The sequence below is a fragment of the Hibiscus syriacus genome, unplaced genomic scaffold, assembly GCF_006381635.1.
Source record: "Hibiscus syriacus cultivar Baekdansim isolate YM2019G1 unplaced genomic scaffold, ASM638163v2 tig00110579_pilon, whole genome shotgun sequence".
Taxonomy (NCBI): Eukaryota; Viridiplantae; Streptophyta; class Magnoliopsida; order Malvales; family Malvaceae; genus Hibiscus; species Hibiscus syriacus.
This window is the reverse complement of record NW_024062790.1, coordinates 177,363-321,541: the sequence shown is the minus strand read 5'-3', so window position 1 is coordinate 321,541 and position 144,179 is coordinate 177,363. Positions and strand designations below refer to the sequence as shown.

At 34.3% G+C, this 144,179-nt stretch overlaps 16 protein-coding genes, 3 long non-coding RNA genes and 2 pseudogenes across 23 annotated transcripts; 12 read left to right on the top strand and 9 right to left on the bottom strand.

Moving 5' to 3' along the window:
• The first annotated feature begins 11,813 nt into the window (after positions 1 to 11,813).
• Positions 11,814 to 17,169, top strand: LOC120133402. The gene is made up of 7 exons (XM_039149995.1): positions 11,814 to 12,455; positions 12,546 to 12,877; positions 13,721 to 14,452; positions 14,769 to 14,897; positions 15,512 to 15,715; positions 16,216 to 16,416; positions 16,699 to 17,169. Exons 1-7 carry the CDS (start codon positions 12,188 to 12,190, stop codon positions 16,837 to 16,839), a joined length of 2,007 nt encoding a protein of 668 aa, XP_039005926.1. The 5' UTR covers positions 11,814 to 12,187; the 3' UTR covers positions 16,840 to 17,169.
• LOC120133404 (transcription initiation factor TFIID subunit 15-like) lies at positions 13,467 to 39,521 on the top strand. Of its 2 annotated transcripts, XM_039149998.1 has the most exons (4): positions 13,467 to 13,482; positions 30,004 to 30,006; positions 38,921 to 39,278; positions 39,428 to 39,521. In XM_039149998.1, exons 3-4 carry the CDS (start codon positions 38,923 to 38,925, stop codon positions 39,516 to 39,518), a joined length of 447 nt encoding a protein of 148 aa, XP_039005929.1. In that variant the 5' UTR covers positions 13,467 to 13,482; positions 30,004 to 30,006; positions 38,921 to 38,922; the 3' UTR covers positions 39,519 to 39,521. The 2 variants fall into 2 exon arrangements, with proteins under 2 accessions (XP_039005929.1, XP_039005928.1); XM_039149997.1 differs by lacking the exons at positions 13,467 to 13,482; positions 30,004 to 30,006 and adding an exon at positions 38,746 to 38,841.
• LOC120133405 lies at positions 17,530 to 19,393 on the bottom strand (annotated as a pseudogene).
• Positions 20,207 to 20,694, top strand: LOC120133406. The gene has a single exon (XM_039150000.1). It carries the CDS (start codon positions 20,296 to 20,298, stop codon positions 20,674 to 20,676), a length of 381 nt encoding a protein of 126 aa, XP_039005931.1. The 5' UTR covers positions 20,207 to 20,295; the 3' UTR covers positions 20,677 to 20,694.
• LOC120133403 lies at positions 23,762 to 25,778 on the bottom strand. Its single transcript, XM_039149996.1, has 4 exons — positions 25,745 to 25,778; positions 25,283 to 25,300; positions 24,048 to 25,231; positions 23,762 to 23,942 (listed from the first exon to the last, which is right to left on the bottom strand). The coding sequence occupies exon 3, from the start codon at positions 25,209 to 25,211 to the stop codon at positions 24,084 to 24,086; it is 1,128 nt and encodes a 375-aa protein (XP_039005927.1). The 5' UTR covers positions 25,212 to 25,231; positions 25,283 to 25,300; positions 25,745 to 25,778; the 3' UTR covers positions 23,762 to 23,942; positions 24,048 to 24,083.
• LOC120133382 (WD repeat-containing protein 43-like) lies at positions 28,021 to 29,992 on the top strand (the record flags this gene model as incomplete). Its single annotated transcript, XM_039149976.1, has 6 exons — positions 28,021 to 28,186; positions 28,623 to 28,873; positions 28,955 to 29,037; positions 29,255 to 29,366; positions 29,484 to 29,558; positions 29,663 to 29,992. Coding segments are annotated over 6 exons (873 nt in total), but the record flags the coding sequence as incomplete, so codon positions are not given.
• A 2,738-nt stretch (positions 39,522 to 42,259) lies between the features above and the next one.
• Positions 42,260 to 44,409, bottom strand: LOC120133367. Its single transcript, XM_039149964.1, has 3 exons — positions 43,351 to 44,409; positions 42,484 to 42,795; positions 42,260 to 42,439 (listed from the first exon to the last, which is right to left on the bottom strand). The coding sequence occupies exons 1-2, from the start codon at positions 44,044 to 44,046 to the stop codon at positions 42,511 to 42,513; spliced, it is 981 nt and encodes a 326-aa protein (XP_039005895.1). The 5' UTR covers positions 44,047 to 44,409; the 3' UTR covers positions 42,260 to 42,439; positions 42,484 to 42,510.
• A 16,467-nt stretch (positions 44,410 to 60,876) lies between these two features.
• Positions 60,877 to 62,023, top strand: LOC120133369. The gene has a single exon (XM_039149967.1). The coding sequence runs from the start codon at positions 60,908 to 60,910 to the stop codon at positions 61,418 to 61,420; it is 513 nt and encodes a 170-aa protein (XP_039005898.1). The 5' UTR covers positions 60,877 to 60,907; the 3' UTR covers positions 61,421 to 62,023.
• Positions 60,908 to 62,023, top strand: LOC120133368. Its single transcript, XM_039149965.1, has one exon. It carries the CDS (start codon positions 61,436 to 61,438, stop codon positions 62,018 to 62,020), a length of 585 nt encoding a protein of 194 aa, XP_039005896.1. The 5' UTR covers positions 60,908 to 61,435; the 3' UTR covers positions 62,021 to 62,023.
• A 1,157-nt stretch (positions 62,024 to 63,180) lies between these two features.
• LOC120133381 (probable polygalacturonase At3g15720) lies at positions 63,181 to 67,053 on the bottom strand. Its single transcript, XM_039149975.1, has 7 exons — positions 66,688 to 67,053; positions 65,030 to 65,155; positions 64,547 to 64,684; positions 64,294 to 64,467; positions 63,883 to 64,172; positions 63,574 to 63,799; positions 63,181 to 63,484 (listed from the first exon to the last, which is right to left on the bottom strand). The coding sequence occupies exons 1-7, from the start codon at positions 67,051 to 67,053 to the stop codon at positions 63,254 to 63,256; spliced, it is 1,551 nt and encodes a 516-aa protein (XP_039005906.1). The 3' UTR covers positions 63,181 to 63,253.
• Positions 67,054 to 75,967: 8,914 nt separating this feature from the next.
• On the bottom strand, positions 75,968 to 87,438 carry LOC120133394. The gene is made up of 3 exons (XR_005517094.1): positions 87,299 to 87,438; positions 78,772 to 78,777; positions 75,968 to 75,978 (listed from the first exon to the last, which is right to left on the bottom strand). It is a non-coding gene; the product is annotated as an uncharacterized LOC120133394 (long non-coding RNA).
• Positions 77,461 to 82,610, top strand: LOC120133393. The gene is made up of 3 exons (XR_005517093.1): positions 77,461 to 77,471; positions 77,548 to 77,550; positions 82,497 to 82,610. It is a non-coding gene; the product is annotated as an uncharacterized LOC120133393 (long non-coding RNA).
• On the top strand, positions 83,901 to 87,771 carry LOC120133391. 4 transcript variants are annotated; one of them, XM_039149984.1, is made up of 7 exons: positions 83,901 to 83,911; positions 84,273 to 84,394; positions 84,531 to 84,597; positions 86,067 to 86,320; positions 86,499 to 86,589; positions 87,331 to 87,439; positions 87,530 to 87,770. In XM_039149984.1, exons 3-7 carry the CDS (start codon positions 84,593 to 84,595, stop codon positions 87,581 to 87,583), a joined length of 513 nt encoding a protein of 170 aa, XP_039005915.1. In that variant the 5' UTR covers positions 83,901 to 83,911; positions 84,273 to 84,394; positions 84,531 to 84,592; the 3' UTR covers positions 87,584 to 87,770. The 4 variants fall into 4 exon arrangements, with proteins under 4 accessions (XP_039005915.1, XP_039005914.1, XP_039005913.1 ...); XM_039149983.1 differs by lacking the exon at positions 83,901 to 83,911 and having other exon boundaries at positions 84,172 to 84,394; positions 84,513 to 84,597; positions 87,530 to 87,771; XM_039149982.1 differs by lacking the exon at positions 83,901 to 83,911 and having other exon boundaries at positions 84,177 to 84,394.
• Positions 87,772 to 88,496: 725 nt separating this feature from the next.
• On the top strand, positions 88,497 to 89,427 carry LOC120133389 (annotated as a pseudogene).
• Positions 89,428 to 91,791: 2,364 nt separating this feature from the next.
• Positions 91,792 to 93,380, top strand: LOC120133388. Its single transcript, XM_039149979.1, has 3 exons — positions 91,792 to 92,510; positions 92,625 to 92,797; positions 93,020 to 93,380. The coding sequence occupies exons 1-3, from the start codon at positions 91,971 to 91,973 to the stop codon at positions 93,171 to 93,173; spliced, it is 867 nt and encodes a 288-aa protein (XP_039005910.1). The 5' UTR covers positions 91,792 to 91,970; the 3' UTR covers positions 93,174 to 93,380.
• Positions 93,381 to 96,561: 3,181 nt separating this feature from the next.
• On the top strand, positions 96,562 to 98,587 carry LOC120133387 (methyl-CpG-binding domain-containing protein 11-like). Its single transcript, XM_039149978.1, has 2 exons — positions 96,562 to 96,729; positions 97,621 to 98,587. The coding sequence occupies exons 1-2, from the start codon at positions 96,667 to 96,669 to the stop codon at positions 98,503 to 98,505; spliced, it is 948 nt and encodes a 315-aa protein (XP_039005909.1). The 5' UTR covers positions 96,562 to 96,666; the 3' UTR covers positions 98,506 to 98,587.
• A 2,105-nt stretch (positions 98,588 to 100,692) lies between these two features.
• LOC120133380 (cucumber peeling cupredoxin-like) lies at positions 100,693 to 101,448 on the top strand. The gene is made up of 3 exons (XM_039149974.1): positions 100,693 to 100,700; positions 100,756 to 100,866; positions 101,032 to 101,448. The coding sequence occupies exons 1-3, from the start codon at positions 100,693 to 100,695 to the stop codon at positions 101,426 to 101,428; spliced, it is 516 nt and encodes a 171-aa protein (XP_039005905.1). The 3' UTR covers positions 101,429 to 101,448.
• Positions 101,449 to 103,476: 2,028 nt separating this feature from the next.
• LOC120133392 lies at positions 103,477 to 104,091 on the bottom strand. The gene is made up of 3 exons (XR_005517092.1): positions 103,916 to 104,091; positions 103,654 to 103,756; positions 103,477 to 103,568 (listed from the first exon to the last, which is right to left on the bottom strand). It is a non-coding gene; the product is annotated as an uncharacterized LOC120133392 (long non-coding RNA).
• A 5-nt stretch (positions 104,092 to 104,096) lies between these two features.
• On the bottom strand, positions 104,097 to 105,741 carry LOC120133379 (uncharacterized protein C1450.15-like; the record flags this gene model as incomplete). Its single annotated transcript, XM_039149973.1, has 7 exons — positions 105,658 to 105,741; positions 105,503 to 105,568; positions 105,377 to 105,419; positions 105,236 to 105,293; positions 105,048 to 105,096; positions 104,685 to 104,715; positions 104,097 to 104,305 (listed from the first exon to the last, which is right to left on the bottom strand). Coding segments are annotated over exons 1-7 (540 nt in total), but the record flags the coding sequence as incomplete, so codon positions are not given.
• A 1,414-nt stretch (positions 105,742 to 107,155) lies between these two features.
• Positions 107,156 to 108,847, bottom strand: LOC120133390. The gene is made up of 6 exons (XM_039149981.1): positions 108,702 to 108,847; positions 108,480 to 108,623; positions 107,949 to 108,035; positions 107,673 to 107,795; positions 107,467 to 107,574; positions 107,156 to 107,313 (listed from the first exon to the last, which is right to left on the bottom strand). Exons 1-6 carry the CDS (start codon positions 108,826 to 108,828, stop codon positions 107,222 to 107,224), a joined length of 681 nt encoding a protein of 226 aa, XP_039005912.1. The 5' UTR covers positions 108,829 to 108,847; the 3' UTR covers positions 107,156 to 107,221.
• Positions 108,848 to 117,619: 8,772 nt separating this feature from the next.
• LOC120133378 (aromatic aminotransferase ISS1-like) lies at positions 117,620 to 127,298 on the bottom strand. The gene is made up of 6 exons (XM_039149972.1): positions 127,139 to 127,298; positions 126,782 to 126,888; positions 126,490 to 126,548; positions 119,941 to 120,049; positions 119,734 to 119,824; positions 117,620 to 117,855 (listed from the first exon to the last, which is right to left on the bottom strand). Exons 1-6 carry the CDS (start codon positions 127,242 to 127,244, stop codon positions 117,620 to 117,622), a joined length of 708 nt encoding a protein of 235 aa, XP_039005903.1. The 5' UTR covers positions 127,245 to 127,298.
• Positions 127,299 to 144,179: the final 16,881 nt, after the last annotated feature.

Below are 144,179 nucleotides of genomic sequence, written 5' to 3'. Positions count from 1 at the left end.
TTTGAGGAATTTAAGAAATTAGAGTAAATTATAAAAAGTTGGTATACTATGCTTGAATTTAGTATTAATATGCTTAATTGGTTAAATTTGAAAGAATTTATAAATTTAGTGATTAAATTGCAAAGTTTGAAAATGTTGAGAAGCAAATATTAATTAGGGATCATTTTATATTTGATGTTTATTTTTTATTAAAGTAGATAACATGCAATTGATTATTTGAATAAAACAATGTAATAATTGAGTGTAATATTTAATTTTTTTTTGTCTAGATTTGTTGAAACATGGCCGAAGAAAATGTTCTTTTGAGGCTAGATGGTCGACACATTTCGAGTAATTTGGGAGAACTGGTAATATGATCGACTTATTTTTTTTATTTGAGAACGGTGTATTAATTCTAATTACAATGACTAATAAATTGCAGGATGACGAACAACGAGTCCTTCGTCCTCGACTTATCAACTGTGAGATGCCAGATCAACGTATTGTTGATAATTTGAAAACAGTGGGTTTTTATGATGTTGCTTTTGTAAGAGAATTTCGGTTGATCCCCGGTTTGATAAGTGCATTAATTGAAAGGTGGAGACCAGAAACTCATACTTTTCATCTTCCATGTGGTGAATGTACGATCACTTTGGAGGATGTGGCTTTACAACTAGGGGTTCCTACAAATGGAATGGCAGTGGTTGGAAATACATATCTTGACATGTTTGCAATATGTGAGCGTTACCTTGGGAAGGTACCAGACAAAGATGTAGCAAAAGGGTCACGGCTGAGATTATCCTGGTTGGCAAATGAGTTTAAGCTCGATCCACAATGTAGTGAGCGAGACATTATATATGCAACTCGAGCATATATATTACGTTTGATCGGCGGAATCTTGATGCCAGATAAATCCAGTAATCTTGTCCATATACAATATCTTCCGTTTTTGGAGAACTTCTTTATGACCCGTCAATATAGTTGGGGATCAGCAATATTGGCATTCTTGTATCGCGAGATGTGCAAGGCATCATTAATTGTTAATGATGCGTACACGACTGAAATCAGTGGATGCACGATGTTATTACAATCGTGGGCGTGGTACAGAATTCCATGGTTAACACCGATTAGCCGAACTGCAGTTGACTTTCCTCTTGCCGGAAGGTAATTTTATTGATTTAAAATATTTTATCTTTAATTAAATAAAGAATATTTTGTAAATGAAAAATAATTACAAAATTTTATTTTGATTGGTATACAGATGGAGGCATAAAATAGAAAGAACGGGGTTGGCGCACAACAACGTGAAAGAGTTTAGGTTTAAGATTGACATCAAATGCAAAGTTGAGGTATATAAAATTAATAAGTGAATTTATTTTTTATTATGTTTATATTATAATATTGTTATTTATTAATTTGTTGATTTTTATAATTATTTAATTAAATAATAACTATATAATTTTATTTTATAGTTTATTTGGAGGCCGTACCATGATCAAGAAATTATGTCGTGCGTACCGCAACATGTCTGGGAGGGTTGTGAATATTGGTGTGTTGTTACACCATTGATCCATTTCATGTTTGTGGAGTTCCAATTTGCCGATAGAGTGTTGAGGCAGTTCGGCTTCCACCAACATATTCCAGTCATTCCAGAGAATCATGATGCTCTCCATCGATTAGATGGGCGGGGTAGGGTCGGTGAGGATTGGTCGGTGAGGCATGCTAACCATATCAATCATTGGAACAACAGGGGTTCATACTTGCCAACGCTCACTCCCATACAACCAGATGACTTTGACTTCAAGAGTTCGGATTACCTGAATTATTTTTGGGAACATGGAAAGCCGTTCTTGACAACGATCAGAGAAAGTCGACAATTTATAGAGTATACCAAAAAATTCGGTAAACTCGAGAAACCAAGAAGGACTGGGAGTGGGAGTAGGAGTGGGAGTGGGAGTTCTTCTCACCGTGGAGCAGAACAAGAGACAATGGATAATATCCCACCATAATCTTTTGATCACACAAGATCATTTAGTCAAATGGTTGGTGATTCTGGTGTTACGCCCTACACTCATCAGCATGTTCCTCATCAATCACTCATGTTCCCTCCTATGTTTGGGGCAACAAATGATTTTGATCAGATGACATCTATGATCACAAGTACGAGTGTTTGTCCTCAGATGGGAGAGCATAGTGGTGGTGGGCATGTATTTACAACACCAGAACCTATGCCCTCGATGAATGAGCAGGTTGGTTATGCTGAACAAACTCCTGAACAAGTGCAACGACAACAACGAAACCGACGTGGGCCTCGACATTATTACTCAACAACACCCCGACACCGACAAGAGTTGTAATCCTTATTTTAATTATTTGTATCAAATTAAAGTAATTGAATCGAATATATTTACTATTATTATATCAGTAAATATAAATCATTAAAGTCAAGTAATTATTATTAAATCATTAAAATTAAATAATTAAAATTAAGTAATTATTATTAAATTATTAAAATTAAATCATTAAAGTAATTATTATTAAATCATTAAATCATTAAAGTAATTATTATTAAAGCATTAAAGTTAAATCATTAAAGTAATTATTATTAAATCATTAAATCATTAAAATAATTATTATTAAATCATTAAATCATTAAATCATTAAAGTAATTATTATTAAATCATTAAAGTTAAATCATTAAAGTAATTATTATTAAATCATTAAAGTTAAATTATTAAATCATTAAAATTAAATCATTAAAGTAATTATTATTAAATCATTAAAATTAAATCATTAAAGTAATTATTATTAAATCATTAAAGTTAAATCATTAAAGTAATTATTAAGTATTGATGACCCAGGCACATTAGATATATTACACAACTCAACAAATAACTCAATAATTGGAATATTTGTTGAGTCATGTAATTCAACCATAGTTATAATATCATCGTCTTCTTCAAGTGGTACTGCAGCATACCTGACCGGATTGGGACATACCATAAATCTGTACCTCAAACCATCAACTTTAGCACATATTTTTCTTTATATCCTCTCCTTGATCTCTGCAAATGTGATGTCCCTTTTAAACATCATATTTATAGGTGTTTCAGACAAAAATAACTCCGACCTCATTTTCCATCATATGTCCATTGTAATGGACAATCGTGAAAAATTTGTTGCTCATTTTCTCTACACGTAAAAATATAGGTATTCAGAATAAATTACATTAATAATGTAATGAAAATTAATTATTTACAAAACTATAAATAATAAATATAAATTATGTTAACAATTGTTTTATAAAAATAATACTTAAATACATTATTATTACGGTAAAAATATCAGGATTACATAATGGGAATTTTTTTCCCACTAAATCAAAATAAAAATTCTAATAATTATTATATAAAAATACAACTAAAAATTACACGAAAATTTAAATTAACAATAATACTCAAACTTAAATTTTCTGTATACCTAATCATCAAACTTACATTTTCTAATTTTAAATTATCATTAGTACTCTAAATTACATTACTATGGTCTCATGAACAAAATTTAAATGTATCATTCTCCTAACATATATGAGCATTCTTTCAACACGAAAAAAACAGAGTTCGCATGGGAAACGAGAAAGAACTTACGTGTTTTTGAACGACGTTAAACCAAAGCTCGAAAAATTACCGAACCAACAAAAATCTCCAATATCACTTCAAGCAGCAGCTTCAATTGAATATAATGCAAAAAAAAATTCCCTCACTTGCTTCTGTAAGTTAAAACCAACTGCATGCAATGAAATACAATACCCACCCCTATTTTATAACAAGTAATTGAAGACTTCGAGTAAATTATTAGTCTCACGCTTCAGACGAATCTCACGCTTCAGACGAATCTCACGCTTCGGCCACAAAGAATACAGACGCGTGCAGAACGAATCTCGGAAGAAGAAGACGCCGAGATTTCACGACCACCTGCAACCAAATATTCTCCATGTATATCTTAAGACGCCGGGAAATCGAACGCCCCTGTAACCCTATTAACTAAAGACGCCGAGCACTCCTATTATTATTGTATTGAACTGTTAAATCAACTCTGCATGCATGCAGAGATGAAGACGTTCAGGCCCCCATAATGCATGCACGATTCAGAGAGTAATGCAGAGATTCCCGCCAGACGACAGGTGAAGACGCCGAGAGATCCACATTGGCATTCCTTGTAGCATGCAGAAGACGCCGAGAGATCCCGCAGTCCAATTGCTTGAAGACGCCGAGCATTCCCATCAGACGACAGGTGAAGACGCCGAGAGATCCACCTTGGCATGTAAAAATTAACCCTAAAAATGCCGGGATATCCAAGTTGAAGACGACGACAGCCTGAAGACGCCGAGCTTTCCATATTTCCTATAGCAATCACCCCATTTGGGGAAATAATAATTAAAGTGCATTATTTGGGGAATTAAACCTCCCCGTATGCATTATTCCGGCAAAATAGCCCCTCATTGTTTATGGGATTTCTTTTTAATTGTTAAAATTTAATTAAAAATATCGTTCTTATAACTAATATATTCAAAATTTAATATTAATTAATTGATTAATAGATCAAATTATTTAAATAATTTCCTCTATCCACGATTTAACCTCCTTGTAATGCTAGCATGAGATTTAATATCATTAAAAGGGATGGGTGCCACACCCATATATATTGCATTAACAAATATGATGATTCTAATGTTAGATTTGAAGATTAAAACTATTATCAGCATTTTTTATATAAAAGTATTAGTGTGTCTATCTCGATCATATTTAGCTTGGACCCAAATAATTAAGAACATTATTAGTCGCTCTTATTTTTAGTTGAATGCGAAAGGTAATATTTTATAATGTAAATTTGTTGTGTGCACTTAAGAAAAAGGAAAGTGGTAAAATTGGATATATTATTGTCCCATGATGTATAAAGGATCTGTTTGTTTGGTTGTAATTGGTTTTTCGGAAAAATGAATTACTGGAATTTGAATTATTGGAACTGAAAAATGAATTACTGAAATTTGAATTCAGGAAAATAAATTATATTTCTGAAAAACGTTTTCCGAAAAATGATTTCCGTAAAATGAATTAAATTTTTCTGGAAAACGTTTTATGATGTTTGGAAGATGTTATTTAAACATTTTTTCTACTAATTGAAGAGTTTTTTAAAAATTATTTTTTAGTGAAATAAAATATTATAAATTATATTAATTATTTATTAAAGTAATAGTATCATATTATATTTTAAAAATATTAATTAGTATATTTTAAATATCTTTATTAAAATATTATTTAAACATATAAATAATATTATTCATTATTAAATATATAAAAATTTTATTATATATTATTAAAATAAAAATATAATATCTTATATTATTATAATTTAATTATTTATATAATATTAAAAATATTATATTATATTATTATAAATACTAATAAATAAATAAATAATATTTTGATGAACATAATATTAAAATATTTTATTAATATTAAATTCATAAAATAAAATTATTTTGAGTATTTATTCTTTGAAGTGAAAAGTTCGGAAAATGACTTACGGGAAATGAATCCGTAAGTCATTTTACAGAAAACACAAAGAAAATTTTGTTACTAGAAAAATAAATTACATTCCGGAAAACGAATTACGTGAAACAAACACGAGAAAATATTTTTCAAAAAACGAATTACGTGAAATAAACATAAAAATTCAAAAAAAATCAATTCCGTAATTTCAATTACGGCAAACAAACACACCCAAAGTCGGACTTTGTTTTGTTAAATATTTTATTTAGATATTAAGTTTTTAAAGACTCCAAAATGGTAGTCTATAGGTTCTCTGTGGGGTGCTCAGGATTTAGGTTTAGTGGAAGACGGTCCACTACATTTGATATATTTATTGTTTACATAAAATTAATTAAAAAATATCAACAATCAATAGAATAAATGGTTAAATACTTTTAATTAATATATTATTTTTTAGTTTATGAGCTCAATGTTTACTAAGAGTAAAATTCCTCTTCCTTCTTATCATTAAAAATTGTCAACCAACAATAAGTTGATTTAGTGAGATGAGATACTAGGTCCCTTAAGCAAGGTCATGGCTCGAATCATGGCTTTTGTAAATGGAGTAAACTGGGTTGGGAGAGTCGCCCTCACCTCTGCAATATTCGATTTGGATTAGTAAGCCAATAGATCAAATATCAGTGATTAATTCAAAAAAGAATTATATAAAAATACAAAAATTATAAAATATTATTACAAATTATTTTAATATACTTTAAATAATATAAAATTAATTTTGAACCTCTAATTAATTAGTCATTGGTTTAATGATAAACTTTTTTATATCATTATTTAATTCCGAGATAAAAGTTCAAATATAACGTAATCTCTAGTTTTTCCTCTATAAAAGGAAGTATAGGTAAGTTTGTGAACATACCTACCGTTTGAATTAGTACTTAATTTTTCCCTATAAAATTTTCAAATTTTTGTAGGACCTAAGTGATTAAAAGGATAATATTTTTAATTTGCTTAAAGTGGACCTCCCTGGTTTTTGCGACTAAATTTCAATCTGTGGATGGCTAATTTTAGGTTAAGAAAGTAAAATGAAGAAAAATGGCAATCTTGTTATTAATGCCAGCACAGCTCATTCTCGTAGGTCTTCTAGCTGTACCAAGTTCCATATATTCACAACGAAGAACAATAAAAGTGCAGCGTATTTACACTTTTAGCTTTGGGCATTGTTCTCCCCCTTCTTCGTAGACAGGGTTATACATGATATTTAAATGAGAAAATCGCCTCAGTGACCAAAAATACTTTATAATATACGATTTTAACCAACTTTTTTTGGATTTGCCAAAATGACCAATAAAATCGCAACGCGATATCAAAATCGCAACGCGATTTAGAAAATCGCAACGTTAAAAAGAAAATCGCAACGGTCAAAAGAAAATCGCAACGCGAGCTTCCAAGTTCGCAACGCGATTTAGAAGAAAATCGCAACGCGAGCTTCCAAGTTCGCAACGCGATTTAGAAGAAAATCGCAATGCGATTGATAGAATCGCAATGCGATTGATAGAATCGCAATGCGATTGATAGAATCGCAATGCGATTGATAGAATCGCAATGCGATTGATAGAATCGCAATGCGATTGATAGAATCGCAATGCGATTGATAGAATCGCAATGCGATTGATAGAATCGCAATGCGATTGATAGAATCGCAATGCGATTGATAGAATCGCAATGCGATTGATAGAATCGCAATGCGATTTATATAATCGCAATGCGATTGAGAGAGTCGCAACGCGATTTAGAAGAAAATCGCAATGCGACTGAGAGAATCGCAATGCGATTTATAGAATCGCAACGTTGAAAATAAAATCGCAACGGTCAAAAGAATAGTTAAAAAAAATTTGTTTCTTAAGAATTTTCTCTAAAAAGATAGTATCCGCGCGGACGTGTCGAAGACACGTATGACCACGACCACGACCACGACCACGACCACGACCACGACCACGACCACGACCACGACCACGACCCGACCCGAGACGAGACGGCGGCGGCAGCGCGCGAGAGTCCCCCTTGTCCTCTTTCACTCAACAAGGAAGTGCAAAATACAAGCCTTAAATATAATTCCCAATAGTGTTTCCAATACTATGTGGGATTGAGCATTACCAACACTTGTTCCCAATATCATTATTCTTCATAAGTTATCATCCATCACAATATGAATTATCGATAATAAATTAATTCATTTTAATAAGTATTTAAAATTATAACTTGATAAATACATGAAATAATTCTATTATTAAATAAAAAATATATTTTTTATATTAAAATTATTGAGATAGATATTTATTATAAAGTAAAAGATTTTTTTTTCACGTACAACCTCTATGTGAATTAGTTTCACAATAAGGTATCGGTTATGCATTGGATTCTTTCGTATTAGATGGTCTTTAATAAGATCATCATCATCATTCTTTTGTTCAACAATACCATATATTAATGAGGTATATTGGTTCATTAACACGACTAATTCATATTGTAATGGATGATAACTTATGAAGAATAATGATATTTGGAACAAGTGTTGGTAATGCTCAATCCCACATAGTATTGGAAATACTATTGGGAATGGTATTTAAGGCTTGTATTTTGCACTTCCTTGTTGAGTGAAAGAGGACAAGGGGGACTCTCGCGCGCCGCCGCCGCCGCCGTCTCGTCTCGGGTCGGGTCGTGGTCGTGGTCGTGGTCGTGGTCGTGGTCGTGGTCGTGGTCGTGGTCGTGGTCGTGGTCGTGGTAATACGTGTCTTCGACACGTACGCGCGGATACTATCTTTTTAGAGAAAATTCTTAAGAAACAAAATTTTAACTATTCTTTTGACCGTTGCGATTTTCTAAATCGCGTTGCGACTCTCTCAATCGCGTTGCGACTCTCTCAATCGCATTGCGATTCTATCAATCGCATTGCGATTTTCTTCTAAATCGCGTTGCGAACTTGGAAGCTCGCGTTGCGATTTTCTTTTGACCGTTGCGATTTTCTTTTTAACGTTGCGATTTTCTAAATCGCGTTGCGATTTTGATATCGCGTTACGATTTTATTGGTCATTTTGGCAAATCCAAAAAAAGTTGGTTAAAATCGTATATTATAAGGTATTTTTGGTCACTGAGGCGATTCTCTCTATTTAAATAGTTAGGGACGGAACTAATGGAGGCGTAGGAGGGATCCTCCAAATTTTTTAGGTTAACTTTTTGTTAAAATCATATAAGTTTTGATATTAGTTAAATTAAATTTTATTTTTCAATTTCGTTGGTCTAATTATGTATTAAATCTTATCAATGTTGAAGTTAATCAAATTAGGCTCTAGCTCCATTTTTTTCTAATACAAAATAAAATTACAATTAAACATGGTCTATTATATGATTATATTCATTATAGTCAAAATGCATACACCCAATATATACAACTGATTGTATTCATTATTTTCTAATAAAATAATACTCATTTTAGTCATTAAGATTGTTTTGTGGGTTCTATCATTTTTTTCTTAAATATGCAGAAATACTTTTTTTTTGGAAAAATAGTTGTTCTTTTAAACAAATTTTATTATGTTATTTTCCTATATAATAAAAAAATCAGTGTATAAAATAAAATAAAATAAACGAATTTGATATAATAAAACCAGTGTATATAGGAAGACAATATGGTATGGGTGAGTCAACTGTCGTGCTTTTGCAGAATTGCAGTCGGCTTTTGAATTTCTTATTTTTCATGTTTTTGGCCTGTGTCTCGCTTCTTTTGAATTTTTTTCATTAAAATTAAATTTTTAGTATTTATAATATTTTATTTTATTATCAACTTGTGCTTACTATTGTTTTACAAAAAATTTGAATATAAGTAAGCTTACGTTTATCGCATCCAATAATTTTTTTTGCCAAACAAAATTTAAATTTACATCCATATAAATAGTAAATTCGTAACTTTTAATTTATACAAAAAATAAAATATTTATTTTTATTTGCATTTCGATTCAAAAAAAGGTAAATTATACTTATAATCACTAATATTTTAATAGTTTTTTATGTTGAAAAATAACGTTTAATAACACGACTAAGAAAAAGTCCATGAAACCGGATTCCTCTTATGTATTTGGGGGAACAATTTTGGAACAAACAATTGAAAATCTCCGTTAAAACCTGAAAATTAAAACTTTTAAATAATTTATAGGATATAATATATTATTTATAATAATCGATATCCGATCTATTAATTGACTAATTCGGATCGAATAATGTAGAGGTTAGAGTGACACACCAATCCAGTTTACTTCATTCACAAACTCTAGGATTTAAACTCATAACTTTACTTAAAAGATCTAGTACATCGTCTCACTAAACTAACTTATTGTTGGTAGAAAATATTAAATGTTTAAATATATTTCATCTAGTATCTTTTATAAATTATATCAACGACAATATAAATTGAGTTAATATTAATTAATAATTAAAAAGTAAATAATTTAATTAATATTTTAACTATACTTTTAAGGTGTCATCTATTTAATTTAATTGAAGTACACTGTATAGTACATATATTTATAATAAATTGATAATATTAATGAATATAATATAATATTTCGATTTTTAGTTATCAAATTTAGTAGTAGTGACTATAAATGTAGCTTATTGATAAATTCATAACGAAAATTCCCCTCAAAATGATTGAAACACATATTAAAAGATAAAAATTAATTATTTTATTAATTTAGAATAGTACAAAGTAATATCAATTCAAAGATTCTCAATTATTTAAGATTGAATGTTCATACGTCTCACGTTCATATTGTTAGAATCCGAGATCTTAAGAAATGATATCAATTCATTTACTACTGAGATAGTTTAATTCATGCTATAAATGTAAAAAAGTAATTTAAGTAACTTAAAAAAAACACAAACTTAGTTTTAAAAAAATAGGGTACAAAATAAAATAACCTAAACAAAGAAAGAATTCCAATTTAAAAAAGGCTTAAATATACAAAAGGTGTCCAATATAAGCTTGTTTTTTTAATTTAGTGCATAATGTTTATTTTATTCTAGTTTGGTGTCCATTTCATTTCGTTACTTAAAATGAGTCAAGTCGTGACGAACCGTTAATTTCCTCCGATGAAAGGTGTCACAATTTGATAATTTTTAAATTTTATATAAAAATTTAAAAAATAAAATTATATGTATTTTTTAAAAAAGAAACCACATAAATTTTGAAACAACTCAAAAACTTTAAAAACTTTCATTTCAATCCCTAAACCCACGTCGATCGCCGCCCTTTACCATCGACGAAGCTCCACCCGACCTCACCTCCCTATGGTGACCAAAGCTCCTATGAAATCGTGACTGATCAACGATTGATCAATAGCGAATCGATTTTTTATACCCCTCGAACCCTATGATAAAAACCACAATCTCAAGCAATTTCGACGATCAATTAACGACAACTGCAATGAATTATAACTAGGATGATGACAAGAACTACGTCGACGGAGGTGGTCGTGGCCGAAAAGGGCGACAACAATGAGTTAGTGTTAGGATTTGAGGATTTTGAGCTTTTTTTGTAATTTAAAAAATAAGGGTTTTTTATAAGTATGATAATATATTTAATTTGTTAAAATATAAATTTTAAAATTACAAGAATGTGACACATGTCAAAACTAACAGTCAGTGATGCTTGATCCATTTTGAGTAAAGGAATAAAACGTTATACACTAAACTGAAACAAAATAAACGTTAGGTATTAAAATGACAAAACGAACATAAGTTTGGGCACCTTCTTGTATATTTGAGTAGGAATGGCAAAGGGTCGGATTCGAGGTGGGTTTTGCTCGCCCCGTCCCCAAACTCGAAATGAATCCCCGACCCCGACCCGATCCCCGTCGGGTTTTTTATCGGGAGCCCTATCGGGGATTTTTTTTACCCCGTCCCGAAATATTATACTCAAACATGAATCCGAAAATATTATATATATACTTAATATAAAAATATAAAATATTATATATATATATATATATATATAATCGGGGCGGAGCGAGGATACCTTATCCCGTCCCCGTCCCCGACCCCTATACCCGATCTAATCCGATATCATTCAAACCCGACCCGATCTGACCTGAACTTAATCGAATTTCGAGTTTCATAATCGAGTTCGGGTCATTTTACCATCTTATATTTGAGCCTTTAAAAAAACTTAAATTCTAGTAAAAACCACTTTTAAGAAATAAATATAAAAGGAAGTGAAAACGAAAAGGGAAAGGAGAAAAACCAACGATGAAAGGAGGGGGAAAACAAAGCCAGAGAAGGAGATACAATTCAAGCAATACTGTTGAAGTATAATTACAAGGAAAAAATGATTCCATTGAGCTTGTATAGAAGCCTAGAATAGAACGGAGTTCCCATCGACAACCAGCCTGTCTGATTTCCGGCACCGGTGAATTGACCCATTTACCCGTTTATTTAGTCGGAAAAAGGTCGTGAGACCACCGTTGAATGAATCTGGCATGTGAAAGTGGTTTTCTCCTGGGTTTCAACTCCAAAATAATTTCATTTTAGAAGAGACTTTTCTTTTGTTTTGGTTTTTAATTCCGGAAGAGTGCATTGGGGCCGTTCGATTGGAATTTTCGATCATGGTGATGAGGGCATGGATGGCAGTGGAAAAAACAAGGAGGATCGTACGGACGGCTTTTTTCATGGTGGCGATGCTGGCGTCGCTACTAGCATCGTCCCTTCCGTTGCTGGTGGCGGTATGCGACATCACGGTCCCTTTCCTTTTACTCTCGAGCTTCACGTGCATCACGTGCTACGGTTTCCACGAGCACCTTCGTCGTTACGATTTCAAAAACTCCTTAACTGATATACCTCTCGTCTCTATCCTCAGATCTATAGTAATCACTTGTACGATTCTTATTTCCATTATTCATGAGTTCTTAGAAAAAACAAACAAACAAATAATTCAAAATTTTCTTTGTTTTTGGGGTTTGGCAGGTGTGTATTCGATGTGCGACGGTCCAGCGTTATCCCATGGACCTTACTTAGGAACGGTTACTTTATGTTCATTCATTTCGATTCTTCTACTTTCAGTTAAAGCATGTGTTTTTACGGTGAATTCTCAAATAGAGGCACAGGCAGAGGCAGGTATAGAGGCGTATCCAGCTTATTCCCTTGCAAAGCAAAGGCTTCATTTGAAGAAATCATGGGGGATGCCTGTTTTGTTTCTTTCGTTAGTAATTTTTGCACTTGGTCACACTGTAGTTGCTTATAGAACAAGCTGTAGAGCAAGAAGAAAGCTTTTGCTTCATCGAGTTGACCCTGAAGCTGTAAGTTTTCGTGCCTTTCATTTCTGGGTTAATATTGGTTTTTGTGATTTTTATTACTATATAAGTATTTATAATTATCATTGCCTTTGTGACTTTTTTTTTCTTTTTTCTTTTTTGATTTCCGAGAAATCAAGCATATAAATCGACGTTTAAAAATTTTCTGATAACTAAATGCACGATTTTACTTAATATATTATGCTATAATTACATTGAAATTATTACTTTTTTGTAACAATGGATTTTTCTTTTTTGATGCAAATAAAGTCTAGCAATTAATTTTTGTTTTTGTCCTTATATTTTTTTCTTGAATTGAAGTTAAACTTTTAATAGTTGTTTTGCACGAGAAAAAATCATGATTTTTCGGTAATGTGAAAGTATTATGTTAGAACTGATTTTGCATTTAGTTGATTGTTTCTGTTTTCCCCCCACCAGTTTCTTATTTCTGTTTAATCAACAGTGATTTAGCTTTCTATCATTATCTTTATCCTTTTGTTTTTAGCAATAATTTTAGGTAAGAAAATTAACGGTAAATAGCAAGTAACTAAATGGATTCTAAGTGGTTTTCAGTTGTCTTTTTCTATGAATTTTAGTTTTATTTTTAAAAAGTTCAAGGAGAAAAAAAATTGAAATTCTGTGGTTTTAGCTGTTAATCTTCAACTTCTATTGTTCTTGTTTTTGATAAGTGAAATAAACTTTTATTGTTGCTCTAAAGTACAACTAATGTATTTTTTATTTCATGTGATGTAAGTCAGTAGTTCGATTCCACCATAGCTTAAACTAATGCAACCACAGAGCCCTTTACAGTTGTCATAGTTTTTGGTAGTAACATTCAAGTTACTGCAGGTTCTTTCATGCAAAAATATTCTCTCCGGCTTCCTGAAGGTTCGATCTTCCACTCCCTCTGCAGGGAAAACTCCAAAAAGCGACAGTGAAACCAGGCGAAATCCTTTCAGGCAATCTCGAGATGAAGGGGAACTCCCTGTTAGATTACTTGCTGACATAGATAGTATGTTCATTAAATTGCAAGGACTTACCATTCATTACAAGCTCTGCTTTCCTGGTTCTCCCACTAGGTCTTTGTTATCTACTACATTTCTAGAATCAAAAGTTGGTTCTATACCACAAGTTTCTCCTGGAAAGCTAAAGCTTGAGAGGCAAGCACTGAAATTGTTGTCAAAGACGCAATATAACCATCTTCATAGAAGCTATAGCAATCATTTTCAGACCTCTTCACTTTATGCTCCATTGTTGGATGGATCCCCAAGCTCTCCTGTTCTTTCTGATGATATTCCTGTTTTGAGCCATGAGGATTCAGTTACACACTTTGAGACAAGTCATTTGAACTGTGGGACTCTAGAGCAAGACATAGAGGCAAATGTCCAGCTTGGAATTGTTTTAGTGCATGGGTTTGGAGGGGGAGTCTTTTCATGGAGGCATGTGATGGGGGTGCTTGCTTGTCAGGTTGGTTGTTCAGTTGCTGCTTTTGATCGGCCTGGCTGGGGATTGACTTCTAGGCCAAGCCGGAAGGAGTGGGAGGGAAAGGAGTTGCCCAATCCTTACAAGCTTGAAACTCAGGTATGGTTTGGTGCTCTTTTAAATGTTGTTTGGTTATTGTCAGGGAGATGCATTTCTGACACTTAGGATGACTCACCAAGGTTTTCAAAAAAAAAAAAAAAAGTATGACTCACCGAGTTAAATGCCTTAAGATGTACTACATATGCCATGTCGTTTATATAAGCAGTTCTTTGAGTGCTCTAGGCCTTATGTTACACGTATAACGCTTGAAGCTCTTTTTGAGTTTTTAAGGACTTCCTTGCTGTATCTTCTGTATATTGTTTGTTCTCTTATCTGTCATATGAAGTTCATAAGTATTATCACCTAATATTTTCAGGTTGACTTGCTTCTTTCCTTTTGCTATGAGATGGGGTTTTCTTCAGTGGTGCTTGTTGGCCATGATGATGGAGGCCTTCTTGCTTTGAAGGCTGCACAAAAAGTCCAAGCCTCTGTGAATTCTTTTGATGTGAGTGATGCTTCAAGATTTTTCTGTACCATTATTAACTGACTGGTTTTGTGGGTTTATTTTTGGCATTTTTTAAGGATGCTCGCATTTTAAACTTTTATGAAAGATATCCAAATAAAGGACAGAAAATTTAAACCATGGTGTTTTAAAGGTTGTTTGTCTATTTCTCTAATTCATTTCAGCTTTCGTGTTTTAATTGACTGCTTCCTGAAGTTGAAGAAGCCTAGTTGTGGGTTTAACTTATTGGAATGAAGGAAAATTAAAAGATTATTAAATTTAGAATAAACCTAGAGAAAGGCTTTATTTAGTTATTTGTTCTTGTCGGATTTTCTACTTCAATTTACCGGTTCCTGTTGTCTAAGAATATATTTGTGGATTTAACTTTTGAATATTGCATATGAGGTTTGAGTTAGATGTTCATTATTTTGTTGCTGTATATTGGAGTGTCAGGTCTCATTGGAATTCCGTATTATAGGCTAAAATTTTGTAAGATGATCTCTCTCTGATTGTATAAATGGTCATGACCTATTTAAATCTCTGTTAGTAGGAGTGGCTTGAAATGATTAAGCTTAGTTCTTACTGTTTATCCTTTGTTTATTTGGTGGTTTACTCAGATTACGATCAAAGCAGTGGTTTTGCTAAGTGTTAGCTTGTCAAGAGAAGTTGTCCCCGCCTTTGCAAGGATACTCTTGCGCACTTCACTTGGGAAGAAGCACTTAGTTCGCCCGCTTCTGCGAACAGAAATTACACAAGTGGTGAATAGGCGTGCATGGTATGATGCAACTAAGTTAACAACAGAAGTTTTGAGCCTGTATAAGGTATATTTTCTGCAAAACTAAAATGTAGGGTGGTAATCTTGCATATGATTTGAGGGGGAAAATTAAATTTGGGAAGATACTGTAGAATCAGGGAATTTACTTTTGAAACAACAGCTTATTTTGTGAAATGAACAAGGGAATCTTAAAAAGAAACTAATCAAGATAAAAAAACGCATAAAATACCAGGGTTAGCGCATTTATGCAGACTGATGATGTTGGAAAAGTATGAGTTTCTGTATGTGGAACGATTTATTTTCATGAGTAACAAAAAGAAGGGTAAAAAGCAATTTGCATCTGTATTGCCATTGTAACATAAGGAATAACTCGCTACTAGTTACCGTGAAGGAAATTTCCGTTAGATTTTACATAACTTTCATCTGCGTAGCATACTTTATCAAATTACTTAGCTTATATTTAGGTTTATGAAATTGAATGATAGCTACTTGTTTGAAGTTTCAGTTTAGGTGTTTGATTTGCTGACATGATCTTGCTTCAAGCAGGCCCCACTATGTGTTGAGGGTTGGGATGAAGCGCTACATGAGATATGCCGGTTGTCGCATGAAACAATCCTTTCACCACAAAATGCAACGTCACTGCTAAAAGCGGTTGAAGAGGTCCCAGTATTGGTCATTGCTGGTGCTGAAGATTCCCATATTTCTCTCAAATCTTCCCAGGCCATGGCTTCAGAATTTGTTAATTCTGTAAGTATTCTGCTTCAATTTGTATCCTGATTTTATCGAGGACAGTCAAACTTCTTATCACTCTTTTATTCCGGTATGTAGTTTTTGAAGAAATTGAAAATATTGCATGCATAAACTCTACTGAAATTCCTTGTTGAGTGTTCACCTTGAGACAATGTTTTTGTTCCATTTCCGGATCTTGTTGTCATATTTCAAGCTGAACTTGTCGAGTACTTAATTGATTCTACAATATGCAAACTATGAATCGTGTTTGTTAATGTTGCTATATTTGTTGGCATGCAGAGACTGGTTGCAATATCTGGGTGCGGCCATCTTCCTCATGAGGAATGCCCCAAGGCATTACTTGCAGCTATTTCACCTTTCATAAGCAGATTGCTAATCAGACCAGAACTGCAAAAAGTCTTCAGGACGCCTCCTTTTTGACTTATTTAAATAGGGTTCTTATGTCTTGTAGGAGCCATTCAATCCTTATCTTTAATTTTTCCTTCCCCCCGTATTCATCAAGCAATTTACCTCCAAAGGAAGAGATAAATTCAACCTCTCTTCTTTTGGGTAATTTTGATGAGTTAAGAGCCTTCGCTGTAGCCCTCTTTCTCTGGGGAGCTGTCTCTCTTGTAATTTTCCTTTGCTTTCCATCTGATTTTGGATGCATGGTGGGGATGAAAAATTTGAATGTTATTTGCTACTTAAAAGGAGTGGTAAAATGGCAGTACATGTACATATTATTTGTCGAAATTAGCAATTAATGCATTTGAGCTTTGTTTCAAATTCAGGACGATGGTTTGGAGTTCTGTTTCATGGTTTAATTGATTTGGATTTTTGACAAAAATCAACATATATTCAAATAATTGAACTTAATGTTTCTTGTTCAAATGAAAAATCAATTTCATATTATTTAATTTTGCAATATACGATATAGCCTAACAAAAAAACAAAGTTGGGATACAAAGCATTTCTATGGCAGAATAATTGACCTGAGGGAGTTCAATTAGTAAAATGGGAGAAACGAATCACTGAGATAAAAAGTAATGAGCAGTGTCTTCATCTATCCATAAAACATATCAGCAGTTTATATTAGAATCGCATCATGAAGCCATCTTTCTAGTTCAAATCCTGAACTTTCCATAATTAGCAACTGGAAAACAAGTATCCACCTTGTCCTGAAACAAGCAGGCCCCGAGAACATTTTTCAGAGGCTAACGGGTTACAAACAAAAGGCAACAGAGAGACCAATTAACATAAGCTACTCTTTGGAGGATTTATTGATAAGTGATTTGTGAATGTGTGGGATAACACCACCACCGGCTATGGTTCCCTTGATCAACGTATCAAGTTCTTCGTCACCACGGATAGCAAGCTGTAAATGCCTAGGTGTTATACGCTTAACCTTCAGATCCTTGCTTGCATTACCTGCCAGTTCTAGCACTTCAGCAGTCAGGTACTCCAGTATGGCAGCAGTGTATACAGCAGCTGTTGCTCCAACCCTTCCATGTGTATTAACTCTTGTCTTCAACAGCCGGTGGACTCAACCCACCGGGAACTACATAGAGTGCATGCCGTACAATAAGAATCAACTGATAATAATTTTGAACAATTAACTGTAATTCAACTAGAGAACAAAGTATAATCCAATTTGCAGTCTACATCTTATAGATGATCTATGCCTAGATGACGTACAGAAAAAAAAAGAGAAAAAAACAACCAATTATGCTTATTCAAACAAGGAAAAGGATGCAGATTTGGAAGATTTTGGAACTTACCATAAAAAAGCATAGGCACATGTACCAAAAAGCAAGACGATTCCAGATATGAAAACAACCATTGTAAGCTTATAACATTGGATATCTAGATATCTATGTTCTGAAAGTCGAAACAGTTTTTGAAGAATACAACCAATCTAACCAACAAATCTACCTATTATTTACCAAATAGAACAAAGTTTTAGGGCATTAGATGATGTAGATGGTGATTAAGACAACTACGAGTCCATAAAATGTTAAACAATATGGTCATATTCAGAATAGCAAGGATTTTATATAGCAAAATGTTCTTCGTAGTATGTCAGCAGAATGACTTGTCATGAAGCTTTAATGCTGTAAATTTCAATTTTATATAACAAATGAACGTGCATTTTCTTTCCCTGTGGAAATATCTCTATTACCCACAAAGCTTGTACAAACTTTTACTAATAATGGAAGCAAATTTTCCCAACTCCCCATCCCATCATTCGGCTTTTCTTTTTCACCCTCATCCATGTAAATGACTACTGATAAGGCAGAATTCAGGACCATGATTGCTCATAGAACACTGTCCCTTTTTGCAACGACATCATAAAACATATGAATCCTTTGAATTGATAACTAAAAGGGAAACGACAAAGAACACAATGGTTCATACCCCCAATTCAAACATCAACGCAGCAATGGCTACCTTCAGTGACATCCATTCAAACAATTGTGGGTAGATTTATTGAGGGCATTTGGAACAACGCCATTGTTAGGCCAGATTATCTACCATAATCCTCTAACAAAGCAAATATTTGTTGCTATCTACAAATGCAAGTTTCTCTTCAATAATTCCACCCGTAATTTTTGAAGCATTCATCTAAAAAAAATACCAAAAAAGGCAATAAACACGAGGATTGATTAACAAAAGATCTCCTTCTTGACCCGAATCTAAAATTTTGCCTGGAATTGAAGAATGCTTCATAATTAAAAATCCAATACACCGAAACAATAAAAAAAGGTAATTCAAGCCGAAAATTAAGGGGGAGAGAAGGACCTGGAGACCAGCACGAGATGAGCGAGAGATGGGTTTCTACTTGTCCTTCTCTTTGTCCTTGGCGGATTTGCCAGCTGTAATCAACCCTTTCGCTCCTTTCCCAGACATTCCCACCCAATTTAATTAGGGCTTTTATGTTGTTTTCCTGCTGAACAGAAAAATATGTTCTTTGCTTGGGAGAAAAGCCTGATATTGATGTGTTAAAGAGAAGAGAAGAGAAGAGAAGAGATTGAAGAAGTATTTCGGGATATGAATAAGAAAATTCCCAAGTTACCCTTTAAGAAAATCTGATCCACATTGTATCCAAACAGAATCATTTTTATTTTTACATGATCCCGACCAATAAGTCCATCCTAAATTAATCAAATAAAGTAAACATACTTAAATAATCATTATAAAAAAATATCATTTATACCGATCAAAATCACTTTTTAATTTTAATATGTTATCATACAATCAAAAATAAAATAAAAAATTAAATCAAATATTACATATTCATTTAATAATAAATTTTAATTTTATAATAATAATAATAATAGAATAAAAATATTAAACACGTATATATATAATAAAAGTATATCATATTAGTTACATCTTTAAAAAAATACATCCAAAAGATAACACATCTCATCAAAAAAATGATAATATTTTAAAAATTGACAAAAATAGAAATTAAATTAAAAATAATTTTTAGTGTTCTTTTTTACTCAAAGATATCCTTTCTTTGACCGGTTCGTAAACTTCCATTTTTCTCGACAGCTTTAACATAGAAAAGTGCGGAAATAAAGAAGGTCGTCCCCACCTGTACACGCTCTTCCATGTCCTCCACGTGTCCTATCTTATCCGTTTTAAGAAAGTTTTGGTCTCCTCTACCCGTCCCTACCGTAGCGCCTGTGTATCCCACCTTACACATGTTTCGACCAGGTCCTATATAGTATATAACCATCATATCTTTAAAGGTTATATTGAGCATATCCTTTTTAGACCGCAGACGATAATTGCCCGACCACTGTATCCGCACAAAAACCTACAAGTGGTTTTTCTCCATTCTTCATTTTCCAAATCCTTCGTCTTCCCTGAGAAACTCATTTTTTCCCAATGGCGACAACTCTTGCGTTCTCCCTTTCAACCCCGATCCGGGCCTCATCCGGCTCACTTCAAAGACCCGATCCGAGTCGCAGAAAACCTGTTTCTTCCTCCTCCTGGTGGGCTCCTCTCTTCGGGTTGTCCTCCAACCCCGATTACCTTAATGATCGCAATACCGGTCTTACGTCGGAGGGAAAGTCAGACATACCAGATCCGGACTCAGATCCGAGTAGATCTAGAGTTGGATGCACGACCGGTTGCTTCACCGAGGGGAAAGCAAAGCAACTTCGTAGGAAGACGATGGAGAACGCGGCGTTTCACGATATGATGTACCACTCTGCGATCGCGTCTCGTCTTGCGTCTGATACGTCGGGTTGGCCGGTAAGTGATTGAACGAAGCCTAATAATAATCGGGTAAGGGTAAAAATAACTTTTCGGAATGAAAGTGTATATAAAATCATATTGTTCCTACGCTGTTGTTTTTTTAATTTGGTTGGAAATCTGGGTAATGTTTCTGTTAGTTCCGGGAATACGGTTGATTCTTGTAATATTGATTTTAGACCGTTGGATCGTCAATGACTGTGTCTCTAGCTACGCTCTTTTTATTTCATGCGTCGATGAACGATGTTGCATGTTCGTTCCCTCGTCTATTGTGGGACCCGTAATCTCGTGCTCTTTTTATGACGTGGTGAATGATCTTTGTTCTAATGGATGATGAGGAAATTTTTATTTGTATTAAAAGTTATATTTTGTTTTTTTATTATTTTTCAATTTATGAAAATTAAATTATCATTTTGCCTCGTATATTTTATATTTTTTACTAAAAAAATTAACATATAATAATAAAATTAAAACAAAGTATTCAAAAAGACGATGAAAAAAAGAAAAGAAAAGAAATATGCGTCTAACCTAACGTAAATGTTGACGTGGAAATTTTTTCACCTGAACCTCACCAACAGTCTAAAATTCGAACCGCAACAATGGCCCAAAGTTTCCAGAAACTGGAACCGCTCCATCCCGATCACCAACTAAAACCCAGCCACCACTTCGATTCAAATGTCACATTTCTCCATTGCCTTCTGTTTCGCTCCTCACTCGTCACTTCGCCGTCGATCCAAATGCCACATTTCTCCATTGCCTTCTGTTTCGCTCCTCACTCTTCACTTCGCCGTCGATTCAAATATCACGAAAATGAAGTCCGATTAATTCCGTGAACATGTAAACGTCTTTTCTCTCAACTACTATTAACATTAATTCGCTGAAAATTACAACAAAGGAGGAAAACACAAAATTAGATTTAATTAAAAGAATTTGTGGTGGTGGGGGGGGGGGGGTTTGGGGAGGGAAGGAAGGAGTTACAGATGTACACAACTGTATATTCGAGTGGGACTCGTACTTATAAAGCCAATTTAATTTACATTTTTTTTATAATTTTGTTTAATTTAGTGGGCGTATTTTATAATTTTTATATAAGTGGATTTTTACACGACATCTATGTGATAATAATGAATAAACTGCACCAAATAATAAATCTGTCAAATAATAAACATACCTCAATGGTTAAAATAAACATTGTTGTTTATAAAAGTTACGGGTTTGAATATTAGTGATTGTAGAGGTAATTAAATATTCATTATCAAATTGTTGAGAGTACTTAGAATAGATACTACTTTATAATCTCCTTTAGCTTAATCAATAATAATAATAATGACTAAATTGTGATAAATTTATTATTTTTTATTTTTCAAATAAGTATATACAATGGAAAAAACTTTTCAAAAAATATAAATAAATATCCAAATTATACATTAATTTTGTTCAAATATTTAATGAGATACATTAATTTTTAATTCATGCAATTATACACAAAAAAATTACTTTAATTCAAATTTTATATATTTTAAAATTAAACAAATCCATTTACTTTTACATTAAAATAAATATAATTATATATATAATATGTGATACTTTATTTTCAGTGAAAAATAATTTGTGTAAGCCTACAAGCCTATGAAACACATTTGGTTATGTAATAAAATTAGGATATACAAGTAATATGAGGAAACATATTATATATACTCTCTTACTCCTATTAACCACAAATCTTTTATCAAATATTGATTTTGATTCTTTCCAAAATTAGATATCATGAGTTATTAGATTTTACTTGTGATCTATAAATATAGTTATTTTTAATTTGAACTAAGTCATATTTGTGGCCGATATAATTAATATCTTATTGGATCAAATACGATAATAAAAATTAAAATTAAAACTAAAACGAGAAAGAGCTAAATTAAACGGCTCAATAAAATTTGAATATTTAAACGAGAAAGGATTAAATAAAAAATGGATTAACTCTAACAATGCCATTCAATGATCATTTAAAGTAGGGATGGACCGAAAAGGGGCAGTCATCCGTCCCTAATTTAAAGTCTTCAATTTTATCAAGAAGGAAAAAAGGTTGAGAGTTTCTAACATAAATTTCTTTCAACGATAACTAAAATAAATGCTTTGACTATAACTCAAGGTTTAGCCTTGATTTAGAATATCAAGGCTGTATATACGTTTAATCGTCTACATAGTGCCAGTTTTGTTTTGACAGTTAAGGTCCGTAATGGAGGCTTTAGCATGGGTGCTGCAATGGCCGTCTACTCTGCGACTGCTTATGGTCTTGGAAGATATGGAAATGCCAATCCATACCTCATCTACCTAGGGGCAGTTATCGGACTAAGTGGGAGGCTTCCAGGCTCAAAGTATTACATCTTTCAGGATTAATTTTCTAACAAAGCCACCTGTAAACTCTTTCATGTTTCACACTTCTTGCCATGCAAAACATGACATTAGTTTGGACCACCTCCTTGAACGAAATGCATTTAGAGTAAATAAGTTCAGGCAAAAAGACTCTAACCTCTCATTGAAGGTGTTGCTTTGAAGGGGCTTAAGGAACAATGAGAAGTATGACATTAAGCTGCAAGGCACACTGCATCCTTCCTGATTTTGCTCAGCCATGGAACCTGTATGCAACTGTCTCTTTCAAGCAAATACTGCAACTTACTCAGTACTATGTTATCGCAATGTCTACTGACATTCCAGAATGTATTAACTAATTCTCTTATAATCCCTGATGCAGGTGATGATGTTGACCCCTACATGTACGGAGAAACATCTGCTCATTCTTCGAGTGTAGCAGAATTTCGAAACCTCGCCTATAAAACCTATCAAGTATGAAGGGTAAACTATACATGCTTTTGCAATAACAGTAATTAGCTCGTTGTTTGTAGACAGATCATGCATCATCTTACGAGTTGGTTAATTTGGGTGTTCCTGATTGGTCATTACACAGTCCCTAAAGAATTCAGTAATTGTATAAACATGATAAAGGGGATCCAACAAAAAGATATTTTCCAACAACATTTTAAGCAATTCCCGCACTGCAAACAATCAGAACTTACAAAACACAAGGGAACGGACGAAGTTTTGCAAAAGTAGATAACATTTACACAGACGAAATTGATGTTTTTATCATTAAACATTGTTTCTGTGAAAAATAAATAAAACAACAAAATGGGATAACAGGGACTTCATTTTCTACTTCAAAGTCTAACATGACTTAATAAACCTAAACTCTGACCCTTACCCCCTGCTTTTATTTCCATCTGCAATACACACACAAAAGACAAAGCATAAAAAAAGAACAAGGACATAAAAGTCAGCGAGAGAAACAGCAGTCAATATTAAAACTGAGCACAACAGCTTTGTACCTGGGACAGCAAGAATCATTAAACAATGAGGTCCAATCACTGCCCATTATCGGAGGACCATCTTGGTGTTCGCCACCGCAATCCACCTTGGCCTCGACGTGTTCTGTCAGCTTGTGAGCTCCGGCGCCTACCTTGGGAAATTCTATCTGATGCTGAACTACTATTCCTCCATTGGAGAATGCCCTGTGAGGCACGGTGTCTACCTAGAAGTCTCTCTTCTGGCAAAGGATTGTTTCGGTGACCAAAGAGTACTCGATCAGATACAGAACTACCATTCTCCCTAGTACCATGATCATACTCTCGATCATACCTAAACCTCCCACTTCCCGACCTCCTTCTAAAACTATCATCTTCAATACTCCTAGAATCACTGATGAACTCAAGCGCAAGTGTCAAGTATGCAAGATTTATAGTCAACCAAGAACGAAAATCCTCTAGATCTGAAAGGGTTTCTCCATTACTTTCTTCCGCAGCAACTGGTTGGATTGAGCTAAGCATGTCCTCGTAATCCCTTTCGCGCTGTAACCTAGTCCAATCACGCTGTCGTTCTGGATCCACTTCTGATGGTCGGACTAAAGGATGAGCAGACCTAGCATGCTTTCTAAGTTCACTATAAGTCCCACCGAAATCACATGTCTCAGATGAACAACTCCTGGCTTTGGAATTCATGAAGTGACGAGCTGGTTCTACCACACTCCAGCCGTAAATATCTCCTCGACAAAGAGGGCAAAAAAGCTTTGGCTGTAGATCACTATCAGCCTCGGTTTGATGATCATGAAAAGGTGGATTCCTCCAACTACTGGAAGTAGAGGTCGTGTTTCCCAAAGGAATTTCCTGTAACACAGCAGTGGAAGGAGATGACAACGATGACTTGCAAAACTGATCAAGACAATTTGAATGGCGGTAGCTTGTATTGCACATGAAAGGGCGACAACCCTTTTCAAAGGAAGAACACCGCAAAAGTACAGCATTGTGTGGGTGTTCCATGCAAATGGGGCACCTTGCATCCTCCCACTCTTTAACATCCTCAACTGATCCGAATCCCAATTCCAATGGATTCTCCCGTTGGCATTGCTTAGCATCCCCGCCCTTAGAACTACACGGGTAAGGAGAGATCCTAGAGCGTTCAAAAGATAAGGAACCAACTCTTCTATCCTTCGGCATTTTTCTTTTTCAAATTTAAAACTGTCGGTAACAATTATCTTAAAATCTGCCTTTTTTTCAACACCTCAAAGGTAGCACTCTTTCAATCCCTAGGATAACAATAATAATAATAAATTTCAAATTTATGAGATCGAAAGGCAATATATGTGAATAAATAACAAGCATGAATATATTCATCAATTGCATCGCTTCAACCATTTCCAATATTTTTCTGACATTCATTATAAATAAAGCATGGAAAAAAAACAGTCAACAACAAAAATTGTAGCACGTAAAAACAAAGCCAGATTTAAGTTATGATCATATGGGCGAAGGAAATGAAATTTCATCCAAAAATAAAGAATTAAAACCGAATATTAGAGATTAATCAAGAAAATTATTACATCATGCATCGGTCCAATGTTAAAACAGAAAAAGAAAAAAGTAAAAATAAACCAATTATAAACCCAGATGCAATCAATGAAATCTAAAGGAATCATAGCTTTTATGTTAATGAAATTAGATTATAGATCATGCTCAGGGTTCGAACTTACCGGAGTTTTCTGGAAACGGGAGAATTGAAACTTTTTTTTGGGGGGGAGGGGGGTTGAAGGGAGCGTTTTGTTGGAAAATAAATTAATTTAAAGAAAACAGTGCGGGAGAGACTTTTCTGTTTTTACATTTTAAGACGCAATAGCTACATATCGATATTGTCTTGTTGGGGGATATATACGTGAATGTACTTAAAAGTACCAAAGATAATCTTTTTTGGACATTTTTGGTATTTCGGTTTTCCATTTTGATTTTGATTTTTTATTAGTTTTTCCCCGACTATAAATTAGAAAGTTCCATTTTCCGTCCAATTCTGGTGAAAACATCCGGTTCTTTGTTAATATTCGATTAGCTTTCAAATTTGAATTCAAAAATCAAATTATACTAATAATATTTTTATCTAATAAAAAGTTAATATAAAAATGTGATATTTATCTTTTAACAGAAATAAAAATTATTTATTATGAAAAATTCTATAGTAAACTTCGCATACTAAAATATACTACTAATTTGACATACTAAAACACATCACTAATTAAATTGTCATTTCTAAGTAAATATTAAAAAAATATAATGATTTATTCATAATTAATATTTTATTATTTATTTTTAATTTTAATTTTAATAGGAATTTAATTAAACGTTGTTTTTATTAAAAAGTATAATTATTTTTTAAATTTTATTTGTTTAGGATTGAAACACTTAGTTTATTTAAATTTATAAAATGATCCTAGCAACAACAATCAAAATTAACTGCCGACAACTCTATTCATTATCGAAAAATGACGTTCTTCGATATATGATCGTGACACATTCAACTTAAGGCATGGATAGATTCTTTTGTTTTCAACAAAGGTATTTTAAATGGATTTACCACAGCATATGATATAAATATATCTATTTTCTCATATTGTTGAAATCAAAACATAAACAATATTATTTAACTTCGTTCCCCCCCCCCCTCCAACTATTGGCAATAGAATTGAAGACTTTCATAGACTCGTTAACCTCAAAGGTGTTGTTTAGTAAATTCTTCACTTGTTGCGTATTGGATACATGGCAAACAACCCCAAAGCTTGTATTCCTTTAGGTTTAAGTTTTTGAATTGTCTCATTCACGTTTTCTTGCAAATGCAACTAAAAATAGGGATGTTCAATCGGTCAATTCGGTTATTGATCGAATCGGGATACCTAAAATTATTTAATCGTTTTTTCCTTTAACCGTTAATTGAAGTGATTTTTCTTCAAAAGTTTTAATCAAACCGAACAAAGTTTAGTTAATTCGATCGACTAACTGAAATTTATAAATAATATTATGTATTAAATATTTAATATTTTCGGTTAATTCAGTCGGTTAAACTAGTTAAAACTGAAGTTTAAACACTTCTAAGGCTAATATATAAATAATATAAATAATATATTAATATTTAATAATTTCTATTAATTCTGTTAACTAACCAATTTCAAAACGAATTAACTATTAATAAATTTTAAAAAAAAAATTAACTGTTAACTGACCAAACCTAAAATTAACCGATTGATTAATCGAAAAAATTTAAATTCAATTGATTAAATCGGTTAAAACTGAAATTTAAACACCTTACTCGAACATATAATAAGTTCCATAAAATATGAGTATTCTGGTAATGTTTTGTTAGTGTTTAATAAATGAATACGTAATGTATTGATTGTTATAACTATTGTACATTGAAGAACATAATTTTCTGACCATGACTAAGGTTGTCAATGGTTGATTTTAATAGTAATTGTTGGGATGATTTTGTAAACTTAAATAAATTAAATGTACCAATCTTAAACAAACAAAATTCTTAAAACAATTAGAATTTTTAATAAAAATATGATTTAATTATATTCTTATTAAAATTTAAACTAAATAATAATAAATGATTAATTGTGGATAGATCATTATATTTTTTATATTTATTTATTAAGGATAATTTAGTTAACAATGTGTATCGACGTGTCACATTAGTGGTGTGCTTCAGTATGTGACGTACACTTTAGACTCTTCTTAATTATTATAATATCCTATTTTATCATCAAGATATCTATCACTAAATAATATCTTTAATAAATAATTTCATTATTACATACATTTCCTTAATTAATTATGTTTATATCCTAAATATTTGGTGTTAAATTATTTTGTTACCAGCTAAAAGGCCCATATTAACAGCCCATAAACCTTTGCCCTAGTTTCTTTCCTTCTTGTCTATTCCCGCTCCTTTCCTTTCCCGCAGCTGCTGTTTTTCTTCTGATCGTCCAGACCCCCTTTTCTTCTTCCTTCCTTTATTTATTTCTTCTTCTTCTTCTGGTTTTCTTCCTCTTTTGCTCGTCTCAGTTATCATCTACATGGCAATTCCAAAAAAAAAAGAGCGGCTCCTGATCCAGACCTTGCAGCTAAAAGAGGCACAGATATTACTGGTGAGGGCTTCTACATCTTGCTGGATTTGAATTAAGTTCTAATGGTTTTTGGATATGAATCGAATCATATATACCTCATTTTTGTCATTAAATAATACTCAATGTGCTACCTCACCTCCCCCTTCTCTCTTACAGGAGCTAATGGCTTGAGAGAAAAAATATTGCTGTCAAACCTAGCATATCAGTTTTGTACACGTTTGCCGTATGCTTGATATTCAATGATTAATAAAACCCTTGGACAGGAAGAATAAAATGTTAATATGATGTTTGCTATACTTTCTTATCTTTTTGTATCATGTGGTACATAGGATTGATTGGATATTATGCATGATTTAATACGCATCAGATCTCTGTAATAGTTGTGAAGTATGCCCTGCCTCTTTTTTTTCTTCTTCTTTTTGTCTTGGTATTTATTTCATTTATGATTTTGGAATAGGTCAGGGAGAGAACGTAGGCGGGGTCCTTGTAAATGATGATCCAAATGAGCCTACCATGGCTGAGAAACTTGCAAGTTTAGATTTAATAGAAAATCGAAAAACTGAAACCAATGAAAACCAAGAAAGAAGAGAACCCTCTCCTCGTGGCAAGCTTCCCACTGCAGATTCAGTTAATGTTCTGCTTAAGCAGGCATTGCATGCCGATGATGGTGCTTTTCTGTTAGATTGCTTATACACTCAAGATGAGAAGGTCATTTCGTACTGACGGGTCTTTTATTGATGGAAATATATGTATGGTAACAATGCTAATATGAGAACTCTGCCTTTTCAGGTTATAGCAAATACAGTATCTCAGTTGAATCCATATGATGTTCTTAAGCTTTTACAATCTCTTGTATCTATAACGCAATCGAGGTAAAGTATTATATGTTTCGAACAATCATGAATTACATTGAATACACGTGCACTCTTTCTTTTTCTTATACTGTAACTGGAGAAGAGTGATGTTAACCAAGCCTATTCACTTGCTTTATGGTGGCACATTGCTTATTGTTAGGTAAACATAGTTGTCTTGTTTTTCATTTATAACTAGAGCTAAAGTTTTATCTTCAATATTTCTAATTCAATGCAGGGGCGCCGTATTGGCATGTTCCCTCCATTGGATAAAAAGTTTACTACTTCATCATGCCAGTGGAATCATGTCCCAGGAAGCATCTCTTCTTGCTCTGAACTCTTTGTATCAGGTCAGAAGGGAGCATTAAATTATGGATTCTTTTTATTAAAAAAGCCACTTGGATCTTTTATTGTCCAACTTCAATCATATACTAATATTCATAATGGGGATGCTTGTTTTTATGCAGCTTATTGAATCTAGAGTCTCAACTTTTGAATCAGCTCTTCAAATATCAAGTTGCTTAGACTTCCTTTATGCAGGAGTATGTGCTATGTTGAAGTTTTTGGCTGATTAGAACACTGAGGGTTAATTTGGGACCTGTACTGTGAATTGTATTCTTATTTTTTCCCCAATTTTTTATGACAGATTGTTGAGGATGAGGTTGATGAAAATCCCACAATTCCAGTAATATTTGAGGACACGGATGAGAGTGAGAAAGAGGAATCAGAAGATGAAATGGAAACTGATGATGAAGAGAAGGAAAATGAGGAAGCAGTTGATGCATCTGATGACATCAGTGATTTCGAAGGGTTTGATGATTTGAGTGACTGATGAAGAATTATGACCAGTTCGGGTTCGTTCTGTTTAAAGCTCATAAAGTGATCTGGTAACCATCATAAGAAGATGGAAAGCAAGGAGTTTCACAGATGATCACCTTGTTTCCAGGATCATAACATAAACTAATTTTAAGTTTAAATTTTGTCGAGTAAGTTACACCAGGAAGTACAGGTACATGTACGAGAGAAAGATTTGGTGCAACTTCATCATTCTATCATCAAACAAATTCCGAAAACTCCATTGTCCTTTTTTATTTTAGTAACTCACCCAAATTTGCAATTTGCATCAGTTTTGCAGGTTGTACAAGTAACAAATTTTTGTAAACGTTTTCCTTCATGTATTAAAATCTTTTGTAGTTCCTGAACTTGATTTCATCGGCATGAGAAAATTTGTGATTTTAATTTAAGAGCTGGAGAGCTTTTTCTTATTCTTCAATTTATGCTATCTTCTATTTGGTGTACAATTTGCATCATTCTTTTTGGACAAATTCTTTCATGCACAAGTTCTTGATGACTTTCAATTTATGCTCATGGACATTGATCTCTTTCTTGATTGTGACATTTCACCAAAGCTTTTAAAATGCAATGCCAGTAGTATCATGGACAAGTACTTCCAATGCTACTACCGTTTTTCATTTCCTAGCAAGAAAAACAAGTTGAAAGCTTATTCTTCCTGATTGAGTGCTGAAGCGATAGTACCAGTCGATATTCAGAAGACTGATGCTTGATTGGGATCGATTGGGCACGGAGTTAGGGCATGGGAATACTGTAGAATAGTGGGCGTTTGGGGTGTTCTTGTACGGCCTCTTGTATGGTCAGATCCCTTTTGAGGGTGATTGTGGGGGAACAACTATGAACAACATCCTTGGGCAACCTGCAACTTTTCCCAGGATTTGTGCCAGTTATGGTAAAGATCATCGTGAAGAGACGGGGAATGCTCTTGATTTGATAAAAAAAGCTACTGGTGAAATATAAAGAGAATGGGAAATTTGTGGAGTGATGTTGAAAGAAAGAAGCGTGGAGTTTTCAAAGGCGTGGGTTGGGCTCAAAGTAGATCACTTAAGCCTCCACAAATCAAAGATGCAAGTGAAAGTTCCAAAATCCGATATGGCAGAGGCCAAGTTGCTTTTAAACCTTTGTTGTGGAGTTGCGGTTTTATCAATAAAGCTTAGAGATGTATTTGTGTGTGAATAACACAAATATGCAAAAACGAGGGTTTAATTAAAGAGGGTATTTACTTAAATTCGTTAACGGGTTGTAAACTAACTGCCTTTGTACAAAAATAATTGCAGATGTGCAAAATCGTTTCGTTTGTGTATATTTTTAGTTTGAAAAAAAGAAAGCAGGAGAAACGAACAGCATGACAAGATATTGGAAGGGGGGAGTAACGATAATTACAAGGTAAAATGTTGATTCCAATTTTTTAGAGTTAGGATGAACTTGTAATAATGTGTAAATGCTAAAGATTAAATTTTATATTATACCAATCTTATCGATTGTTGTGTTAATTTTCCGTCTATAAATGAGTGGTTAATGACTGTTTTGTAAACTTTGATAACTCGAGTGATCAATTTGTAACATTTTATACATAAGTGAAGGGATAATTTGTGTAATTCATTCTTAATTTTTATGTACATTATGAGTTGCATTGCTCTGTTTAACAATTTAAACAAAGATTGATTTCGTTAAATCAGATAGGAAATGAATTCTCATATCAAATATTTCTATGACATTTTTAAAGATTAAAATAGAATAATTCGTGTAGATTGATATAATTGTACTGTTTAAATAGTTTTCAAAGCAGTATGATTTTACATTCCACCATTTGACTAAAAGAAAAGAAAGGATCAATGAGAAGATCTTACAAATCATAATTTAATCCTCAACTATTAATATAAATTAACCGCTTGGAGTTGTCCAAATCTATCTTAACCATTATGTACATGTAAAGTAGGGTAGAAAACCGTTAAACATAATTATCTATAATAAGTGATATTTAAAAACTTTAGAGTTTTGAACTTCAGTATTTACGGTATTTAAAAAAAATAAAAATCATGGGGAGATGCTTTACACGACAGCTTTAGCTTTGGTTTAGTTGAAGCATACTTAAAATGGTTGTGTCTTTATGGTAATGGTTTCTCGGCCCCTTTCCTTACACCCTAAAGTTGTGGATTTAAATCTCCCTTTTCCAGATTTTACAAGTCGCATGTCGGCATTCAACTCCACGTTTAATTTCTGATCAATGACTTACAAACATGTATATATATATAATTATTTCACAAAGCATTTTTTTTTATTTTTACAAATAATTTTATTATAAATGTTAATATATATGAATTTTATTTGCCAAGTTTAAACGGTAATTGCATTAGTAATAATAATTTTGAAGGAAAAAGGTGAAGGAATGTGTGTTAATAAAAACACACACGCACTCAAAAAGCTTAGCAACCAATGGAATCACCCACCACACTTCGCTCTTTTCCTTCCTTTACCATTCTTCAAGAGAATGGACCACACCTCTTATTATTTATTCTCAATTCCACTCTTTATTCTTTCATCTCTTATTTCTTTATCATCTCTCCCTCATGTTAGTTTTGAAGGGAGAAAAAATAATGGGAAGAGAAATAAAAAGTAATTTCTAAGTTTAATTTTTGTTCGTAACGGAATAATATAAATCTTACTTGTGTTTGATAGATCAAAGGATAAATTTTTAATTTCTTTTATAAAATAAAAAAGAATTTAAGTGAATTCATTGAGTAACTTTAATGGTAAAGTAAAATGTTGTTCTCCCTAAAAGATTCAGATTCGAACACTTGCATGTAGGATGTATTAAAAAAAATTCACTTGTATTAAAAAAATAAATCATTAGAAAAAATAATTTTAATTATATGAATTCTTTACCCAAAATAAATTATATGGAATTTTCCAACAATACCTTAGTCAAGATCTTTATGATTATAGAATCGAAAGACGTCAAATATAAATTATGGTATTGTTTTATAAATTTAATAGTAAAATTTATTGTATTCCTAATCATAATAAATATGATGGGGAAAACCATGTTGAAAGTCGCAATAAAGAGTGGTTTTGGAACAAAAAAGAAAAGGAAAGACAAGGCATAGTGATTAAGCAAAGCAGGCGCATAAAAGACAGAAAAAGAAAAAGAAAAGACGGTCAAAATGAGAACCTTTAAACCTATCTTTATTGGAACTCACCACTTGCCCTTCTCTTTTACCATTTCCATTTTCTTTTTTCTTTCTATTTTTTCCCCTAAAAATATATCCAAGTTATAATCAAATATGTGCATGCATGAATTGTATCCCATTTAGCTTCTTCTTTGTTTCTTTCCCTCTAGACTATTGATGCTATTGCACGACTCATCAATCAAAGCAAAAGGATATATTTATAAAAAAAAAACCTAATCACGTTATTTAAGTTTCATTTATATTCTATGAATTTAAAATTTAAAAAATAATAAAATATCTTTTAAAAAATATAAAATATTTTGAAGTACTTTATGCTATTTTAAAATTGAGAACTTTTTAGATTATTAAAGTTTTTAATATTAAATATATAAATAATATGTCACATTACATGTTCTTAAAGTCTCACATGATTTTATTTTATTTTTTTTAACTGAAAAATGGTTCAAGATAATGTGTATTATAGTTGAAAAAGTCCAAGGATTAAAATGAACAAAAATATCTTCACCTAATAAAATGACAATGAAATACAATTTTAAAAATTTAATCGTGTAATTAAATATTTTATGAAAATTAAAATTTCATCATTTTCCCAAATATCACAATTTAATTCGATTTGTCACATAATATATAGTATAGATATCATATATATATATGTAATAAATTCATGGAACAAACCAATGAATAAACCCTAAATCAAGAAAAGGATAAACATAATTCATGAAATAAATAAAATATCTTTAACCAGCACACACACAAAACCAAAAGACTAAAGCTACTTGATCTTTAACCTCATTCAACCAAAACAATGTAAAAAAGAAAGGGAGAATATTCAAACATAGATGTAAAGCAACACCAATTTTACTCATGTGTTTTTTGACTGTTGATTCTTCAAAGTATGATTGAAATAGACATGACCGAAATAATTGAGATCTGAGATGGCCCTAGCTTCCATTTTTCAGAATATTCCCAGGAAATGAATGTTACCATTCCTGACGGTCAAGCGAACTCTTTGTCTGTGATCTCCTAGTATTAAGTTGTTACAAGGGTCTTCATCTGAGAAATAAATTCTCATAATATTATTCTTTTCATTCGTACAATTTAACAAAATTTAACTCATTGAGCGACTTTGATAGTAAAAATGAGTGTTGTCCCCTCTAGAAATTTTGAGTTCAAATAATTGTGTTTGTAGGTTGTGTGTACATCTATTGTCAAATGACTAAAAAATTCTGATTAAATTTTATATTGTAATCATTGCAGATTAATAATAAAAATCAATATTATTCTAATTTCTTCACTTTTAACACTAGGCTTTTAGCATTAATAATAACAATTAGTTTTATATAAATTAAAATCCTATTAAGTAACCAACTAGGCTTCTTAGTACCCCTCAATTCTCTAGTGTTTTATTGGTGCATCTTATGTCTTCTTTGGATTCCTTTTTCATAGTTCCTCATAGCTTCAGCTATAGATGATTACTTGAGGTCATGTCTTTCTTTTAGATCCCATTGGGCGTATAGGGGTGGGCTCGACTGAGTGGTGTCAGTGAGACTAGACTTAGAGTTTGTATGTTGAATGTAGGCACATTAAATGCTAGGCTGTTGGAGCTGACCGACGTACTAAGTAATAGGAAAATAGATTTTGCATGTATTCAAGAGACTAGGTGGAAAAGGGCTCGCGCCAGAGAGTGTAACGGGTACAAGTTGTGGTATTCAGGCTTAGATAACGCTAGAAATGGGGTGGGTATCTTGGTATCCTTTAGGCTCAAGGAAAATGTAGTTGAAGTTTGTAGATAACGTGATAGGATCATGATGATTAAGGTCATTATAGAAGCGGAAGTGGTGAATGTCCTTTCAGTGTACGCCCCACACGTTGGCCTAGGGGAGGGGGAGAAACGTTGCTTTTGGGATTCGTTAGATGATGTACTTAGGAGTATTCTAGAGGACCAAAGAGTTTTCATAGGGGGAGACTTCAATGGCCATGTAGGTAGTGAAATCGACAGGTATGACGGCGTTCATAGGGGTTTCAGTTTTGATAGTAGGAACGATGAGGGCATACATTGCTTGAATTTTCTACTGCACACGATATGGTGGTCACCAACTACTTCTTTAACAAGATAGATGTGAACTTGATTACGTTCCATAGCGGGGGACATTGTACCCAAATCGACTACATCCTGGTTCGAAATCGGGATCGATGGGCTTACATTGATTGTAAGGTGTTCCCTGAAGAGGCATGTGCATCACAACATAGATTGTTGGTTTTGGTGTTCTGTGTACGCCTCGGATAGAGCACTCATAGGAGGGCTAAACTAGGTAACCCTAGGATCCTTTGGAAGAACTTACATGGAGAGACAGCTGATGACTTTAAGAGAAAGGTTTTGTCTCATACAGGTTTTGGAACTACAAGCTCAAATAATGCATATATGTTATGGAAAAATATGACAAATTTTATCAGAGAGGTGGGCAAAACCACCCTTGGGTTGTCGACATGGAAGGCCAAGGATCATAAAGAATTGTGGTGGTGGAACGACGAAGTACAAACTAAGGTAAAGATAAAGCAAACTTGCTTCAAGGAGTTGCTACAATGAAATGACGATGAAGAAAGATCGAGAGCTAAACAAAGATACAATGAGGTAAAGCGGGAAGCCAAGAAAACAGTGGCTAAAGCAAAGGATAAGGCATACGAGGAAATGTACAAGAGATTAGACACCAATGATGGACAAATCGACATCTTCAGGCTTGCAAAATCCAGGGAGAATAGGAAAAAGGATATAGGTAGCATTAGGTTTATTAAGGATAACAATGGTGTTCTTTTAGTGAAAGATCATGATATTAAGAGGGTTTGGGGTAGTTACTTCTTTGGATTATTTAATAACGGTGCATGTAGAGATAGTAACATAGATGGGTCAACCGACCATCATACTACGACCAATGACTGCCCTACAAGTAGGATTAGGATTGAGAAAGTCAAAATGGACCATAGAAAGATGGGGAGGGACAAAGTTGTCGGTCTAGATCAAATTTCAATCACTGTGTGGTTGACCCTAGGAGAAGAGGGAGTTAAGTGGTTGACCAATATATTTAATATTATTTTAGAGACTGCCAATATGCCAGAGGAGTGGAGAGAGTCTATGGTGATACCAATCTATAAGAATAAAGGAGATCCCCAACGTTGTGGTAACTACAGAGGTATTAAACTACTCGGTCATCCCATGAAGCTATGGGAAAGAGTGATAGAGGCTAGGTTGAGACAGGTTACTAGGGTTTCGGAAAACCAATTTGGTTTTATGCCAGGCAGATCTACTACGGAGGCGATACATCTACTTCGACGGCTTATGGAGAAATATAGGGAAAAAATAGAGATCTTCACATGGCGTTCATTGACCTTGAGAAGACGTATGATAGCGTACCCTGCGATATGATCTAGAAGACCTTGGAAACGAGACGGATCCCAACTGCTTATATCCGGGCGATTCGTGATATGTACTGTAGATCTACTACATACGTCAGAACTATAGTTGGCGACACCAAGGCTTTTCTGGTGGAAATCAGACTCCACTAGGGGTCGGCTCTTAGCCCTTACATCTTCACCTTGATTATGGACGACATCTATTGTGCAACACCAGATAGTGTTCCATGGTGTATGTTTTTCGCTGACGACATTGTTCTAGTTGCTGAAACAAAAAATGAACTGAATAGTAGACTGACTACCTGGACGACTGCTTTGGAATAAAAAGGTCTAAGGATCAATATTGAAAGACAGTTTTTATGTTCAAACTTCAGTGGAAACCAAAACGATGAAGATGTAGAAGTATGCATCGAAGGACATGTTCTCCCCTCAAAGGATTGTTTCAAGTACCTAGGGTCTATGATACATAAAGATGGGGGTGTAGATGACGACGTAACACACCGTATAAATGCGGGATGACTAAAGTGGAGGGTTGCTATTGGAGTTTTGTGTGACAAGAAGGTTCCTCTAAAACTTAAGGGAAACTTTTATAGAATGGCAATAAGACCAGCGTTGTTGTATGAATCAGAATGTTGGGCAATCAAGAAGGATCACGTAAGGAGGATGGAGGCAGCAGAAATGATAATGCTTCGATGGGCATGTGGTAGGACTATGTGGGACATGACACCAAACTCTGCAATTAGGAGGTCTTTGGGGGTGGTGCATGTATCCGAAAATTTGAGGGAGGGAAGGTTATAGTGGTTTGGGCATGTTCTTAGGCGAAAACCGTCGGATGCGGTCAGGAGTGTAGAGTCAATTACAGTCGACGATGTCAAAAGGAGAGGACGACCAAGAATGAAGTGGGTAGACTGCTTGAGATCTAATTTGAAGGATTTAGCCCTTACCGAGGACATGACCTCTGATAGGAAAGTATGGAGACTAAAGACCAGGGTAGCCGAGTAGTGTGGGTCACAGCCATAGGGTGTAGCATCTCTTTCTTCTTTTTAAATTGCCTTTGTAGTAATTTCCATGACCTATACGTTTCTTTCATTGGATTTTATGAAGGATTAGAACTAGGGTAGCGGAGTAGTGTTGCCTTAGTTTAGGTTCTAACTCATTTAGACTTTATTCCTTCTCGTAGCTTGCTATCGCTGACTTCCGTGTATCTTTCTCTTCATGTTTCCTCTTTTTAAATTTAGCCAGGACTTACGTTTCTGTCTATATACAGAGATTTATGTGCATGGATTACTTCCTATTACAAACGCGTATATGAAGACTATTCAACTATGTATTTATTGATTTATGTATACATGCATTGTATTTTATCTTTATTTTTAATTTTTTGACTGTCGGAGGTCTTCCACGGAAGCTGCTCTTAACCTGGCGTTGGGGGCAGCCTACTACCCTACCTTCCCCTTACCCCATTACATATTGGGAATAGAGTTTTATTGTTGTTGTTGTTGATTGCAGATTAATAAGAAAATTTTAACAAAACTAGAATAATAGTTAATACTTTATTTAGAACATATGGGTATATGATTTTTAATATATGCATATTCAAATTAAATGAATTTCAATAATAAATTGCTTTATTACCAATTACTTTAATGAGGTTTTATTGTTGTTGTTGATTGCAGATTAATAAGAAAATTTTAACAAAACTAGAATAATAGTTAATACTTGATTTAGAACATATGGGTCTATGATTTTTAATATATGCATATTCAAATTAAATGAATTTCAATAATAAATTGCTCTATTACCAATTACTTTAATGAGGTTTTACTCGTCATTTTTAACCGGTTCAACTTAAATTTATTTTGATTCCTAAATAGGCCATCGGACTTTGTATTTTTTTTTTAAAAAAAAAGATGTTATAGAAAGGTGAATGAGATGAGACGGGAGTGGTCAAAGAGCTTTTTCAAAGGTTGATACAACTTTGAATACATATAATTGAGTGAACAGCAATTTTGGATTAGGCCTGCTATGGTTGCAGGTTAACAGGATCTTCTGTTTGCTTTTTACGTGGCTGCACTGCATGTATATGTCCATGCACCAAAACCCTAAAAAAACCAGCGAATTTATTTAAAATCTCAAATTTTCCTTTCTCTGTTTTCTTCCTTTATTATATTTTTCTAATACAATTATTATTTCATTTATCAAGGCTATAAATGTGAAGAGCAGGACACACAGCTATCCCTCAATTCATTCCTTTTTATGGGGTCTAAGCGTTGTATATAAAGAGCCCTTACTTGACCCGTTTCTTCAAGAATTCCTTCCATATCCACTCTCTTGTTCAAGTGCTAGCTATCATCTTTCGATTATTCTAATTAAGTTTAGTACTTCAAATCTTAAATGTTTTCTTTTGAGACATTGTATCGGCTGTTGAGTTAAAATGAATTTGTTTTCAAAAGATATGAGCAGGCCGGGAGATTGGAACTGCAGGTCATGCCAGCACCTGAACTTCCAAAGGAGGGACTCCTGCCAACGCTGTGGGGAATTCCGGTCTGGTGAAAACTTCGGTGGATTCGGCGGTGGGAGGGGTGGCTCCTCTTTTGGATTCACCATCGGCTCTGATGTCCGACCAGGTGACTGGTACTGCACTGCGGGAAACTGTGGTACTCACAATTTCGCCAGTCGTTCTAGCTGCTTCAAATGCGGTGCATTCAAGGACGACTCTGCCGGAGGGTCCGATTGTGATGTTCTACGTTCTAGAGGATTCGGTGGTGGTAATCGTTCCGGGTGGAAATCCGGCGACTGGATATGTACCAGGTGAATGCTTGGTATCTTTTTAAATTCGTAAACATTGATATGACTATGTCTTCATGTTAATGGCCAGCTTTTCCCATACTATAGTTTCTTTTGACTGATTTTAGTACCAAAAAAGAAGTTAGATGTATATATTTGGTGGATGAATGCAGGTCGGGATGCAATGAGCACAACTTTGCTAGCCGAATGGAATGTTTCAGATGCAGTGCTCCACGAGACTTGAGCAACACAACTTCATACTAAAAACATACTATCCAGTTCTGGGTACATTTTCTTTCTTTTCTTTGTAACTCTTAGTTTTTCCCCCCATGCAAATTGATTAGAAATGTAATTAATATGTGGGTCTTGACTTGATTTTGTAGGTGTTGCAAACCAAGTTAAGATTGCGGATTATATTGGTTTGGGGTGTGGTAGAATTCCTAAAGAAAACAAGGTGTGAAAGCACTTTGTTTTGGTCACCGCTACAAGCCATTTGTCCCTAATTAATTACCTCCATAAGAATTACAACACTGTACTACTGCTTTTTGTGATTATGCTGCTTTCTTTCTTTTTATTGGAATGATGCTTTCATTGTACCGTTTGTGTAGTCTTTATCATTATTAGAGAGAGTTTGTTTATTTATGTTGTAATGCTTGGCTTTCTTAAAAGAAGATGATTCTCTTCTCTCATATGCATTGCCATTAACCTTAGTGAAAATTAATGTATGTTATATGTTTTCGATTTTTATCGGTTACGAATATTTTTAAAATTAAAAGATGACAGAACTATCACATAACAACACTGAGGGTTTAAGGCTGCTTTCGACCTGGGATTCGCTTTTTTTTCTCTCCTTCTTATTGGTTCGGAAAGTGCTTTATACAAATCTGAGGATTTAAGGCAGCTATGATAAGGAATAAGAGTTTAATAATATGTTATATTATTTAGGTAAAAATCCCAGGAATCTTTATAAGCTTTACGTTGAAGCCTTAAGGCCATACTATATACCATAAAGCTCCACCCTCATTTTCTAAAACAGAGAGATTGTACAGTTTTATGCTATGGAAGGCTTTAAATATTTTAAGAGTTTTTATGTTATTTTAATATTTGAAATTTAATTTTTATTATTCTTTAGACATTGTTCTTGTAACTTTTTATTTAAAAATATTATCCCTCCTTTAAATTATATTTAGCTCTTGATCCAGCAATTATACAAAATAAAATAACTTTTAAAATTTTATACGTTTATAATTCTCATCCATTAACTCTTGATCTTTAAAAATAATAATATCATTAATTGAATAGTATAATTTTTCGATCACTTAGAACTTTTAATGATTAAATAGATAAAAAAAAATTAAAATTTTAAATAAAAAATAATATAAAATTCTAATATCACAAAAAATATGGAATCAACTTTTAAATTTTATTATATTATAGAAAACTTTGGTATATTTAAATCATTACGTTTAGTCATTGCATGGCATACAAGAACACACCATGACTAGTTGCTCTCTCTTTTGTCTTCGAACTTCTTTTATATTTTTATTACTAGTTGTGGCACCAATCTGTTATTGATGGCTGATTGTCAATATTTTATTTTTTAATCTCTTCTTCCTCTGTAATCTATCTGTATTATTTTTACTTAATTGTTTTTTCTTTTTTCTTATGAAAGTAATAGATGATTTTTGCTCCTTTTATAGTATTTTTTGTCCACTTGAGTAACTTGTTTTTTTTCCTTCAATTTCTGAGATTGGATGTGACTCTATCTCTCCAGAGATCCAGATGACTAAAGATAAGCACACACAATCACTAACGATAGGTAGTCATTGAATTGTGGTAATGCCAATTTGTTAACAAGTCATTATTGTATAAATTCAAATGGTGTTTAATTGGATATCATATTGATTTATCCCTTCTTTAGATCATCAGACTGGATATTGATAGATCATAGTTGAGTTATGATAATGTTAATTTGTCTACAGAGCATCATTATTATATGCATTTTCTATATATTGGTATTGTTGTGTTTATCATCATAGTGAATAATGGTGTTTGTTTGTATATATCATTTGTATGAGTTGTATGGTTGAGTTTTTTAATCCGTTATATTTAAGTCTTTTTTATTCTTAAATAACTAGTTTATGCACTTTGATGATTTTAGGAAAGATGATGGGCTTGTGTGATTAATTTATTTTTATATCTTTTTACATTTCTTCCTTATTTAATAAAATTAACTATTAATAGTAATAAAAAAACACAACTAAAAAATAAAAAATAGAATAAAAGTTTAGAATGGAGAGATAGTTGCGGTGCGAAAAGGCAAGTATATTCATAACGTAGAATCACATAGGATTCTCTTTTATTGACCTATTCTCTCTCTAAAAGTTATTATGCACTGGGTTTCTTTTAAATAAAAAAGCAACAATATATTCTTTAATGTTGTAGCTTACTCTTCCCCTCCATTAATAAAATTCATGGCTTGAAAATAAAATTTATCTTCCAACTCGACGTGTTCGGGCTACCCTCCCAATTCTAAAGAATTTTGTGAACTTGGATCGACATGGTCCAACCTAATAATACTTTTAAACAACAGAATGGGTCACTATGTTTGCTCCATTTTATCATTGTTTCTTTCAATAAAGTTTTGGCCCAAACATGCTCTCTCAGTTGCAACATACATGTTTATTTATGATGATTTGTGTTTCGATATTCATTGGTTTATATAACCAGATCTTCAATTCATTCATACAGTCATATATGATGTTCATCTGTAACTTACGTTCTTTACATGTTTATGAAATTTTGAGACTTGAAAATTTCCGAAATCAAAAACTGTGAAGTCAACATAAATCTGGTTTGCAGAGATCAATCCAAATCGGTAAGGACAACATGAACTACAATCGTACGATGTTATCCATGCATGTTTTATCAGATCTATATGTTGTTTTAGGCGCAAGTTGTTTTGTGATGAAGGTAAAGCTCAGAAGTTGTTATCAAACAGAAAATGCAACCAAATAAACCACATAAATATGTTGGAAAAGATGTCTAGTTTCCACAACAATCTGAACAAAGACCACTTCTTACTCGTAATTTTCTCTCTACTTTCTCTTCTTAAGAGACACAAATACTGCAGAACAATATCGGGATCGTTTTCAGAACATAATCCCCAAGAATAATGATAAGAAAACTTGTAACCAAAAGAAGAGGAAAAAAATCACAATATTAAGTATGCGTAAAACTACAAATCGAGCTGCTTTTATGTACCTTCCTGCACAGCTTGCTGTGCCCACTTGATGGTCGACCTGGCCAACGCATCCATCGGATCAATACATTTCTTAAGAAGTGGATCATTCTGAGGCAAAAGATTGCGCATGTCATCGGATGCTAGGATAACGGTGTTAACCGCCCTCACCAGAAGAACTTGGAGAGCAATTCTCAGTAGATTCCGTGCTCCTTCCATGTCATTTCTATTTAGAGCATCCATGGCCGGGATTACAGTGTGTTCCATGGTTGCTTTATCTGGCAGCACAACCTCAAACCCCTACATGCACATATTGAAGTAACAAATAAGGGCTCACAATTGTCAAAGCTGGTATAATATGGGTTTAAGATTTTTTGGGTCCGAAAGTCTTATCGACTTAAAGGTCCATAACTAGTATAATAATGAAATCATCTGTCCATTACCTCGGCATCCTTTTCTCGTACCAACAAAAATGCACAACTAAGACTTGAATTTATGACCAAATTATCAATATTGAAAATCTTGGTTGCAGTTGAAGAGACCAACTTGCCTCAGTCATGAACATAAAAAACATACAACGTTAGTCTTTATTTTGAACCTTATAGATGGTCTAATCATATTTTCAAAATCAAAAGCATTCAAAGCAAATAAGGTCAACCATGAATGATCTTCTTACCTAGCTAAAATGTTTCTTCTTTTTCTTTAACTGAACAATTATGATCAGTTTTTTAGTTTGGTACTTGGAACTCAAATTCTCCTAGTATACATTCTTTTCTCAAACAGGACAAGAACATATATACAAACATTTTCCCTAGATGGATGCATTGAGCTTACTTCCCAGGGCAGAACACTTACCTCATCCTGCAGTTTCTCTTGATAAAACCCTGCTTTTAGAGTTGCATCAGTGCCAAGTACTCCTATTCGCAAAGGGCTCCCGGCTTCCAGCGGCTTCAACTTGGCTTCCTTAAGCTCCCTGGCAACACACTCGCCAATGTGAAGGGAATGAACAGAACATCCCTTAAACACTTCATAATGCCATGAGTGTGATATATGACAAGGCACTACAATGCAGTGAGCTCCTGATTTCTCGAGGAAATCCCTTTTACTCTGCAGATTTTCGACAATCCGGGTATTATTGAATTGCGAAAGTTCATTTCTACTGCAAAGGGAAGAACTTTTCTCCAGCGATGAAAGCTCCCTATTCAACGCCGGATCAGAACAAACAACAAATGGTATGCATTTCTCTTCGTTCTCTTTGCTGAAATGCACTAATTTTCTCAAGAAATTTAGAGTAGAATCAGCAGATAAGCCTCCAATTATTCCCACAGTATTAGGAGCAGTAAGCAAGGACCCACCAGAGCTGCTTAAAGAAGTAGGGTTTTTCCTAGATTCAGGAAAGTTCCCACTTTCATCAGTGTGTAAGATCACTGAAGAAGGGGGCATAGCAAGAAGTGGATTCAACCTTTTATTACAAAGGTTTCTCTGCCTAATTATGCAGCCTGGGTAATAAGATGGGCAATTCAATGACATTTGCAAGCTTCTATCCAACATCTTAACATGTAATTATGTAAAGTATCAAATTAATCATACATCGAAACCCACCTCTAGTATTTCTCCCAAAATTTCTATCTTCTACAACCAAACCCACTTACAGAGCCAGCTAAAAGTTCAATTTTGAGCCTTCATAAACATCAACAAACAAAAAAACAACCTCTTTTCTCCTTGTAAGTTTAATTCCCAAAAGGCAAAACTGCTCTAACAAAGCAAATCCGTTTTAGCAACCCAAACAGAAAAACAAAACCCAGGAACTTTTGTCATTCTATGATTCTAGAGTTCAAAAAAGAACAAAAAACCAACAAAGGCAAATTGAATACAGAAACAAGAGAGAGAAAGAGAGTTTGAAAATGTGAAGACTGTGTTGATGTGTTACCAGTGGTTTAGAGATGAAAAAGGAGTTTACAGCGAGTGGGGAAAGGATCTTTGTGCTTTTGGGGTATAAGGATTACTCTCTAACACACATTTTTCTACTATATTAGAAAGTTGAAAGAAAACCAAGTATGCCCGTCATCTTGTGCTTGTAGTCTGTAGAATGTGCAATTTGGTAGGCTCGCAAGTGGTGGGGACCTCGTAGCAGAGGCCAAATTGAAAAATATGTGCACCCAAAATTTTGTTGAAAGAAAAAACACTCTAGTAAATGTAAACGTGTGTTAATTATAAACACAATATTAATGTTGGATAAACTCTAAGTTCCAAGAGAGGAGTAAGAAGACAATATTATGGATGTGTGTTAATATTAATTCATTTTACTTATAAAAAAATAAAATAAAATAAAAATCTATTAAGTGATTTTAATAATAAAGAAATTATCGTTTTTTTTAAAAATCTTGAATTCGAATAGTTGCGTCTGCAAAGTGTATGCATCATCAATGGATTAAATTTTTTTTGAATAAATATTATCTTATAATCACTTTATACTATTAAAAAAATAAAATGAAACAATTATAAAAATTTAACTGATTTGAATTTTTTGATATATTCTGCAAGACAACATTTTAATTATATACATTACATTTTATTTGAAATATTATTTTTATAATATTTTAATTTAAAGGTGGATAATATTAATAAAATAAATAAATAATATAAAAAATTGAAATTCTAAGATAGATACATACCGACTTTGTTGGGTTGAAGTGTAGACTTGCAAATATTGTTTGTTCCCTTTACTTATCCGAAACATATTTCACAGATGTCACCCATTGTAGGGTAGTTCTGCGGTGCGGTGCCTAAAAAACGGCTAATATACGGCGTGATCGGTTAAACAAGTGACCGGTTAAAATTTAGACCGGTTATGTTATATTATTTAACCAGAAATATTATAAAGTACAATAACATACTAGGTAGTGCTTATATAATGTAATAGGTAGCGCTTATATTTACCTATTTTATAAGTAAACCGGTATATTTATACCGATAGCATTGTAAATTTACCTATTACATTATAATATGTTGAAAGTGTCCATACTTTTTTATAAAAAGGATCGATACTTTGTTTAAAGTTATGTAATTTATGTTTCATTTTTTTAATAGTGTTTCATGTTTTCCACCTACAATATGAATTTAATAATTTCATTTACACAAAAAATTATTTGATTGTTTTGATATTTTATAAAATAATATTTAGAATTTTTAATTTAATAATAATATATATCGTAACGTAAAAAATAAATCATTAGACGCTTATAATTACTAAATTAATATCTTAAAACTCACTCAAAAGATAACCTTAAATTAATGTTTTCCACAGTGAAAAAAGTATAGGCACTTTTATAAAAAGGATAGATACTTTACAATATAACCACTAACTATTACATTATACAAACGATATCTATTACATTATATAAGCGCTACCTATTACATCATATTTTTACCTATTATATTGAAAGTGTCCATACTTTTTATAAAAAGGATCGATACTTTGTTTAAAGTTATGTAATTTATGTTTCAATTTTTTTTAATAGTGTTTCATGTTTTCCACCTACAATATTAATTTAATAATTTCATTTACACAAAAAAAAATTATTTGATTGTTTTGATATTTTATAAAATAATATTTAGAATTTAAATTTAACAACATTAACCAAAGATAATAATAAATATGTAATATATATGTTTATTGTTTTTAATTTAATAATAATATATACTGTAACGTAAAAAATAAATCATTAGACGCCTATAATTACTAAATTAATATCTTAAAACTCACTCAAAATATGTATATACATAAATATGTAGTTATTGTATATACCTAAATTTAATGATAATATATACTTGTAGTTATTGTACATACCTAAATATGTACTGCGAATTTAATGTTGTACCCACCCTTTAACTACCACTACCAATGACACATCCTATTGAAAGTAGCACGACTGAAACATGTTTTTGAACCTTTGCTTACATCTCCATCAACTCCTGGAGCACTGAACTTGCACAACAAAATTTTACGATGGATAATACTGATGTAGACAATGTTAAGCCAACCGAGGAATGCCATGAAGTACATAATGTTGATGAATCTGACAGATTGGTTGGTCAGCTCTTCTGTTCACGTGATCAAGCTTGGCACTTTTACAAGGGATTCGCACGGGAACATGGGTTTAGTGCACGTAAGGGAACAACACGGCTTGACGTGGAAGGGAATGTGAAGACACAAGAATTTTATTGTTCCAAAGAAGGGTTTCGAGTATCAAAAGTCAATACTGTTGATCGTCAAGGTGCTCATACGCCAGTCACAAGAACAAGATGTAAGGCTAGAGTTGTAGTTACAGCAACAAATACAAACGATCAGTGGGTTATAAGTAAGTCTGATCAGAAACATAATCATGCATTGTGCACACCTGCTATGACACCATTTATGCGTTCTAATAGAGCTGTAAGTAAGGCTGATATCGATGAGGCAACAACATTGAAAGAGGTCGGTGTTGGCACGTCACAAGTAATGAACTATTTAACGCAGCAGGCAGGGGGCTATCATAATGTTGGATTTACAGATAAAGACCTCTACAATGCACTTCAAAGAGGTAAAGCAAAGGAAATCGTCGATGAGGATGTGAATGCGCTTATTGCCTACTTTGATTATAAGAAACATGATGATCTCGGGTTTTTTATGACATACTCGGTAGACGAATCGGGGGCATTGTATAATCTTATTTGGTCGGATTCTACATCGAGATCGGATTACACATGCTTCGGTGATGTAATTGCGTTCGACACAACGTACAAAGATAATTTGTATGGTCGACCAATTATGCCTATTGTTAGTGTCAATCATCACCATAACACAATTGTGTTTGCCAATGCCATAATCGCTGACGAGACGTCTCAATCTTTTGAGTGGGTGCTACAGAATTTTTTAGAAGCCATGATGAATAAATCACCTATTTCCGTTGTAACCGATGGGGATAGGGCAATGCAGAGGGCTATCAAATCTGTTATCCCTTATGCTAAGCACAGATTATGTTCTTGGCATCTTTCTCGCAATGCACAAGCTAACATTGGTGACCCAAAGTTTACAGCAGCATTCTCAAAATGCATGGCTTCCTGGTGGACAACCAAGGAATTTGATATTCAATGGCGTTCGGTTGTTTCAGAATTCAACGTCCAAAAGCATCAATGGGTGATTGAGAAGGGAAATACACGACACTTATGGGCACAAGCATATATAACCGGTCATTTCTTTGCCAATATTCGCTCAACACAAAGGTGCGAGTCTATGAATGCTTCACTAGCTATTGCACTGAAACACAATAAGACATATTTAGATGTTGTTCGTGCAATTGAAGATGGAATTAGTAGAATGTGTATGAACGAGTTGAAAGCGGATTACTTAAGTTCCCATACGAAGCCCTTCCAGATCACAAAACTGGTCGACCTTGAAAGCCATACCGCTGCGATTTTTACCCGCGAATCTTTTCGTGTGTTCCAAGATGAACTTATACGGGAGACATTGTACCGGATTGAGGCAGAGATTAAGTCCTTATCAGATGAATGTCAACATTATATTTTGTCAAAGTACGCAGAAAAAAATAGGAAATTTGAAATTAGTTTTGATTCTCATACGAAAACTCTAATTTGCTCCTGCAAAAAATTCGAGACCGTTGGACTTCCGTGTCGCCATCAACTTCACATTTTGAAGCAATTGAACTACACATATTTGCTCGGGACTTTGATTCAAAGTAGGTGGACTAATGATGCGAAGGCTTCTGCACCCAACTATGTTGATTTGAATGTGTCTCCAGAAGTGATGCAAATGGCAAGGTTCGCTGCTCTACGTTCAACGTCAAGTGGGTTATGCTACATTGCATCAAAGACAGACGAGTCTTTCAAAACCGCAAGAGATGAGATGAAAAAACTAATAGAAGAATTAGAAAACTCGTTTGGTTTGAATCATTCAGTCGACCAGAGCATTGTAGTAAACAATGTTCGTGACCCTCAACGAAAACAACGCAAGCGAAAAGAAGTGCCGAAGAACAAGGTCGAGAAGAAAATTAGGCGATGTGGGTACTGCAACGGTGAGGGACATAACAAACTAACATGTCCTCAAGTCAAGCTCAGTTTGAGTACAAGCACACAGCCTACATCAACTGATTTTTTCGAAGACGGAATGGAATGACAACGATCTCCATATATCGTAAGTATCAACATGACTCCTATTGTATGTACATATAAATATTTTGAATGAAGGAAGAAAAACCGCGTTACTTAAAATTACCGACACTTTTTTAAATGGTATCGACACATTTTTCTTCCAATCTGGACATAAAGTACCGACACAATATTAGAAAGTGTCGATATAGGTTGTAGACCTGTTCGCTCATAAAACCGGTATATTTATACCGGTTATATTACAAAATTATCTATTACATTATAAATCTGGGTTCCGATGTGTAAATGTCGACACTTTTTTAAATGGTATCGACACATTTTTCTTCTAATCTGGACATTAAGTACCGACACAATATTAGAAAGTGTCGATATAGGTTGTAGACCTATTCGCTCATAAAACCGGTATATTTATACCGGTTATATTACAAAATTATCTATTACATTATAATTCTGGGTTCCGATGTGTAACTGTCGACACATTTTGACAATGTATCGACACATTTTTCTTCCAATCTGGACATAAAGTACCGACACAATATTAAAAAGTGTCGATATAGGTTGTAGACCTATTCGCTCATAAAACCGGTATATTTATACCGATAGTATTGCAAATTTACCTATTTTAATATAATATGTTGAAAGTGTCCATACTTTTTATAAAAAGGATCGATACTTTTTTTAAAGTTATGTAATTTATGTTTCAATTTTTTAACATATATATTACATATTTATTATTATCTTTGGTTAATATTGTTAAATTTAAATTCTAAATATTATTTTATAAAATATCAAAACAATCAAATAATTTTTTGTGCAAATGAAATTATTAAATTAATATCTTAAAACTCACTCAAAAGATAACCTATTACATTATATAAGCGCTACCTATTACATCATATTTTTACCTATTATATTGAAAGTGTCCATACTTTTTATAAAAATGATCGATACTTCTTTTAAAGTTATGTAATTTATGTTTCAATTTTTTTAATAGTGTTTCATGTTTTCCACCTACAATATTAATTTAATAATTTCATTTACACAAAAAATTATTTGATTGTTTTGATATTTTATAAAATAATATTTAGAATTTAAATTTAACAATATTAACCAAAGATAATAATAAATATGTAATATATATGTTTATTGTTTTTAATTTAATAATATGTAAGTTATGTAATAGGTAGCGCTTATATTTACCTATTTTATAAGTAAACTGGTATATTTATACCGGTTATATTACAAAATTATCTATTATATTATAATTCTGGGTTTCGATGTTTTTTCAATCGACACTTTTTTAAATGGTGTCGACACATTTTTCTTCCATTCTGGACATCAAGTACAGACACAATATTAAAAATTGTGAAAACTTTGTTGTGGATATCATCGAAAACAATGCTATAGTCATGTGTTTCGATACATTTGCAAGCAGATTTAAAATACATTAGTATTGATATTTCAACAATCCTCAAATGTATATGTACACATAGAAGCAAATATGGAATAATTAATGAAAATATACACACAATATAATCACACCAAAATATAAATACACAAGAATGTTCAAATAATGTACCGACAAACAAAATTAATCTGATGAAAAAGGGTTATTTCTAACGAAGTTCGGAAAATTAGAGGCCTTCAACAAATTTTCCAAATACTCTCGTATGTTTCCGCCTTTTTCTGAGGACATACATAAATAATGTCAATTATCAAACTAATGAGGTGCAATTTTACTAACAATAAACTAAATTCGCATAAGCATGAATAAATTTGTGTCATACCTAGAGCATTGTCGTTCGAATGGGAAGAAGCGTCAAAGGTATGTGGACATATGTAATTGTATTTCTATATAAACACATAAGTTGTTAAAATAATCAATGTCTGAACACCTGTTCAACTGGAAAAACATATTGCATAAATGCAACTTACCGGATTATAAATCATTTTTTCCGCTGAATCATCGACCAAAAGTGTATTTAGCTCGTTAAAATCTGGACACGCGTTCCAAACATCATTGAGATCTTTACAGTAGGTAACAGAATCGTATGTTTTGCATTTTTTTTGATCTTGTTCAGAAACAGTCGAACATAAATATGTAGGAATCATAGACAACGAAAAGTCAGCAAACTGTAATGACATTCATCTTACCCACACGAATAGAAAATGCTCAAAAAATATAGGTAGTTTCTCAAGTACACGGTCGACGTTATGCCTGAGATTGTAATCAAGTTTGAATGTTAACATTCAAATGTATATTAACGATTTTGACTACAGTAATTCAATTGCTTCAAACATGTTCTAACCTCATCTTTGAAGACCAAAGGGCAACAACAAAATTGTCGACACAAAATTGCATAAATTCAAATAATCCTCTTCTGAGGACAACATCTACAACATGAAGAAAATGAGATTAAAGTTCTACGCTTATATGTTAAAATAATGATACCAAAGAATAGAATTAAAACCTGCAGGCAGTCTCGGGATGTAGGCAAGGACACCATTGAGATCAAAAATTAAAAGTTTTCTTGAAGGCGGCGTTGCAGACACGATATACTTGTTTGGATCATCATCATCATCATCATCATCATCATCGTCATCATCTTCATCGTCAGCTTCATCGTCATCATCATCGTCATCTTCATCGTCAGCTTCATCTTCATTGACCGCTTGGTTGTCCACATCTGTTAAAAGAAAATAAAATACAATTCAGAACGTGTAAATGTTAAGAAACATAGATAATGAATTACCTAACTCGTTTGATGTCGTTGACGTAATTCGTTACGCAACATGGAGACTTCATGTTACAATGATGAAATATCGGATCGCATTCCACTCACAAGGGAATCAATATGCTCCCGAAAATTGACAATGTATTCCATCACGGTCTTAATTGTGACATCCTCTGCAACTGGAGCTTCTTCCATCATTGCGTCTCCACTTGGTTGCTCTTCTTCATGGCCAACGGGGTCCATTTCCTCCCTCTCTTGATCTAATCCGACCTCCTTGACACGCTTCCAACCGAGTTTTTCAACAAAATCATATCCCGCTTTTTTAATAAATACCATATCAATCTTGCGGGTTAATTGAACAGGGGCGTCATGCGAAAAATCAACTTCCTTCTTCTTCAACAGATGGGTGATGACACATCCATATGGTAGTGTAGTTGAAATTGTTGCTCCCTTTGTGACCATATATACAATTGTATTAAATATGAGTTTTGCAATGTTTGGAGCCGTTTTGGATTTATACTTTGCTATCCACCAATAATCGCTGTCTCGAAGCGTTGAATGTTTTCCCCCACTAGGCCGGATATACCATATGAGCATTTTGTGAAACACTCCCGACTCTACATCGAGGTGAATTGGGCTATTTCTAGCAACCCGTTTAATTGTAGACCAATCTACACCATTTTCATCTGAATCCCCTGTATTCGCTACACCTAAACCCTCCGCAATAGTTTCTGGAGATATATATATATCCTTCCCCATGACATGTGTATTAATTCCTATTATATTAGTCTTATTAGGCTCGTGCTGTAAGGAAGCATTGTTGTAGAAGACTCTAACTAGGTTGGGATAATATCTTGGTTCTACACCAAGGAATTCAAGCCAACCCCAAGATGTAAATGTTGATTTAAAACTAAATGCATATTTATCATCAAACAAGAAACCCAGGTCAATGACACGTTCGGGACGAATCTTCCTTACTTTAAAACTCGTATGCCATCTTTGTTTCTCCATATCGGATCTAAAGTTCAAAGTTTCGAAGGACCTGATTTCCTCAGAAGAATCGTTTGTTACAGAAGGAGGTTGTGGTTGAGAAGAGCTTTGAGAAAGACCGCGCTTCTGACGCTGACGTTTTGGAGCCATTTTGGTTGGATGCTATTACAATGGAACACAAACACATTCAGGAAAAAAACTCCAATATAGAAATCAATCAAACCCATAAAATATCGATAAATTTACCTGAATATCTGATCGTCCCTTATGATAACGCTAGAAGAAAGAGGAAGAGTTATCTTATGTCTGCTTGCCTTTATGTTTAGGGTTTCTCGATTAAGAGTACTATATATAGTAAACGGTGGAAAAACACTTGATATTTAAATTAATATCGACACAAACTAAAAAAGTGTCGACACATTATTTAGACATATTCTCTCATAAAACCGGTATACTTGTACCGGTTAGATTGAAAAATTACATATTACATTATACTTTTGGGTTTCGATGTTTTTGGGATCGACACTTTTTATATATGGATCGACACTTTATGGTTGCACCCTGTTTTCCATTCATTCTGGACAAAAAATATCGACACAAACTAAAAAAGTGTCGACACATTATTTAGACATATTCTCTCATAAAACCGGTATACTTGTACCGGTTAGATTGAAAAATTACATATTACATTATACTTTTGGGTTTCGATGTTTTTGGGATCGACACTTTTTATATATGGATCGACACTTTATGGTTGCACCCTGTTTTCCATTCATTCTGGACAAAAACTATCGACACAAACTAAAAAAGTGTCGACACATTATTTAGACATATTCTCTCATAAAACCAGTATACTTGTACCGGTTAGATTGAAAAATTACATATTACATTATACTTTTGGGTTTCGATGTTTTTGGGATCGACACTTTTTATATATGGATCGACACTTTATGGTTGCACCCTGTTTTCCATTCATTCTGGACAAAAACTATCGACACAAACTAAAAAAGTGTCGACACATTATTTAGACATATTCTCTCATAAAATCGGTATACTTGTACCGGTTAGATTGAAAAATTACATATTACATTATACTTTTGGGTTTCGATGTTTTTGGGATCGACACTTTTTATATATGGATCGACACTTTATGGTTGCATCCTATTTTCCATTCATTCTGGACAAAAAATATCGACACAAACTAAAAAAGTGTCGACACATTATTTAGACATATTCTCTCATAAAACCGGTATACTTGTACCGGTTAGATTGAAAAATTACATATTACATTATACTTTTGGGTTTCGATGTTTTTGGGATCGACACTTTTTATATATGGATCGACACTTTATGGTTGCACCCTGTTTTCCATTCATTCTGGACAAAACTATCGACACAAACTAAAAAAGTTTCGACACATTATTTAGACATATTCTCTCATAAAACCGGTATACTTGTACCGGTTAGATTGAAAAATTACATATTACATTATACTTTTGGGTTTCGATGTTTTTGGGATCGACACTTTTTATATATGGATCGACACTTTATGGTTGCACCCTGTTTTCCATTCATTCTGGACAAAAACTATCGACACAAACTAAAAAAGTGTCGACACATTATTTAGACATATTCTCTCATAAAACCGGTATACTTGTACCGGTTAGATTGAAAAATTACATATTACAGTATACTTTTGGGTTTCGATGTTTTTGGGATCGACACTTTTTATATATGGATCGACACTTTATGGTTGCACCCTGTTTTCCATTCATTCTGGACAAAACTATCGACACAAACTAAAAAAGTGTCGACACATTATTTAGACATATTCTCTCATAAAACCGGTATACTTGTACCGGTTAGATTGAAAAATTACATATTACATTATACTTTTGGGTTTCGATGTTTTTGGGATCGACACTTTTTATATATGGATTGACACTTTATGGTTGCACCCTGTTTTCCATTCATTCTGGACAAAAACTATCGACACAAACTAAAAAAGTGTCGACACATTATTTAGACATATTCTCTCATAAAACCGGTATATTTGTACCGGTTAGATTGAAAAATTACATATTACAGTATACTTTTGGGTTTCGATGTTTTTGGGATCGACACTTTTTATATATGGATCGACACTTTATGGTTGCACCATGTTTTCCATTCATTCTGGACAAAAAAATATCGACACAAACTAAAAAAGTGTCGACACATTATTTAGACATATTCTCTCATAAAATCGGTATACTTGTACCGGTTAGATTGAAAAATTACATATTACATTATACTTTTGGGTTTCGATGTTTTTGGGATCGACACTTTTTATATATGGATCGACACTTTATGGTTGCACCCTGTTTTCTATTCATTCTGTACCAAAAATATCGACACAAACTAAAAAAGTGTCGACACATTATTTAGACATATTCTCTCATAAAACCAGTATACTTGTACCGGTTAGATTGAAAAATTACATATTACATTATACTTTTGGGTTTCGATGTTTTTGGGATCGACACTTTTTATATATGGTTCGACACTTTATGGTTGCACCCTGTTGGCCATATTGTAAATTTGCCTTTTACTTCAAAGTATCAACATGACCCTTAATGTGTATAAGAAACATGTACAACAACATACTGCTAACTTTTCTCATCTCATTCATAATTATATTCACATACAAAAATATAAATCGTATACAAAATTATAAATCTTATAAAAAATTAACCATACATTTACATCATTGCATCCTTTTGTTATTCTTATGTAATATGGCAACTTTTGTTATCTCCTGTCTTCGTTCATTTTGATTGTGGCTTACGAGATCGTTTAATATTCGCGATCGATCCCAGTCTCCAACAACCTATATTCAAATTGTCAGAACGTTAAGTATTGTCAACTACAACATTCAATCTACGACTTTTAACAATTTTACCACAAACGAATTTTTCTATCCACTTACAAAATCACCAGTTGCCCCTGTAGAACCGATCGATTCCATCCACATCATCACATACATGCCGCAATCATGTCTGTTATAAAATTTGAAAACCACACATGTCAATTATGATGAATACTGCATAAATTAAGCTTTCTCTTTGTGATAACATCTCATACCCATTCAATTGCTTATTCTTCTTATGCTCCACAAATTTGAAATTTTTCAATGGATACTTTCCTAGAGATCCATAGGATTCAACCCAAATGCGTTTCTTATTATAAGAATCTAATATTTTAATCTGCATTAAAATAGAAGAAGTTATGATCCAAAAAATTATGCATTATAATTTACATAATGTCCTTTCATACATACATACATACTAATCTCTTAGCATCCTTCACTCTCTGTTTAGCTGCTTCAGTTGTAAACATACTATCATATATTGTTGCAACACGATCTACCATATCCAACACCAACAGATACCAATGTGAATTATGGTAGTTTATTGTGATCATGATCTGCAACAAATTTCACACCCAATTTGACAAAATTCAACATTCTATATCTGAAAACATCATTTGTAATTGGAATGGTGTCTTACCTTCTCACAGTCGGTGAATTTCACATAGTTATTCAGTATGGGACCCCAGAAGCTAGCAATACCCTCAACACTTTCTTTGCTGTTGGCATCCAACGCCTGCTGCTGCAATTACGCAATAAACATTATTAATTTACCGTCTATAACACTACTTATCTCCATTTATTAATTTAACTCACCGCTAAGTGGTATGGAAGGTAGCCAATCATCCGGAGTGACTTCTGAGAATCGTAGCATACTGTCCAGGCGAGCAAATCAATAACCTAACAAAATTAATTACACAATCAGAACATATTAAATAAGTTTTAACATTTTCTACTTTCTACTTACCATACCGCCAACCCATTCCGTAGGCTTCAACGTTGCAACGTCGTATACACTAGCGAATTGATTTCTCATTGATATTACAGAATACCTGTATGAATCATTAGGATTAATATGTTGTCATGAAATATTTAAATATAACTCACAAAGCAATATATTTCACTTACTCCGATTCTAACTCGCTATTCCATAAATAATCACAAATTGCAGCTTCGATGTCATCAATTCCGCTTGGAATATCCGTTTTTTCAACCTACAATTTTGCATACAAATTTTTGTCACAACAACATAATAAAAATCAAATTAAGTTTTCTTTTATTCAACTTACCTTCTGCTTCTTCTTCTGGGGTGCAGGACATTCCGAATCCAAATCTGCTGCTATAACACTCTCCGGTGTATAAATGACATCGACTTCCTTCCTCCTCATTTCTTCCATCTCTTCTTCTTCCTCCTCCCTCTTTTCTTCTTCATATTTTTTCAGTTCATCGTATTTTTTTTCTACATAGCTCTTCATCTCTTTTATTTCACCCTTCAATTGATCTCCTTCATCCAAGTATTTATCAACCACCCCCTTCACCCCCGTAAGTTCACTCCTCAATTCCACAACCTCCTTCACCACTCCCTCAAATTTTTCACCCGTCACCATCTTAATATCACCCCTTAACACCCCAACTTCTTTCACCACTTCACCCCTCAACACCTCTACTTCTTTCACCACTCCATCTATTTTTCCTTCCACTACCCCCTTATGCCTCTCAAGTGTATCTTCGACTCTCTCAAGTTTCTCTTCGACTCTATCAAGTTTCTCTTCGACTCTTGATTGTCTTTGTATGATTTCAAATTGGATTTTTTTGATATCAGCCAATTCAGACATCAAAATGTCGAAGTTACTATGTTTTCCCTCACCGTCGTCCCACTCACTGTCATCCCCCAATACAACCATCCCTCATTTCTTCTCCTCTGCCTCCACTGCCTCCTCTACATCCTTGCCAATAACCTTCAAAATTAAATTACAATATTAAGACATTGATTATATTCTTAATATTATTTAATTACATTTATTACCCTTTCTTGCTTCTTCGCTCTATCCAACTTCAACTTCACCATCACTCTAACCACCTCTTCCTTCCCCCATGCACGGATGCGTGCCACTCCGGTTCTTTCATAAGCCGGCACTGCCTCACAGCCCGACCAAAAATCGAACAGTGCAACCTGCATTTATAATAAAATTTATATTTTTATATAAAAACACAAAAAAGTTATTCAACTCAGTTACCTCTAAGATTGCTATGCACCCTTTGAGGTATCTCTGGATACCCTTTTTAAAGGTGATTATTGATTCAATCAATCTCGAATGGATATATTCAGCCCAATTGAATTCACCCTTCAAGCCTTCATCACAAATGAGCTTCATGTGTTCTTTGTTCGTTGACGTATTACCCGTTGGACAAAGAAAGATACCGACAAGGTATAATAAAACTCTGGCCGTCAGCTCATCCCCAACGTAAGATCCACTTTTTATTTCCTCTTCAATTTCAGCATATGTCACCTTATGCTTCAAACCATATTTGGAGGCAAGTGCTTTCCAGTCCTTACTCTTACAGACTTCTACAACACTTTTGCCTTCATTTTCTACCCCCAATACGGCTGCAGCACATGAGATCCCGAGAGGAAATGAAAAATCACCATATTTAGCAATACATTGACTGACATCAAATTGCGCCATCAAGAATCGACACAATTCCCTCCGAATAGGTCGATCCTTTACTCCTACCAACGATCCAAAACCTATTTCTCCCAACACATTCAACTGACCATTCTCCTTAAGGTGTTTAATTAATAAATTTACCCTTTTAATGCTGTATCTTGTCGACACTTCCTACATTTTTTAACAATATATAATGTTATAGTTCTTATATATTTTGTATCAACGTATTTACAAGTTTAATGAATACCTTATTTTCATGTGCTTTCCTCCTTTCTTTGTATTCTTTACTATCATTCCTTGACTGTGTGATGTAAGGTTCATTTTCAGCATCACTCATTGAATTCCATTTGGACCTCACATCTTTTGTCACCTAATATAAAAATAAACGTTTCTTAATCAATACATTAACACTAAATACTACTCAATGTCAAATTCATTTTACATACCGAACCGCTCTGTGTGCCATCTTCATTCATCCTTTTGCATTCGGCCATACTGTCAATATTTAAAATTTGTAATTAATTTAAAGTTGATCGATACTTTAATCCAATTACCATTTTAACAATAATAACAAAAAGACATTGATACTTACTAGAAGTACATATATCCACCCTTTGGTTGCTTTCGAGTCTCGGCCTCAATTTCAAAGTCATCTGCTCCACCAACAATTTTCCAACCCATTGACTCCATTTTTCCTTCATATATCAGTTTACGCAAATCAAATTATTTTGTTACATACACTTTATTCAATATACAAATATAGGTAATTACTCTTGTGGTAAAACGGTTTTCTTCAAAAGAATTTGAATGGCCACACCAAAATGTGTCGGCACATTTATACAACCTATAATATCATTTTCTACCTATAATATTTAATAAAAGTATCGATATTTATATTTTTCCTTGAATATCACTTTCTACCTGCAATCGGTCCCAAATGCTTCTTTACTCCAAAACCCCAAACAACACATAAAAACCCTATCGCGATTACTGTAATAATAAAAAATTAGGGTTTCGACAACATACTTTTCGATTCGACTGCAGCAACAAACAAACAAACTTCGCTTTAGAAACGCCTTCTGAAATGCAGCAACAATTACGCTTCGATTTCAAAAACTCGTCCGTTCTATCTATTTTCAGAGGATATTTAGCTTATATTTTCATCGGATATGTTATTTATATTTAATCGATACAAATACAAAAGTGTCGATACTTTTATGTCAGGTGTCGATACTTTCGAAAGGATAATTACCTATTTCTTTGAAAGTGTCGATAATTTATTACACGTACTTACGAAAGTATCGACACTTTCAATATATCCGGTATCATTTTACCGGTTTTATCATTTTGATACTGGTTTTATCATATTTTTACCTGTTATATCGTTTTGGATCGATATATTTTTTTTAAAGTATCGACACATTATAGGCGCTAAAACTGCTTCTCTTTTAAATTCACAAAGTGTCGATTCTTATATAAAGTATCGACACTTTCAATATATCCGGTAACGTTTTACCGGTTTTATCATTTTGTTACCGGTTTTATCATATTTTTACCTGGTATATCGTTTTGGATCGATACATTTTTTTAAAAGTATCGACACTTTATAGGATTTAAAATTGCTTCTCTTTTAAATTCACGAAGTGTCGATCCTTATATTAAAGTACCGACACTTTAAATGTATCCGGTAGCGCTTTACCGGTTTTATCATTTCTATACCGGTTTTGTCATAGTTTTACATGTTATATCGTTTTGGATCGACACATTTTTAATTTGGATCGACACGAACCGGTAGCACAATTTTTTAATATTTCTTCATGACTTAGACCTACTTTTATAAGTATGGACACTTTTATAAAAATGATATATACTTTTTTTAAAGTTATGTAATTTATGTTTCAATTTTTTTTAATAGTGTTTCATGTTTTCCACCTACAATATTAATTTAATAATTTCATTTACACAAAAAAGTATTTGATTGTTTTGATATTTTATAAAATATTATTTAGAATTTAAATTTAACAATATTAACCAAAGATAATAATAAATATATTTTCACAGTGAAATAAGTATGTACACTTTTATAAAAAGGATAGATACTTTACAATATAACAAGTAAAAATATGACAAAACCAGATTCATTATGACAAAACCGGTAAAATTTACTTGATATGTTAAAAGTATGGACACTTTTATAAAAAGGATAGATACTTACCGATAACCAAAGTTTACCGGTTACCAAATTTTTTAATAGTTTTTCATATTTTCTACCTAAAACATTATTAGTTGTCAACATAATAGGTACCGCTAAACCGAATTTATTAAATACATTTTAATGTATCCGGTAATACCGTATATTAGCCGTATATTAATCCGCCTTTCCTGAGACAATCCCCCATTGTAAGTTGAAATCAAGCATCATTAGTCTCACTACCAAAACTTTATTATTATAAAAATTCTTTTAGCAAAGTTTAATTAACATCTTATCTTAAATAATAGGGATCCCAAAATCTAAATCAAGTTTAAGCTATTTAACTGATTAAATATTTATTAGTAATTTAATAAGTATTCAAATTTAGGTAAAATAATTTCATTTTGGATCTATATATATATTTAATTTAAATTAATTTATTCAATAAAAATATATTAGTAGTTTTTTATTTTAATCTAATATGATACAAAGGTTCATATGAGAAGATGCTTATTCTGTTTCTCTTGCCCTTTGGGAACTTCCAAGAACCATCAATTTATGTTTTAATATGAATAAAAGGTACAAGGAAAGGAAACAAATCAAAATCACATGTGGGGCAGATGATATTGGTCACGCAACTCAATGCCATGTGGTCCAACAATTTACCCTTCAATAATTGCCAACTATATACTCTCTTCCATGCCTTGCATTTCACAAAAAATTTCACCATCTTTTTGTTTAGCTAGAAGCAATGTGGGGCAACCTTCCCTTTGATGTTCTAGCTAAGATCTTCTCCTTCCTCTCCCCAGACTCCTTGGCGCGTGCCAGGTCTGGTTGCCGGCATTGGCACGTGTGTGTGGAGACCTATCCCATGACTAACTCCTTCACCGCACTGCCGCACCACCACCAAGCTTGGTTCTTGGGTTTCCCAGCTCGCAACCGTGGCCAACATGGTTATGTCCATAATCCGGTCAACGACAATCGGCACATGCTCTCATTCGACTTCTTGCCCGACCCGGTTCGACCCATTGCATCTATGGGTTCCCTCATCCTTGTAAGACCAACAAATTGTACAGTCCTTCGGTTAGCACTATGTAACCCTTTTACAAGGCAATTTACGTACCTTCCAATGTTGAATACCACTAGGAGCAATCCGGCAGTTGGCGTTATAACATTAGACTCGGGCCAAGATCGTCCAAACCCACACTTTAGAGTTTACGTGGCAGGCGGGATGTCTAAAGTGCCACATGGTGGTGCCACATAAGAATCCAATTTGGATATGTATGACTCGGTGGATGACACATGGCACGTAACGGGGTTTGTGCCGATGGAATTTGCAGTTAGACTAACGGTTTGGACACCAAATGAGAGTGTCTACTCAAATGGGGTGATGTATTGGATGACTTCAGCCAGGGCCTACAGCATAATGGGGTTTGAGATCAGTGCCAACACATGGCGAGGAATTGGAGTTCCGATGGCAGACAAGCTCGAATTTGTGTCGCTGTTGTGCCACAATGGTGGCTTGACGCATGTGGGTGGGACGAGTGTAGGAGAGGCATGTATATGGGAGCTGAAAGATGGGGATAGATGGGGCTTAATCCAAAAGGTGCCAATGGAAATGGGGATAAAGCTTTTAGGTGGGCAGAGTAGTTGGGGCAATTCTAAATGTGTGGGCAGTGAGGGTGCCATTTGTTTGTATAGGGAGCTTGGATCAGGAACGGTAGTTTGGAGAGAAATGAAAGAAAAGGCAACATGGGCATGGTTTTGGGTTGAAGGGTGTCATTTCATAGGTGGCAAACAAGTGCAAAATTTGCCAATTAAGGGCGTCTTTCTTCGCCCAAATCTTTCTCCGTTTGCATTTTGAGGATATCAAGTGGAGCCAATTCTTTCAAGTTCAGCTTGCCAATTCCTCCACTAAGCCCTGTTTAAACAAACAGTGAGAAGCCGGTAAGGATTCAGTAGTTTCTTCATGATATAAAGCTTGCTAACCGGAAAAGGCAACCCACCCATGCAATGTATTTCTTGGCATCGGCTCGTTTCAGAAAGTGCACCGAGTGGCAGCCAAAATTGGTCATTGGAATCATCTAGGGATCTTTTGGAGGCACCATATCCTGAGAAGTGAGAAAACCAAGAAGTTTAGCCATTGCAATCTAGTTTTCAGTGACAGATGCTTCTCAATGCTTTGTGAAAAAGAAAAGAAGACCGCCGGTTTCAGTTTAACCGTGCATACCCTTTCATTCAGTTCTTTGTAACACCTACAACTGAATCATGATCTAATGGCCTCCGTTTTAAATTTTAATCTTAGAAGGTTCGCCATTCGTATTGGATAAACCTAGATTCCTAACTTCTTATGGTAAAATGTTTAATTCATATGAGAAGATAGACATTACCAATTTCACATCAAGGCTTAATTGTGACATGATTAATTTCACAGATTTAGAATGATCTATGAAATACTGCTCCTCTAAATCACTTAACTTCTTACGGAAGTTCATGAAGCAATCCAACCTTCCTGCCAAATCTCGAATAATTTCAGCTCGGGTGGAGCTGTATAAAAGTTAGCTGCTGACACTGATAAACGGAACATCAACATGCAAATTAGCAAGAAATAGTTCCTTTTGGAAATTGCAACAAGTGTGAGATACGTACACATATGCCATTAGGCAAAGCTTGTTTCGAATTAAAGAAAGGCGGTGGATGAGTGCTCCATAGTGGTCAGAATTTCTAGCTGTTTGGATTTCTGGTCAATGTTGTTGATTGGTCCAAGGTTGCAATCGGAGAAGGCGAATCAAGTAAAGTTCAACTCAACTCGATAAGTTCGCGAGCAACTCATTATTTTTTTATTATAATTATTTATAACTTTGTAGTTGATTTCTAAGAAATAGAGAGTGAAACCAGAGTTCCTAAAAAAAATCAATTTCTTTCAGCACCATAAATTATCAATCACAGATGAGACACATAATGGAAGTTTGTTATTCTCAAAACTTTGAATTGTTTTTATTCTCATTTCTAACACGTCACTAATTTTCGGCATCAGTTGAACTTGGATGCAATATAAAAAAAGAAAGAAAAAAAAAACAGATTGAGAATTAAGATTTTAGGGTAACAAGCAATCAACTGGAGGGATAGATCCAGAATCTCTTCCATAAGCGTTGGTGCAAGAGGAACCAACAACCATGCCCTGAGCACCTGCTGTTATATTGATGTGATCTAATAAGATTTGAGTGCATCCCACGGTCTTACTGCAATCCAGATTCACCGCCGCTTCACTCATCGATGTCCCTCGAAACCCATTGAACCAAATATCGCTCACCTTGACAGCCGATGTCTTTAAAGATTGCACAACCAATTATCAAATTTTCTATTTTTTAAAATATACTATAATAATTGAATCCCATCATGCTGTCAAATACTTACCTGATTTTGACAGGGTTGACCAGGGAAACAGTAGTATTGGTCAATAAAGATAGGATTAAAAGCATCGACGAGAGTTATATCTTGGAACACAATGTTCCTTGCAAATCCAGATCCACCTGGCCACGTTTTGATCCTTGCTCCATTTTGGGTTCCACTGAAAGTACAGTGTTGTACGTGTATTTCTTCCACTTCTGCAACGCTACCTTCCATCCCCAAGCTTCCAACGCTGGAAACAAACCCTAAATTTTTTACTCACCCAAAAAGAAAACAAATCATATAGTATAGAAGAAAGGGTAATTAATGAAAAACCTTATGCCGTGGCCCGGTCCACAATTCACCCCGGTAATGTTTATATATTTGCACCCGCTGTTAATCGCAATACAATCATCGCCTGTTCCGATATCACAATCGTGAATTTGAACGTTGACCGAAGAAGCGATGTCGATGCCATCGGTGTTGTGGCTGGTTTCAGGGGCGGTTATGTGTAGACTTGCGACGGTTACATTTGTGCATAAGTTTATTGAGATGTGGTTTCTGGGGCTGTTGATGTGCGTTAATCCACTCAGTTCGAGGTTATTGCATGACGAAAATCCCAATGCCTGCTCATTTCATCGTATTCAGCACCAAAAAGCATACGTTATAACACTCTAGTGTATTTATGTGATATTAAAAAGGAATAAATGTAAAGATATGTGATTTTTTTAATAAGAATATATTTACGGTAGGTCTTTGACACGGATCTGGGACGAGCTTCCACCAAACAGCTCCTTGGCCGTCGAATAGGCCATTTCCATTGACAACGAGCCCATTCACTTGTTCAAAGGTTAGCCACGTCGGAACGTAATGACTTCTCCAATATGATATATCATTTGGAGCAATTATTTCACCCTCCATCTGAAAAATTAACATAAAATAATTACTCGTATAAAACAAGATGGAAGAAATATAAGATTTTAAAAGTGACGAATACTACCATGAAATTGAGATTAGGCGACTTGCATGGACCTTGAAATTTAGTGGGGTTGAGCAAGAACTTCTTCCCCTTTGGTACATTAAAGACAGCAGAACCCGAGCTTGATCCACATGCTGCTTCCCATGTCTTCTCAAAAGCCTTCATTTATTTTTTTAGAAACAAATTATAATCACTTTAATTTCTATAAAGTTATATATATAATGATGTATATTATTTAATTATAAAAATTAATATTCAAAAAAATATTTTAAAAGCTTTCAGTGCGAGTTAAACGTTTTTTAAATTTAAAATCTTAAAATCAAAACAGTCGAACGTTTATCATTGATAATTTATTAATAATTTTTCTTATGAAGTAAAAGAAAAGAAAACACATATTGTTTAGAGTTTAAATCTGGGGATAGATTATAACTTGAAATTATAAGTATGGCTTTGCTGAATCTAAAGTGACGGAAGAAAAGCCAAGTTGTGAGAGATTTGATATACTTGGGAATCATCGGTCACTCCATCTCCGACAGCTCCATAATCCATCACGTCAACGGTCAGAGAACGTACACTGTTCCATTTTAATATCAACAGCACAAGAACCACCTGAAATATTTTATTCGAATCCTGAAAACAAAATAAAAAATTCATTTCAGTGTAAAAAATTGCAAAAGTTACGAAGAAGAATTGTATGGGAAAGACTAAGAATTCTTACCATTTCAATGAGCTGCAGAGTTATGGTATTCTACTTCACCCAAACATGTCCGTCTTTTTTATAATGCATTCAGGATAAGACAATTCAAATATAGTATTTATCTTCATTGACTTATAAAAGGTAATACAGCAGTTATTATTATTATTTTAATCATAATAGATAATATTTTCCTTATATTGGTGAAGTTTCTAAGAGTCTTAAATATTGAATATATTATTTAGAGTAATAAATTAAGCTGAGTTAACTCCCTTTTATTATTATTGATTATTCAGGGAGTCTAAATATATCATGCATTAATTAGTAATCTAAAGAAATTAATTTTATACTTTTTAATATTAATTAGCTATAAATGTATGACCTGACTTTGAAATCACAAAGCAAGTGGTTGGTTGGGTAAAATTTCTGACGAAGCGCCGAAACCTACGAATGTATAAACTAGAATCACAGTGGGCTTATCTGTTTTATTTTCTTTTAGTAGTGCACAGGGACTGTAGTATAAAATCTCGTTATAATTTTTTTAGTTATTGGTAACACATATTCGGTAAATAAAAATGTTTAAACTTAAAATTTAAAAAAAATAATCTCTTTAACCACTTAAATCATTAAATGTATTTTATCTACTCTGTTAAATGCATGTTTATCTCATCTTTTCCCAACAAAATTATTCATAATCATGCATTGAGTTTAGTAATCAAGTTAAGTAAACTTGGTGAATGCTAATTAACTAAATACAATAATATGCTTTAAAAATGGGGTAAATTACATTAGGTATTATTGAATTTGACTCTCTCTCTCATATTTCACTTATTTTATTTTTTATTTTTAAAATTTATTCACTAAACTTTGACATTACTCATGTTTTGATCGCTCCACCGTTAAATAATTAACGGCAATATAACATGACAAATATATTAAAACAGCGTAGTTTTGAATCTCTATAAAAATTAAATTTAGATCAAAAGACATAGTTTTGGTCTAAATAAAAAATTATTTTTTTCTTTTTTATGTTCTCCAATTTTATCCGTCTCTCGCACAACTTTAACAAATCCAGATTTCGATCTTCTCCTCCCATCTTCTCTCTGTCTCTCTCCACATCGATCACCGACGGTCACCGTTATCGGAGGTCAATAACTCGTAAATTTTGCATCGAACGCATCTCACTATTTTGAACACAATCAATTTAATCAGAAAACACCCCGAACTCCATAGATCTAGAGTTGATATCATTAATGAAACAATTTCATTTTCAATCTTCATCTTGAATTTTTTTTCCTGACAAAGCCAGAATGGAAAGGGAGGAAAGGGGATTGGCGAGGGAGGAGCCAAGAGGCATAGGAAGGTCTTAATGGACAACATCCAGGGAATAACTAAGCCAATGATTCGTCGTTTGGCTCGTAAAGAGGGGGGGGGGGTTCACAGGATAGGTGACGATCTATAAAGAAACAAGATATTCCATATCTTCCAGTTCCAGCCTTGTCGAATTTGAAACACTAGCCGCTGACGGCGGTCTTGACAACAAGTTTTGACCCAAATAGTTTGGTAATCGAAGCTCGTCGTTGTTGCCAACTACAAGAAATGACTTTCCAGTCACCGGAGAATCATCATTAACCAACCAAACGACGATGCTGTTTTCAAAAATGTCGATAAATAAAACGGAGAAAGTGTATAAATTTGCTGAAGAACCGATTGGCTTAAACCCAATAGCGAAGACTCTTTCTCGAGACAAGAAACATGTTTTGTGATGGAATCCATGGGAAATCCGAGAAACTAAAGGATGGGTTTTGTTGGGACAACAATGGCATGAAGGCATGACTTATGAGAGGAAGAAGAAGAAGAAGAAGAGCAAAAACATGGTGTTCCAATGGCTGCTATGTTAATGGATAATTTGGAGATAGCATGAAGGATTGTTGTTGGTTTAAGGTCGTGTTAATGGCGGCTTAGATGCTTCGTCAATGACACAATTTATTTATTTTATTTTATTTACTATACATTCAATGTTGCCTGTATAATATTAAACTATTCCACGCCATCCAATTATTAGAGAGAAAACGGTTGAGTGATAAAAAAAAATTTAATCTATAAAGTTTAGTGAGTAAACTGAAAAAATTAAAAGTTCAGTGAGTTAAATAATAGATAGAGTAAAATTCAGTGATGAACTATGTAATTTACCCTTAAAAATAATATAATTAGCTAATTTATCACGTTCTGACGCATCTTATTTGTATTTAAGAAATGTAAGTCTGAAATCATAGAAGTGCACTTAAAAGTGACATAAAATTTAGGAAAATGTGTAAGGAAAACAAATTTGGACTATGCTCTTACAGCAAATCGAATCCGTAGCGAAAAGATAACTACCACTAATATTTTATTGGATAAATTATGCGAATAGTCCCTTATGTTTTTAGTTTGATCAACTTTAGTCATCAATTTAAAAATAAGAGAAAATGGACCCTAACGTTATATGTCCATTCGATTTTAGTCCCTAACATTATCGATCCGTTTGATTTTAGTTTCTCGATCATTATCTCCCGTTTGATTTTAGTCCCTCAACCATATTAGAGACATGTACAAAAGGGATCTAAATAGGGATGGACCGAAAGGGTGCTAGGGTGTGCAATCGCACCCCCTAAAATTTTTAAATTCCCTTATATATTAGGTATTTTTGTATTTTATATGAAATATTTGATTTTGCACCCTTGAAAGACAATTTACTCTTACTTTTTTAAATTGGTGATCAAAGTCGGTCAGACCCTAAATAAAAGGGACTATTCACATTGTTTTCCTTATTTTTTTTTATATTTATGCATGGAGATCCACTTAAGATTTTAAGTAAGAGATTTAAATTTTAAAAATAACATTAAAAATTTAGGAGATGTAAAATTAAAAAATATTTAATTTATACGAGAATTTAAAATTTCTAAAAGTATTCACATTTTTAATCAATTCATGTGTAAGTGTGTACCATGATTAAAGATTATGTGTATAGGACTAATATATTTTATGTTTGCTCGTCTTGATAAAAAATTATGAACGTCAAATTTTATTTAAATTCATCCATATTTGTAAAATAGCTAATCAAGTTTGTTTTTAGTTCGTCCATATTATTATTATTATTAAATATTCATTTTATTTTTAGTTTAATATTTTTTATATATTTTTTATTAAATTTACTTATACTCTTTTATACATCCATAACTCACATATTTATAATGTTCATATTAAAATATTATATAATATAGTTTTAATTTTAATTTTTGTATGAAATATATAAAAATAATATAATATTACATATTATAAACTTAAAAATTAATCAAACTTTAAATATTAGAACTCGAGTTTAGTTCATATTTTAAATTAATCTAATTTTTTGTATTAACTAAAATTTTAAATCTGATAATTAACCAAACATTTTTAAGTATTGAGAAGCCTGGACGAATAATCAGAATCTTGAACAAGTCGAGTCGTGAGTCAGCCAACAATGTGTGCATTGTCTCCGCCTCTAATATTCGGCTTAGCATTGGGCTTTCCTTTGGATCTGGCTTACTACTTGTTTGCCTTGAACCCAAAGATTTTTTGGTTCAATCGTGCAAGCGAGTTGACCCACAACTACCTAATGATCCCACTCATGTTTCCATAACGGTTCATATATTTACTATTTTAATTCAACTTACCAATTCGACCAAGCTGGACTCATAATCATCTAGCCTATGAACAACTGAAAGGGTTGCAAGGAGGGAGGCAGAGTTCGGACAGAGGCCTTAGCAGTTAGCCCTCCCTTCTCCTACATATTCATATTCCTTCCAATTATGTTGATGAAAAACAACACCGTGATAGTTTGACTCCGGTTTAAGAGTCCGATCTGATTTGACATTAAATGTAATTGGATATCGTGTTACTGTAAACACATGAAATAATTATTCGTTCAATACTCATCAGTCCCCTCGTAAATGTCAACCATCTCTGCATATGTTGATGACCTTTTCTTCAGACAACAGAAATCATTACTCATTATCAAAAACTATGTTAAACAAATTTCTTTATTTCTCCAATTTCTGAAATCCTTGAATAAGTTTCAATACATCAAAACAGTAGATTCCCAACCTATCTTCAACATCAACTACCCCCTCCCCACTCAATTAGCCTACATTGTTCATGCATATGCATAAACACCCCTATTACATAAATCAAAGCCATACCAAATCCCTTTAGGAACAAAGACATTGTAATAAAATGTAGCAGGTTTAGTATAGTGGCCATACACGGTCACACTCTCTGGCTTCCAACCATCATATCCAATCCTGTAGAGGTAAAGATAGCAAACCTGGTATGTGCATGGCCCCTTTATTTGAAGAGAAAATAACCTCAGTGACCAAAAATGCCTTATAATATACGATTTTAACCAACTTTTTTTAGATTTGCCAAAATGACCAACTAAATCGCAATGCGATCGATAATTCGCAACGCGATCTCCGGCATCGCAAATCAGTTTCCAGATTCGCAACGCGATTCTGACTATCGCATTGCGATTTTCCAAATTCGCGTTGCGATTTTCCTAATTCGCAATGCGAATACGTAAATCAAAATGCGAATACGTAAATCACAATGTGAATACGTAAATCGCAATACAAATACGTAAATCGCAACGCGAATCTAACTATCGCAATGCGATTTACATAGCGCCATTCGTATCCAACGTGTATTTTTTTTTTCAAATTCCAAACACGAATATATTAATATATCAGAACACTGAACCATCCACAGTATATCCTGTAATCGCAACTCATAACCTAAAACCCTAAATCACAACTCAGTCTCATCTCCATCTCTCACTCTCTAAGGTGACGTCCGTCCCCATCTTCGACGAAATCAGTCCCCATCTCCGACGATATCAGTCTCCATCTCCGGCGAAATCATTCACAGTCAGAAATGGAAAGTCAACCAAATCAACCACCGAGGGTTAGTTTTTTTTAATTATTTTTATTTTGAAATTTTTGCATTATTATTAGGTTTTTCATATTGAAATTGATGATAAGTTTACTGGTATTTTCAATAATAGATTAACCATTTCACTTAGATTGCTTATTATATTAATTCGATTGCTGCTAAACTGTTTAGTCTTTAACCATGTGAAGTTAGTATTTGTCTTTGTTTTGTCTTTTGGTTGAAGTAATGCAATCCATTCAAGTTTCTTTCAATTTTAGTATTTGAAACCGAGAATGACTATCGCAATGCGATTCTGTCGTTGCGATTTTCATTTCGCGTTGCGATAGTCAAATTCGCGTTGCGATAGTCATTTTCGTGTTGCGATTTTCATTTTCGTGTTGCGATTTTAAGTTTCAGAAACTATTCTTCTTCTGCAAATTGAAACTTGAATGAATTGCATTACTTCAACCAAAAAACAAAGACAAATACTAAATTCACAATGTTGCAAATTTAAGTTTGAAGAATAAACTACTACTCTTTATGTTTATTGTTCTTGTTATATATTCACAGTGTAGTTTTTGGTATATTTAACTTGGTATGTTTATTGTTTTTGCAGAACTTTTATTCGGCTCAATTAACCTTAAGAAATAAAGTAAGCCTGGCCAAAACAATTGCGTCGAAGCTTTCACCTGCACAAAGAAAAATATTTGAGGATATTTGCTTCGGGCCATGGCTGAAAGTACAACATCCGGGTGGAGATGCTATGTTGACCCATCTGTTTCTTCAAACCATGACTAGTGATCTACCAGAGACTATACAACGCCGTGATGAATAGATATGGTTTGATTTTCCACCGGCGTATACGTGTTTTGGGCGGGAGGAGTTTTGCTTAATCACCGGTCTACGCTTCGGACACGATGATGTAGATCGGTACACTAGACATATTACCTGTCTATCATGGTTTTTCCGGGTTTTTCCTGAGCTGTCAACGGAGAAGTCGAATTTACACGTGGAAGACTTGACGAGATTATTGAATAAGAAAGATGGTTTTACTCTGATGGATGACGTCGATGTTGTCCGAGTATACCTTTTAATACTTTTGCAAGCCGGCTTTTTAGGCAGAGAGGTCCGACAACCTATTCCTAATGATCTAATTAAATTGGTAGAGGACCTAAATGCATGGAACTTATTTCCGTGGGGTTCGTATCTATGGAAAGCTACATGGAATAAGTTGTCGTCTGCCTTTGATGATCGGAAAAGTTTGTGTGGCGATGGTTCCAAATACACTTTGTCAGGATTTATTTGGGCCTTTAAGGTAATAATTTTTATATAATATTTCCAAAATTATAATTAATTCTTTAACAATTACTAATGTTTGTTATTATATTGTTTGTAGATTTGGATATTTGAGGCCTTTCCCGCCATGCAGACATATGCATTAAAAACTTTTAATGATATTCCTAGGGCTATTTCCTGGAAGAGGAAACGGTCCTTGCAGCAATGGGAAGATTTACTACCGTATACTACAATAAATAATGTAAGTTAACACAAATACTACCATATGTTTATAAACAAGTTATTACTAGTACACGTTTAACTTTGTTTGAGCTTTTATATTGTTAGGAGGCCAACACTCCATTACAGAGGCTGACACCCACGGAAGATGAGCTTGCCACTGATTGGTGGCAAGCTAGTAAGCGTTTTTTTGATGGCACGGATGATGAGCAGCCACCACTTCGAGAGCCATCACCTCACCCAGAGCCATCATCTGATCGACCCGAATATACACCTCCACAACGAGAGTCATCACCTATTCTGTCACATCATCGAGCCTCTTCTCCACCATCACCTCATGATAGGCGACCGACAAAGATGCCACGACGTTTATCTCCCTGTTCTCCACCTCTTCCTCCACGGGATGAGTTAGGGGAGTTACGTAATGAGGTCAATGCCTTGCGTGAGGAGGTCGGTACTTTACGCGATGACAATGGTACATGGCGTGTTGAGGTGTCTACTTTACGTGGTGAGGTAGCAGCTCTACGTGAGATTGTAGCATCGTTGCAGAACGAGGTTCATACTCTACGTAACGAGGTAAGTTTAATATTTTTCATATTTAACTTGATGATAAATTTACTCGTAATTTCACTTAGATTGCTTAGTAAATTCATTCGGTTGCTGCCAATACTGTTTATCCTTTAACCCTGTGAAGTTAGTATTTGTTTTTGGTTGTCTTTTGGTTGAAGTAATGCAATCCATTCAAGTTTCAATTTGCAGAAGAAGAATAGTTTAATATCGCAATGCGAAAATGACTATCGCAACGAGAGAATCGCAATGCGAAATGAAAATCGCAACAACAAAATCGCAACGCGAAAATGACTATCGCAATGCGAAAATGACTATCGCAATACGAATTTGACTATCGCAACGAGAGAATCTGTAACATCCTCGATACCGGGTTAGTGACCAAATTGTAAAGTTTCAGAATTTGGTGACTAAAGTATAAGAATGAAATAGTTCAATGATTATTGGATATATATGATGAAGGTTAATTAGTAATTATTAAAGGAAATTAAGGGTTAAATGGTCCTTTGACCAGAAAGATTTTTATATTCCTTTTAAAGGTAATACAAACATGGGAAATGTGAGAAACATCAAGAGTTCTCTTCTCCTTTCTTCTTCTTCATACGTGGGAGAGCAAGGCAAAGGTAAGTTTAATTTCAGTTGGTTAATTCTTGAGTTTTAAGCTTAGTTTTGATTCTTTGGGTATTAAATAAGCTTAAGGAAATCTTATATGGGATTTAAACAATAAGATAAAGGAATTATGAAGGAATTTGCAATATGAGTTTTAAGATGAAATTTTGATATGGTATGGTTGTTGAAGTTTTATGGATGAATTTGACTTGTCATCAATCTAATTAAGAAGTATGAAGTGTTAGAATTAGAATTAGAACACATTGAAAATTTGGTATGATTCTTGAATCTCATATGGAAGATAGGATTTTGAGGTTTAAGATGAGATAAATGAATATAGATTGGTTTAAGTATGTGTACTAGAGTTAAGAATGAAAAGGGGATGATATATGAAGTGTTTGAGAGGAAATGAAGTAATTTTCGGGTTGAAAATATGATTTCTGGGCAAGAGGAATCGGTACCCATTCAAGGGGAACTGATACCCCTTCAAACGAACAAAAATTTCCAGAATGTCATGAGGGAATCGATACCCCCTTAGTAGGGAACCGATTCCCCCTAAAGGAAAAATGGGAATATTGGTTTAATAAGTTCGTTTAAGTTGCTAGTATCCAATTACAAGGTGTAGGTATCTAATAATTGCCTCAAAATGTACATTTATGTAGATTCTGCGCGTAAAGCAATTCCGGAACATTTGGCAAGTAAGATCGATCAAGGGAAGATAAGAGATTGAAATGGACTAGTGAGGCAAGGTGAGTGCATACTAGTGATATGTAGTGTTTAATGGAAATAAGACTTGCGATGAGTCTATTTCCTAGAGTAATATGCATGAAGTCATGGACATGATTATGTGTGGTTATAATTATATGTGATTATCTGTATTACATTGATTGTATGTATGCATGACTAAAGATAATGATATGTTTTGTATATGCTATATGATGTATGTAAGACTTTAATATGTAATAATGGAAGAACATGAGATAAGTTATATGATAGAGTCATAAGAAATGAAATGAACATGAGAGAATAAGATAATCAAGTATAAGTTATATGATATGGTATAAGTGATTATACGAGAAATGTTAGGAGACTCTAAGAGAATAGTATGAATTCGAGGGCATAAATAAGGATACATAAGTAATATAGGGAAGATTGATAAATTAAAGGAAACTATGGTTTATGTATTATAGTGAAGAGCTACAAAGTTTTATTAAAGAGTATTAGGGAAGTCATGAGAAATGGAACTAAATAAATAGATGGTTTATGTGAGTGGAAAAGGAAAATGATATAAAATAAATGGAAATTATTTATAAGATAGCATGAGACTAATTGAACATGTAATATAAACTTTATAAAGGAGTAATTGGGTAAAATCATTATATGATACAATTATAGAGTATTACTATACAAATTATATTAAAATATGATATATGAGAATATGAGTAAGTTTATAGGATATTGATAGGACATATAAGAATATTTAAATGTATGCTGATATGAAAAAGGGAATACAAAGAAATGGAGCATAAGGTAGATAATATGATATCAGTTATTATATATCTATATGATATATGTCATCAGGTAATATGAAAGGACTCTGAAAATTGATATAAACTACGTGAAAGTGTTCTAGGTGTTTCTATATGTTATATGAAGTATATGATCTTATGTGAACAAGATATGATAAGTATGTTTACATGAATAAATGTGATTGGGTGAGAAATGATAGAAATTATATGAAAACATGATATATGTGACATTTGAATTATATGGAAATGATCTACGTGTAAGTGAACTATGTGACTATGTGATAATATGAAAAGAAACTATGTGATACGTGATATGTGAAAGTGAATTACAAGTTTATGTGAATATTTGAAATGAAATAAATGATAACACCCATTTATGTGTCATGAGAGCTAGGGGTATAGTTGGCATGCCAAGAGTCGAGGGTCTACGCGGTCCTTCGGGACATATGTATATTCTTTGGAACATGTGTGAAGTCTTGAAAGACACATACTTGATCCCTAGTATATGTATATGATTCTTAAGGAATAATATGTGGTCCTTATGGACATTATTATATGGCACTACGGTGTAATTCTACGCGGTCCTTCGGGATATATATATATTCTGTGGAACATGTGTGAAGTCTTAAAAGACACATACTTGATCCCTAGTATATGTATATGATTCTTAAGGAATAATATGTGGTCCTTATGGACATTATTATATGGCACTACGGTGCAATTCTACGCGGTACTTCGGTGCAATTATACGAGCTGTAGTGACAGCATTAGTGCACAACCTCTATGGACTCACATATCGATAGTTCTCACATATGTACATGGGCTAATCCAGAGATATGAACAAATATATGTTAGTGGTATGATAAATGTTATAGAAATGATATGATGTTGTGTGTGTATAGTGTTTGATTGAAAAGGTTAACCATAAAAGTATGTGATTACATGATAAACTGTTAATGATGAATTATGTGTATGTCTGTATTTACTGTAATTAATCTGATATGATTTTATATGATACGAAGAATGCATGGAATTGGTATAACATGATAGAACAGAACATGTATGTATTGATATATGTTATAAAGTGCATTATAAGTTGTTATGCCTCACTAAGTCTTCGACTTAGCGTGTGATTGTTTCACACGTAGGTTTCGAGAAGAGTAAAGAGTAATGCGTAGCAAGACAGGTCAGTTTTCCTTACCAAATGTCAGATCAGAAAATATAGGTACTGTATATAGAGTGTAGTTGGCATGTAGTCTAAAGATATAAATTGTATGAACTCTGATACATTTTGTAAACGTTTTGAATAAGTTAAATGTTATCAAAGTTTTTTTTTAATTACTCACTATTTTATACGAATAAATTTTTGAAAAGTCAATGTGACACTTCGGACTCGTATCTGGGTCGGATACGAGTTAGGGGTGTTACAGAATCGCAATGCGAAATAAAAATCGCATTGCGATTCTCTCGTTGCGATAGTCAAATTCGCATTGCGATAGTCAAATTCGCATTGCGATAGTCAAATTCGCATTGCGATATTCATTTTTGCATTGCGATAGTCATTTTAGCGTTGCGATTTTAAATTTCAGATTCTATTCTTCTTCTGCAAATTGAAACTTGAATGAATTGCATTACTTCAACCAAAAGACAAATACTAACTTCACAGTGTTGAAAATTTAAGTTTCAAGAATAAACTACTACTCTTTATGTTGTCATTGAACCTGCACTAAACCTATATGTTGTCCTTTTAAATGTTTATATAAGTTCTTACTTCTGGAATGTTATCTGATGCATTTTGTGAACAATGATATAATAATGACTTGGGTGAATACCGTGCAAGTTTGAAATATATTTGTTTGTTTTCACTGTTTAATATCATGTCTGTTTATTTACTGATTTATGTATTAATTTATTTTTAGCGGCCCGCTAAGGTGGATGCTCTACGTCGGGTTTTTCTTGCAAGACGGAGTTCACGCATCAGACAGCGTGCACGTGCCATTACGTCTCCGTTCACCCCAATAGTGCTAAGAATCCGTAACAAAAAGCCTGACTCACCTGTCATCGTTCAAGAGGCCTCCCCTATCGTTCAAGAGGCCCCTATTATCCCTCAAGAGTCCCCTCACACCGTTCAAGAGGCCACTGTCATCGTTGAAGAGGTCCCTCCCAACATTCTAGAGCCCGATTCACACGGCATAATATATCGAATTATTGAGAAGCCCCCTCACGTGCCGGACATGATGGATGACTGTTGGCTTTCGTATAAGTTACCGGCCAGTACCATTCCGGCAGATGAAGTGGAGAGGAAACAACTACCGGAAACAATTTTGGATAATACCCTTTGGGCTAAGACCGCATTTGATTTTTATCTACATGAGCGGAGCCAAGGGTGTTACGCTGACATATACAAACTCAATGATGATATGCATTTGTTGATTGAACGGTTTTGGTGGGGTGTATTATTAGGGGTTAAAGACAACGACTATTTCGATGGGGGGTAAGTTTTATATTTCTTCTTATATTTCAGTTTGATTATTTTTTTTAAATTTATATAATTCACTAATATATGTCTTTTTTTGTAAAACAACATATTGATGCATGGGTGACACGTCTTCTAATTGTAAGGAAATTGAAGAGAAATATAAAAAAAACGCGATATAAAATTATGCCGACGTCTTTTCACGTAGTTCACTTGAAGAATCAACGACATGAATCATATGTGTTGGCTAATGGACAAGCTAAACTTTATCCTGCATGGTGGGAGGTCGATAAGGTTAGTATTTATTTGTTTAAATATTTTAAAGGTGTTCATAAATAAGTGCACAATTTGAATTATTACATTTCGGTGCAGGTGTTTATCCCTGTTTTGGAACGTACTCATTGGCTTCTCGTCGAACTTCAGCTCACATCCCTAAAGACAATAGTATATGATAGCATGATAAATTACATATCATTGTCTGATTTGAGAGATATTATTAAGGGATGGAGCTCTCATTTGGCTAAATTCTTCGATGCAATTAATTATTGGACTAATTCTGGAAACAAGAAGCCAAAGAAGTTTAATGTTACAGTTATCAGAGACGAGACTGTGCCACAACAAACGAAGGAAGCCAGAGGGTATTGTGGTCCTCTCGTATGCATGTGCTTGGAGCGTTTGACGACAGGAAGTACACAATTTCTACCTCCCACCGATAGAGATAGAGGTGCAGTAGGCTTGTGGTTTCGGCATTTTATGGCTAGAACGATATATGCGAGACGCTGCCTACCTGCATCCGCGTTATGAAAGTGTCCATAAATAATTTGTAAGTCAAATGCAAGTGTTGTTAAACATATATACTCTTTTTGGTTTGAAAATGTTTGGTTAAGTAGCTAGAATTCAATAATTTGATGTTTGTAGGTTTTAGATGTGTAGAAAGTGTTGTTGATTCAATGTTTGGTTTCTGCAGGTTAATCCTGAAGTGAGCTGCGTGAAATGGATGTATGGGTGCAAAAGTTGATTCAATAATTGATGAGGAAATAATTCTTATTATTATTTTTTGATTGTTTAATTGATTTGTAAAAGATGATTTGTAAATGTTGATTTGTTTAATTGATGTGTACATAATTATTATTTGTTCTTGTTTAATTGATTGAAATGTAATAGTTGATTTGTTGATTTCAATCTGTATTATGTTGAATGCAAAACAGACTATTGCAACGCGGAAATGACTATCGCAACGAGAGAATCGCAATGCGAAATGAAAATTGCAACGAGAGAATCGCAATACGAAAATGAAAATCACAACGCGAAAATGAAAATCACAACGCGAAAATGAAAATCACAACGCGAAACTAAATTTGCGTTGCGATTTTCATTTTCGCATTGCGATTCTCTCGTTGCGATAGTCAATTCTGCGTTGCGATAGTCATTTCCGTGTTGCGATAGTCATATTCGCGTTGCGATAGTCAAATGAATGTCTAATAAGTGATAACAACTGAACATATCATAGCAATGTTCAAACTCAAGTTACTAATACATGCCTAACTGAAAATGTTAAAAGTTCACACATAATATACACATAATACAACGTTTGCATTTAAAAATCACCTAAGTTAACAGTCCCAAAAGGTGAAGCCGGTTGTGATTGGGATTTTGATGAGGATCCATATTTTGGTAGAGGAAAAGATGATTATGATGGCACTGGTGATCCACATGTCAACCTTGTATGACCACTTTCCTTGCACCGACTACATGTCGATCTCTTCTTCTCTTCACCCTTAGACGGTATACGATCGTGACTTTTTGGTCGGCCAGGTAGCCTTCTGTCCATGGCTGGTGGCAAAACTGTTTGTAAGTCATCTGGTATGTCCCACTCAGAAGGATGTGGAATAGGGTAGACAATCTCGACATAAGTCTGTCGATATAATTTTGTAGTGTAGCAATCCATAGCGTATGCGCTTGAATCATCTTGGTTTAGATGAAGAGCAACTTTTATAACATGGCCACACGGATAACCAGATGTTTGCCATTTCATACAACTACACGTCTTTGCATTTAGATCGACAAGCCCATTTAAGTTATTATCCAGTACTTCAAACAAAGTGTTTGAACATGGTTCAACTCTCCATGACGTTGACTTCACAACACGTTTCGTTATCTTTTTTTCAGTCCATGGTGTAACACGATGTTCCAATGTTCCTGTAAATTTAAATAAATAATACTTAGTAAAATATATGATAAGTTACGAATTTAAAGAAATAATACTTGCATGGTTTCTTTTCTTATAGTACCACTGTTGAATAAAGGCTCGAAAAAACTCCATTAACATAGTAATGGGTAATTTCCTGGAATGCCGACTTAGAGCGTTGATTGATTCTGCACTATTAGACGTCATGAAACCATATCTTGCTCCAAGTTGATGTACTCTTAACCATCTTTCAAACCCGACATCTTCTAGTGTTTGAGCACACTGAGGCAAAGCACGTCTTAAACAGTTTATATGCTTATTAAAATCCACTTCCCGATAAGCTTTTACAGCATTCCAGTATGTCCATTTGTATTTTTTATACCAGCAGACCTTGATTTTAGATTTTTATACAAATGAACACCACAAAGTCCATGAAAAGCATCTGGGAAACACCTTCTAACAGCGTTATCAATTGAGTTTGCCCTATCGGATATGATTGTCAGATTGCTAATAGGACCTATGCAATCCCTAAGATACCCCATAAACCATGTCCATGAATCAGAGGTTTCAGATTTGCCAACCCCGTAAGCTATTGGCAGTATCCCATTGTTAGCATCCATGGCTACTGCTAATAAGTTTACTCCAAGGTATCGACCTTTTAAATGTGCTCCGTCAACTATAATAATTGGGCGCATGCAAGTAATAAACGAACGAATCTACAAAATCATATACACAATAAATATAATTATTTAAATGTGAAATGCATGTAACTAACAAAAATGAGTCAACAAAATTATATTGATTTACTAACCGCAGCACCAATGGCGATAAACAGCAACTCAAAGCGTTCATCTCTATCTGTTTTGATATGAGTTACCGACCCAGGATTTTTCAGCTTTAAATTGTTACAATAAGCCGACAGTTGGGCAAACAATGCTTCTGGAGAACCCCTCAACAATTCCAAGGCATAACATTTGGCTCTCCAAGCTTGAGAATATGAGATACTAATCTTGAACCGAGCATTCATGTCAGTCATAATTTCATGTCCCCGATATACCCTGCCATTCAAAAACATTAACTCAGCCAGAAAATCACCCAACACCTTTTTGTTTGCCTGTCTATGGTGAGGAAAAACTTGGGTTCTTGAACATGTATGTTTATCAATAAAAGTCCTAACTTGAAACATTTCGCAATCTTTTATCCTCTTTGCAATCATACGCCACGTACAGTTTTTGTCAATCATACACTTTGTTTCGAAACGATCTTTGCTTGATTTGTTAACTTTTAGTTGATAGCCATCTTCCACACATTTCATATACAAAGCTATCTTCAAGTCTTCCTTTGTATCAAAACAATTATATTTCTTGATACGAATAATTTTTGTGTAACAATCAACTGCTATCTTTACCAACTCTTCTTCCGGTATCTGAAGTAATTCTGGCATATTCCAGTTATACTCCCGTGGCATTTTTTTGGGGACTTTTCTTTGGGGATTTCTTCTTCTTCTTTTTCTTCTTCAGGGTTATATGAATTACAGAATGGATGTTCAATATGTTCATTTACAGTCGTAACTTCCTCCTTATTATCATCAACAACATCTTCCTCGGCAACAGCTGTTTCATCATCAAAATTCGGGTATTGACCAATATCAAAATCATTACACGCAGGGTCTGTTTCTTCTTCTGAAAAATCATCAAAATCTGAGTATCGACCAAGATCAAAGTCCGGGTATTGACCAAGATCAAATTTTGAATACTGACCAGTATTCACAATTTTTTATGTTGGCTCATCATCGTCTAACTGGTTAATACGAAAACCGGAATTTGGTGCTGAAAGTTGATTGGGATTTGGATTAGGGAAAAGTTGTGGGTTTTGAGATTGTGTTTGGTATTGGAAATGTGGTGAAACAATATTTTCTTGGTGATGAAATTGTGGTGGAACCATTAAATTTTGAGCACCATAAACTGGGGTTGAAAAACTTAGTTGATTACTACCCGCTACTGACCCAACTTCACTACTTCTAGGTTCAACAACATACAATGTAACATCATCACTTGAAACACTAATGTAAGCAATGAATCGTTCAACATCTTCATTGTCGGTTAACAAATAAACTTGACAATTTCTCTGATAAGATAACCTAAATCCACTTAGAGGCTCTAAATTCAATTTATTTGCATCACGTAATATTAGAGTTTCATAAGTCAACTTTTTTAATGACAGTTTTAGTTGAAGATTCATGGGTAAAGGCATATATTGTAAAACACCATGAACATTCTCCCATGACCCTCCAAAACACAAATTTATCCAAACATGATCAACATTAGATGATTTCATTATTGTAAATTAATTTACTAAACAAACGAGCTGCGAAACTAAAACCTGTTGCCGGATGGGGAAGGATGTCGTTGGATATAGGAACGGATGTCGCCGAAGAGAGTGATAGATGGAGATGAAATGAGTTGCGATTTAGGGATTTAGGTTATGAGTTGCTGCTGCTGCGTAATTATATACCCAAAACATTTGTGTTGCGAAACTAAAACCTGTTGCGAATTCAGAAATCGAGTTGCGAATTTGAAATTCAATATTGCGATAGTTAGAATCGCGTTGCGATAGTCAGAATCTCATTGCGATAGTCAGAATCTCGTTGCGATAGTCAGATTCGCGTTGCGATTTACATATTCGCATTGCGATTTACGTATTTGCATTGCGAATTAGGAAAATCGCAATGCGATAGTCAGAATCGTGTTGCGAATCTGGAAACTGATTTACGATACCGGAGATCGCGTTGCGAATTATCGATCGCATTGCGATTTAGTTGGTCATTTTGGCAAATCCAAAAAAAGTTAGTTAAAATCGTATATTATAAGACATTTTTGATCAGTGAGGTTATTTTCTCTTATTTGAAATGTGTGAGTTAAACACATTTCAAATGTTCTCGTGTGTGGATCATCTAGCTTCGGTGCATACACCTATTCAATCAAACAAATACTCGATTTCAATTGAACCCCTCTTTGCCAATTTCACCATCCCACTAAATAATGGGTCTAATCTTTTTGTCATATATATATTTTTTCTTTTAATCATTACAAGGCAATTAAAGCATAAAAATATCTATTTACATACCTGATTTTCATAAGCTTCGCCAAATGCAAGACTGATATGATCTCGTGTATAGGCAATCGAGGAGCAGCTTGTCCTGATTGATACTGATCACCTCCCCATATTCTATATTAAAAAAAACAACCCATAAAAAACCGGCACCAAATTTGTGTTTTCATGGAAATTTCATGAACTTGGAAGTTTGATTTCCCAGCAAGATTTGCTCAAAAGAAACTCCAACTAAAACGATGTCCTGATCAAATATGTGTTAAAGGCATGGAAGGATGAATGGAATCATATCCGTACCTGGGTTGCATTGACCTTGAAGGAGTCGAGAGGCAAAGGCCGGGGGACAAAAAGGATGCGCTTAGCATCAGCTATGGTGAAGAAGATGAAAATGAAGGTGAGTAAACAGATCACTGCTCTCATCATCTTCCAAATAAACAACGAATTTTCTATGGGAACCAAACAACTATCACTATATAGCTGTGAGGTTTCTAATACTAGAAAGGGTAGTTAAGTCTTTCGGGTTAAAGAAGAAAAATATCACTGCGTTGTGCTGTTCAGGTTTTAAATGACTTTGGTCCAGTACCCACCAAATGTCCCCTTTTTGCCCTCATTATCTTGGCAGTACCAGGGAGTTTATCGTCATTCGTTAGTTTCATCGTGTCGATAACAAAATGTAGAGTACAAATTATTTAAAACTCCCATTTCTACCGACTATGATGAGAAGGACTGTAAATTAAAGGGTAAATTACCGTACAGGATTAATATGGTTCCATTTTTTTTATCATTAATAAGGGTAAACTATGTTAAACTTTTATAATAATTTTTGGGATTGTCAACAAAATATTTGTCTATTTAACGAGTATGTGAATTTCGAACTCTTTGATATAATATTCTTAGTCGGATTTTTTGTGTGTAAATTTATCTTTTCATATTTCAAAATATAATTTTTATATATTTATTTTGGTATTAAAATAAATATCTTTTATGGACGACATTTTATTAAAAATATAAAAATGATCAGATATTTATTTAATTGATTTTTTAAAAAAATTATAATTTCAAATTTTCTTTTATAATATTATATAAATAATTAAAAGCATACCTCGTAATTTATTAATTAAAAGTGTAATAACGATAACATAACTATATTTTTAATCAAATTATCTTTCTGTATATAAATTTTCGTTATTTTTATTGTAATTATATCATTTATCGATTAAATTTATTATCAATACAAAATTTAACTATATTTACACTCAAAATAATTTAAAAGATTTATTTCAACACATAAGTAATAAATCAAAACAATTGGAAAAACTAAAAACAATAAAAATTATACCACGTGAATTTTAGGGGAAGTAAATCATTTTGGGTTTAGTCAACTAATATGATCATCAATTTATTATATATATTGAAATTATGTGTACCTATTTGGATGATTAATCGATTATCCTTTTTATTAAGCTCATAAATTAAATCATTGAATTCTATAAAAAAAAAATCATTAAGTGTACATGCTTTATTTAAAATACTAATATGTTAGTTAAATTTCTCATATATCTGTAAGCCTCCAAAAATATAAAGAAATTTGATCTGCTGCGGAAGACCCAGATTAGCGTGGGGCTCTCAATTATTTTTTTCTGGACAAGTAGTCCAATGCTTTAATTCCAGCAAAAATGATAATTTATTTTAATATTTTTTTATAAAATTTAGTCACATTTTATAAATATAATTATTCAAATTTAAAATAGTTAGAGAGAATAATATTTTTTTATCATTTAAATTATTTATTGAACTAAAAAATACAATTGGAAGACAAATAATTATTTAAAACAAAATTATAATAATAACGTAGAAATAACAATCAATTTTATTTATTTTTAAAAACTTAAAAAAAAAGAGGAGATTGTACTTTATTGACTTGCAGGCACGAGTTTGGTGCCAGATAAGGAAAGACAAATGGTTTAAGGGAACAGTTAAACCTCGGGGAAGCTTAAACTAAAATCATTTTGGTCTAACCTCTGCTTTTTCCTCACTTTCCTTTTTTTTATAAATATTTTTCCCTTCAATTTACCCAAATACTGGAAAAGAAGATTGATAAGGAGAAGAAGATGAAATCAGAATAATAAAAGGGAAATTAAGACTCGAAAAGGCATAATCAGTGAAGGCCAAGTTTTCAAGCAACTAGAGACACTAAATAAAACAAAGAAAACCCAATTTGACTGTTTTACAGGCAAATTTGTTTTCTTCCCCCCCCCCCCCCCAAAAAAAATCAAATAGTATATATTTATTTTTGGTGTATTGGGTTTTGTTCCATTTCCATAAATTTGATTACCTTTTGTTTCCTCAAGGTTTGATCTTTCATTCAGGAAATCAGATTCCCATTGAGTTTTAGATCTATTTAGCTTCTGGCAGTTCTTGTTTTGTATATATGGGGTAAGTTTTCTGGGTTTTTTCTCCCTCCTATGATTTTGTTATGTGGCTTTTTATTGATTTTTTTTGGCTTGATATGTTTGTATATTGGAACCCTCTTTCATTAGTTTGATGTGTGCATTGAGTAGATGGAACACTTCCATTTCCCCCCCTGTTGCCTAGGAAATTTGTGTGGACTGTGTTTTTCTTTTATAGTTTTAAATTTACCATCCACTGGTAAACATTTTGGGCATTATTGTTCAAGGTCAATGCATGGTTTCAGTCAGATTTAATTTGTTGAGTTTTCAGATAAAACTTCCAGTATACTACCTTGAAGAGAAGCTTACTTCTTTAGAGGGACAATTTTTTTAGGTGTTATATCTAATTAGCTTTGTTCCAACAAGTTTTTCTGTAGCACTGTGACGAATACTTCTGCTTAGTAATAGATTTGTACCATGGATCAACTTTTAATTTAGTCTCTTTGTCTTCCCAATAGATAAATCTAATAGGTATATCAGAGAAAAAATATATAGGTATGCTGGATTAGAGAAAAATAAGGGTTAACATGGATTTTAGTTACTGTAAGAAAACATTAGAACTGAAAGTTTTTGGTTAAGTTGGCCTGAAACAGAGCACGTGGAATTTGAGTTCAGAAAAGAAGGAATGTTCATGGAACAACTATAATAAATGCGAGGGGAAAAAAACTATCGCAAACTGATCAAATGCTTTGGCCTAATATTGTAGAATGATGGTGGCATCAGTGGAGAAGTTAACTTCAGCAACCACAGGTACAGATGCTAAAATGGAGAAGCCTTTTAGAAGTTGTGTGCGCAAAATACATCTTAAGGTCAAGTGAAAGTTCTTCAGGGCATCTTGAAAACCAGCACTGCTTTATGATAGCTAGTGTTGGTATCAATATATACAAAATGGTTAGTGTGGCTGAGATTGGGGTGCTCCAATGGACATATGGAAATGCAAAAAATAATAGGAGTAGGACTATAAGACACATGCAGTTGAGAAAACACGTGGTTGGTGCCTATATGGGATAATATGAGAGACCTGTTAAAAATGGTTTCGATGTGTGAAATGAAAAGCTTAACAATATATTTTTTTGTTAGATTATGTGCTTTAATGGGAGTAATCATATTCAAAGGGTAGATTAAGACCAACTAGGACATGGGTGGAAACTATGAGGAAGGACTTAATTGTTTACTTAGGATATGGTCCTAAATCTATGCAGTTGGAGAAGGCTTTTTTGTTGTTATTGTACTATGTGCTTTTTGGCTATTTAAGCTGTTGCTTTGATTCTTATGACCTCCAGCAAGTTATTTCATTTCGAAAGAGATGTCTTGCCATGCTGTTTATCTGAATTTATGTAAATATTACTCATACCAAACTGATGAACTTACCAGCAGAGTTTATGCTCAGCTTTAGAGTTTTTGGTGGCTGGTACTAATCATTTATACCACTGTTTGTGATTTGCAACAGAGCAGTGGTTGTCTAGGATGCTGTAAGAAGCCCATTTTCAAGCCCTTTTTTAATGAGTCGTCAAAAGGGTTAAAATCTCAAGGACATACAGTGAGTAAACCCAGTATCTCCGAAGGTTTCTGGACCACTAGCTGTGATATGGACAACAGTGCTGTGCAGTCACAGGGAAGCATCTCCTCAATCAGCGCAAGCAACCAGACACTTGATCCAAATGGAAGCGCTGCAAGTGCTAATGGGCCATCCGAATTTGTAAATCATGGCAAGTTATCAGTTCTAAAGTTATTACTTTAGTTGGTGTTGGACTAATTATCTGACAGCTCTATGAACAATAAAACTTCATAAGGATTACCTTCCTATCTGTTTAGTCCTGTTTGGACCACTTTTGGCACTAAAACAAGGCTGTGCTTGCACCATCTTACGACTTCTCTTTGTTGTAGGCCTTCTTCTTTGGAATCAGACTAGGCGGCGCTGGGTAGGAAACAAGAACTCTGAAAATCGGCCTGGACAGGTTCGAGAACCAAAGCTAAAGTGAGTTTTTATCCGAATAAATGTAATTAATGTTTTTATTATTCCCATGGTTTTATGATCTTTAACTACTCATTCTTCCCATGAACTCTTACCCACTTGCCAAATTATTTGTGGCTTTGTGCCCATATCTTTCTATTTGCAATTAAGAGAAGAGCATAGAGGGCATTAACTATTTTTCCCTTTCCTTATGCCTATTGTTTACATGTAGGGCATCCAAATGAGATTTTTGTTTGGAATTACTAGCTATGAATCAATTTCCACATAACTAAGTTTAAGTGGTGAGGTGGTTCATTTCTTTTATCGAGGCCATGGAAAGGTATAAAGGGGCAACAAAGAGATCCTTATTTCTACATATTGAGTTTTCAGCTTGTTCCATTTTATGGCAGGCTTTGACCTTGAAAGATGATTTATACTACAAGATTGAGGTCCCTTTTTATATTTACTATCTATGACGTCCTGGATCTTTCTCTCTACCTGTTGACATTGGCTTTCTCCATTAGGTCACATCTTTATTCTCCATGTATGTTGATATTTATTTTCCCAGTATGTATTGCCATAGCCTGTAAGGTTGAGAATTAAAAGGAAAAAAAGTTAAATGTTTGTTCATGCAGAAACCCAAGTGTGACACCAACAATTATTCTTACTGCCTGCATCATTTCTTGATGTTGGAATGCAACTTATCTTACTCATTGCCTCTGAATGGTTTAACTTAATCATTTATGAACTTCCTTGTCCTTATCTTACTCATTGTCTGTGCATGGTTAAACAATTCTGGGTTTGCAGTTGGAATGCAACTTATGAAAGTTTACTGGGAAGCAACAAGCCGTTCCCTCATCCTATTCCTCTTTCTGTAAGTCACAGGTCCAGCAAGCTGAGGTCCAGCAAGCTGAGGTCGTAGAATCATAAATTGATGGCTTACCTGATTTGCGTTGTCTGACAGGAAATGATAGATTTTCTAGTGGAAGCGTGGGAGCAGGAAGGATTGTATGACTGAGCAACGGTATAGCAACTGGCATTTGGAAGGTGTTTAGATATTAATGTCAATCATACTTGTTACATTTTAATTGGTTCCACAGCATTAGACCCTTGATTGTATGATTGCCAACTGTAGCAATTTCAGGGTCTTGCTTCTATTTTCTAATTTCCCCCTCAAATCAATTGACCTTTTGGACGTGCCATTGTATTTGGAACTAATCCAAAAATTGCTGGTTTTCGCAAAATTCTCCATAGGTTATTCAGAATGTAATATTATTGGTGAATAAAACTCGACTTAAAAAATCGATTTTCAACTCAATTTAAAAAGTCGACTTGAATAACTCAAAATTTCTAATAGTTAATGAATTGGTTTTAAAGTTTGAGTGAGTCACTTGGTTCTGTATGGTGTATGCATATTACATATGAAAAATATATATAATACTGAATATGGTTATAAAAAATTATTTAAATTAAAATTAAATAATATCAATTATTATAAATATTTACAATTAAATTTAAACAGAAATTCAAAAACTCAAAAATTTAACTTGACTCGAATTTTATGAATTCTACTTAACTCGAAATTTTTTTAAATTAAATTTGAGTTATAAAATATGATTCATTAGCTTGAATAACTTAAAAAAATTATTTGACTCGATTTTACTCGATCAAACGTTAACTCCTAGTCATGATGTATGAGAAAGTCCGGGAAAATCCTCTCAATATCTTCATAAGAGAATGCCTTTTTCGAATTTTTGATGTGTATCCACCACCTCCTAGAAGGCTGTAACCTGGCAAAACATTCCTCCAAACTTAAAAATCCAACACCTCTGTAAGTTTGTCTTAGATTTCGTTCCCCAACACCAACGCTTCGACACCAAAAACAGAAGATAAAACAGGAAACAAACACGAGTATCACCACTGGTTCAATCTGCCCGCCTAGGAAATTCCAAACAGCAGACACACACACGCACCATTTTTTTCTGCAATAAACAATGTCACTGGCTCGTTTGGCTTTGAGAAATTTGCATCAAAGGGTGTCATCGTCTTCATCTCTTTTGGGTCATAATCTTGGAGAGAGGAGCGTTGGAGGGGTGCGAAGACAAAGGTGGAATGATGAGATTTTGAAGAGGTTTATGGCAACGTCTTATGTTAAAGACTGATGACAAACAAAAACAAGTATCTGTTTCAGATGGTGAAAACAAATTCAGGCATGGGAGGAGGAACCTTTTGAATTGGGGGACTGAACAAAATGACTATGCTCCTCCCCTTTATGGTATATCTCTTGGATTTCAAATTCCCGGTTTCATCTTTGATTTTCTTGTCTTATTCTTTTAAGAATTAGCTCATCTTTTTTTAGTTCTTAGAATTCTTTCCATCGGGCCTTGGAAATGCACTGATGCAAGCATCTGAGAACATAAACAGGCTATTTGACACCCTTGGCTTGACGCCATCGCAGTCGATGGCGCGAGTAAAGGAGCAAGACGACTGATATAAACTGCGTTACGACATACCGGGGCTAACAAAAGAGGATGTTAAGATCACCATTGATAATGGGGTTCTAAAAAAAAGGAGAGCATAAGGAAGAAGGAGGAGGAGGAGGAGGTTCCGACAACGATGACAGCTGGTCTGCCGGGAGCTATGGCTTCTATAACATCAGCCTTGTGTTGCCTGATGATGTCAAAGTTGATGATATTAAGGCGGAGTTGAAAGATGGTGTGCTTTCTATCATCGTCCCCAAAACTGAACAATCCAAGAAAGATGTGAAGCAAGTTCAAATCAATTGATAGGTTCATGTATGAACTTGATCAGTACCTTCCTTAAGAGTGTTGTTTGTCATGCTGGATATTTTTGCACGAAATTGCAGTGGGAAATAAACAGTTTGAAGTTGTGTTGCTAATGAAATTTAAGTCATATTTTGTTGGATTTATATTTAATGTAAATATATAACATATAAATGGTCTCATAATATATATTTATATGATATAATAAGAACTCATCAAGCAGACTTTAATGATAAAATAAAATCTTATTCCTTCTAAAGGTATCTCGTTGTCTCTTGGTTTGCTCGGGCCTCCACCACATGATCCGACCATCCTAGTCACCCAGGTTTTCACTATCTTTTCATTCCGCTTTCTTATTTCTGATAATTATATTTATACGTCTCAACTTGTATTAGTTTGTGTTTATAAATAATTATGCAAAATTTAGGCCACGCATCTCTTTCCCCCCTTCTCGTTAAACTATTCATCCAAGATGAATGTGGGGTTATGATCTTTCTAGCTCTTAAAATATATAGATTTTTTTTAAAAAAAAAATAAGCATATATTTATCGAACATATATCCATATCCGACAGCTTTTTATAATCTTTGCTGATATCTTTTTTTGAGCAAGTGAATTGGTGAGTTATGGTTTGTATGTTGGGTTAGCCAGCTACTATATGTGGATGTTTTTTTCCCTTATGGATTTAGTTAATTAGGTTTTTTCTTAAATTTAAGTAGTTTTAAAATTGCAAATATATCAATGTAAAGTCAAGCTTAGTATAAGACATAGATATTGAGAGTTTCTATAGGAAAAACTTTGGCAAAGTTACCATATTTTTCCTTTGTATATAATTGCTTGGATTTGACTCCTTTGTTACTTATTTGGTGTGGTTTCGAGAGAAAACAATAGTAATCAAAAGAAATAAGGTTGATAACTGAATTCGACAGAAGTTGGAGCTCTAGAAAACGTAGGGTTATAGAAAACCTCTGGTGTATCTACTAATTCACAGAAAATATTAAGAATAACAATGTTGGCTGTAAAGCCTACAACTTATTTATTTGTGCTTTCTTTCTTGCATGTAAAGTTACTTGGCTTTCTTGCAAATAAAGGTTTATTTGTGGCCTTAGATTTAAACCCTTAAGATTACTAATAACCCTATCCGTCTATAATCTATCTATTACTTAATAAGTAAAACTGAAATAATTAGAAGATCTTGTATCATTACTGCATTTTAAATTGCTTTGAAGGTGGCCTGTTCATTCTGGTTTCTCGTGGTCTTTTTCATGGAACAGAGTTTGCAGGAAAGTTATCCATATCTCAAGATCAAATGTGGATCTTCTTTGGCTCTTCTTTTCTGGATGTCTACACATACATATATTTAAACTAGAGATAAATTGAGAAAATTCAGATATAGATAATGTACATGCAATTGTTCTCATCCATTTGCAGTTGGTTTTGTTTTGTTAATGGAACGTTTTCGTGGAACATCTTTAGTGAATCGATTCCAAATTCCTTTCACATATTCTAAGATCATTAAGTTTAGATGCTGGACAGTGGAATTAAAATGGCTAAGAAGAGGGTCAATGTGGTTTGCTTCTGTTTGCAGGGACTAATTGAAGGGTGAGGATATCATTATATGTAATGATAAAAGCCCATTACTTGTCTAACATGGATGTACATATTGTAAGTTTACATAAATAAAAGATAATTGAGAGAGGAGAGAAGTTACAGCTCTGGGTGTGGAATCCATGGCAAAAGTTAGAAATGGTAAGCTGTTCCTCTGTGTCGTCGTTTCTCAAAAGCAAGGCAGGCGTCAACCTAGTTTTGGAGGAACAAGAAGGCTTGCTTAGTTTCAAATGAAAATGATGTTGACTGCTGATGCTAAAATCAATCCAGAATCGTCCGTTTCTTTTGCTGTAAAATGCAGTAGGAAAGCGGCAGTGGTGTGAAGCCTTGTCCTCTCACCAATAGCTCCAGGTCGGAAAGTCTTTCTTTTTGTATTCATATTGCTATTTGTATTAAGGCTATATTAATTGTATTTAAATATCATATTTCATATAAATTTGAGCAGGATAATGCTTCATGTGTTACTATAGATTTTAACAGTTCGTGCATTGAATTTTGACGATATAATGAATACTTCCCACAAGGTCTGGTAATTTAAAAACATATGTTCACATTTAAAATTCAACATTGGTTCAAGTTAAAAATTGAATATACTTGATATATTTTATTACTTCCATTTGTTTAATAAAAACTAATCTGTTGAAAGATTAACTGGATTAAATTCATGGGCGTCTGCAATAACTGGAGCTATTTCTAAAGGGAAGCAGTCGCTAGTAAATATGGTTGTCGGGATGTTTGTCGTTTCTTGATGGATTGGGATTATGCTTATCCGATGGATTTCGCTGTTTCTCTTTATTATTATTTAAATCCCACTTAGCTAGTGCGGGGAGTTTTTAATCTATTTCTCCTCTGACAAACCCTGTCAACTGTTCTATGGTGAAGCCAGATGCAAATCCTTACAACTAAAACATCTCTCTATCTATAACTATCTACTTGGTTCCTTTCTGCTGCAAAACACCAATTGTCCTTCTCTTGTAGGATCTTTGATTCAAAAGAGTATATACCAGGGGGGAAAATGCTGCTGATAAAAAGCTCAACACCACCAATCTTAAACTCATGGTTACCTCACTCGAGAGACTGGTCATTGCTAGAACCAAACTTTCAGACTCTCCAAGGAACCAGATCAGTCTCCTTTAATACTCCATCATCTTCCATTGATGATCGTAAACATAAGCTCAGTATCCCAAAACCAAGAAGAAAGGAGGGCAAACCCATGATACCAACACCTCACTCTCTTGAGGTTGACAACCAAGCAGATAACGAAAGTGAAGATCAAGAAGATTCAGAACCCGAGTCTTGTTCGATTCAAATACTATTTTCAAGTTCTGGGTTAGATGAAAGAGTAGTGGATGACGGTGAAGGTGATGAAGATGGTAATGTGCTGGGTGTTGAAATCTACGGCGGTGGAGATGATGGTGGTGGTGGCTCAAGGTTTTTTGAGAGCAATACTCATGGGAGGGATACTGATGGCACTGATTTTTACTACCAGAAAATGATTGAAGCAAATCCTGGCAATCCGCTTTTGCTTGGGAATTATGCCAAGTTTTTGAAGGAGGTAAGTAATAGATTCTTGGGAACGATAATTTACAGACACAACAGCTCCATCTGTCTGAATTTTCCACTTTGTTTTATTACATTGATTTATGTGTTGTTTCATGTTTGGTAGCAGATTAGAGGGGATTTTGCCAGAGCTGAGGAATACTGCGGACGAGCAGTTTTGGCAAATCCAAGCGATGGAACTATTTTGTCTCTGTATGCCGATCTAATTTGGGAAAATCAAAAGGATGCTCAGAGAGCAAAAAGTTATTTTGATCAAGCTGTCAAGATTTCCCCAGATGACTGGTAAAATACCCCAGATGGCCAATTGTTTGCTTTTTTCAAACTGATATGTTGGCTGAATTTTTAGCAGTTTCAGAGCTCTTGATGGAATCTTTGAATTGAATCACTTTCCTATAAACTTGTTATAAAATTAAGTCGTAAAACGGCACTTGATGAAGTTGATCTAAAGCAGTTGTATGCCTCCATTGCGGGAACTCAATGTATGGTCTTCAATTGTATCTGCAGTTTTGTCCTGGCGTCATACGCAAAATTTCTTTGGGATGCGGAAGAAGAAGAAGAACATGGCGAGAGTGGAGAAGAAGCTAAGGATATCCAAATGCGTCCTCCAGGTCTCAACCTTCGGCCTCCTCAGCACCATTCCATAACTGCAGCTTCATAACTTATCAATGTACGTACAAAAGCTTTGACTTGGCAATAGTAGGCCATCCTATGCTACTCTCGGGTTTCAGTGTCACTATACGGATACATGTGGAAGAAGTTCTGAGTATTTCCATATCCGTATGTCTGACCATGAGCATTATAGAGATAACTAGTAGATGACAATATCTTCTGTTTTCCTCACCCACTGCATCTTGTAACAATAATTCTGCCCACGAAGAAAATAAAGTTATTTGTAAATAAAATTTCAGTTTAACACATGAATTTTACTATCCGGATGGCCTTTAAGCTTCGATTACAAGATCCATCATTTCCTGGTTCAACCTGGAAACTGTACTGGAAATTTTATTATTGTCAACACGAAGAAACTAAAAGATAATAGATTATGCAATGCCAGTTGCTTTAGGATATATTAGATGTTGGGTTATATTCACCCAGAAGAGTTACATAATATAAGTTTGATAACTTAATTTTAAATTAATATCTTCTGCTTTGGCCATCTAATAATTGTACTCGCTAAAGTTTATACAGTTTATACGCTGCACACTTGCTCTCTCTCTCTTTTAGTCTGTGCTGATAGGCGAATGCTGGGACGGAGTTGAAATTTAATTTTAATAGAGGTCGTATTTTTATAATGATTTTATTTTTATTATCTATTTATTTTAAAAATATAAATGATAACATCATATTTATATGTATGTTAATTCTATTGCTTTTATGAAATAACAAGTAAAAAATAGAAACAAAAATTTAAAGTAAATAAAAAATATACGATTTTAAAATGTGTCAAAGATATAATTATCACATAATCATAATAAACACATCGGTCTTTCAAATCTCGAAATGCATCAACGAGTGATATTATACTAAATATATTAAAATTAAATATAAGATCAAACAACTCTAATTAATAAATATAATATAGCTTAATTGTTTACCTTTAAAAATTTACACTCAAATTCGAATCACTTCAGTCAATCTTTGACAATCATAGTAGAAGAAGCTTACTTTTATTGTGAAACTAATAGTTATATCACAATATTTTATGACGGAAGAATGAAGATTTTACAACTAATTATATTTTGTTTTGGAAAAGACAAAATCTCCCTAATTTTTTAGGGTAAACTATACGTTTAGTCCTTAAACTATTATTTTTGTTCTGTATATGTATCAAATTTTATTTTTTTTAAAACCATATCTAAGGTTTAGTTTAAGTTTCATTTTGATATATCGTCGTTAAAAACTTAATGATAATACTGATGTGTCACTATAAGATAACTTTTATTTTTTATTGATGTGTCACCAAAGCCTAGACTAATCTAGATGACGCTTATCTATTATCCTACTGATATTTCTTGCTTTGGACCTTCGAATTGGATTTGAATATGTGGTTTGCGGTCAGAGATAGTTATCTCACGACGCTTGACTCTTATTTGCAAAAAAAAAAAATATGCCTTTGATTGTATTGCAATGCTTGTACCGATCTAAATTTTGGACTCAATTTTATCCTTCTAGCCATTTCACACTACTTTTGTTTGTTGTGCAATTTGGGTTTTTTTTTTTCCAGCTAACAAGATTGACTCCATGTTACCATGTATTAGCCATACTTATCGTCATGTCTTACCCTGATCACTATGGGAAATTACTTTTAGTTTTAAACTCCTAGCCTCTACTAACATTCAATCGATTTAATTAAAAAAAATTAAAATTTTAAGTGAATTAGAGAGATTCGAATACTAACGTAATGAATAAAATAAATTAAGTTGAAAAGATTTCTCACCTCCATGACTAAAATGAGACTAGAGTAGAAAATGATCATGACAATAATCTTTTACTATCGGAAATTGTCAAAGCATTTTTTTATTCAAGTTTTCTCCTCTTTCTAATTATGAGATGCCGTTGATTTTTAGTGTTTAATATTTTAAGAATTTATTCGTAATCATATGATATCAGTCTATTAAATAGTAGTGCATATGATTGATTACTTATTAATTCATCAAATGCTAACCGTCCAATTCTCTACCTCCTCACAAGGTTTCATTATTTTATTAAACTTAATTAATATAAAAAAATTATACGAGTTAATTAGAAATCTAGTTATATAAAAATAAAATTAACAAGGCTTATTCAAATTCATTCAAAATAGTGAATTTAAGGTTCTTAAGTGATAAAGCATAATATTATTTTCTTAAAGGTCTCAAGTGAAATGGCAGCGTTGACTAACATCATATGACAGCGGAAGAAAAAAAAAGGGGGAAGTTCCAGATTTAGATCAACAAGAGAATATCAGATGAATATGATCATTAACGACGGCGGAAACAACCATGATATTGTCAGGACTGTTTGACGAATAATACCGTTTTGAAATGTTAAAAGTCCTACACGGTGGTCGGACGCTGCTGAACGACGGCAGCCGAAGGTAGATGAGGAACCAGTAATTATGGTTTGTGAAGAGAACAAATAAAAGGAATATAGCTTTTTATCACAATAGATAGAAAAGATTACAAAAGCTTAGTCTTAACCCAATATTCAATAGGCTTATATAGTCCAACTTTAACAGTATGTTAACTGCTCAGCTAACAAACACTGATCCTTGAGCAAGAAATACAAACACTGATCCTTGAGCAAGAAATACAAACACTGATTTTCTTCAAACAACGGTTAAATAATTGTGAGCAATAGGTTAAAATATGGGACTGCAATATGTACTGGAATATATGCAGGAACGAACTTGTTGGGAAAGATGATTGATTTGATCAAGAGAGAAATATTTTCAGAGTCGAAACGCGAGAAGAATTACGTTTCTAGAGACTGCCATGGCCGTGGCGAACAACATTCCTTGGGAGCTCAATATTGCAACCATGTTTCTTTGCTTGTTTATCTGAGAAATGAGTGAATCAAAATGATTCTTTTGTGGTGTTGTTGTTAACATAAGCAAACTGGTGTGAGTGTTTGGAATAAAATGTAAATTAGAAAGTTTTTTTGTGAGTAAAATTAGATATAAAATTATTGTTCAGTGACTTATTTGATATTTTAACAGTAGTTTAAAGATAGAACTAATTATTAATATTTTTTTTAATGTTTTCACGTTATCAACTTAACGGGATGATAGTGGAGTGATTATTTTGTTCAAATCGATAATGTTAGTGACCAAATTTATTACTTTTGAAATTTCAATGGAGAAAACGAAATCCTACTCAAACATTAGTGATCTGGTGTAGTTTACCCTTTATGTTTTTCAGATACAAGGAGAATCGAAAGGACACGAGACGAGACGAAACGAAGTTGAGTTTCAAAGGCAAAGTGGCAACTTCTCATTGGTTTGTATTTCAAATCTGTCGTAACTTTATCACTTCCTCGTTGGATTTTTTTAAAATGAAAAACCTACCCTAACCTCGAACTCTCAACGGTTTTAGTGACTTAAATAAATCCTTTTTTAAGGAAGAGAGAAGGGTTGTTGGCATTTGCTTTTGTTGATTTTGCAGCTGAAGAAAATGGATAGTAAGGAGGAAGTTATTTCTGTTGAGCTTCCAGCCCCTGCTTCCTGGAAGAAGATGGTACTCTTCTTTCTTTAAAGCTTTTACTTTTTATTTAATTTGGTTTTGGTTGCTTGTTCCTTTGGATTTTGTTTCTTCCTTCAATTTTTCAAATCTTTTTTATTTTAGAAAATTTGAGCTATTTTTGGTTTTTTTAGGTATTTTACTGTAATTTTGTTTGCTTTCGAAGGTTTTACATTTCTGTTGGTGCTCCTAGTTGAATTTAGGGTTTCTGTTGTTTTTGGGAAATTTTAATTTTCCCAACCACACCTAGTTTAAGTTAAGTGATCATTCAAAATAAAGGAAAATAAACCAATTGGAAGTTTATACTAGCTCACTTCAGTCACCGGATGTGTCATAAGCCATTATTGCATAGAATTCTTTCCTAGAATTCTCAGAACTTCCAAGTAAGTCATTATTGCCTCCACTATGCACAATCTGACTTGCAATGGCAGAAGCCATTGTAATAAAACTGCCAAAGTCTCGGTCCTTTGCCTAATCAACTAACAGAACTCACGATGGAAAAAGTTTGATGAAGTCCTTCCAATTCGCAGCAATAATATCCCGAATCAAATAACACATAGCAACAGAGTATCTTGAATCTTACTAGCTGTCAACCTAGATTCATCATCACCAGTTGCAGCAGTGAGCAAGGTCTCCCACTCTCCCTGGCTCTCTTCTTCTCTACTTGTTTTCAGGAACATCCAAACCCCAATTGCAACAAGCAAAAAATATACAATTAAATACATGTATGGTATATTCTCTTAAGAGTACATATGAAAAACATTTTGCAAATGTGACCCTCGGAAGAAAAACAGTTTCTCCTTCCAGCCGGCAGAAGTAAATACGAATTCAATTTGATGGCTGTTGTGCTACTTGTGTAACATGTCTTTTTTCTGCTGAATTTTACAGTTCTTTCCCAAGAAAGTTGGTTCACCAAGGAAGACCGAGATCATGTTCATTGCACCAACTGGGGAGGAGATTAATAACAGAAAACATTTGGAGCAGTATCTAAAATTACACCCTGGGAATCCTCCGATAGCGGAGTTTGATTGGGGTACCGGTGAGACCCCCAGAAGATCAACAAGGATCAGTGAAAAGGCAAAGGCAACTCCAACACCAGAGAAGGAACCCTCGAAGAAGCGTGGCCGAAAATCATCAAGTGCAAAGAAGGAACACGAGGAAACAGTGGCTGTTCCTGAAAATTCCGAGGGTGAGAAAGAAAGTGGAAAGGAAGGTGCACAAATCACTGAGAAGGAAACCACGGAAAGTGAAAAAGGAAAAGGTACATACACTGAAAATCAGGTTGACAATGGAGGTAAAACAGAAGTGACTGATCACGGTGATGTCAACATGGATGAAGTTGATAAAGATGTTCAAATACCAGAAACTGCAGAGGGTGACAGAAAAGAAGAGGCTGCTGGTGCCGAAGAAATCCCAACTCCAATTGCAGTTCAAGAGAAATCTGCAGAAGCTAGCACTGATGGAACTCAAACTGAAAAAGAAAAGGGGGAAGCCCCTATTGAAAAGGCACCACAAACTGAGACAGAGGGAGAGAATGATTCGCTACTAAAACAATCAGAAAAGCCAGAAACTGATGCTAATGGAGCAATCCCTGTAACTGAGGGAGAGCCCGAGGAGAAGCAAGTTGCAGAGGAGGTTGCTGGCAATTGTAATGTTGAGTTAGAGGAGAAAGGGGAGGCAGTAGTTGCCGAGTTGATTGATAATGGTAATGTTAAACCAAATGAGCAAACTGATGCTCAACAAGCTCCGGCGCCTGCTCCTGTAAGCTGTTAAATGTACCATCTAATATCCTACCTAGCCTGTTTGTACTCTACTTTTTATCTATTCGCCTGTGTAACCTCTACGATTCCGTGGATGACTGTAAACATTGATGTTGTTGGTGCTAGATTTGGTTGTAAGTAGGAATGAAATCCAACCTGTATCCCTGTAAGAAGTAGGTTTCAAACATCGCTCCTTTTGTTTTTCAAAAACTTCGATTGTAGGCACCTGGAACTATTAACTTTTGGTTAGATGCTCAAGTTTTAAAAGTTTAACTGATTATATATATATATATTGTTGCCCTTTGATTTTAAAGATGTTGTCATGAGTCTCGCATACTTAGTTTTGGTAGATAGTTTCTCAATGAATTTTTGAGTACATACACAAAAATTCGAACTCGAGATCTACTTAATCAATATCATATTGTTTATCACTTGAATCAATTCTTATTAATACATATTTTGTTATTTTAGGTGTTTAAATTTTTCTTTATCAAAATATGAAAAATTTATAATTTATACGTGGTTTGTTTTTTTAATTTTTATTTAAGAAATATAGAATCTCTTATTTATAAATGGTTGTCCTTTATTCCCATATGTAATGGGATAAGGAGAGGTAAGATAATAGGCTGTCCCCAACACTAGATTGAAAATAACTTCCGTAGAAGATTTTCAAATTATAAATGCCCTCCATGAAACTCGATCCTACGACTTCAAGATAAATAATCTTGTATTCTACCAACTGAGTTGGATGGTCATTTCAAAATCTTTGATTTGTAAAAGACCACTAATATCTTCAACTTCTTATAAAAGTCTAAAAATTTCTATTAAAAAAAAACCTTTAACCCCTTTTTCTTTTCAGTCGTGTCTTTCCCTTTCTCTTGAAAAATGGTTGTCGGTTAGCCTTTTCATTATAATCCGTCGTTAACGCATCCCTTTTATTTTGAACAGTTTACCCTCGTTTTCTTTTCACTTCATTATCGACCGTTCAAACTAGTTTTTCCCTTTGAAACCCATTGCGAAATCTAGCGTCGTCGTCTTTTCTTTTTCTTCTTTGCTCCGATCGTCCTTCGGCTTGCACCGGTCATAAAAGCGAGGGCAGTGGTAGTTGATTTCAGCAGCAATATATGATAGTTGAGAATCAGGAATTTTGTATATATATATATTTTAGATTTAGGAATGGTAATTTTTGGAGGAAAAGTAATGATTTTAAGTTTGTAAGGAAATATTAAAAGAAATTAAAACTTAAGTAACATGTAATATATGTAAAAAAATTGCGAATGTTAATAATTTGATTTTAAAATAATAACGAAATAAACTTTGACAAAATTTTCTGACTTTATTATTATTAACTGAATCTATTCAAACTCTAAAAATCACTTCTCACTTGATGTTGATCAACACCTATGGACATAAGCATTACAGTGTATTCTGAATACATACGAGAGCCTCTAAATTTATTTGAAAAATAAAATAAATTTGAATATGGAAATATAATTCCCCCCGTTCTAATTATTTTGTTAATTATTTATATATATACATATATATTAATTGTTTCATTCAAAATATTACCAAAAAATTAATAAATATAAACATTTATATTTTCTTTCAAAAAATATTTTTAATAAAACATATGTATTATTGAGTTGGAGTCTAATAACGCCAAATTAGAGGTAAATATGCAAACACTATAATTTTCTTTTCACATTGAAGTCGTGGAATATTTTCTTCGACGTAGCCTTTCCATCCCCATTGAAAAAACCAGGATTTAGTTAGAAAGGAAAAGGTCAGGTCCAAATATAAATGAGAATGTTCATTTTTTATCATCTTTCCCCTTCGCTTTAATTTTGTGTTCAAGTACACATTAATCAAACAATTCTTAATAGATGCTCGAAGTTCAGAAGAAGAGAGGATTCAATATCCTTTGGATAATTATGTTAAAAAGATCTCCTTTTAATAATAGGCAAGTCTGAGGGTTAGGTGAGCCAACATTAAACACTGGACTACTAATCTTAGATTTTCTACCGTCGTTTTATGCATTTGGTCTGTGGTGTTGTCTTCGACCACCCGTTTCTTTATTCTTTGTCGACTCTGTGTCTATGTTAACTGCTTATTTCTGTGTATATATAGGCTTTATAAGTTTCATCGCCACATTTATAGTTATATATAGATTTCAATTAAATAGTACATTGAGAGAGATTTAATGGCGAGGTTCATCGTGTACATGTTTTTCTCCGTAATAATCATTGAGGCGGCTCTCGTGCAGTTCACGGCGGGCTCAAACAGCGCATGTTGTTGGGGATGACATGGGATGGACCGTTCCACAGAACGGTGGCACCGCATACAGCAATTGGGCGGCTACTTGGAGACATCTTGGGTAATTAACAATGCTCTTATCTCTCTGAAAATGAATTAAATACGTCATTTGTTTTATTTCGAGTTATATTTGACTTTAAAATGGATGTTTAAAAGTATAATATACCTACGTGCTATATGATGTTTAAGTTTGTTCAAATTTGATAAATGCTACTTACATCTATAGTGTTCAACTTCACAACGAATGCAGCGACGACAACCCTTTCGGAAACATGCTCACCAATGGTCCAGCCAACGTTACCCTCAACTCCACTGGCCAACAATATTACATTTGCACTCTTGGGCGGCACTGTGAACTCGGCCAAATATTAGCCATTACCGGTTTGGCTACTTCTGGTTCTCCTTCGCCACCACCTTCACCTACTACTCCAACAACCCCTTCTACTACTTCAGGCACACCAGCCGATTGCACACCAGCTCCGACATCTGGTCCAACAGCTGGCTTGATGCCTCCGAGTTCGGTACCTGGTCCCAATGGTGCTCCCAATTCTTCATCTTCATCAGCTGTTCTTGTCAATTTGTTGGTATCTACGTTGGACATTGCCATGAGTTTAATTTTCTAAACTATTGAGGAAGAGTATCATTGTTAGATTAATGAAGCTCAATTGAACAACCAAAAAAGTGCTAAGAGGGGATGAATTGGTCTTTTGAAAATTTTAGGTATGGAATAAAAAGAGATAGACAATTTGCATAATAATTTGTAGTGGTTCAACTTATAAACCAAGTCTACACCCACTATCTTAGTACCACTCTAGGAATTTTCTAACAAATCCACTAATTTGTTCTTTCGTTTTCTAAGCTCAAGAGTAACTTTTACAAAACCCTTAGTTTTTCAATGGTTAAACTCCTACCACTCTTCTTTTACAAAGGTTGAAAGATGAAAACCTCACAAAGGTAAGTGTTTACAAGAATTAAGCTTACAAGAAAACAAATAAAAGATTTGCAATGAGCTCTAACACATATATACAAGAGAAAAAGGAAAATAAAGAGTGAAAGAGCTTTTCTCATGGCAATGATTTATAACACCTGATGCCAACAATGATAAGTGTTGGACGACTACAGGAAAAAAGGTTTTTAGTGGCGTTTTTTTAGTTCTATAGCGGCTTTTTAAGAGCCTCTAAAAACACTACCGGTGCTAGTAAGAGAGCCACAAAAAGCATCGCTAAAGTAGCGGCGTTTTTAACATAAAATGCCGTAAAAGGTTTAGTTATATAGCGGCGTTTGATGTCACAAACGCCGCTAATTCTCTAGTTTTTATAAAAACGCCGCTAATTATGCTACTTTAGTGGCGTTTTTTCCATAAACGCTACTAATTCTCTTATTTTTAGTAGTTTTTATGCCACAAACGCCGCTATTTGAAAAAGGTTGGCATAGGCAAATTTGATTGGGTTGCTAATATAATATTATTAATGAAACAAATTATTAATTAAAGAAAATCAAGAGAGTAATTTACAGATACTTTATAATTTATTAAAGAAAACAATTTATTATCATTCATCGTACATGATATAACAAACTGATGGCATTAATTTAAAAAAAAAATCAAGGTATTAGTCTAGTTGATGTGAAAGGGTCAAGAAAATACCCAAAACAGTTACAACATAAACTTTTTCCACCAAAAGCACTTTCATGTCTTTTGCAAACCGAGAAATCTGTTTTAAAATGTTGTATGCTTACTGACCTGTCAAAGAAAAAAGGAACAATCAAGTTATTGAATGAATACTGACTATCAAAGTACACAACAATATATTTTAAGCATCCATAAAGTTAAATCCTACAATAGATTTACTTTTAACATCAGTAAAACAGGATTAGATACAATTGTTCCAAAGATACATGACCCACTTTGAAAATTACATCAGACATCAGTCTATTCCCCGATGTTAGGTGCCGAGATATCACAGATTAAGGACTCCTCCATCACAAGACTGCTATAACCAATTTATATTTTACCTTCTCCATGTTCACGCACTTTTCATGTGCCCAACTCACCATAAGCTCCCAAGTCATAGCATTCATTAAAATCCCTAGTAATCACTAGTTCACCACATTCATAACATGATTACACGTTCTATGCTGGTTTAAAGATTTGGTCAAATGTGAAGGGTCGATGACGGGAACAACTAAATAAAAGTGCTGGAACAGGATTATGAAAAACTAAATATCCGCGGGTGGTAACAACTAACAAATAACAAGATTAACAGTTCTGTATAAGTACATTTAGAATACAAAACAAAAGAAAAAGAGGAACTAAAAATTTACAGAACTTTTACAGAAAATCAAGAGAGTAATTACAGAATCTAGAGAAGAGTAGACCTTGCAATTTGATGTCTTACTGCATGGACGATTGGCATCATAAAAGAAATTTCATTACTTCTATTATTTAGCTACATCCCAATAGACATACTGAAACTTCTTAGGTAACAGATTTGGATAACGAAAACAGGAGTGATATGCTTGAGACGAATAAATCGTATATTTAATGTGAGAAGGAGAAACTTTTTCCTTTGAATTGTGTTTTTACATACGAGCATCCACATATAGCAACTACTTAGCACTCTACCATTGAATTCAACTCCACACCAAATAGAAGAACCCATAATGAATTAATATAAAAACACTATAAGGAACACGTACCATCAATTACGGAAGAAACAGTCTCCACAGATGTTAATGTTTTTCTGGATTCAACAGGAGAGAAACCTATAGTTTGAAGTAAGTGATCTTCAATGATTAAATTACTGTGGGATCATAAAAACAAAATTGTGCAAAGCATCAAAACAATTACCTTTCAACTGCAAAAGTTTAACCACGAAGCCCAAAACAGCAAATAGAAGCATCAACAATGCCTCTCCCCATAATGCATAACGCCAATGAAAATAGCCCCCAACCTATATGATTAGCTAACACGATGATTAATTATTAAGCATCTTGGAGACATGCCTAAACAGTACAGATGGGTCTCATGTAATACTTCGAACTAGGAGTGTAAATCACATAATGCAAAACTAATATCTATGAGAAATAAAGAACAAGATTTACAAACTTACAAATCCACCATAAACGTATCCAAGAGCAATTCCAGTAGGTATTCACATATAAAACATTGCAAGCCAAGCTTTTTTCTGGAGTATGACAGAAAGTTAGCATGATCGTGTAGTTTTAGAAGGAAGATAGTATATGTATCTTTCTAAAGTTGAAAAAGAAAAAAAAAAACAAATGAACCTGATAACTTAAATTTACTATAAAAACCAAAATTTTAAGTCGCAATGAATCAAGAGGAGGAGATGCTACCTGCCAAGGGCGTTCCCAATCAAGTGGCATAGGCCAAGTACCAAACCAAGCTCCAATGACAGCTCCATGTGCTGGTAGACAAAGCATAAAATCCAAAGGTCCTTTTGGCCTAAGAAAATGATACCAAACATCTATATCAGCAGGTACTTAAACCATAGCACAAAAACTGCATTTGAATCAAGCTTTATTCAGGTAAAAACGAATTCTAGATGGATAAGACATCAGCCTCTTTATATGGATAATCAGATTTTCTATTGAAACGTTCACCTAGTACGCCAATTTATATTGCAGACCTAACTATATGAACCATAAAGCGTTGATACTAAAAACGACATGTTATGAAACTTTACTTCATTTCTGCCTGTGAGCTCAAGCTTTAGATAACAAACTTCCCATAAAATGATTAAGCCAACAAATTGCAATAAAGTTCTAAAGGCCACCCTACCGCATGCTCTTTCACCACAAATACACCAAATCAAAGGTGAAACTTTAGAAGAAAGCATTTGTCTGTTGAAAAAGTTATACATGTTTCACAGAATGAAGCCAGCTGTTTCACCTGTTAAAGAACAAAACATAACTAGAAATTAAAATAATTATGTCACAATGGAAACTCGTCAATACTGCCTGTTGGCTAAGAGGAAACATGAACAAAATGAAAATCCAACATGATATCCAAGTGAGGATATCAAACAAGGAAAAAAGGCAAGAGGATCACAACCATGATATACCTTTATAATTTTATAAATAAAATTAAATGAAATAAATATGTAAAAGGGAACATATTGCTACACGAGTATGCATGCCCAACACCTGAAAGAGTCGAATTTTAAGCATTCAAAGATGTATGATAATGATAAACAGGCAAGGGAATTGAAATTGGAAACTTACAGTCAATGAAGACATCAGAAGAGACCAGCTAATGGTCCTTTCAAAGTACCTACATCCAACAATAGAGGAACACAGTTGATGCATGATTTTGCAATAACTTGATTCTAAACCATAATGAAAACTAAAAAGCAAGGCCAATTGACTGCCTTGGATAATATTGTCACAATCGTAGTAATGTTAAGAATCACTTGTGCAATCCGACGGGTGCCCCCAAAGCTAACGCTCCAAGCGCATTTAAAAGAGCCCCTAGTAATCAAAAGATATACAAATTATACAAATATATTACTAAAATTATAGTATTCAAGTGACATTATCAGCTTAACACTAACCAACAGGAAGTTCCAACAGACCTCGGGAAATAGCTTTCAAATACTGTAAAAACCCAATACAGAATAGTTTCGTAAAACACTTAATAAGAAATAGTAATAAAAGTTGAATTGAAATTGATTGCTAACCGAGCAATTCTCCGGTTTCTGTCTACAACAACTGAAAAGAAGGATAACAACCGGGAATTCAATAGCCTAACAAAGAAAACAAATCATTAAAAACAAGACGAAATTAGAAACAATGAAGAAAGTAAAGAAATTTGAGGGAAAGTAAAAATGGGTACCCATATTAAACGAAGAGTGGCGGTGGGATCAGAGATGAGATTGATGGAATAAACATTGACTTTCAGAGAATCGCTCCAGGCCATTCCCCAAAACACTGCAAATTGGACCTAGGCACATCCAAAGACCAAGTAATTAGTCATGAAGGAGAAGAAACATGGTTACAATAAACAAATCAAAGAATCGAAAATGAATCTAAAGTCGAAAGGGAGGAGAGAAGATGAAACATTTTTTTTTTAGAAAGGGGGAGCGGGAATGGAAAAATAGGTGAAGGAAAAAATGAAAAAGGGTTAAAGAGGCGTGGGTTTTAGAAATTTTAAACTTGCGGGGTTTGTAAATACAAACGTCACTAAAGACGAGTCTATAGCGGCGTTTGAATAAAAACGCCGCTAAAGTTACCATTTGTGGCGTTTGAAATGTAAACGCCGCTATATGTTTAAAGTTAGTGGCATTTATTCTTAAAACGCCGTTGTAGAACAGTTTTGTTGTAGTGTATGAGCTTTTCTCATGGCAATTACAAGGTTACAACTTGTTTTTAAGGTTAATTTTCTATGTTAGCCATTGCCATGAGCTTACACTTGGATAAGTGTTGTAATTTTCTTCAAGTGTCATCAACTTGTTTTTAGATGTTGGAATGAGTTTGTGGTTGTTTTTAGCCGTTGGGGGTGTTTTGGAGCCGTTAAAGATGATTTTTTTGCAAAATATAATTGCTCAAAACAGGGAGTATCAGTACTACCTTTGTAATATTTAAATAAACTAGATGTTAAAGACCGTTGGACTCAACCAGTATCGATACTAGGATTCATGGTATTGATACTATTGTGTAAAGTAGTATTAGTACAAATTTTACATTTTGAAATTTGAACAATTTGGAAAACAACTAGTAGTATCGATACTTCTCTTACCTTTAGTATCAGTACTACATGAACAATATCGATATTGTTCATGTAGCATCGATATTGTAAGAATAGTACCGGTACTACTTACCAGAAAATTGTTTTGTTCAAATTCTAGTTTTAATAGACTTTGAATTATTTTTGAAAACTTTAAATAAATTCAACTAAGTCCAAAAACATTTTACCTTAATTTGTTATATCAAAATATTATAAAATACGGTTCAAAAATCATATTCTTGTTGTAGTTCACAATTCAAAAATTAATAAATGACGTAAATATGTATTTGATATATGTACCAGACATCTTTTATCATGTTGATATCTAAAGAAGTTGTACTCTCAATTTGATACTCGAATCGGGTATTTTCTCCCAAGTTAATATCTAAAGAATATTTGAATTAAGCTTAGTTTTGATTGACATAAGCTTGACCGATTCGCTTCTTAATTGGCTTAAATTAATTATATCCTTCTTTGGATATTTAAAAAGAAAATTATAATTCTATATTGTTTGTTTTTAGCTTAAATTATATATTTTGATAAATCTATGTTTTAATTTATTTTTATAACATAACTGTGCTTTGTGTCCAGTTCTATTATCAGGTCCATGCTATTGTTTTGAAGGATAGAAGGGAAAATGTGTACAATATATTGTCTGTGATGTTTTTGTTCTCTAGAAGACTGATACTGTTAGGCAGGCTGCTACTACGGCTATCAGAGTCAGTCCGCAAAGAGTTCCCGAGCAGCTTGGCACACCCTTCAACCCTATTATATACATATGGTATTGAAATTTAGAGTATTAATACATATATATATATATATATATATATATATATATATATATATATATATATATATATATATATATATATATATATATGTGTGTGTGTGTGTGTGTGTGAAGCTTAAAGTAGTTACCGTTGTCATATGAGGCCGGGCTATTAGATGATAATGGTGGCGGTGGGGGTGGCTGTTGCGGTGGATTTACCGACAAATTCAACCCCTGACAGTCAGCTCCGAGGTAGCCTGGATGAAGAAATTCACAAAATTTTACACTTTTAAACTTCGATACAGAGTTTAAAACAATATAAAGAGAGTGGAGAAATGGGAAGAAGGCAACTTACATGGTTTAAAACAAGCTAGGCCAGAGGAATTAAACAAATTCTCAGAACCTTGGTGGCACTGGCAGATATGTCCAGTTCCATTACTCACACATTCCCCATCACCACACCAGACAAGATCACACTCTGTCAAAAACATATCAATTCCTTTAGTTGGAACTTGTAAAAAAAATGCACCAAAAATAGAGTAATTGAGTGTAACTTTCATGGATAAAATCGAGTTTAGGTGAGAATTAAATACTGATAAGTATGTATTAATATAACATATAAATATTATACGGCTAGTCTGGTTTGCTGTTGGTGGGAGAAAAGCTGGGGGAGGAGGCGGAGATGGAGATCCTTTGCCACAGTGAAAATCGATTGTACCTGCAATTGTTAAATTACCATTATTATTATGGTGTTAATTTTCTTTCTTTTTCTTGAGAAAAATAGATGCTAATGTATTTGACTATTTCCCACTATTTTTTTTTGGTAAAAATTGAATGCTAATAAAGATGATGAATTAAGAAGTTGATATAATTAATTTCACAAGCTTATCATGCCGATATTTTCTATGCTAATTAAGAACCAAAAGTTAGGCAGCTATTCGGCACAATGCAGGCCATAAGGGAACTGTGACATTGAAAAATGTTGGCTTATTTACACAAGTTAAAAAACGCTATTGAATTAAATTAAATAATTGCCCAAACCCTATCATTTTAATTATTACAAGAAAATAAAAAATAGAAAATATGTTTATTCTTTGTAATTTTCAGCTTCCTAATCAGTTATAAAGAAAAAGAAAAGAGAGGGTGAGAAAGGGAAACTGACAGTTAGGAATAAGACAAGAGGGGAAGGTGAAAGGACCAATCGGAATCTTTTTCCAACCAGGTTTACATAGGCAGTCAAATCCAAGCAGTGAAGCGTTGGAAGGCTGACATGTTCCTTGCCCACAATCTATAATGGAACAAACAACATCTGCAACATACATGTAAGTTTCCATAACCAAACAACAACTGAAGAATGAAGATGGATGTTTATGAAATATAATAATACCTGTGAATGGATCTAATGGTATATGTGAAGAAGTGGGTGTTACAGATACAGTTGAGGTAGCGAAAGAGAAGAAAAGAAGGAAAGAAAAGAGAGTAGTGAGATATTTGAGATTCAGATTGTCCATTGGTTTGGAATGGAGGAGTTAGTGAAGACAGTTGGTACGTATTTATAGTAATTAAAGCAGCAGCGCAGCCCTATCAACAGGGGCTTGCAGCTTTTGCTGACTCTAGTCTTTTTGATGACCTTGTACGTGTTGTACTTCTGGTATTTATGGCTATATGATATAACTGATATCAATTTTCTTTAATATTTTTTTTCTAACACCGTTTGATCAATATTTCTTGAAGTAGTATCTTTTCTGCTGAGTTGGTAAAGGTGCGTCCCCGGGGACGCGTTTTACCCGTGTTTTCGTTGAGTTGAATGCCACGTGTGAAAGGCGCACCCCCGGGGACGCGCCTTCACTGACTCGACTGCCACGTGTGGAAAGCGCATCCCCGGGGACGCGCCTTCTATTAAATGCCATAAATGCCCCCATCCGTTTTTCCTAACTACCCCTCCTCCTCCCCTATATAAACCCCCTCAACCATCCCTCGTTCTTCACACCAAAATCATATTCTTCTCTCTTATATAACTCAAATTCTCCAACTATTTGAGTTTTAAATTTGTTATTAGTGGTAAGAAATTTATTTTTATGTTAGTATTTTTTTAAATAGTTATTATTTTTTATATTAATATATTTATGTAAATATTATTTTTTTATTAAAATAATATTTATATAATTATTATTTATTTAGAATTATTAATTTTTTTTGCTAATTATATTATTTTGTTTACAGTTATAATGGAAAACGAAATGCTGTTGCGATTGGATATTGATCATATCTCCAGACATTTTAGCGATATGGTAATATTTTTTATAATTAATGTTAATATTTAAATTTATTTTTATTTTAAAGTTATTATGAATTTATATTAATTTTTATTTTTTATAATGTATATTATTTAGGATACTGATCGTATTTTAGAGACTTTTATTAAAAATCCACGTATACCGACATCGGAACGTATTTTGCCATATTTGGCTTATGCCGGGTTCGGGTATATTGCAACAATTATAGGCGGTTGCAAACTCGAACATGTCCTAATTTTTGCACTGATTGAGAGGTGGAGGCCCGAGACACACACTTTTCACCTTCCATGTGGAGAGGCGACAATTACATTGGAGGATGTCTTTATGCATCTGGGGCTTCCCGTCGACGGAAATATGATGTGTGGTATGGCGGATGGTGATTGGCAATCAATGTGCATTGATTATCTTGGAGCTGCTCCGCCAGAGTTTAATGGAGGTAGAATAGCTTTATCTTGGTTGAAAGCTAATTTTGAGGTTTTAAATGAAAATGCTTCAGAGGATCAAGCAAAGGCATGTGCTCGGGCATATATTCTACGAATAATTGGAGGAATATTGATGCACGACAAATCTCGCAACCAGGTGCATTGTATGTGGTTGCGGCATCTGATCGATTTTGATGAAGCTGGAAGATATAGTTGGGGCGCTGCAGTTTTGGCATTTCTCTTTAGAGAAATGTGTCGGGCGACGAATTATAAGAAAACTGCTATCGGTGGATGTCTTCTGCTTCTACAATCATGGGCGTGGTTCCGCATGCCTTTCTTATGCCCGATCGTGAATGAACCATACATATTCCCCTTATTGTTGAGGTAATTTTCGAACTAAATTTTGATTTAAATATTTTCAATTAAATAGGGTGATATTTAGTTTATATTATATTTCATAGGTGGTCGATGAAAAGAAAGGACCATAAAAGTATACCTACTGGGTTAGAGGAAATTCGTTTACTTATTGATACGAAAGCTGGGTCTGAGGTATGTTTTTAAATTTGTTTAATTATTAATATTTTAATTTAAAATGTTAGATATAATTAGAATATTTTATTTATTTGAATTGTATATTTATATTTCAATTTCAGTGGATACCTTATGCGAGCGATGAAGTGAAAGCTTGCATCCCACCCCACCTTAGTGAGTCATTAGAGGTATGGATATCGGTTATACCTCTTATATGTTATGCTATTATTGAGTGGCATCCAGTTGATCGCGTGCTCCGTCAGTATGGTTGTACGCAATATATTCCTGGAGCTCCTAGGAATTTAGACGACGTGCATAACATAGATAGACGAGGAAAGAAAGATGTTAACTGGGTGGTGAGACACAGAGATTAGATTGCGCTTTTGGAGAACTGATATACACTGTTGGCCTCTCGACAATATTACGCTGAAACTGGTCATATGGTTACGGATAACTATATGGACTGGTTTAATGAAAATGGGAAGCCGTTTCTACTTTCGGCGGAAGCACGAGGGGTTAACATTCCTAGGCGCCGAGAAAGACGTCAACCGTCTCAATATCATCGTCCCCCGACGCGTGAACGGAGAGAAGGCGCTACCGGTTCTGCATCAGTCCCACCACAACATCCTTATTCGTCGATGCCGCAGGGGTACATGCCCAGCCCTCCACTTCATATGCCAAGCCCACCAGTTTATATGCCATCTCCGCAGGGTTACATTCCGAGCCCGCATGGTTACATTCCGAGCCTGCAGGGTTACTTTCCTAGCCCGCCAGGTTACATGCCTAGCCCGCAGGGTTTTATACCATATGGAGGTGCATATACGACTATGTTTAATGATCCAGCATATGGTTCATATGCATCTTATTTGGCTGGTGGTGCTTCTCCGCAGACACCTCAATCTCCATCTGGATCACAGACATCGATGCCAATGTTTCCACAGTTTTCACAGTTCCCGGGGAGCTGTGGGATTGTTACTAGCACACCTCCAGGGTCGTTATTTTATACAGGCCCTTCAGCCCCTTCAGCGTCATCTACACCAAATGAAGAAAATGCTGCTGATGATGATAGTAAAGATGAGGAGACTGAAGAACAAGTTCCACGAAGAAATCCTCCACGAAATAGACAACCACCGCCATGTGGAACTCATTCGAGAAGACGACATCGGTGATCCAGTTGTATTTAATGTTATTTAAATAATTATATTTCATAATTTTATGTAATTTGATTATGTTATTTAAATGTTTCATGGTTGTTACATACATATTTTTTAATGTTATTTTTTATTCACATTTAACATTAAATGTTTGATAAATGTTTTTAAAATACAAATTATATTATTCGAAATTTAAAATAAAAATAAAAATAATATTATTCGAAATTTAAATTTAAAATATAAATTATAGTATTCGAAATTTAACATTAAATTTCAATTTAATATTCCAATTGTATTCGAAATTAAAAGTTATATTCCAATTATAGTTCACAATACTTAAATTGAAATTAAATTTATCCATACATATGATTTTATCATTAACATATATATTAAAACGTATACATTAAAATCAACTTATGTTGAGTTAATCGATCGACGGAATCAGCCAAGAGGGGGGTGAATTGGCAATTTATTCAATGTCACATTTCAATGCTCATTCCATACAATTTCAATGTCACAATCAACTTATCACTTCACATTTATTCAATTTATCCATAACATTTTATCTAATTTATTCAAACTTCACATAACGTTTTAATTTAAGTTATTCTTAACTTGCTGAACTTTCAAAAGAAGTTAAATTTTGGTTATAATTTACCTGATTTACTGATATATCTAGTGTCCCCGAGGGACATGAGTGACATAATAGGACAATGATAACATATTCTATGACAAAATAATGGAAGGCGCGCCCCCGGGAACGCGCCTTCAAGTCCCCTGAGAAATAATAGGTACTGATATGAATAATGTCCCCGAGGGACATGAGTGACATAATAGGGCAATGATAACATATTCTATGACAAAATAATGGAAGGCGCGCCCCCGGGAACGCGCCTTCATGTGAATAGTGAAATAATAGATACTGATATATCTAGTGTCCCCGAGGGACATGAGTGACATAATAGGGCAATGATAACATATTCTCTGACAAAATAATGGAAGGCGCGCCCCCGGGAACGCGCCTTCATATGAATAGTGAAATAATAGGTACTGATATATCTAGTGTCCCCGAGGGACATGAGTGACATAATAGGGCAATGATAACATATTCTCTGACAAAATAATGGAAGGCGCGCCCCCGGGAACACGCCTTCATGTGAATAGTGAAATAATAGGTACTGATATATCTAGTGTCCCCGAGGGACATAAGTGACATAATAGGGCAATGATAACATATTCTCTGAAATAATGGAAGGCGCGCCCCCGGGAACGCGCCTTCATGTAAATAGTACTCCGATTATAGACACTATTATTTGCAACATATTATAAACTTTCAAAACAAACTTCAGTTCACAAACTTTCAAATTCTCAAATTCCCAAACTCTAAATTCTCAAATTCTCTGAAAATGAGTCATCTTTCTGCTGTTTTTTTGTATGATGGACTAATTAAGGAAGCTGAAGAGGGGGTTATTTTTGAGTCAGATCATTATATCCCCTTAACCTTGAAGAGAAACATCACAATTGAGGAGTTAATCACAAAAATTTCGTTAAAGATTCGTGTAGCAGGCCAGAGAAGACTATCTTCACTTCAGTACAAATTTCCTACTGAACTTTTTCCGCTCACGTATACATCATTTCAGCTTTCAAACGATGATGATGTTTCTATGATGGTTGATGCTCATATGGGGAGTTCACAATCTCTTATTGAAATGTATGCCACTTTTATTGAGGTTCGTGCAACTCGTGGTCTCTCATATTCCTCTCACTTTGGCATTGCATATCAAACTGATCAAGTTGATAGCCCGACACAACTGATTTGTAATGATTTCACATCATTAATGGCGGATCCAACGCCAGATACCATGCCATCAAGTTCAATAGGAAGGCATTCATCTGCAACTGCTTATGATCTCAACCCACGTGGCTTCACCAATAATCCATATGGCAACATCTCTTCTACTTCAAGGGGCAGACATTCATCTGCCAATATTTTCGACTTACATATGAAAATGCCAACGAGACGACAGTCTATTCACATCCCACATGATACAATGGCCTCAAGTTCAAGGGGAGGACACGCAAGCGGGAACTTATTTGACCTCAACATTGGATTATCTGAGGAACCCTCATCTCCACCAGAAGAACCTCTTCGGGAGCCAGGTGCAGATGGTGCTGAAACGGTATTATTCGTTGAACCTGACTCACCACAGTTTAACGTACATTCTGATGATGACGAGGATGACGTTCCGATAAATACAACACCAGCCGAACTTCCTGCACATATGTATGAGGCTGATTATGATGCAATGTATGAGCCTGAATTTCCAGATTTTCCTGATGTTGGCAACTATGGACTTCAATCATCAGTCAATGACGGTAATTTACATATTGGAATGGAGTTCGCATCGAAGGAGGAAGCAATGATGGCAATAAAGAGTTACAATATTCGTAACTCAGTTCAGTCCCGAGTTGATCGATCTAACACGGAGAAATATGTTTGCTACTGCGTCCAACGTGATAACGGATATCAATGGATGGTCTGTGTATCAAAGAGGAAGAGGAAGAACAACTTATGGGAACTAACCAGATACAACGGTCCTCATACATGTTGTGCAACAGGTATAAACCAGGATCATCCCAACTTGGACTCCAACATTATTTGTCAAGCAATCATGCCAATTGTGAAGCAAAGCTCGCATATAGCTGTTGCAGTGTTGATTTCTGCTATACAGTCACAATATGGGTACACTGTCTCATATAAAAAAGCGTGGTTGGAAAAACAGAATGCCATTTGCAAACTTTATGGCGAATGGGATTCCTCTTACAACGAGCTGCCCAGTTGGTTTCATGTTGTGCAAAGACTTAATCCCGGGACAATTGTTGAGTTCGAAACTCAACATCATTACGTGAATGATCGAATGGTTCGCGATCACTGCCAATTTTACCGTGTCTTTTGGACTTACCCTCAGTGTATTAATGCAGTTAAGTACTGTAAACCAGTTGTCCAAATTGATGGTACTTTCTTGTATAGGAAATACAAGCAAGTTTTATTATTGGTTGTGGTCCAAGATGGAAACCGCAATATTCTTCCTGTTGCGTTTGCCCTCGTTCAAGGAGAAGACACTGAGTCTTGGGCTTTTTTCCTTAAAAATTTACGTTTACATGTTGTCACCAGGGAACGAGTATGCATTATTTCAGACCGAGGAGCCGGGATAAAAGCAGCAATGGACTCTTTGGGTACAATGTATAGACCTCCACATGTTCAACATCGTTATTGTGTCTGTCATATTGCTGCAAACTATTACGGAAAATACAAGAAGAACGATGAACGTCAGTTAGTCGTGCGGATGGGTATGTTACTTTTTCCCAATTTTTCTATCAATTTCTTATTACTTATTTATACTTCATATTAACTATTACATATTCCTAATGGCTTAGGTTACGAACTCTTACCTCAAATGTTTGAGTCGATGCTACAAGAGCTGTTTGGCAAAAATAAGAAGGGGTGCGAGTACATTATGGACATCAGCAAAGAAATGTGGACAAATGCATATGACGGGGGGTATCGCTATGGTCATATGACAACAAACTTGGCTGAAGCAATAAATTCAACCTTAAAGGGGGCGCGTCATTTACCAATCACGGCGTTAGTTAAAACGACTTATTTTCGTTTGGGTCAACTCTTTGCAAAGCTCGGTGGACAAGCTCTTACTTGGATGCAAAACGGACATATTTACCACCCAAGACTAGTAGTTGATTTACAGAAAAAAGTGGCTGCATCAAATGGGATGTTAGTTACAAATTTTTCTCGCACCCGTGAATTGTTTCGTGTAACCGAAATGCCACGTCCGCTGCAAGGGATTGAAGCTAACTCTTTCAGAGTTAATCTGCAAGAGAGGTGGTGCGATTGTGGTTTCTTTCAAGCACTCAAATATCCATGCTCTCATGTCATTGCTGCTTGCTCACATTCGCATTTGGACTACAAAAATTATGTTGATCCCGTATACCAACTTTCACAAGTATTCAAGGTATATGAATTTGAGTTTCCGCCCATAGGAAACGAAAGAGACCCAAATGAGATTCAAACTTGGCTTACAATTGTACTAGATCCATTGCTATTGAGGGACTCATGTCATCCAAAATCTACTAGAATACATTGTGATATGGATATTCGGGAGAAGTCAACAGAATAAAAACGATGTGGGCATTGTAGAAACATCGGGCACAATAGAAAAAAATGTCCAGCTCTGTTATCATCATATAACCTTTAACTCTTATGTAATTAATATTGTATTTAAATGAATGTTTTTGTTTCTAATAATTTAATGTTATTGCATTTATATAATTTGTCAATGTATGTACACCTAAATAATTTTTTTAACTTTTAAATACATAAATATATTTAATATATTTATTTAATATAATAATTAATATTATTAGTTATAATTTTTTTAAAATATAATAATAATTCCACCTTCTAAGTAGAGAAAAATATTAAATTAAACAAATTAAAAGTTATTAAAAAATTTATGTATACGATGACACATTTCATGTTCTGATTGGAGGATTAAATTTATTAAATTAAATTTTCAATAAGACTAATTTTATAAAATATGTAAGTCTTGAAGATTAAATATGTAATTATACTAATTTATTAACTTATGCATCAATATTTTCGTTAAATATTAATATGAGATGACTAGATTGATAACATTTAAATAATTAACTGATAAAATTAATAGATTGATAATCAAAATCAAAAATAATAATATAACCATATGTGTAATATTATAATTTCATACATTTTTCCTATAACTACAATAAAGTCAAAACTGGTTTTCATATATTGTTATATCATATTAATGTAGATAATTCACTCCACCTTTAACACACATTAACAAAATACATTTGATAATTCTTACATTATAATCGAAACATTTTACATAATATATTATTAATTTATAATAATAATAAAAATAAAATATTTATTATTAAACAAAATACGTGGCAGTCGAGCTGGCGAAAGGCGCGTCCCCGGGGATGCGCCTTCCACACGTGGCATCCAACTCAGCGAAAACACGGGTAAAGCGCGTCCCCGGGGACGCGCCTTTGCCAACTCAGTAGAAAGGGTGCTACTTCGGGAAATATTGGTCAAACGGTGTCAGAAAGGGTATATTAAAGAAAATTGGTGTCAGTTATGTCAAATAGCCGGTATTTATGGATAGTTCTACAATATCCCGTTACCCAAAATGTTAATTTTTATTTTAATATTTTTTTATAGAATTTTATTTAAAATATTATTTTTTTATCGTAAATATTAATTTTATTATTTAAAATGAATATTTTCGACATTAATATTTTCGGTAGAAAAATAATATTTTAAGTAACAACCGATATTAATATTTTCAGTAGAAAAAATAACATTTTAAGTATGAAATGTTAAAAAAATATAAATATTTCCGATAACATATTTTCTTAAAATTATATTAGATTGCATTTTCTTAGACATCTGAATTGAAATCAGACATAAATTTATCACTTATATGTATGAACAGATTTAGATAATAAAGCCCATATCTTCGAGTTGGTCTCATCCATCGTAAGAAAAAAATTGGGTGAAGTATTTGCATGTATTGAACATCAGTGTCTGCAATTTATACATGCATCAATGGAAGTACTTTTCCAGTGTACAGTGCTCAAACTGCAGCTCAAATTCTACCAACTCAGCAGGTAGATAGATAACCCTCCAATTATTCAAATAAGTTCTATAACTTTAAACTGTTGAATGGACAAAAATTCTATTTAAATTCAATGTAAAATTACAGTTTTTACTGCACCAATCCATGTTTTACCAATTCTTCAAATCCTTTCTTCAGCCTCTCTGCAGCTGCTCGGCACTCATTTTCCATCAGCCCGCCAAAGGAAATCCTCAAATGCCCCCGGTGACCCGCATGCACTCCCTGGGATCACAACCACCCCATGCCTGTGAGCAAGCCAGTGAACAACCTTGACATCACCAGCGTATTCATCCGGTAGCGTTGCCCACAAGTAGATTGCGCCTTCTCCACCCTGTACCGCATCTTCGCCCAATGGTGAGAGTGCTTCTATAACTATTTCCCGATTCTTCACGAGATCTTTGACTCGTTCATGAACCCATTCAGGTCCCACCTTTAACGAGTGAAGGGCTAGTCGCTGAGAAATAATGGAAGGCGCGCCCCCGGGAACGCGCCTTCATGTGAATAGTGAAATAATAGATACTGATATATCTAGTGTCCCCGAGGGACATGAGTGACATAATAGGGCAATGATAACATATTCTCTGACAAAATAATGGAAGGCGCGCCCCCGGGAACGCGCCTTCATATGAATAGTGAAATAATAGGTATTGATATATCTAGTGTCCCCGAGGGACATGAGTGACATAATAGGGCAATGATAACATATTCTCTGACAAAATAATGGAAGGCGCGCCCCCGGGAACACGCCTTCATGTGAATAGTGAAATAATAGGTACTGATATATCTAGTGTCCCCGAGGGACATGAGTGACATAATAGGGCAATGATAACATATTCTCTGAAATAATGGAAGGCGCGCCCCCGGGAACGCGCCTTCATGTAAATAGTACTCCGATTATAGACACTATTATTTGCAACATATTATAAACTTTCAAAACAAACTTCAGTTCACAAACTTTCAAATTCTCAAATTCCCAAACTCTAAATTCTCAAATTCTCTGAAAATGAGTCATCTTTCTGCTGTTTTTTTTGTATGATGGACTAATTAAGGAAGCTGAAGAGGGGGTTATTTTTGAGTCAGATCATTATATCCCCTTAACCTTGAAGAGAAACATCACAATTGAGGAGTTAATCACAAAAATTTCGTTAAAGATTCGTGTAGCAGGCCAGAGAAGACTATCTTCACTTCAGTACAAATTTCCTACTGAACTTTTTCCGCTCACGTATACATCATTTCAGCTTTCAAACGATGATGATGTTTCTATGATGGTTGATGCTCATATGGGGAGTTCACAATCTCTTATTGAAATGTATGCCACTTTTATTGAGGTTCGTGCAACTCGTGGTCTCTCATATTCCTCTCACTTTGGCATTGCATATCAAACTGATCAAGTTGATAGCCCGACACAACTGATCTGTAATGATTTCACATCATTAATGGCGGATCCAACGCCAGATACCATGCCATCAAGTTCAATAGGAAGGCATTCATCTGCAACTGCTTATGATCTCAACCCACGTGGCTTCACCAATAATCCATATGGCAACATCTCTTCTACTTCAAGGGGCAGACATTCATATGCCAATATTTTCGACTTACATATGAAAATGCCAACGAGACGACAGTCTATTCACATCCCACATGATACAATGGCCTCAAGTTCAAGGGGAGGACACGCAAGCGGGAACTTATTTGACCTCAACATTGGATTATCTGAGGAACCCTCATCTCCACCAGAAGAACCTCTTCGGGAGCCAGGTGCAGATGGTGCTGAAACGGTATTATTCGTTGAACCTGACTCACCACAGTTTAACGTACATTCTGATGATGACGAGGATGACGTTCCGATAAATACAACACCAGCCGAACTTCCTGCACATATGTATGAGGCTGATTATGATGCAATGTATGAGCCTGAATTTCTAGATTTTCCTGATGTTGGCAACTATGGACTTCAATCATCAGTCAATGACGGTAATTTACATATTGGAATGGAGTTCGCATCGAAGGAGGAAGCAATGATGGCAATAAAGAGTTACAATATTCGTAACTCAGTTCAGTCCCGAGTTGATCGATCTAACACGGAGAAATATGTTTGCTACTGCGTCCAACGTGATAACGGATATCAATGGATGGTCCGTGTATCAAAGAGGAAGAGGAAGAACAACTTATGGGAACTAACCAGATACAACGGTCCTCATACATGTTGTGCAACAGGTATAAACCAGGATCATCCCAACTTGGACTCCAACATTATTTGTCAAGCAATCATGCCAATTGTGAAGCAAAGCTCGCATATTGGTATGTTGTCTTGAACCTTGAGGAGTTGAGTCGAAAGGCCCTCCACTTCTGTGGGGTATGCAATCTGCATGCATCCATACAGGCTCAGATTAAGTGCAAAAAACAAGATTAGATAGTGGATACAAGATAAAAAAATTTGGCAAAATATAGTCCACAAATAGGATGATTTTTGTTAGTTACATATCCAACTCGCCATCCCATCATTCCATAGGCTTTCGAGAAAGAAAAGATGTTGACTATGTGATTTCCTTCCAAGCAGGAGTGTTTTAGATCATCATACATAAAATACCTGCATACAGGTTGTTATAAACAATATAGAATTACGATTTTCCACACCGCACACCAGAGGAAATAATCTAAAACCCTTGCTCAAAATAAATAATACTTAAACTGCAACTATATCCTGCATCCCATGGAAAACCATCAACATCACCACAAGAACTTGCTTATCAATTTCTCATCCTCTCGATGTTGATTGATCCCGCACCATCTATACATTTATTTTAACAAATTAATGCTCAAATCATAACCCAGGAGAAAGGAGAAATAGGAAAGGTATGGCCCCCAAGATAAGACTGCAAGCATATTTTCATTCAGAGTTTTTTAAGCTAAAACTGACATAATTCTAGCTGTAGAAATCAGAAATTTTTTTTTATAGGAATAGTAGGCCTCATTAAAACCCCCTTCATGATTACCTTCATGATTAACGGAATTTGAAAATAGTTCCTTAATCAGCGAAAGGAGGAAAAAAGTGCCCTAAGATTTCATTAACCTCAAATAATTACAAAGTAATACAAACTAATCTCCCTCAAGAGATACAAAACCAGAAAGAAACAGCCCTTAACAGAACATAATTATCAACCAATACCAGCCTTAGCTAGGACATCCGCCTCTATATTGGCTGTCCTACTAACCCATCTAATAAGACTTTCATAACCACTAAGCTTTTGAATAATGTCTTTAACAATTTGAACATAAACGACATGACATGAAACAACATCCTTAACCCAGCCAATTGCCACCTTATTATCACTCTCAATAATCAATCTATCTTTAAACTTATGGCGAATAGATTCATAAAAATCTAAACCCTTTAGGATAGCCTTCAATTCCATCAAAGTTGGAGGCCCCGGACCAACAGGCTCTTTGAAGGAGCCAAGAATCGAACCATACATGTCTTTCAGAATTCCACCTAAACCACTCCTCTTCTAATCACTCGAAGTAGCCGCATCCACATTAAGTTTAATAAAACCCTTTGGAGGAGGGGACCAAGGAAACTTAGTTAAAATCCGATTAGAATGGGACGAGTAGGAATCCACTAAGGGTTAGCAATAAGATCATCCTTGGAGATAGAAATCTGAGTTTCCTTAACTAGAAACCATGAAGCAAGCCTACACCTTGCTAGAAAGAAAATTTATGCTCGATCAAGCTTCCCTCCTTCGAACACTATAAAATTTCTGGTCTTCCAAATTGTTCATAAAACTACTCTAGGGATAAATGACCAAATAAGAGAGTTGGTCTTCAAATCATTCCATGCTAATATGAATCTTTTAGCATCTTCATGAAAAACAGACTGAAAATTCCAATAGCCCATGAATTTAGTCCATATTGGCCAAACAATCGAACAGGAAAAAAATAGATGAGATGAAGACTCTTCTTCTAGATTACAAAAAGAACACAAAGTATCATTTATGCCCTGAACATCTCTCTTAACCAGAGCTGTCTTCACTGCCAACTTCTTTAAGATAACTTGCCAAAGAAAAGTCTCTACTCTTGGAGGCAACAGGCCCCTCCAAACAATAGACTTCCAAAATTTAGCTTCTTCCGAATCGAAAGTACCCGAATAAGATAGATTGACACATGATTTAACAGTGAAAACCCTTTCTCTAGTACCCTTCCAAAACAGTCCATCAACAGCATTAGCAGAAATAGAAAAATTAGAGATAACAACCATCAAATTTGCCCATTGCTCAAATTCCCAGTCATTCAACTCCCTTCTCAACTGAACGTTCCAAAACCAGCCCCCTGAACTGTATTCCCCAAACTAAAATAATCTTCCAGTTTTGTTTACTGCAATAGAGAATAGTCTAGGGAACATAACCATCAACGGATGATCCAATGCCCAATTGTCTTGCCAAAACCGAATATTCCTCCCATTACCAATTTTATAACTATATTTGCTTCTGATACTACAGCCCATCGAATAAGTTTTATAATGATTACTCACCATAGATCTCCATATCCAAGAAAATTTAGGAGAAACGTTACTGTCAAACTGCATCAAGGAAGGGTCCATTTTATATTTGATGCAAAGCATTTCCCTCCAAATCGCCTTCCTCTCAATAGCAAACCTCCAAGCCCACTTTTCCAAAAGTGCCCTGTTCACCCCATTTAAATTAGGAACTCCCAATCCTTCAAAAAAAAAATTAGGAACTCCCAAGACTCCTTCAATTTTTTGTTTACAAACGTCGGTCCAGCTTATCCAATAGATCTTCTTTTTCCCATCTCCACCACCCCATAAAAAATTTGACATAATAGAATTGAGGGTCTTGTATACTGAAGCTGGAACCTTGAACATTGACAAAAAGTATATAGGGAGTGAGCATAGGACTGATTTAATTAGAACCAGCCTGCCTGCCAATGACAGAGAGGAGCCTTTATAGCCCGCTAACCTCTTATTGAAGCTTTGAACCACTGGATCCCACAGAATGTTAGAGTTTCTGTGTGGACCAAGAGGGAGTCCCAAATATTCTAAGGGAAAAGAACCCACTGAACATCCAATCGTAGCTGCCCAATCCTTAATTTCCTCTTGCTTTAAGTTCACCCCAAACAATTTACACTTCTTCAAGTTCAACTGAAGTCCAGAGATAATCTCAAACACTCGAAGCACCCTCTTTACATTCAAGATCTGTTTTTTCGACGCACCACAGAAAATAATAAGGTCGTCAACAAATTGAAGATGTGTTAAATTAAAATTCCTCTCCTCATTTCTAATGACCAAACCCGAAAAAAGCCCCTCTGAAACAGCCTTAAGTATCAATAAATTCAAGAGTTCCCCAACTATATTGAACAACAATGGAGACAAGGAATAACCCTGACGAAGACCCTTAGCCATTGGAATTTCCTCTGTAGGAACCCCATTCACCAAAACTGAAACAGTTGCTGAAGTGATGCATTTCGAAATCCAACCTATCCATCTAGAACCCAAGCCCATTTCCTTCATTATTCTGAACAAGATAGGCCAGGTTAGAGTATCATATGCCTTCTTGAAATCAGCTTTAAAAACACATCTTTTAAACCATTTTTCCTCCAAAAGTCAATCCCTTCATTGGCTATAAGGGAACAGTCCAAGATTTGGCGACCGAGGATAAAAGCGAATTGACTTGGACTGATCAAATCTGAAATGCAGCTCCGAAGTCTCCTTGACAGACATTTAGAGAGTATCTTGTACAAACCGCCAACTAAGCTTATAGGTCTAAAATCATCCAGACCACCAATGTTTAAAATCTTTGGAATAAGAATGATGAATGTGTGATTTATTCCATGTTCCCATTCCTTCCCCAAGTAAAAATTATGAAAGAATTTCATAATATATTCCTTAAGGACCTGCCAAAACCTCTTGAAAAACCCCAGATTAAAGCCATCAGGACCCGGAGTTTTATTACCACCACAAGACTTCACAATATCCCAAACTTCCTCCTCTGAAAATTCATGCTCTAAGAATTGATTCTTCTCAAAAGAAATTCTAGTAAAATCCAATTTTAAATCATCAATTTCTAAAGTAGTTCGGTTATTGTAGATCTTAAAAAAATAATCCTTTACTATGGCCTTAATTGCAGTTGGGTTACAGCTGTTTCTCCTCTGAAATTTAGTGCAACCAGAGCATTCCTCTTGTTCCTAACCGTAGCACAGGTATGGAAGTATTTAGTATTGCGATCCCCATCTTCAATTCATTTAGATCTCGAGTACTGAAACCAAATCTGCTCCTGGATCTTGTGAAGTTTCCATAATTCTGCTCTATAATTTTCCAACTCTGTTAATACCTCATTGTCTACAGCACCTTGCTTCTGTTGGATATCAGCCTCTATCAACGAAATTTTCTTCTCTAACTCATAAATCAAGGCTCCTGGATACTTATCTCTGTTTCCAGACCACTTCTTAATTGCATGTTTGGTGTTCCTTAACAAACTAAAAGCGCCTGCCTTCTTCTGACTTTCCTTACCACTCTAAATAGAAGAAACAACCAGATCCTCAAAATCCTCCTCATCCATCAAATAGTTGAATAATCTAAAAGGTTTTTTACCCCAGTCCACTCCTTTATTCTCCAAAACTATAGAATTATGATCTGACAATGATCTTGGTAGAAGAGACTACAAAATGCCCGGAAACAACTCTAGAAAATGACAATCAATCAAAAAACGATCCAATCTTACAAAAGTGGGATTCTCTTGGTTATTACACCAAGTGAACCTACCCCCATTCATAGGAATATCAATTAAGCCCGTATGCAGAATGAACTCATTAAAGATCTCCATTGAACTCCTACTTTGACCCCTGCCCAATTTCTCATCTTCTTGTAAATAGACATTGAAATCCCCTCCCACACAAACGGGATAATTCTGTCCACTAAGAAAACTGCTTAATTCTTCAAAAAAAACCAGATTTCTCCTCCTCCACTGCTGGACCGTAAACATTGATAAAACCACAACTGAAATTATTATTCCGAAATTTACCAAAAGTAGCTATAAATCTCCTGCTAATAAACTGACTCTCCAACTCAAAAAACATTGTCATCCCAACAGAACAACAGACCCCCCGCTAATCCAACTGAAGGAGATTCCAAAACTCATTTTAGCTTATTAATTCCACTTCTCCTAAAAAAATACCTCTTAAGTTTCTCAATCTTAGTTTCTTGCAGCCAAAGAAAAGTAGGATTTAAGCTAGTGACTAAATTCTGAACAACCCTCTTTTTTTCATTTTTCCCCAAGCCCCTAACATTCCATGAACATATTACTAACTTTGACATCTTCATAAAAGGAAATAGGTACAAACAAAACCCTCAATCAACCAAACCTTGATTAACCCCATTCAAGCCTTTCTCTAAAGCTATGATTTTATCCAAAAAGGCTTCTTTCCCTTCCTTAAAAGACACCCCAAAAGCTTACTAACCTCCCAAGTTTCTACAGTTTCTTTCAATAAAATCGAGAAAGCTGAGGAGGATGTTGTATCAATGCTCACCTGGTCAAGGGCTTCTCGATATAGAATCCTTTTAGTTTTTCTCTTCCTTCTAATTAACAAACCAGATTTGGATCTTAAGCATTCACCTTCTGAAAAGTAACCTTCAATCTCCCTCTCTACGCTCCCATCCCCAGAACCATTATCAATGCGAGGAATAAGACTCCCATCAGCAATGTGCTCTGCTGATAAACAAAGCTGATTTTTAGTACTGGAATCCACATCCAACTTCCTCTGCGTAACTATGATACCATCTGTTTCAGACGAGATGTTCAACAAATCCCAATACCAATATCTTCTTTCCCTCGACCTGCTATATACCCTTTTGCAACTGCTCAATCTTCTAGTTTCCAACACATTACTCTCTGTTGTGAACATTCTTCTAGAACGATGTAACCGCCTCCCCCTTGAGTTGATTCCTAAATTAGTTGAGACCAGTTCAACCAGCCTTAAGTTTTCTTCTTCGGACTCTATTTCTGCACTAACTGGCTTCTCTACAATTGGGCTCGTCTCCAATACATTAAACACTTTCCTATTTTTTTCTGGTAAATTAAGGTTCTCAACCAATTCCCCAAACTTATTAATTGTAAATGCTGGCCCAGAAATGAAACCCGAAAAGTATTTTGACCCAGACTGCCCAGAGTTTTCAGAATGGGCCTGAGATCCATCAGCCGAATAATTTTAACTTCTAATCCCTAAACCTGCATACTCACCAACTTTTAAACTCCCAACAGTCTGACTTTCTGACAGACCACATTTAATATCTTTCCTATCTAAGGAAAGTCTTGCTAGTTGTCTGTCCTCACTAGCTCTTCCAGAAACACGATACACTCCCTGGTCAATCCAATTGTCCACTGACAGACGATTTTTCCCTGCTGCACAAGTCTCACCTTCCCCATGATTTGACAACAATCTGTCTTCATTATTCTCAGACATAATCTCTTCAAAAAATGCCTCACCGGAATCCTCAACCGGAAAATTACTGAAAAACGAACTTGAATACTCACTTGCTGATCCAATCTTGATACTTACTTTGAATGATCTTCCATACGATCCAAGAGTGATCACCTCTGGAACATCAAAGGGACTTGCCACCCTCAATAAAATTCTTGCCATTGTGAGGTCTTCTCTTTTCCTTGTACTATCATGAATACCTACCACATTGCCGCGTCTACCAGCCAACTTCTTGAAGAAATATTCATTCCAACATAACAAAGGGAACCCCTTTTAATTCTGCCATGCAGAAGGCCATTGGAACTCTGGTTTCATTCAGTAAAGGTTCCACTCGTTCAAACCACTGTTTTAAAACCTCTTCCTTGTTGCTCCATAACTCCATGCGATAAATTTTCCTTACTTCATGAAAAATCTAAATCCTTAGAGCCTCAAAGTGTCGTATTGTTCAATTATTGGAATTCAACATCTACGTCAGGATGTGTGGCTTTCGTGAAATATAACAAAAATTTATCGCATGGAATGCATCTATAAGAGACTTACTCGAATGTATTATCTACAGCAAGCCAGCAACCAGCATTTTTGCATATGTCTGAGATCCTTTATCAAGAGAGAAAGAAGATGACAAAAAAAAGAAAATAGTTGAGAATTTTAAAATAAAACAAGAAATTGAACCAGTTATTCCAGAAAGCATGGCGTACAGGAGGAAACATACATATTTACAATCTGTAGACAAATATATCCTGTGTATGCGTGTTCACACACCCACCGGCACTGGCAAATAGACACAGAGACTCAAACACAAAGGGGGAAAGAGAGAGAGAGAGAGAGAGACCTTAAGTAGCGGCTCGGGAATGTAGGTACCAGATGGGTTGCCAGGATTAACAACAGTAACAACCTTTGGGACAGGCTTAGTTTCCAGCAATGTCTTTTCTAACCAGTCTGAAAATTAAGACAACACTGTTAAGTCATTTAAAACACACACGTAAACCTTTTGCCCTTATATCACTTAATTGTAATGTTCACAAGCTCCTCAACTGAAATCAACCAATTTTGTAGTTACAAATGTATACGACAGACAAGAGAGGAACAACAGCAAACCGAAAGGAATTACTCTACCCCCAAAACCAATGCAGCAGCTTCAATAAAGAATTGAAGGGCTATTTAATGAATAACTTATCATGACCCGCACCGGCATCCGGATAAAGAGTCTTTTGATCACCAGGACCCACTAATATCTTAGTGATGCCTGTCATGTGGAAGGACATATAGGCATTGAAATAGTATGGAGAAAACATGAAAACCGAATCCCCCGCATCACACAACGTAAGAACCAGATTCACAAATGCCTGTTAAAGAGACGAATAAAAGGTAGATTAAGCTGGCCTGAGAGATATTCTACATTTGACTAACAATAGAAAACATATGTTTAATGTTTAAACCAACAGTAGAATAAAATTATCATCCATTGCACAACACAAAAGAAGCACCGCACCTATTATGCAAAAAATATGATCACATAAAGCTAGAAAACTGAGAAACTGTTTGGAAGGGGTATATATGCAGAATTAAGCATCTAGCCTCTTCTACAAGTAACCTAATGCAAAGTGATACAATGCACATAGCAACTAATTAGTCGCAAATTGCAGACAACACCTTCAACAGAACAAACAACAGAAATTTTAGAAGGTGCTACAGGTTAGCTGATTTGCTCCTGCTGTGACCATCACCGAAGACTTGTGCAAATTATTCTCTGGACACAACTGCATAAAAAAAATAAAGGGAATCATTTTACAGCGTACTTTTACTACTTTCCAGTTAAAATGAACACGGGTGTAGAGTATAAATTTCAGCATCGCATCAATAACATTGGTTATTAACAATATATGTGAAAATGGTGTATAAGATGGCAATGACTTCAACATTTCTATGAACCTAGATTAATATTTCAAAGTAATATGAGAGCTGTTAAAGAGGAAACTTATACAAAACAGAGCCATTGATGAAAGTAACAACTAAGAAGGAATTTAGCCAAGTTAAATAATTGGACCAATGTTTGATAGTCTTGAGAAGAAAAACCGGTCGAGAAAATGAACAGACTTGGGTAAGTCAATCAAGACTGAACACACATCAAACAAGACAAGGCGAATAGGGAAGCTCAACCTGAATCTTTTATAACTTAGGATAAAATTTAGGGCAGAGTCCAAACTCACAAACACATAAATATAGAAAGATGCAACTACAATGAAAAATCATCTTTATTGTGTCTTGTTTTCTATGGCAATCTATCCTGTTCCAAGCAAATTTTAACAAATACCTATGATTAAAAACATCTTTGAGCTTTATTCTTTCTTTCTCCAAGAACTCATTTTTTCACGTACATTTTCGAAATATACATCCACTTGCAAACATCACAGTCCTGTTAAGTAATTTTTTTTAATCATAAGCATTTAGAGGGTAGGAAAACTCAATTCATATACTACATATGCATAGCAGATATTAATAATAATTTATTACTCCCACAAGATGGAAACATAAAAGCAATACAAAAATCTTGACTTGGCCTGCCCATAGGCAAATTAAACCACTAGAATGAAGCTTGGTTTAGCCAGCAATACAAGGTGAGTGTCGGATGTAGGTGTGTGTCCAATACAGTTATGCTCAATTTTTTCTAAGTTTTTCTTTTCTCCATATATTTGGAAAACTGTAACCAAATACCATGTTTAAAAATGTGTCAAACACAGCTGCTTGACAAGGTTACTTGAAGGGAAATGAAGAATCTGTATATAACATATACTGCTTTACGCCCTTTCAGCAAAAACCAAAGTGACAAGTTCGAACTTTGGTCTTGGGTGGTCGGGATTATGACAGAAAAATGCATATTTTGCCTATATGTAAAGTCTTCGGAACGAAATTTTGAAGAGACTAAGATTACTAACACAAAGTTGACAAAGAATGAACAAAGGAACCATTTTACTTGCAGCCAAACAAATCATATACCTCAAGGTTAAAGAAAATTGTTTTCAGTTTCCAATGTCTTATCCATTGTTTTTTAACTACCCCATCCTTTTTTCGGGGGGGGGGTGGCATTTCTCGTTTCTCAATACTACCTCCATCCTCAAAACCAAGACAACAGAACATGTTAAATGCACTAACATTGATAACAAGAGGATTCTTTCAACGAAGCGCAAAATACATTGGTAAAAGGGGAAAAAGAGTAAACCTGAGCCAGTGACACAGCATTTTTAGCTCCTCGGATCAATTGCTGTATCTGCAACAACACCAACGACACTCAACATCATAAAAATACCAGCAAAAACTTTTCAAAACATTTAACGCCATACACAAGTATATCAGTAAACTGTAACCGGATTGAATCAATTTCAGATTTATTGGGGGGAAAAGGGAAAACAAGATTTGAAAATTGAATGAATACCTGAACCATGACTGGTATGTCAGTCTCCACAACCCTTCTGGCAAGCATTCCAAAGGAACCCATCTTCTGAAAACACTTCTTTCCTCCCACCAAAATTTAAGTCTTACAAATTTAGGAACAAAAAACACCAAAAGTTTGATTTTTTCAAAAATATATGTAAAAGAAAAGGTGCTTTCTGAGAGGTGCATGGTTTTCACCCTTAGAGCAACTAATCATCTAAAACAAAAAATTAGTTATCCGGTGCAAGGCAGGCAAGATAATATGCTGCTCTCTAGGTCGAGAACAACTTACGTGGGAGCAACTAATATCTAAGTGTAGGCCATAAAGGAGCAACGCTTGTCATGAGTAACACTTTTCTTTCTTTAGTTTGGTTACGCCTCGTGTTCACCCGCTCGTAGTCGTACTATGCTGTCACGGGTTGATTTTCTCCAAATCACCTGGCAGGTCTTTATTTTTTTATCATATTTTTTTTTATTTTCTGATCTAACATCTTTTATAGAAAAATACGATTTATCGTGTGTAACGTGTAAAAATTATATGTTAATTTTGTAAATATTTTTAAAATGATATTTAATATGTAATTAATTTTTATTAGAATGATATTTGTGTAAAAATGTCAATTTTATTTATTTTATTTTTTTGTGTGAAAAAAATAACTTTCTACTTTAAAATCTTTAAATATTTTTTTCAAATTATTTTATAACTCAACAAATTTTGATTTTTGTATGAAATTACACAATATATATAATCTAGTATATGAAAACTTTGAAGGTAAATAATTTAAAATATGAATAATTTTATAAAAGTTTTATAACTAGTATTTCTTTTACAAAATGATGATGATGATGATGGTAAGAAATATTTTATAATTTAAAAAATTATAAATTTCATATATTTTAAAAAAATATATTAACTTTTAAAATTAATTATTTAAAAATATAAAAAATATTAAAATAATTTTTTTATTACAATTGATAGATCAAATGAATTATTATCATATATTTTATTCACTTTTAATTCTTTTTTATTACATTTTTATTGATTTTTAAATATATGAGTTATAATTCAAATTAATCATTTATTATGCTATTATTCAAATTAATTAAGAAAATTTATGGTAAAATGTTTCTAAAAAAAGTATAAATGCATACATGAAAATCTAAAGATTTTCCTTTCTTTTGTGTTACTCTCTAAATTTGTAACAAAATTCAATAAAAAAAGAATGTAAAGCTAAAAAATATCACCTATATATTTAAAATATTCTTTCTAATATTAATTTTAAAAAATATAAAATAAATATTAAATTTTAATTTTATTAAAAATGAATAAACATTATTAACTGTTGTTAAAAAATAATAATTAATGAATAATAATTCATTTAATCCCTCAATTGTAATTAAAAGTTTATTTTAATATTATTTTTTTATATTTTTAAACAATTAATTTTAAAAGTCAATAATTTTTTTAAAAACATATGAAGTTTATAATTTTAAATTATAAAATATTTCTTATACCATCATCATTTTGTAAAAAAATACTAGTTATAAAACTTTTATAAAATTATTCATATTTTAAATTACTTATTGTAACACCCCAACCCGTATCCGACCCAAATACGAGTCGGAGATGTCACATTGACTTTTCAAAACAATATTCGTACAAAATATCAAGACATTTGAACTCATTTTAAGAAAATACTATAGTATATTGTTCAATTGTGATTGGTATAAAATTTTGTAGGTAAAAACGTATTTGTGAACAGTAAATATGGTATGAACAGTGAACAGTACTGTATGAACAATAATGAACAATAACCTGCTACAGTACCCCGAATGTTAAAATTTCCAGTTTGTAATAGGGGAACCGATTCCCCTGCTACAGGGAATCGATACCCTGCTATAGTACTTTCGTAAAAATACGTATAAATTTATAAAAATCATAGTTTGCATTCGTATAAAATTTCCATTTACATATATGCCTTTAAAACATTACAAAATTCAATCATATGATTTTACAAAACCGATTAAAACATATCGGATTCAATTCTTTTTTTACATGCCAACCACTATAAGTATTACAAAATACATACTATTAACTTCTTTTCTGATCTGATCTTTGGAAAGGAGAAACTGACATGTCTTGCATAACTTTTTATCAATCTTCTCTTTTTCGCTTTCCAAACCACGTGTGAAACAATCACATGCTAAGTCGATGACTTAGTGAGGCATATGAAACATATAGTATAACTGTATACCATTTCATATAAATAAAAGGCATACATCGGAAAATATTATCACATCATATAAAAGCATATCTCCATTATATAACCAATGCACACATATACATTTACCATGAACATATTATTATCACTAATTCCTTTTTATCATATAAGTATATATTGAACATTTCCATATACATCATGGAACACATATATATCATTTCATAACAAAACATGCATAACATCGTATAATTCATATAACACATTTCATATCATAAAAACAAACGTATACATCATTTATATATTGTATTTGATATTATCTCTTTATTAGCCCATGATACACTAGTGAGAACTGAAGGTATGTGAGTACATTGAGGTTGTGCACTAATGCTGTCACCACAGCTCGTATAAATTCCTACTGGGGGCACTAAATATTTGTCCCGAAAGACCGCGTAGAAATGTCATGAATGACCACTATGTCCCGAAGGACCACATATCACATATGTCCCGAAGGACCATATATCACATATGTCCCGAAGGACCACTCCATAAGAACCATATACATAATACAATGGACCAAATAAATGTACCGAAGTACCACATACATGTTCCACGGAATTATATATATGTCCCGAAGGACCACGTAGAATTGTCCCGAAGGACCACGTAGAATTGTCCCGTAGGACCGCGTAGACCCTCGACTCTTGGCATGCCAATTATACCTATAAATCTCGTATCATATAACATGGGCATTTTTCTTATGCTTATTATATTCATGTACTCATATCATTTCTCTTGTAATCACATATCACATGTGCATATAATCACGTAATTTACTTTCATGTCACTTTTCATATGAATTCATATTCATATGTCATATAGCTCGTATCACTTTGCATGGATTCACATAAACATATATATCATTTGATTCATATCTTATTCTTATATCATCATATATATTTCATCTATGTTTCATCACCTAACCTCATATCATATAACATGATTTATTCTCTTATGTTCACATGACATATAATGCATACAAATTATATTCATATATGCTTTTTCTCATGAATTTATATATCATACAAATCATATCATCTCTTGTTCTCATATGCTTCACATGCATCACATATGTCACATAGCACATATAAACACATATCAGTTCATATAATCAAGTATACATACATTCCATGTCATTCACATTCTTATAATCAATACTCTATATACTATAACTATTGTAAATAGACTTATCACAAGTCCAATTCCTTATGATCCTATAAATTAAAATACACTCATAAGAATCATATCAATCATATAACATTTTAAGAGTTACTTCTTACCATAGTAACTCCGTCACTGGCTCATCGCAAGCCAATGTTTTTCGATAGCATAAGTACAATTAAATTGTACTCACCTTAACCTTGCTTTGATTCAATCCTAATCCTTTGATTATTCTGGAACTTGTTTAGGCTCAATATCTACATAAATATAACATTTCAAAACAACTATCAGAAGCCTAAACTTTAAACTTGATGTTAATAACTTAAAACGGTTTAATAAACCAAAATTCAATTTTTCATTTAGGGGGAATCGATACCCCCCCAGGGGGGAATCTGTACCCCCTACGTAATCTGGAAATTTTGTTCAACCCTAGAAATCACTGTTTATTACACGAAAATTCACTATAACAACTTAAATTCTTCATATTTCATTCCCTTTCATATTCTTAACTCAAATATACATACTTAAGCTAATTTATATCCATTTATTTTATCTTAAACCTCAAAATCTTCTCCTCTTTATGAACTTCAAAAATCATACCCAATTTTCAACATGTTTCAAATCAAATTCTAACACTTAATACTTCTTAATTAAGCTGATGACAAGTCAAATTTAACTTCAAATTCAACTTATCAACTCTATTTCAAGATTTCACTCAAGAACTCAAAATTTTTAATCTCTCTTAACTCCTTTATCTTTTGATTTTAAGATAACTTAAGCTTTCCTTAAGCTTAGTTATCATGTAATGATCATAACCCAACCTTAAAATCAATAATTAATTAACTAGATAGAAAACTCACCTTTGCTCTTGGATACACGTTGAGGAAGAAGAAAAATGAAGAATTCTCTGGATATTTTCCTCTTCTTATCCATTTTCCCCATATATAACTCCTAACATATCATTTTTAATTCATTTATTAGCCAAATGACCATTTTTTTCTTTAATTCTTTGGATAATTACTATAAAAGTTTAGGAAATATCTCCACATAAATCATTGAACTATACAACTATTCTACTTTAATCACCAAATTCTGAAATTTTATAATTTAATCACTAACCCATAGTTTGGAATGTTACAGTTATACTCAAAGTTTTCCTACTCTAGATTATACGTATTGTGTAATTTCATGCAAAAATAAAAATTTGTCGAGTTATAAAATAATTTGCAAAAGAATATTTAAAGATTTTAAAGCATAAAGCTTTTTTATGCACACACAAAAAATAAGTAAACAAAGTTGATGTTTTTACATAAATATTACCCTAACAAAAATTAATTATATATTTAGCACTATTTTTAAAAAACTTTATGAAATTAACACTTGCTTTTTACACGTGGCATAAGGCGCAGTGCATGGGCATGCCTTTTGTCTTTTTCACGTTTTTACACTTTCCAATGTTATTGAATATTTGCTTAGTTTAGGGAGAATAATACTCATTTTACATTTATTTATTAACATGATATTTAAAATAATATTTTTTTTAAATAAAAACAATTAATTTTATTAAACAATGAGAAAATATTCAAAAACTGTAATGAAAGATTTACAAGTTAAAATTAAACACATAAGTATGATAATTTCTTCTAATTATTACAAAATAAATTAATCACTTTAGCTCAAACGATGATTATAAAAAAAGTTACAAATTCATCAAAAAACTTGAATAAAAGATTGATACGAACATATCTAACTACATCGGCAATTGAACCACAACAGGGGGTGAAACTATTGAAAGACCATCGACAACCGCAAATCAAAGTCGAGCGTCGTGAGATAACTATCTCTAAATGTAAACCACGTATTCAAATTATTGACACTCGATTTTTTCGTCCCATTATTATTATTATTATTTTAAGATTACTAACATAATGTTTTTATTTACAGATCCGACCCAAATACCCCAAACCCAAATTATAGTCCAACAAACCTAAGGATGAAAACCCAATACCAACTAGGGTTTCATCATGTAGCTTCAGCCGCCACTTCATCTCAGCCGCACGATCAAGTTAGAGATGGACGATCTAGATCAACCCTCAGTTAAGATTTCCCCCTCGGATGCTGTCGTCGCCTTATAAGAGCCGTCTGATCTGGACCCATCCAACGGTCCAGATCGAGCCCATGTCACCGAATTTGGCACCATCACAGTCTTTTCCACCAACTGACAACTGGATTCACAAGTCAAACATCAAGACCAAGACAAACTCGTGATTTCAATCTATTTTTTACTTCACTCATGATGTTTTAGAAAAAACAAGAAAAAAGAAAGTAAAAACCTATTGTAGAATCGGTTATATAACCTGAAAGAAAAAATGTAAATGGGAGGACTCCCAGATTCGAAAAGCAATAAAAATAGTAGTTATTTTCAAGGTATATTTTTAGTTTCAAAAATATAGAAATAAACTCTTTGCATGCAAAAATAAAATATATATATGTGAGTCTAAAAGAGGCTCAGTCAGTAGCTTACTTGAGTCGGAGGGAGCCTTCACAGCGATCGGAGTTCAAGGAAACCGAATAGTTGGGGTTAGATTTGTGGTTGTTTGGGTTTGTTTACGGAATTTTTAGGTTTAGTTTGGTGTCTAGGATAGTAGATCTAGGCTTTGGGGTAATTTTAGGTGAATTTTGGTGCTCCGGCCATCGTGTGTGGTGGCCGGAATGGCGGCCAGACGGCAAGTTAGGTTGGCCGGTTAGGGATCAGCCGAAGATTGAGAGAATTCTCATTTTTTTAAACCAAGTGAAAATGAAACAAAAAAATGATAAATGGTGGTATATATAGGCTAATTTAATGGTATAATTGCATCTTAAATGCCTCTAATTTTAGCGTGTTTTACAAAATAGTCATTGATAGGGACCAGTTTCATTATTTTGCCATTTTTCTGTATGTTTTATAATCTTTGATTTAATTATAGTTTAATCCGCCTACATTAATTGCGTATTTGCACTTTATGTATGATTACTTTACCTTTATATTATATATTAAAAGTATGGTAATTCCCATAATATATTTTATGCCACTTACCTTTATTATTATTCTTTGATATATAATATATTAATGTATTGGTTACGGATAACTTAGAAGAACTAGATCACATGATGTTAGGATTTTTAAATTTCTTTGATTATTTCGCATTCGATACTTTAATTTTTTTATTAATTATTCTTTGGGTTTTTGAATTATTCTAATATCACTAACTTATTGTTTTGTTTTCTGATTGCATGTATCATTATCACATCACATCATTTCATAAACGGTATTGATTCCCAGATCACCTAGTTATTATAAAAAAGCTTAAGGCAACAATGTCTTCCGATAGGACTGAGAATGCAATCAGTGTTCAGACCTGGTGTGAATATGGGTAGACACGATTCGGGGATAGCCTTGTCACTACCGAAGATTCAGTTTTGCCAGAAAAGGTAACTATCCGAGTCAGACAGGCACACTAGGCTGAGTTATCAAGAATTTGGTCTACCTGGGATGATAATGAGAAGACACTATTCAGAGTGTTATACGGCGACATTATAGAGCAACTGAGAGTACCAATAGATTCGGTGGTGGTTCGAGCCCTTATTGAGTGCTGGAATCCAGCTTACAAGTGTTTTACTTTTGGTAAAGTAGACATGACCCCTACCTTGGAGGAGTATACAGCTTTGTTGAACATCCCAAATGTTAGAAGACATTCTATTTACACCAAGGCAATTTGACCTAAGGGGTTGATAACCAAGATGATCACGTTGACGGGAAAGACCAAGGAGTAGGTTGAAGAGTACATTCGTGATGAAGGGATCTCCTAAGCTCAGCTGAAAAGTTTAATTTACGAGCAAACTCCATCGAAAAGAAGAAGAGATCACTTCGCCCTTGCGGTATATGGTTTGGTAGTTTTTCCCAGAAACGATGATCACTTTGACATCGCCTTAATCGATTTCGTCGAAGCTATCGCTAGAAAGAATCCTGCACCAGCCATCCTTGCGGAAACATTCTTATCACTGAACCAGTGTAGACGATTGGGGGGAGGTCAGTTCACCGGATGTGTCTCACTATTACTAGTTTGGTGGTGGAGCCATTCCTGGATAGTTGAGAAAGGTTGGGCTCGGAGACATCAAGCAAATTTTTCGCCTCTAGTAGATTTCCTCAACAAATGCCAAATCCCAGAGCATCGTAAGAGGAAAGACTGGGTTGAAGCTCTCCGTAACATGAAAGATACTGAGATAGTATGGAAGGCTTACTGGTTACCCAAAGAGGACATATTTTTTAGGTGCGGTAATGATAGTTTTGTAATGCTGCATGGATTATGGGGAGCGATTGGGTATACTCCGCTAATTGTACTCAGACAGTTCAGTACCCGATAGTTCGTACCAGCTACCCACAACCTGAAGGAGGCGGAGTTTTCTTTCTCTACTCCGGGTTACCGAGAGTGGATTTCAAAGATTTACGCGGCTTGGCAGAAGCCTCAATACATTAGTTTCAAGATGATAGAGCATGTATTCACGCCGGCCTATGAGGTTTGGAGGTTGCAAAGAATTAACAACAATACACCTAAGCCAAATTTAGAGGACAAGTTGACTATGGAGGAGCGATTGAGGAGGCTCCCAACAGAAGCTAAGTTGTTAAAAGAGGAAATGTGACTGATGAATCTAGAGAGAAAAAGAACAGAGAAGCTTCTCGGAAGAGAAGACAATATGGGAACTCGAAATGATTAAGAAGGACGGAATAATAAAATAATTGGCCAAAGAGAAAGAGAAGGTCCAGGAGAATTTTGATGCGCTAAACCAAGATTTTCGGGCCTTAGAGAAGAATATGAGAGCCCACGGTCTACATCATACTGCTAAAACCCTAAATATAAAACTTGATAGGGTAGAAAGAAGTGTAAGAAGAGACCAAGAAGAAAAGAAACGAGCCATACAACATGCTCGAAAACTGAGAGAGCAAAGAGATGAGGCAAACCAGGAATTAGCACAAAGGCGAGCACAGATTGAACAGCTTGAGGCACAACTGCTTAGTATCAATGAGACTTTTCGGAACCCTTACAACAGTCTTCAAAAAGAAAATGAGATGTTAAAAAAGAAGATAGTGGAGCTAAAAAGAGCAGGGTTGATCCACTCATCCGCACAAGAGGTAACCATACAAGAAAACAAGGCCTTAAAAGCGAAGATTGTTGAACTAGAAGTCATAGTGCATAGATGCCATCAGCGAATCCAACAGCTAGAAGAAAGCCAACCATTAACTAATCCAGAGCTTGAAATTGCTCTACGACAGGCTCAGGATACCATTCAAAGGTAACATGAAGCAATGGATCAGGTTCGCGATGTAGCTCGCCAAGTCTACGAGTTATCTGAAGAAGCGACAGCTTTAAGAATTTTTGTGATTCCAGAAACAGATGAAGAACGACGCATCATAGGATTGATGATAGAGCTAGGAAATAAGACAAGATTATACGTTTAGTATTTATGTCGATATAATCTCTTTGCCTAAGTGCTTAGATGTTATGTGTTGTTGAGTATTTTTTATATAAACTAAGTTATTTTGGAATCAATATCGGGTTACATTTGCATTTGCATTTGCATTTTCATATGTTTTTTTCTAAATTTTCAAAATCTTAATGAATATATTATAATAATTCATTCATTAAAATTCACAAAATAATAAAATACAATTTTTAATCATTTGTAGTTATCCTGGCATACACCTCACACCCATACGGTACTCGTCAGTCAATAAAGAAAATGGAAGACAAGATCGTCTAAATCAAAAAAACTCAGCTTGATATGCAGGAGAGCTTTAAGAAAGTTCAGGAGGAGATACGTGAACAAATAATAAAATCTCAAAATGATTTGATGGAAACTTGCGAGCATGTTACGAGGAAGAAATATTGAACGAGAAGATACCTCAGTTGTCGGTGCTACTATCGAAGAACCTTTGTATCCTCCAGGTTTTGTACCACAAGTGGATCATGGAAAAGCTTCAAATATTGGTGTTACAACTCCAACTATTGGTATTACCTCTGAAGAACCCCTATACCCCCCAGGCTTTACACCACCTCATGTTACAGCACAACAAAGAGCAACTGCACAATCAAAAAGAATACAAGTAAACCTACCTGGCTCTTCTTTAAACCCACAACCAATTGAAGACGTCCCTGATTTGGATGAGGAATACAAAAAAGAACATGATAAGGAGCTCAAGAAGGAATGAGAACAAATGAAGCATGAATTCCGAGCTATGAAAGAAGATGTTAGCTTATATGGAATCGACGTCAGAGAGCTAAGCTTGGTCCCTGATTTAGTACTACCACCGAAGTTCAAAGTTCTATATTTTGAGAAATTTGATGACACCAATTGTCCTTCTGCACATATTACCATGTTTTGCAGAAAAATGGTAGGCTATGTGAGAGATGATCATCTATTAATTCATTGTTTTCAAGAAAGCCTAACAGGCTCAGCAATTCGTTGGTACAATCAGCTAAGTCGAGCTCAGATTAAATCATGGAAGGATTTGGCTAAGGCTTTTCCCGAGCAATATAAACACGTAAAAGATGTGAGGCCAAACCAAATTTTGTTACAGAGTATGGAAAAAAGATCTAACGAGAGCTTCAGGCAGTATGCCCAAAGGTGGAGAGATATAGCTGTGCAAGTTCATCCACCATTAGAGGATGAAGAAACTAATATGTTTTTTGTAAATACTCTGAGGGCCGGCCCCATTCTTTGGACATCTTATTGGAAATTTGTCTAAGAATTTTACTGATATAATCAATGCAGGAGAAATAATTGAGATGTCGATCAAAAGTGGGAAGCTAGACGGGGGAGAATCTAGCCGAAAACCTCCAACAAGAAGGAAGGATAATGAGGTTAGTAATGTGAAGAAATATGATTCTAATAACATTACAGTATCCCGACCTCAAGTCACTACATCGTCTGCACTAAATCATGTTAAGCAATGGGTGAAAGAACCAAGATAGGAAAGGGAAAGGGTTCAATTTGACCCCATCCCTATAACCTATAAAGAACTATTCCAGATCCTGTATGACAAACATGTGGTGTCACCTTACCACACTTCTCCAATACAACCTCCTTACCCAAAATGGTTTGGCGTCAATGCTCAATGTGAGTATCATGCGGGGGCATCAGGGCATTCAATTGAAAACTGTCTAGCCTTTAAAAAGTTGGTGCAAAGATTAAGACAAAGAAATGTCATCAACTTTGGTGATGGCGAGCAACCTAATGTGGCTCAGAATCCACTACCAAACCATGCAAGGGCAGGGGTTAATGCTGTTATTGAAGAAAGAGAGAATGAAGTTATAATCATAGTCAATGAAGTGAAGTCACCCATGCATTGGTTATGGGGGAAAATGGTCAAAGTAGGCTGGTTGACCTTTAATGCTGAGGGGAATAAGCATGCTTGCCCCTACCACCATTGCGAGGATCATGTTATTCAATATTGTGATGAGTTCAAGGCCTTGGTTCCAAGGCTGATGGATAGTAAAGACGTGGAATTTTACAATGAAGCTAAGAAAGAGAAAGAGGTAAAGATTTGCGCTTCCGAAGGCACATCCAAGGGACTTTACAATACTAACTACCATTTAGTCATCACACCGAAAGCCCAGACTATGGAAAGGTTAATCCCTAAAGTGGTGATCACGTTTCTATAGTCCTTTCCTTATAAGGACAACAAGCAGGTCCCTTGGAGGTATGGATTACAATTAGAGAATATTAAAAGTTCAGAGGCTGCTAAGGAAGAGGTGGATGAGGTAGGCCACTTTACCAGAAGTGAGAGATGTTATTCTCCCAACCAGACCAGTGAGCTTGAGAAAAGAGCGGCCATTGATAAAGGGAAAAGGGTTGAGATATTACTGAAAGATGATGAGCCAATAATTAAGGAGCCAGTAACCGAGAACGAGGTTGTGTAGTTTTTAAAATTTTTGAAGCATAGAGAGTACAACATCGTCGAACAACTACACAAGTTGCAAGCTCGTATCTCGATCCTGGCTCTACTATTAAGTTCTAAGGCATATCGAAATGCCTTGCTGAAAGTCTTGAATCAGACTTTCGTACCAAAAGATGCGCCAGTAGAAAAGATAGATCGACTAGTTGCAAATATTCAGGCAGATAACTTCATCTCTTTCTCTGATGACGATATCCTATCCGGAATGATGGGCAACCCCAAAGCCATGCACAAAGAACGAGGTCGAATTCCTTGTAATGGATATAATGCCCACCTATAACTGCTTGTTAGGAAGGCCTTGGATCCACCAGGCAGGAGCCGTGCCATCCACTCTACATCAGAAACTCAAATTTGTAATTGAGGGGATACTGGTATGCCTTAATGCCAAGGAATATATCATTTCTTCCATATCTACTACCGCCCCATATGTCGAAGTAGAAGAAGATGCGATCGAGTGCTCTTTTAGAGCCCTAGAATTCATTAATGCCACCTTTGTTGCTGAAAAAAAGAAAACTCCAAAGCCAAGGTTGTCCAACTGTACCAAAATGGAACTGAAAATGACTCTGGGAAGATAAGCCAAGGTTGGGAGAGGGCTTGAAAGTCGCTTACAGGGAAATATTAGTCCAATTTTTCCTAATATTAAGCGAGATCGTTTTGGTCTGGGATATCGTCCGACCTTAAAAAAAAGTTGAAAAATGTTCAAAAGAGCCAGGAAAGGAGAAAAACTAGGTTATCCAGGGAGGATATTAAGTGGGAGCCCATAATTTTCTCATCGCTGTGTAACACCTTCATATTCGGAGGCCACATGTTTCAGGGGGCTCGATCATCAAAAGAGTCTGTTATTGAAAATGCCTTGAGGGATTTGGGTATAAATGTGATATCAGAGGAATGAATCGAAGATGGAATGGCTATGGGCATCTACCCCGCACCACCAGGCTTTGTGCTAAACAATTGGACTGCAGAAGAATTACCTGTAGTTTACAAAACTGTTTCAGAGTAATGCACAAAAACTTTCCCTATTGTCTAAATCCCGGGACAATAAGTGGTCTTCTATAAGGGGTTAATCTATTTGTTTTTATTTTAATAAATGATGCATTCTTGTTAATTCCCGAAATGGCAAACATCATCTCTTGCATTTTTCTCGTTATTTATTTATTATATATTATTATTTCATTCTATTTTGATATGGATAGATCATTATGTATTTGTATATGTATATATATCCTTTCATTCGTTATTCTTTCAGGACCTCCGGTATCAATAGTATGAATGTTGATGACTCTAACCCGAGGATAAATTTCGAGTTACCCATATGTCAAGGGGAAATTGGAGGTTATGATAGTGATGAGGGAAGCGACTTACCTTATGAACTACTTAAAATGGTAGAGAGAGAAGATAAACAAATTTTACCTCATGAAGAGCCCATTGAGATCTTGAATTTAGGATCAGAGGAAGATAAAAAGAAGATAAAAATTGGCACCATCATATCTGCTGAGGGACGACAAAGTCTGATTGAGCTACTTCGAGAGTACAGAGATGTGTTTGCTTGGTCGTATGAGGACATGCCAGGTTTAGATACTGAGTTAGTAGTACATAAGTTGCCAATAAAGCCCTTATGTAAATCGGTACAACAAAAGCTCAGAAGAATGCGATCTGAAATGCTACTTAAAATTAAAGAAGAAGTAAAGAAGCAATTTGATGCTGGGTTCCTAAAAGTAGCCAAGTATATGGAATGGGTACCAAACATCGTTCCAGTACCAAAGAAAGATGGGAAAGTCCATATGTGCATCGACTACAGAGATCTTAATCGGGCCAGTTCGAAAGATAATTTTCCTCTGCCACACATAGATACCCTGGTGGATAATACGGTCGGAAACTTTCTATTTTCATTTATGGATGGGTTTTCAAGTTACAATCAAATAAAGATGCATCCATATGATATGGAAAAAACTACATTTTTCATCCAGATGATATGGAAAAAACTACATTTGTCACCATGTGGGGCACGTTCTGTTACAAGGTGATGCCGTTTGGGCTAAATAATACAGGAGCAACTTATCAAAGGGCCATGGTAACACTATTTCATGACATGATGCATAAGGAAATAGAGTTCTATGTCGATGATATGATTGTTAAAGCTAAAACGGAGGAAGAATACATAGAGAATTTGAGGAAACTCTTCCAAAGTAAGTATACCTTCGGGGTAACATCGGGAAAATTCTTGGGGTTTGTAGTAAGCAAAAAAGGAATTGAAGTAGATCCTGGCAAGGTCAAAGTTATACAGGATTTACCACCCCCACAAACACAAAAAGAAGTTCAAGGATTCATGGGAAGATTAAACTATATTGCCCTATTTATTTCGCAATTAACTGAGAAGTGAGATCCCATTTTTCGCCTTCTCCGTAAAAATAACCCAGGGGTGTAGAACGATGATTGCCAAGGAGCTTTTGAAGCAATAAAAGAATATTTGTCGAATGCTCCAGTCTTAATGCCACCAATATCAAGCAAACCATTAATCCTCTACTTATCAATCTTTGAGAATTCAATGGGGTGCGTATTAGAGCAGCATGACCAAACTGAGAAAAGAGAAAGAGCAATATACTACCTCAGTAAAAAGTTCACTGATTGCGAGACGAGGTACTCACCAATAGAAAAGTTGTGTTGTGCTTTAGTTTGGACTACCCGAAGGCTCATGCAGTATATGTTGTATCACACTACTTGGCTGATATCTAAACTTGATCCTCTGAAATATCTAATAGGTGTACCTGCTTTATCTGGAAGATTGGCTCGTTGGCAAATCTTATTGTCTGAATTTGGCATCCAATATATAAGCCAAAAAGTAATTAAAGGAAGTGTTGTATCCGATTTCATTGCAAGTAAGGCTTATGAAGAGTATGAACCACTGAACTTCGATTTTTCGGACGAAGATTTAATGGTTATTTCAACTGAAGAGGAAGTTTTCTCTACTAATGAACAGTGGAAGATGAATTTTCATGGTGCCTCAAACGCCTTGGGGCATGGAATTGCGGCAATTCTGGTCTCACCTGGTGGAAAACATTATCCTTTTACTAGCCGATTGAACTTTGATTGCACGAATAACATGGCCGAGTATGAAGCATGCATCTTGGGTCTTAGAGCTACCATTGAGCGTAAAGTGAAAAAACTTAAAGTATACAGGGATTCAGCCCTGGTAATTTATCAACTCAGAGGTGAATGGGAAACAAAGGGTGCGAAGTTAGTGGAATACCGAAAGTTGGTCATAGAGCTCATTAAAGAATTTAAGAAAGTGATATTCCTTTATCTCCTTAGAGAAGATAATCAAATGGCGGATGCCCTAGCCACTTAGGAAACAGCCTTTAAAGTCA

Excerpts from the sequence above, each read along its gene's own strand:
- LOC120133402 (XM_039149995.1), top strand. The coding sequence starts at position 12,188 with ATGGTGATGAGGGCATGGATGGCAGTGGAAAAAACAAGGAGGATCGTA. Across the intron at positions 12,456-12,545 it reads CAGATCTATAGTAATCACTT|GTGTGTATTCGATGTGCGAC; the intron begins GTACGATTCTTA and ends GGGGTTTGGCAG. Across the intron at positions 12,878-13,720 it reads ATCGAGTTGACCCTGAAGCT|GTTCTTTCATGCAAAAATAT; the intron begins GTAAGTTTTCGT and ends AAGTTACTGCAG.
- LOC120133406 (XM_039150000.1), top strand. The coding sequence starts at position 20,296 with ATGGCGACAACTCTTGCGTTCTCCCTTTCAACCCCGATCCGGGCCTCA.
- LOC120133403 (XM_039149996.1), bottom strand. The coding sequence starts at position 25,211 with ATGCCGAAGGATAGAAGAGTTGGTTCCTTATCTTTTGAACGCTCTAGG.
- LOC120133404 (XM_039149998.1), top strand. The coding sequence starts at position 38,923 with ATGAGCAGGCCGGGAGATTGGAACTGCAGGTCATGCCAGCACCTGAAC. Across the intron at positions 39,279-39,427 it reads GGCGACTGGATATGTACCAG|GTCGGGATGCAATGAGCACA; the intron begins GTGAATGCTTGG and ends GGATGAATGCAG.
- LOC120133367 (XM_039149964.1), bottom strand. The coding sequence starts at position 44,046 with ATGTTGGATAGAAGCTTGCAAATGTCATTGAATTGCCCATCTTATTAC. Across the intron at positions 42,796-43,350 it reads AAGAGAAACTGCAGGATGAG|GGGTTTGAGGTTGTGCTGCC; the intron begins GTAAGTGTTCTG and ends ATGTGCATGTAG.
- LOC120133369 (XM_039149967.1), top strand. The coding sequence starts at position 60,908 with ATGTGGGGCAACCTTCCCTTTGATGTTCTAGCTAAGATCTTCTCCTTC.
- LOC120133368 (XM_039149965.1), top strand. The coding sequence starts at position 61,436 with ATGTATGACTCGGTGGATGACACATGGCACGTAACGGGGTTTGTGCCG.
- LOC120133381 (XM_039149975.1), bottom strand. The coding sequence starts at position 67,053 with ATGCCTTCATGCCATTGTTGTCCCAACAAAACCCATCCTTTAGTTTCT. Across the intron at positions 65,156-66,687 it reads TGGAAGATATGGAATATCTT|GATTCGAATAAAATATTTCA; the intron begins GTTTCTTTATAG and ends TTTTGTTTTCAG. Across the intron at positions 64,173-64,293 it reads ATCCGTGTCAAAGACCTACC|GCATTGGGATTTTCGTCATG; the intron begins GTAAATATATTC and ends TGAAATGAGCAG.
- LOC120133391 (XM_039149983.1), top strand. Across the intron at positions 86,590-87,330 it reads GTTCGAGAACCAAAGCTAAA|TACTCATTGTCTGTGCATGG; the intron begins GTGAGTTTTTAT and ends TTGTCCTTATCT. Across the intron at positions 87,440-87,529 it reads CTCATCCTATTCCTCTTTCT|GAAATGATAGATTTTCTAGT; the intron begins GTAAGTCACAGG and ends GTTGTCTGACAG.
- LOC120133388 (XM_039149979.1), top strand. The coding sequence starts at position 91,971 with ATGCTGCTGATAAAAAGCTCAACACCACCAATCTTAAACTCATGGTTA. Across the intron at positions 92,511-92,624 it reads ATGCCAAGTTTTTGAAGGAG|ATTAGAGGGGATTTTGCCAG; the intron begins GTAAGTAATAGA and ends GTTTGGTAGCAG. Across the intron at positions 92,798-93,019 it reads AAGATTTCCCCAGATGACTG|TTTTGTCCTGGCGTCATACG; the intron begins GTAAAATACCCC and ends TTGTATCTGCAG.
- LOC120133387 (XM_039149978.1), top strand. The coding sequence starts at position 96,667 with ATGGATAGTAAGGAGGAAGTTATTTCTGTTGAGCTTCCAGCCCCTGCT. Across the intron at positions 96,730-97,620 it reads CTGCTTCCTGGAAGAAGATG|TTCTTTCCCAAGAAAGTTGG; the intron begins GTACTCTTCTTT and ends TGAATTTTACAG.
- LOC120133380 (XM_039149974.1), top strand. Across the intron at positions 100,867-101,031 it reads GCTACTTGGAGACATCTTGG|TGTTCAACTTCACAACGAAT; the intron begins GTAATTAACAAT and ends TTACATCTATAG.
- LOC120133390 (XM_039149981.1), bottom strand. The coding sequence starts at position 108,828 with ATGGACAATCTGAATCTCAAATATCTCACTACTCTCTTTTCTTTCCTT. Across the intron at positions 107,796-107,948 it reads AACAGCAAACCAGACTAGCC|AGTGTGATCTTGTCTGGTGT; the intron begins GTATAATATTTA and ends TGTTTTTGACAG. Across the intron at positions 107,314-107,466 it reads CCCGGCCTCATATGACAACG|GGTTGAAGGGTGTGCCAAGC; the intron begins GTAACTACTTTA and ends TGTATATAATAG.
- LOC120133378 (XM_039149972.1), bottom strand. The coding sequence starts at position 127,244 with ATGTTTTCTCCATACTATTTCAATGCCTATATGTCCTTCCACATGACA. Across the intron at positions 126,889-127,138 it reads GACTCTTTATCCGGATGCCG|ACTGGTTAGAAAAGACATTG; the intron begins GTGCGGGTCATG and ends CTTAATTTTCAG. Across the intron at positions 117,856-119,733 it reads CGAGCTTTGCTTCACAATTG|ATCTCGTGAAGAATCGGGAA; the intron begins GCATGATTGCTT and ends AACGAGTCAAAG.